This window comes from Salmo salar, chromosome ssa09 (assembly GCF_905237065.1).
Source record: "Salmo salar chromosome ssa09, Ssal_v3.1, whole genome shotgun sequence".
NCBI lineage: Eukaryota > Metazoa > Chordata > Actinopteri > Salmoniformes > Salmonidae > Salmo > Salmo salar.
In genome coordinates this window covers 43,422,068-43,566,246 of record NC_059450.1, presented here as the reverse complement: position 1 = coordinate 43,566,246, position 144,179 = coordinate 43,422,068, and the positions used below count along the sequence as shown (strand labels likewise).

The 144,179-nt window shown below is 43.3% G+C and overlaps 6 protein-coding genes across 13 annotated transcripts; 2 read left to right on the top strand and 4 right to left on the bottom strand.

The window, feature by feature from the left end:
* Nucleotides 1-12,446: 12,446 nt before the first annotated feature.
* On the bottom strand, nt 12,447-24,998 carry LOC106611385 (zinc finger protein 585A). 3 transcript variants are annotated; one of them, XM_014211552.2, is made up of 4 exons: nt 24,895-24,998; nt 24,019-24,450; nt 16,542-17,282; nt 12,447-15,978 (listed from the first exon to the last, which is right to left on the bottom strand). In XM_014211552.2, exons 3-4 carry the CDS (start codon nt 17,107-17,109, stop codon nt 13,304-13,306), a joined length of 3,243 nt encoding a protein of 1,080 aa, XP_014067027.2. In that variant the 5' UTR covers nt 17,110-17,282; nt 24,019-24,450; nt 24,895-24,998; the 3' UTR covers nt 12,447-13,303. The 3 variants fall into 3 exon arrangements, with proteins under 3 accessions (XP_014067027.2, XP_014067026.2, XP_014067029.2); XM_014211551.2 differs by lacking the exons at nt 24,019-24,450; nt 24,895-24,998 and adding an exon at nt 22,038-22,107; XM_014211554.2 differs by lacking the exons at nt 24,019-24,450; nt 24,895-24,998 and adding an exon at nt 21,744-22,031.
* A 6,321-nt stretch (nt 24,999-31,319) lies between these two features.
* LOC106611386 (zinc finger protein 239) lies at nt 31,320-34,611 on the bottom strand. Of its 2 annotated transcripts, none has more exons than XM_014211557.2 (4): nt 33,914-34,611; nt 33,554-33,785; nt 32,927-33,049; nt 31,320-32,568 (listed from the first exon to the last, which is right to left on the bottom strand). In XM_014211557.2, exons 2-4 carry the CDS (start codon nt 33,651-33,653, stop codon nt 31,793-31,795), a joined length of 999 nt encoding a protein of 332 aa, XP_014067032.1. In that variant the 5' UTR covers nt 33,654-33,785; nt 33,914-34,611; the 3' UTR covers nt 31,320-31,792. The 2 variants fall into 2 exon arrangements, with proteins under 2 accessions (XP_014067032.1, XP_014067030.1); XM_014211555.2 differs by having other exon boundaries at nt 34,435-34,610.
* A 17,890-nt stretch (nt 34,612-52,501) lies between these two features.
* Nucleotides 52,502-65,567, bottom strand: LOC106611387 (protein FAM186A). Of its 2 annotated transcripts, XM_014211558.2 has the most exons (5): nt 65,279-65,567; nt 64,800-65,002; nt 61,424-61,480; nt 59,775-60,185; nt 52,502-53,924 (listed from the first exon to the last, which is right to left on the bottom strand). In XM_014211558.2, exons 2-5 carry the CDS (start codon nt 64,999-65,001, stop codon nt 52,753-52,755), a joined length of 1,842 nt encoding a protein of 613 aa, XP_014067033.2. In that variant the 5' UTR covers nt 65,002; nt 65,279-65,567; the 3' UTR covers nt 52,502-52,752. The 2 variants fall into 2 exon arrangements, with proteins under 2 accessions (XP_014067033.2, XP_045579644.1); XM_045723688.1 differs by lacking the exons at nt 64,800-65,002; nt 65,279-65,567 and adding an exon at nt 63,989-64,774.
* A 12,707-nt stretch (nt 65,568-78,274) lies between these two features.
* Nucleotides 78,275-104,133, bottom strand: LOC106611388 (gastrula zinc finger protein XlCGF42.1). Of its 4 annotated transcripts, none has more exons than XM_045723686.1 (4): nt 103,837-104,133; nt 100,975-101,179; nt 99,374-99,430; nt 78,275-78,667 (listed from the first exon to the last, which is right to left on the bottom strand). In XM_045723686.1, the coding sequence occupies exons 1-4, from the start codon at nt 103,840-103,842 to the stop codon at nt 78,444-78,446; spliced, it is 492 nt and encodes a 163-aa protein (XP_045579642.1). In that variant the 5' UTR covers nt 103,843-104,133; the 3' UTR covers nt 78,275-78,443. The 4 variants fall into 4 exon arrangements, 3 of the variants coding, with proteins under 3 accessions (XP_045579642.1, XP_014067034.1, XP_014067035.1); XR_006771001.1 differs by lacking the exons at nt 78,275-78,667; nt 103,837-104,133 and adding exons at nt 94,955-97,516; nt 102,842-103,173; XM_014211559.2 differs by lacking the exon at nt 78,275-78,667 and adding an exon at nt 94,955-97,516.
* A 17,547-nt stretch (nt 104,134-121,680) lies between these two features.
* LOC123744782 (vegetative cell wall protein gp1-like) lies at nt 121,681-122,454 on the top strand. Its single transcript, XM_045724962.1, has one exon. It carries the CDS (start codon nt 121,681-121,683, stop codon nt 122,452-122,454), a length of 774 nt encoding a protein of 257 aa, XP_045580918.1.
* Nucleotides 122,455-123,198: 744 nt separating this feature from the next.
* LOC123744781 (extensin-like) lies at nt 123,199-123,933 on the top strand. The gene has a single exon (XM_045724961.1). It carries the CDS (start codon nt 123,199-123,201, stop codon nt 123,931-123,933), a length of 735 nt encoding a protein of 244 aa, XP_045580917.1.
* The last annotated feature ends 20,246 nt before the right edge of the window (nt 123,934-144,179 follow it).

Here is a 144,179-nt window from a genome sequence, read left to right as displayed (position 1 = left end):
TAACTTTCTCCATTGCTGTCAAGAATCTGAGAATATTAAACCCTATTTGTGATTTTAATCTGAGAAAATTGTCCAACAACACTTTGTCCACTGCTTCTCCTCTGCATCATCTAAAGACAAGTCAAAGTGTAACCGGAGTTTAAAGCTGTTACTTTCCCTATGTTCTATAAACTATGGGGAAACTCCCAGTGAAACAGCTGTGAGGAAATACCCTGGTATTAACAAACGGCTCTCTGCTGTTTGAAGTCCGAGTCCCATCTGTTTGGATAGCGCTAAGTGCTTCCTGGTTGTGATTGGGCCAAACGGGTCGGGGTGAGAAACAGCAGCCATCGAGGAAGGAAGAGGGGAAATGGATGGAGATGACTGGGATTTTATAGGAGGGAGGGAGGGAGGGAGGGAGGGAGGGAGGGAGGGAGGGAGGGAGGGAGGGAGGGAGGGAATTATACTTCTGGCTGAACCCTGTACCATTGTGTGGTAGATCCTATCGTCTTTTCCGGAACCTGCTTTCACCGGGTGATCAGAGGAACTTAAACCAGAGGATATAGAACTGCGATAGGATTCAGCACAAACATTACCAACTAGACCTGGCAGAGAGAGACTTTTTATGTTCTGTGTATCTCACCTCGTCCTTACAGAGCATGATTCCTTACATCATCCACAGGATTTGTGCCCGACCTTTAGAGTTAAACACAATGCCATGTGTTTTTTGTTTTGTTACAATGGAGTATTGTTGGAGGAAAACCTAATCTATAATTCTGAAAGAATTCCTTTTGACGAGGCACGTAATGTACATGATAGAGCTGACCCTGTGTTCTGTTTAAGTCTGTTTCCACTTTGGTCTACCTTTACCTCACATCATATGAAGGTTTAACCTGTTATCCCCCAATCCTTTGTCCTCCTGTGTTAACACGCCCAGAACTTGTCCTTTGTCCTCCTGTGTTAACACGCCCAGAACTTGTCCTTTGTCCTTCTGTGTTAAGAAAGAAAGAAAGAAAGAAAGAAAGAAAGAAAGAAAGAAAGAAAGAAAGAAAGAAAGAAAGAAAGAAAGAAAGAAAGAAAGAAAGAAAGAAAGAAAGAAAGAAAGAAAGAAAGAAAGAAAGAAAGAAAGAAAGAAAGAAAGAAAGAAAGAAAGAAAGAAAGAAAGAAAGAAAGAAAGAAAGAAAGAAAGAAAGAAAGAAAGAAAGGAAGGAAGGAAGGAAGGAAGGAAGGAAGGAAGGAAGGAAGGAAGGAAGGAAGGAAGGAAGGAAGGAAGGAAGGAAGGAAGGAAGGAAAGTAGAACATTGCCACATCAGAATAATGCGTTCGATTCCCAGGACCACCCATACGTAAAATGTATGCACGCGTGACTGTAACACCTTTGAAGGGTACCTTTCATAAAACATTCATAAACCATGCATAATCCTGGCACAAAGAGTTATAGGTTTCTCAAGCATCCAACTAGACCATGACAAAGCAACGACACCTTTAAAGAGACACTGCGAGATTCTGGAAATTGTGCCATTTTTTTTACTGACCCAGAGTCAGATGAACTTGTGGATATCATATTTATAGATCTCTGCGTGCAGTATGAAGGAATTTAGAGGTAGTTTGGCTAGTGTTTGCACAATGACTGGGTAAGTAGAAAAACTGCTTAATTGCCAGAATCTCGCATTATTCCTTTAAGCAATGACATAAACATATGTTCTATAGAGCATCTACACCAATGACGGAAAGAATTAAACAATGTATTTGTCATCTGCCCATCCATGAGCATGGAGGCCAAACAAACCCTGGATGTACTAGATCAGTCCAACCGGCCTGTCGTCAACAAAGCAAGACCATTGTTTTGCTTGGCCAGTGTTTTTCCCTTGGCTTTAAGTTTACCCTTAGCAACTCAGCAGCCAGTAGGAAGAGAAAGCATCCTCTTTGCCAGAGAGGGTTACAGGTATAATCACTGTTGGATGGAAATGCAAGTGATGCTGGAAAATTAATCATGAGGGTAGAATCTCAGTATGAACAAATTGACAGCTATTCAAGCCTGAGTACGTTCATGAAGCAAGTCGTGATAATCCGTGTGTCGTGTTAATGAGGATTTTACAGTGGCGTGCTGCTAGATAACATCACATTCATTAGTCAGACCATGACAGGCAGGGAAACAACAAAGCAATGCTTCTTAACTTTTTAAGGTATAGGGGGCAGTATTTTCATTTTCAGATGAAAAGCGTGCCCAGAGTAAACTGCCTAATACTCGGGCCCAGAGTCAAATATTTGCATATTATTAGTAGTTTTGGATAGAACACACTCTGAAATTTCTAAAACTGTTTGAATGATGTCTGTGAGTATAACAGAACTCATATGGCAGGCAAAAACCTGAGAAAAATCCAAACAGGAAGTGGGAGATTGAGAATTGTAGTTCTTCTTTTGAATCCCTATCGAAACTACAGTGACTGTGGGGTCACGTTGCACTTCCTAAGGCTTCCATTGGCTGTCAACAGCCTTTAGAAACGTTTTTCATCCTTCTCCTGTTACTGGGCAGAAAATAGGAGCTCAGTCAATGAGTGGACTGCCTGGGACCAGCGAGTTGTTTACTGTGCGGGCACGTTTGGCGTGCCGCTGCTTCTATTTCCTCTGTAATGAATACAAAACAGCAAAAATCTCATAATTTCATTTTCTCAAACAATCAACTATTTTACACCATTTTAAAGATAAACTTCTCATTTAATCTAACCACATTGTCCGATTTCAAAAAGGCTTTACGGCGAAAGCATAAAATTAGATTATGTTAGGACAAAAACTTAACAAGAAAAACCACACTGCCATTTTCCAAGCAAGGATATATGTCACAAAAACCCAAAACACAGCTAAATGAAGCACTAACCTTTGACGATCTTCATCAGATGATACTCCTAGGACATCATGTTACACAATACATGTATGTTTTGTTCGATAAAGTTCATATTTATATCCAAAAACAGCATTTTACATTGGCGTGTGATGTTCAGAAAATGTATTCCCACCAAAACTCCCGGTGAATGACCATATCAATTTACAACAATACTCATCATAAACGTTGACAAAATACATAACAATTATTTTAAGAATTATAGATACAGTACTCCTTTATGCAACCGCTGTGTCAGATTTTAAAATAGCTTTTTGGCGAAAGCACATTTTTCAATATTCTGAGTAGATAGCTCGCAAACAAAGCAAGCTATACAGACACCCGCCAAGTTCTGGGGTCACCTAAACTCAGAATTAGTATTATAAATATTCTCTTACCTTTGCTGATCTTCGTCAGAATGCACTCCCAGGACTGCTACTTCCACAAGAAATGTTGTTTTTGTTCGAAATAATCCATATTTATGTCCAAATACCTCCGTTTTGTTCGTGCGTTCAGGTCACTATCCAAAGGCATAATGCGCGAGCGCAATTCAAGACATGAAAAGTCAAAATGTTCCATTACCGTTAGTAGAAGCATGTCAAACGTTGTTTAAAATCAATCTTTATGGTATTTTTTACGTAAAAATGCGATAATATTCCAATAGCGTATTCATTCAAGAAGAAAAAGAAGGAATGGTGCACTCGCGCATCATCAATCCATTTGTCCCCAGGCAGTCCACTCATTGACTGAGCTCCTATTCTCTGCCCGGTTACAGGAGACGGATGAAAAAACTTTCTGAAGGCTTTTGACAGCCAATGGAAGCCTTAGGAAGTGCAACGTGACCCCACAGACACTGTAGTTTCGATAGGGATTCAAAAGAAGAACTACAATTCTCAATCACCCACTTCCTGGTTGGATTTTTCTCAGGTTTTTGCCTGCCATATGAGTTCTGTTATACTCACAGACATCATTCAAACAGTTTTAGAAACTTCAGAGTGTTTTCTATCCAAATCTACTAATAATATGCATTTTCTAGTTTCTGGGCCAGAGTAGTAACCAGTTTAATTTGGGTACATTTTTCATCCGGCCGTGAAAATACTGCCCCCTACACTTTAAGAAGTTAATAAACCTCTGGCTTGGTGCTGTGTAAATATACATCTGGCTTGGTGCCAAGGTTAATATACCTCTGTCTTGACGACGTGTTAATTTACCTCTGGCTTGGTTCGGTGTTAAATAATATACCTCTGGCTTGGTGATCGGTAAACATACCACTGGCTTGGTAATCTGTCAATATACCTCTGTCTTGATGACGTGTTAATATACCTCTGGCTTGGTGCTGTGTTAATATACCTCTGGCTTGGTGCTGTGTTAATATACATCTGGCTTGGTGTTGTGTTAATATACATCTGGCATGGTGATGTGTTTATATACCTCTGGCTTGGTGATGTGTTTATATACCTCTGGCTTGGAACTGTGTAAATATACCTCTGGATTGGTGCTGTCTAAATATACCTCTGGATTGGTGATGTGTAAATATACCTCTGGCTTGGTGCTGTGTAAATATACCTCTGGCTTGGTGCTGTGTAAATATACCTCTGGATTGGTGATGTGTAAATATACCTCTGGCTTGGTGCTGTGTAAATATACCTCTGGCTTGGTGCTGTGTAAATATACCTCTGGATTGGTGCTGTGTTAATATACCTCTGGCTTGTTGCTGTGTTAATATACATCTGGCTTGGTGTTGTGTAAATATACCTCTGGCATGGTGATGTGTTTATATACCTCTGGCTTGGAACTGTGTAAATATACCTCTGGATTGGTGCTGTCTAAATATACCTCTGGATTGGTGATGTGTAAATATACCTCTGGCTTGGTGCTGTGTAAATATACCTCTGGCTTAGTGATGTGTTCTTATAACTCTGGCTTAGTGATGTGTTCTTATACCTCTGGCTTCATTATGCCGAACTCACCTTTGAACTCTGAGAAAAAAGGACCCAGCGACCTTGAGGAAACGCTTTGAGGTCAGAGACATCATCGATGCGGGACGAGAACAAGTCGCATGGATCAAATCAAATCAAATTTGTCACATACACATGGTTAGCTTGGTGCCGTGTAAATATACCACTGGCTTGGTGCTGTGTTAAAATACCTCTGGCTGGTGCTGTGTTAAAATACCTCTGGCTTGGTGCCGTGTTAAAATACCTCTGGCTTGGTGCCGTGTTAATATACCTCTGGCTTAGTTCGGTGTAAATATACCTCAACCTTTATTAAAGGTCTCCCCTCAGCAATTCTCTGGGTGTGTTCCAAATGGCACCCTATTCCCTAATATAGCGCACTACCATAGGGCTCTTTTCAAAAAGAGTTCACTAAATAGGGAATAAGGTGCTATTTGGGACTCAGCCTCTTGATGAAGGGCTGGCGCCAGTGTTCGTCTATCAACCCTGAGAACCCTATTCTTGAAGTGTGACTATTTTTGTCCCAGCTGCTGGAAATTCATTATGCCAAACTCACCTTTGAACTCTGAGAAAAAAAGACCCGGCGACCTTGAGGAAACGTGTTGAGGTCAGAGACATCATCAATGCGGGACGAGAACGGGTCAAATCAAATCAAATGTTATTTGTCACATACACATGGTTAGCAGATGTTACTGCGAGTGTAGCTAAATGCTTGGGTCAAGCAGAGTGCCGTGACCTCCCATGGTATGTGAAAATATGATGTGTAAATCATTGCGTTGAGGTCAAGGTGAAGAAAAAGACCTAACACTGCTAACGTATATGAGCTGAAGTCTTGAGATGGTCAAGGAACCTAAATCATCTGTGAGACAAACAGCATCTCTCCTCTGTTCTCAGATGATGAAGTACAACAGGGATCAACATTTCCTAGACATATCTCCTTGAGGAATTTCATCTTGGCTTTGAATGAAATGTATAGCCTACCGTGAGGTATAGGGACAGGGTTACAAATTCCACAAAGACAACACTACTAAAGCATAATCAGCATGTCTGTATCTCAAGATCAACAGGCTACATTCCCTGAGAAACTATAATGGAGGAGAAATGATACGCAGCCACCTTCACCTAGCATGATACCTCACTGCAGTTCAACCAGGGACAAACGTCAACAACAAACCCTTTCACAATGTTAGACGAGATAAACAGATGTTCCAGGACAATTGGGATTCCATTCATACCGAGACCTATGACAACGGCTAAACAGTCCCCATAAAACTAACATAAGTGGAAATATTGGCAAATGATCGGATATTACGAAAACCAAGTGGAAATATTGGCAAAAGATTGGATATTACGAAAGCCAAGTGGAAATTTGGGCAAAGAATCAGATCTTACAAAAGCAACACATTGGGCCAACTACAGCCATTTGACACACTCTCAATGCCACTGGTCACAGAGCCATCTCTTCAATGAGCTAAGAGGTTGGCGTACACTGCTCATGTCAAGGGGAAAGTAGAGGCACAGCAAATGCTGGAAAAATTATCTTTTCAACCTTGCCAAATCACGTTCCCTCACTGATTCAAAAGCCAGTAGTAGCTCTTGTGTAAAGGAGCCAGACAAACCCAGTAAAATGTCAAAATAAAAAGTATATTTTGAAGAGTTTCGCTTTTCAAATTCTTCATGCTTGACATCCACTGGCCCAGTCAACCATATGAGGTATTGCACACGTCATCCATTGGCCCAGTCAACCATGAGGTATTGCACTGAGCAGCGACACTGAGCAGCCACAGCCCCATGAAAGAGTAGTGAGTGCTCTTCAGATGAGCAAGAAGGGAATGAAATGTAAATGCAACAAATCCCTATTAAAAGTGGTAATCATGTCATTTGTTTAACCTGGTAAAACTTCAAATAAAGTAGAAATACAAAAACATGACCTTCAATAGATGTTAAATCTGATTCACTCCTTCATTTGGAATTTCTACATCTGGAAAACACGGAGTGTACAAAACATTAAGGACACCTGCTCTTTCCATGACATAGATTGACCACGTGAATCCAGGTGAAAGCTATGATCCCTTATTGTCACCTATTAAATCCACTTCAAATCAGTGTAGATGAAGGGGTGGAGACAGGTTAAAGAAGGATTCTTAAACGCCTTGAGACATGGATTGTGTATGTGTGCCATTCAGAAGTTGAATGGGCAAGCCAAGATTTCAGTATGGTAGTAGGTGCCAGGCGCACTGGTTTGAGTCAAGAACTGCAACTCTCCTGGGTTTTTTTACACTCAACAGTTGCCTGTGTGTATCAAGAATGGTCCACCACCAAAAGGACATCCAGCCAACTTAATACAACTGTGGGAAGCATTGGAGTCAACATGGGCCAGCATCCCTGTGGAACGCTTTTGCCACCTTGTAGAGTCCATGGCCCCGATGAATTGAGGCTTTTTCTGAGGGCAAAGGTGTGTTCCTAATGTTATGTACAGTCACTGTATTATAGCCATTGCACTCAAGCTAGAAGTTGCTCTTAGTAGCAACAGATCTGGGATCACATATTTCTGATTCAGTTGGAGGCTGCTGAGGGGAGGACAGCTCATAATAATGGCTGGAACGGAGCAAATGGAATGGCATCAAACCATGTGTTAGATGTATCTGATACCATTCCACTGATTCCACTCCAGCCATTACCACAAGCCCGTCCTCCCCAATTAAGATGCCACCAATCTCCTGTGTTCTGATTGCATATTGGGATGAGTGGCCTGGCCTACTTCTGCGAGTCTAGGAACTTACTCAGCACGACAGACTTGAACAGGGCATCTGGGTGGATCGTCTTCACGGTTTTGACATAACTCAATGTCATTACTACCCCCTGGGTAAAACCAGTCACAACTTAACAAATCATTTATAGACAAATGTTTCAGTTGAAAAAAGAAAGTTGGTGATAGTGGTCTGCACCGTCACTCCTTATCCCAGCTTTGCTCCAGGCGGGGCAGTGACGTTTCCGTAGAGATCCACCACTGTTCACTGAGATTTCCACAGCTCAAATGAAAACACATTGAGCAGGCCGCATCTCAATTCATCACTACAAAACAGATTATACTTTCAACCAGAGGCGACTCAAACTGACTAGATGATTTAATGTCTTGAAGGATCAGAGCATCTCTCTCTCTCTTGCCTTCACCCCATACTTCATAAGGTGTAATAAAACTATGGTGTTAAACAGAAACAGATACCTGCAACAGATGGAGTCGATAAGGAAGAGATAGTAGTCAGTGGAGGCTGCTGAGGGGAGGACGGCTCATAATAACGGCTGGAATGGAGTGAATTGAATGGCATCAAACACATAGAAACTACGTTTGATATATTTGATACAATTCAACTGATTCCACTCCAGCCATTACCACAAGCCCGTCCTCCCCAGTTAAAGTGTCACCAACCTCCTCTGCTATTGTGTCCCGTAGCTGTTTGGTCTGATTGTATTTCTATGAAGTTCAAGCAGGTTGAACTTACTGTAACAGTGGCCTGAATAGACTACAACTAGGGCCCAGAGTTGTTCCTGGTCAGGTCATATGGTCAGGGACTGACCCAAGAATTATGGTGACAGGCACAGCAGCATCCAAGGTGACCTCCCCGGTCCTCACTGCCCAGAATGGCCGCAATCCACGATGCAACACAGAGATGGATGCTGCTACTGGGCGGCTCTCTCCTCTCTGAGGTGTGGTTCAGTAAACAGCAGTAAATCTGTCAATGCGGCCAGCCCTGTCTTGTTATTAGCGTAGCAGCTGCATCACCGCAGGAAAGTTGATCAGTCCATGGAGCCATTTACCAGAAATGTGAAGCAATTGAAAACATTGGCGTGACTAACTCCCCTCCATAAGACTTACTGTCCTCCATCAGCTGATCTGGAGAGAAGCAGTTAGAACCTTCAGGGTGACTTACTGTCCTCCATCAGCTGATCTGGGAGGGAAGCAGTTAGATCCGTCAGGGTGACTTACTGTCCTCCATCAGCTGATCTGGAGAGAAGCAGTTAGAACCTTCAGGGTGACTTAGTGTCCTCCATCAGCTGATCTGGAGGGAAGCAGTTAGAACCGTCAGTGTGACTTACTGTCCTCCATCAGCTGATCTGGAGAGAAGCAGTTAGAACCTTCAGGGTGACTTACTGTCCTCCATCAGCTGATCTGGAGAGAAGCAGTTAGAACCTTCAGGGTGACTTACTGTCCTCCATCAGCTGATCTGGAGGGAAGCAGTTAGATCCGTCAGGGTGACTTACTGTCCTCCATCAGCTGATCTGGAGAGAAGCAGTTAGAACCTTCAGGGTGACTTAGTGTCCTCCATCAGCTGGTCTGGGAGGGAAGCAGTTAGATCCGTCAGGGTGACTTACTGTCCTCCATCAGCTGATCTGGGAGGGAAGCAGTTAGATCCGTCAGGGTGACTTACTGTCCTCCATCAGCTGATCTGGGAGGGAAGCAGTTAGATCCGTCAGGGTGACTTACTGTCCTCCATCAGCTGATCTGGAGGGAAGCAGTTAGATCCGTCAGGGTGACTTAGTGTCCTCCATCAGCTGATCTGGAGGGAAGCAGTTAGATCCGTCAGGGTGACTTAGTGTCCTCCATCAGCTGATCTGGAGAGAAGCAGTTAGAACCTTCAGGGTGACTTAGTGTCCTCCATCAGCTGGTCTGGGAGGGAAGCAGTTAGATCCGTCAGGGTGACTTACTGTCCTCCATCAGCTGATCTGGAGGGAAGCAGTTAGATCCGTCAGGGTGACTTAGTGTCCTCCATCAGCTGATCTGGAGGGAAGCAGTTAGATCCGTCAGGGTGACTTAGTGTCCTCCATCAGCTGATCTGGAGAGAAGCAGTTAGAACCTTCAGGGTGACTTAGTGTCCTCCATCAGCTGGTCTGGGAGGGAAGCAGTTAGATCCGTCAGGGTGACTTACTGTCCTCCATCAGCTGATCTGGGAGGGAAGCAGTTAGATCCGTCAGGGTGACTTAGTGTCCTCCATCACTCAACTCCCCTCATCCCTCTGGTGCACGTAATACTTTAAAATTTTTTCTCCCCTTGATGCTATTACTGCAGTTATTCATTGTTTGACAAAATTATGTTTTGGTTGCACCTTGACTCATGTTGCTTGAGTGCCCTTCACTTTTTTTCCCATTGTATGGTAACTACTGAATTGGCTGTGGATTCAGGTAACCTGTCTGGAGAGTCGTTTTACAGTGTCCTTGTTTCACATTGATGACCTGGTAAACCAACTGAGTTTTTATAAATAGTTTGTTTATAATTCAAGCAAGAGTTTATCAAGTTTATAGCTCAAAATCCTAGAGCGAGAAAGCTAGAGCCTGGACCCTGACATCCATTGAGTAAACTAATTAAAAGACGCTTGCAGCCTACACCAACCTGTTTTCCCAGTCAGGGTGCGAGGATATGGTCAGATGACTTGATTGGTCACAGCGACAGTCAACACTGCCATCTGGTGGTCAAAATAACAGGCTTCTTAGAGACATTTGTATTAAAAATATATATATTTAACCTTTATTTAACTAGGCAAGTCAGTTAAGAACAATTCTTATTCACAATGACGGCCTACCTCGGCCAAACCCTTACGACGCTGGGCCAATTGTGCGCCGGTTGTAATACAGCCTGGAATCGAACCAGAGTCTGTAGTGACGCCTCTAGCACTGAGATGCAGTGCCTTGGACCGCTGCGCCACTCAGGAGCCCAGACAGTAATATCATAGTCCAAAACGTGTAAGCACAGCAGTGTTCTAGAATATTGGAATATTTCATACTTTTCGAATTTCATACTTTAATTCTACCCTGTTGATGATGGTCTCAGAGCCGCATAACTATGTCACAGTAAGACGACCAGACTACCCCATCTCAGCATGTGACATATGATTTACACTTAAAGCGTCTAACGCAGGGGTGTCAAACTCATTCCACGGAGGGCCGAGGGTCTACAGGTTTTCCTTTCAATTTAGATATAGACCAGCAGGTGAGGTGACTTCCTTACAAATTAGTGACCTTAATTCAATCAATCAAGTACAAGGGTGGAGCAGAAACCTCAGACCAGACACTCTGGCATATAATGGCTGAAATGGTGTCATACACATGGTTTCCATGGTTTCTATGTGTTTGATACCATTCCATTCACTCCATTGCAGCCATTATTATGAGCCGTCCTCCCCTCACCAGCCTCCACTGGTGTAAAATATTGGACCATTGGCTTTCATATTCTCAGAGCAGCTCAAGCAATTTCTCCAACTGTCAACACATTCAAATAAATCGTGGATGCGTACCGGAGCCACGTTGGTTGGGAATTGTGGAGCGGTGCGCATTTGTGCTGTGTCCCATGTGAATGGTGGTCTCAGAGCCACGTAGCTATGTCACAACGGGACTCTGGACACGTAGCTATGTCACAACGGGACTCTGGACACGTAGCTATGTCACAACGGGACTCTGGACACGTAGCTATGTCACAACGGGACTCTGGACACGTAGCTATGTCACAACGGGACTCTGGACACGTAGCTATGTCACAACGGGACTCTGGACTATCGCGTCTCTGCTTCTGTGGACTATGATTTACGCTCAAGGCTATGTTTAGACAGGCAGCCATATTCTGATATTTTTTCCACTAATTGGTCTTTTGAACCAATCACATCAGACCTTTTCAGACCTGATTGGTCAAGACCAATTAGTGAGAAAAAAAATATCAGAATTGGGCTGCCTGTCTAAACACACCCACATAGCCTGATTCAGTTGAAATGAGTGTAGACGTTCACATGATTTATTAATTGACATCAATGGGAGACCACCTTCCTAGATCTGCCCCCTACAATACAAGTCAGCTAGGATCATATTTAGCATTAGGATGAGCACTCGAGCCCACCGGAACTGTACTGGCTCTGACATTTTCATTTCCAGAACGGTTCAAGCAATTACAATGAATGTGTAGCCAGGCCAGTGCAGTACAGCTCTGCTTGACTCGGCTCAGTACAGGTCCAATTATTCCACTGTGGGCAGAGTGTGAAGGCAACACCTTCTGACGGACCTCCTAGTAAAACCCAGGATGGGAGTCACTGTGTGCAGCGTGTGAAGGCAACACCTTCTGACGGACCTCGTAGTAAAACCCAGGATGGGAGTCACTGTGTGCAGCGTGTGAAGGCAATACCTTCTGACGGACCTCGTAGTAAAACCCAGGATGGGAGTCACTGTGTGCAGCGTGTGATGGACCATGTAGTAAAACCCAGGATGGGAGTCACTGTGTGCAGAGTTTGAAGGACCTCATAGTAAAGGAACAGGATGGGAGACATTGTGTGAAGGACCACGTAGTAAAGGAACAGGATGGGAGACATTGTGTGAAGGACCACGTAGTAAAGGAACAGGATGGGAGACATTGTGTGAAGGACCACGTAGTAGGATGGGAGACATTGTGTGAAGGACCACATAGTAAAGGAACAGGATGGGAGTCATTGTGTGAAGGACCACATAGTAAAGGAAAAGGATGGGAGTCATTGTGTGAAGGACCACGTAGTAAAGGAAAAGGATGGGAGTCATTGTGTGAAGGACCACATAGTAAAGGAAAAGGATGGGAGTCATTGTGTGAAGGACCACGTAGTAAAGGAACAGGACAGGAGTCATTGAAAAATTGTCTTTATTATCTGACATTTGAATAATTGACCAAACAGACATTTACAACTATGAGACTCAAATCCTTGTTGTTACCACGACAACACAAAAACACTTCTCTGTTATGTTTTGATGGTTAGAGTGAACATGAGAGATGCAGTTCAGTAGGAAACCTGTAGCTTATGTATTGTGATTGCACATCCTCCTACGCTAACTAAACATCCTCCTACGCTAACTAAACAGTATATTTACATGCTAACTAAACATCCTCCTACGCTAACTAAACAGTATATTTACATGCTAACTAAACATCCTCCTACGCTAACTAAACAGTATATTTACATGCTATCTACAAAAGGTGATCAACATAAAAGTCCATATATACAAAAGGTAGAAGTCCATATATGGCAGCACAGTGATCGCTCTGGTCTGTCCTGGCACCCCAATGGTGGAAGGAGCTTCCAGTTAATGTCAGGAAAGCGGAGTCACTGCCCATATTCTGAAAACATCTGAAAGAGTATCGCCCCCACCCCCCTTTTTTCCTACTAGCACTGACTTTGCGGATAGCTACTTTAAGAAAAAATGTACTTAGTCTACTACGACTGATATGTGGCTGTCTCACCTAGCCATCTTAAGATGGATGCACTAATTGTAGGTCGCTTTGGATAAGAGCGTCCACTAAATGACTAAAATGTAGATGTAAAATGGCATTCACCACTCCTTGCCAATTGTCAATGCCTTCATATCAGGCAATTCAGGAGTGACCTGGTGTCTCAGAGGTTTCCACCTGATCAACGTTTATCCCACAGTCAGAGCAGTGGTATGACTTCTCACTAGTATCCAATTGATTGTGTATCTTTCGATTTTACAGGTTTACAAAACTCTTTCCATACGCAGTACAGTCATAAGGAGTCTCTCCAGTGTGGATTTTTTGATGTGCTCTAAGGCCAGAGATCTGCCCGAAACGCTTCCCACAGTCAGAGCAGCCATAGGGTTTATCTACAGTAGAGCGCATGTGAGGAGGCTTGTGTGTTATCTGGTGTGTTTTTAGATAATCTACCCGGGAGAAACATTTCTCACAGTCAGGGCATTGATACGGTTTTTCTCCCGTATGTTCCCGCTGATGTCTCTTTAAGTGTTTTGCGTGGGCAAACTGCTTCCCACACTCAGGGCAGACATGAGGCTTTTCCCCAGTGTGTGTTCGCTGGTGTTCTGTAAGGTTACCTAGTTTGCCAAAGCTCTTTCCACAGTCGGAGCAAAGGTACGGTTTTTCTCCCCTATGTATTATTCTCTGATGATTTTTCAATTGGGTCGAATTATTGTAGCTTTTATCACATTCAGGACATTGGAAAGGTTTCTCTCCTGTATGTGACATCATATGAACTTTCAACCGATCTGATCTTGTAAATTTCTCATCACAACGCTCGCAGTGGAAAGGTTTCTCTCCCGTATGTAACCTCTTGTGTTTTTTCAAATTACCTGCTGAAGAGAAACTTTTTTCACAGTCAGGGCAGTGGTGAGGCTTCTCTCCCGTGTGAATCCTTTCATGTGCTTTTAAGTCCTCTTCTATGAGGAAACTAAGACCACAGTTAGAGCAGAGGTGAGGCTTCTCTCCAGTATGTTGTTGTTTATGTCTTTTAAAGGGTATCCAAGACGTAAAACTTTCATTACAGTCTGGACAGTGGTGGCGGGGCTTCTCTCCAGTGTGTGTGTATAGGTGATGATTAAGACCTGTTTGTGTTGTGAAACTCTTCTCACACTGAGAGCACTGGTAAGGTTTCTCACCAGTGTGTATACGCATGTGTTCTTTAAGATGTGATCGTTTTGTGTACCTCTTTTCGCAGACGGGGCACTGGTGAGGCTTTTCCCCAGTATGCGTTCGCTGGTGGGCATTAAGGTTGCCCAGTAGAGCAAAGCTCTTTCCACAGTCAGAGCATATGTAAGAAGATGCTGCATGCACTGCTCTCTGGTGAACTTTTAATTGCCTAGAATCATGGAATTTCTTTGCACAAACCGGGCATTCGTAAGGCTTCTCTTCAGAATGTATCTTCATATGATCTTTTAACTGGTCCGCTCTGGTGTACTTCTTACCACACTGTGGGCAGTGGAAAGGTTTCTCTCCTGAATGCAACAGCTTGTGTTTCTTTAAACATCCCGCTGTAGCAAAATTTTGCCCGCAGTCAGAGCAGTGGTGAGGATTCTCTCCTGTGTGAATCCTTTCATGTGCTTTTAGATCTTCTAATAAAGAGAAACGAACACTACAGACAGAGCAGTGGTGAGGCTTCTCTCCAATGTGCTTGTGTCTCTTATATTCGATTTCATTAAGGAAATATAAATTGCAATCTCCACAATGGTATAGTTTCTCTCCAGTGTGTGAGTACATATGTCGCTTAAGATGTATTTGTTTTGTGAAACTCTTTTCACACTGAGAACACTGGTAAGGTCGGTCACCAGTGTGTGAACGCAGGTGTTCTTTGAAGTGTGAAGTGCTATGGTATTTTTTTCCACATTCGGGGCAGTAGTGAGTCTTTTTCTCAGTGTGCGTTGGCTTTTCGGCAGTGTGTGTTGGGCTTTCCTCAGTGTGTGCTTGCTGGTGTTTTACCAGCTTGTCTTGTTGAGCAAAATCTGTTCCGCAGTCAGAGCCGAGGTCAGGTTTGTCAACAGTATGGGCCGTCTCCTGACATTGTTCTCTTACATTTCTGGAACTTGGCGATCTATTCTCAGAAACAAAATTAATCTTCTCTTCAGTATGAGACATCATATGTTCTTTCAACTCATCTGAAGTACTGTACCTCTTCTCACATTGCAGACAGTGGAAAGGTTTCTCTCCTTTGTGTAACTGCATGTGTTCCTTTAAAGTTTCCTCAGCGGAGAACCTTTGATCACAGTCAGGACAGCGGTGAGACATCTTTACCTCATGTAATAACAGGTGCTCTTTAAGATTTGCCTTCATTTTAAAACTCTTCTCACATTGACCACATTGGTAAGGCCGCTCCCCAGTATGCGTCATGATATGAATTTTCAACTGATCTGATCTGGTGTACCTCTTGTCACAATGGGGGCAACAGAAAGGCTTAATCCCTGAATGTATACGCTTGTGTTTAGTTAAATACCGTGCAGTAGAGAAAGTTCGGCCACAGTCAGAGCAGGGGTGAGGCTTCTCTCCAGAGTGCACTGGCAGGTGTTGATAAAGATTTTTACTCTTTATGAAACTCTTGTCACACTGTGAGCACTGGAAAAGCCTCTTACCACCATGTAGTCGCAAGTGTTTTTGAAGACCTGAATTACTAGAGAATCTCTTCTTACATTCAGGGCATTGGTAAGAACTCACAGAAGATACACTTTCTTTGCTACCTGAACAGTGGGATGACGTCTCTCCAGAGTGTGTGTGCAGGTGCCGTTTAGGCTGTGATCGTTTTGTGGATCTCTCCTTACGTTGAGGGCTGTGGTGAGATCTCTTTGCTTTGTCAAGTTCCTGGTGTTTCTCCCCTGGTGTAGATAATGTCTCCACTGATGAGTCTGAGGACTCAGGACCCTCTCCTGTATGAATGACAACAGAAAAACATGTCAGAGTTGCAACAAGCTACACAATATCAACTTTGAAAAGGTGCAACACCCGCTCACCATTAAAAACATTTTAACTATTAAAAGGAAAGATTCACCCATTTTGGCAGAAATACCACCTGTATTTCTGCCTGCTTGAAAGTTGAATAGCTCAGATTCACATGAAAACATGAAATAACCCTGGGAGTAAATAGAACAGTCAAAAAGGGGTGAATCTTTCCTTTAAAAGCTTGATGTTTCGGCCTTCATCAGAAAATCAATGCCATTGACGAAGGCTGAAAACGTCAAGCTTAATAGTTGTTTAAATACAATAAGATGTTGTTTTTTTTTAATGGTGAGCGAGAGTTGCGCATTTTTCCTTCTCGATGATGATCAAATGTCTTGGTTGCACCTCAACTCACGTCGGTTGAGCAGTGAGAACCCCTCCACTTCTTTCCACTAGATCAACATTGAACATGAGCACAAATCGGCATTAACATGCAATGTGACATCATCGCCCTGCAATGTGGCGTCTTAAATGCAATCTGTTCTATTCATACCTTCATTAGCAAAGACCGAAATCATCTCCTCCTGCTCTTCCACTTTGAATCTCCGCCCCAGCATAAACCTACAGTCCTCCAGCAGCACTGTTGCCTCCTGCTGTACAGACTGTGTGCCACTGTCACAATCAGGATCTAGTGACTCCCTCTGCTCTGGTATAATGAGCCACTCTGGTGCTGGATCCGCCAACTTCCTGTTATTAGGTAACCGAGATCCTCCCTCCTCATTCGGTTCTCCATCACAGCTTGCTTGTGTGGTGTCCACCTCTGCTGTCGCTGATTGGCTGGGACTCGAGGGCACACCCCTGGCATCTTCCTGTATTACTTTGATGTCTTCTTTCAGTTGGAGTAACCGAGACATTCCCTGCTCATCTGATTCCATTAGATTTACATTTTCACAATATTCCCCTACTATACGACGCAATGAGCGTTGAGTCTTTCCTTTGACCTCTGACCCATCTTTGCCTCCTATTCCAATACGTTCACACAGGTAGTGTAAATTGTCCTCAGTTAAAGTATATAAACTCAGTTCGATTTCATCCAACAATGTTTCCCTCTCTCGACTCATATTGTCCTACTCAAATCACGTGGCAACCTTGGACTGGTCAGCCAGCCAGCTCCTCCAAGGTCTCGGACACTTTGCACACTTCTCTTGCGTGAGATGTGCTGATGCTCACATGAAAATAAAGCTGTGCTGCCTCCAGGGTAGACTGAAGGTATTTAGGACATGTCCTCACTCTCCTGAAATAAAATCACAGAGAAGGGGAATGAAAATCCCAGAATGCCTTGTTGACTTGTTACCCACAGTGACATAATAATAACTTAGCTTTTTTAAACAATAATTATTGATTTGTTCCTGGAATGCCAAAGGTAGGCAGGATAAGGCTGCCACCTAGGGCGGAATTTTCTGAGCTAAACTGACCAAGACGCACCTCCAACAACGCATTACACCTCACACAATTCTGCCCCAAAAAAATGAAAACTTTTCGCCCAGTGGCATATGCACTATTTCAAAATGTAAAAGGCACTCGCACATCTGAGCTATCTTTTTTGCAGCTGCATGGTAACAGTTGAATAAAATGAGAAAAAAGAAGGAACCCGCACACTGCTCTTGATAGTATCACTGATCTTAATAAGCTTTACATATCGGCCTCACGGCCTTCCTCAGAGCTTTACATATCGGCCTCACGGCCTTCCTCAGAGCTTTACATATCGGCCTCACGGCCTTCCTCAGAGCTTTACATATCGGCCTCACGGCCTTCCTCAGAGCTTTACATATCGGCCTCACGGCCTTCCTCAGAGCTTTACATATCGGCCTCACGGCCTTCCTCAGAGCTTTACATATCGGCCTCACGGCCTTCCTCAGAGCTTTACATATCGGCCTCACGGCCTTCCTCAGAGCTTTACATATCGGCCTCACGGCCTTCGTCAGAGCTTTACATATCGGCCTCACGGCCTTCCTCAGAGCTTTACATATCGGCCTCACGGCCTTCGTCAGAGCTTTACATATCGGCCTCACGGCCTTCCTCAGAGCTTTACATATCGGCCTCACGGCCTTCGTCAGAGCTTTACATATCGGCCTCACGGCCTTCCTCAGAGCTTTACGTATCGGCCTCACGGCCTTCCTCAGAGCTTTACGTATCGGCCTCACGGCCTTCGTCAGAGCTTTACGTATTGGCCTCACGGCCTTCGTCAGAGCTTTATGTATTGGCCTCACGCCTTCGTCAGAGCTTTACATATCGGCCTCACGGCCTTCGTCAGAGCTTTATGTATTGGCCTCACGGCCTTCGTCAGAGCTTTATGTATTGGCCTCACGGCCTTCGTCAGAGCTTTACGTATCGGCCTCACGGCCTTCGTCAGAGCTTTATGTATTGGCCTCACGGCCTTCGTCAGAGCTTTTGTGAGTTTTTTAAATTAGCACCCTTATGAAGACATAGCCACACCCACATCCGTTCCACGCATCGAATGGGGTTGGAGGTGAAGGAAAAACAAATAAGTACTACCAAATATAACAATATGCATTTCATAAATATTTGAATAAAGTGTGTAGTCATTGGGTAGTGTAAGAAAAACGTCAGAGTAATCTGAAATAGAGGCATAATTCATGTTCACATTTACAACATAACATACATAGGCATTTCATCATGAAGACCTCTAGATAATGTCTGGAGGGTGAAAATCTTTTGCTCAGAGTATTATTTATATCACCTCCCTGTCTGATATCTTAACTGTCTCCAAGCCACAAAATCTAAAGGTAGAAATGTCATGTTTTAGGTCATTAAAATGAACTGCGACTGGATAATACCTGTCGTTTCTCCCGATTTAACTTTTAAGTTACCTACATAGCAAAACCCACATGGACATTTAATCATGTAGATAACATGAGGGGGGAGCACATAATAATGTCATTAATTTGGAACTGTTTTCCTGTATGTGGGTGGCAGAAATATTCACGCTTCATCATTTGGGGCGGCAGCGTAGCCTAGTGGTTAGAGCGTTGGACTAGTAATCGAAACGTTGCAGGTTCAAATCCCCAAGCTGACAAGGTAAAAATCTGTCGTTCTGCCCCTGAACAAGGCAGTTAACCCACTGTTTTGAGGTCGTCATTGAAAATAACAATTTGTTCTTAACTGACTTGCCTAGTTAAATCAAGGTATAAAAAAAAAAAAAAAACATATTGTTGCACTGTGCGCATCCTCTGCATTTAAAGCTACCATTTGGAAGCGGGCGTAAAAGAGCTTGGCTGATTTTCTTTTGTGGCTGGCAGTTGGCATGGACCAATTTATCGTGTAAATTGTGACCTCTCCTACATACAATAAGTGATTTGATTCTTACATTCAGCTGGCAAAGCTGGGTCCGATTACAAAACATGCCAGTGTTTCTTGACAGCATCTCCCACTTTTCACGAGTTCAAAGTACAAGTGGTGGTGAACATTGTTCTTTAGCTCTAGCGGGTCTTCTCATGTTTTCCCCAATGCCAAATTAAGAGTTTCATCCACACATTGTAGAGAGTAGCCTCTTCTTAGAAACCTATTGTTCATCTCCGCTGCTTTTTCTAGCTAGTCCTCTGTGGAGTGGCATATATACGTCACAGTCTGAAAAACTGCCTTCTTGGAAGTCCTCTTTTTAATGGCTCAGTGTGGAAGCTGTCCCCTTGTAATACAGTACTTCTGTCCGTTTCTTTTCTATACAGAGTTGTTCATTGAGTAATGCCATAAAGTCTGACAGCTCTTCTCCCGTTCCTCCCCATATGCAAAACATGTCGTCAATATATCAATACCACTTCAGGACTTTATTCAAAAATTGAGTTTCATTTTCATTATTGACAAAACGTTCTTCAAAAAGACCCAAATAAAGGTTAGCATAGCACGGAGTGAATGTGGAGCCCATCGATGTTCCATTCATTTGGAGGTAGTATTCATCATCAAACCTGAAATAGTTATAGATCAAAACATATTCAGCTCTAGAATAAAGTTTGTTGGTGGGTATTCGTTAGTATCTCTGTCTCTCAAATAGTGAGCTAGGGCTGCCAGGGGAATGGGGAATGCTGGTATATAGACTCTCGACATCTAATGTGACCAAAATATGCACTATCTAGCAGTGCCCACTGCCAAAGTCAGGAGTGCAAAATATTTATCTTGTCAATGCCCAGCGCGCCTCTCCTGGGTTCTGTTGGAGAGACGCCGTGCTCCACGACACTCGAGTAATCTAATATAAATCATGTAGCCTATGTGGTCTTTCTATAGCCTACAGACTGGAGACCATATTTATGACAATGTTATGTGACACTGTTTTTCTACATCATGCACGTGTCGCTGATCAAATAGCCTAAATGGTGCCATATCAAATAAAAAATATGAAACGGACAATATGGAATGAAATTTGGCTATTGACCGGAAGTTTCACTCCTTGGGCTAAATTATAATAAATCAGTGATTTTAATTGTAGGCCTATTAGTACTTTCTTTACGAGCTAGTCATAGCAACAAAAATTAAATACTTTGCTTTTCCTGCTGTGTAAACACAATGATTCCTGCTGTGTAAACACAATGATTCCTGCTGTGTAAACACAATGATACCTGCTGTGTAAACACAATGATACCTGCTGTGTAAACACAATGATACCTGCTGTGTAAACACAATGATTCCTGCTGTGTAAACACAATGATACCTGCTGTGTAAACACAATGATACCTGCTGTGTAAACACAATGATACCTGCTGTGTAAACACAATGATACCTGCTGTGTAAACACAATGATACCTGCTGTGTAAACACAATGATTCCTGCTGTGTAAACACACTGATTCTCATTGCAAATTGCAAATGAGCTCAAAATAACTCCCGATAAACTTGGGTAGCTGATATGCTGATCAAATAGCCACAATTATTAGTCTTAAACTTTGGTCAGGAATCAGGACTGGGCTAATAATGCCAATACAGCTGCCTATTTTAGAAACGGTATGGCATAGATAGGTATTTATAAAACTGCATTGCGGCCAACACTATTATATTTTGCGGGGATATGAGGAGCTGAGGCAATTTTTGGTGCTTGCCTAGGGGCTGCAGAATGGCGAGGACCGGTGTTGTGCAGAAAATCCCCCCCCCCCACCCTTCTAATTTCCTTAATTTTGTGGCTAGAGTCAAATACTTTCTGTGGCACACATCAGAGTCAAATACTTTCTATAGAACAAACTTCACTTCAGGATAGGCATCCGAAATTAATAAATGTGTGTTATATTAAAAACAGAGGGAGTAAAATGTTCGCAAGCAATAAACATTTCAGAATGGCTGAATTATTATCCTTACAATTACAAAAATACTGGTCGAATAAGACATGGTCGAGATTACGAATTTTGGCAAAGAGATTTATTTATAGACCAATAGAAAATCAGTAGCGGATTTAAGTACGGGCGACATGGGCAGCATGGGGGAGATTCTGGCACAACACCGGGCCCGACTGCAGAGTTGAGTCGCCCAACACCACACCAAACACTAGGCCACTTAACTAAATGCAACACACCTGGTCTCCCAGGCCTAAAGCAAATAGGTTACCAAGTGAATGGAAAAACAAGAGGCCCCGGTGGCATTCAGGACCAGTGTTCCCTGCTCTGTTTTGAGCCACATACTAACGTTAGCGCGACAGTGTATACATCGATGCAACAAGACCGAAACGATGAATTATCTATGATTATTTCACTCACCAGCTTGACGATTTGAGAAGGTGTGAAACTACCATACAGAGAAGTTAAGTATTTGCTAACATGTTTTCGGGTTCAATTGCCTGTATAGCCAGCTAGCTGTTAGCAATACTAGCTAGGTAGGTAAGAGATCTAGACTGCTAGAGTCGAACAATGAACATGTTTTGACCACGTGCAAGCGTCCTTCATTGGTAGGTTAGTTTCAGGTCTGTACATATAATGGACTTGTCCTTGCAAGGCAACATTTAGCAATGTATTTAAAAAGTGAAAAAATTAAGCTATGAATCAAAGTCGGACCTTTTTACTTATCTTTCCCCATCAACGTCTCCTCAGCAACACTAAAAGAAGAATACTTCCGGGTCACGGAATTTGACGTTTCCAAAATAAAAGCCCCTCATGTAAAATAAAACTGTCATTAACCTGTATTTATTGTCTAAAACATTAACGATAACTAATATTTGTTCATGTAAGTGGCATTTGCATTACATTTTGGGTTTTAAAATATGTCCAAGGTCAAGATGCCTGGACACTATATGGTACAAATATATAGCAGTGTACAGGAAAAACGATTCTTTGTGCAGGCGTAAAAGTGGTGTTGGGAGTACTCAGTAGGGTCTGTAGAATCTATATATGGTGTAATTACATGGGGCGTTGAATCATGGAGTGTTGCTGGCCTTATATGGCTTATAAACTATTCTAAGTGCTGAAGTACTAGGGTCTGTAGAATCTATACAGCGCCTTCGGAAAGTATTCAGACACCTTGACTTTTTCCACATTTTGTTAGGTTACAGCCTTATTCTAAAATTGATTAAATTAACAAGGCAGCTCCTACAATTTTATCATCAATTTCTCCCAGCCAATCAGTCATTTGTGTAAGTGCTGTGATTGTTGTGTGTCCTTCCCAATAAGTGTGCTGAAAGTCTTTTGTCAATTTGTTTACTGTGAAATAACATTGTATCTGGTCAAACAACTTTCTCTAGAAGTTTACTAAGGGTTGGTAACAGGCTGATTGGTTGGCTATTTGTGCCAGTAAAGGGGGCTTTACTATTCTTGGGTAGCAGAATGATTTTTGCTTCCCTCCAGGCCTGAGTCCACACACTTTCTAGTAGGCTTAAATTGAAGATGTGGCAAATAGAAGTGGCAATAATGTCTGCTATTATCCTCAGAAATTTTACATCCAGATGGTCATTTTTGATAGACAACAATTTTCTCACCTCTTCCACACTGACTTTACGGAATTCAAAAGTACAATTCTTGTCTTTCATAATTTGGTCCGATATACTTGGATGTGTAGTGTCAGCGTTTTGTTTCTGGCATGTCAGCCCTAAGTTTGCTAATCTTGCCAAAGAAAAAGTCATTAAGTAGTTGGCAATATCAGTGGGTTTTGTGATGAATGAGCCATTAATTCAGCTCCAGATGGCTTTCTTTCCAAAAAATTTTTAAGTTGCCCCAAAGCTTTTTACTATCATTCTTTATATAACTTATGTGTCATAGTGTAGTCGTTTCTTTTTTTTAATTTGGTTTAGTTACGTGATTTTATTTGTTTTAGTACGTTTGCCAATCAGTTGTGCTCCCAGACTTATTTGCCATGCCTTATCCCTCTCAACCATACCATTTTTCAATTCCTCATCAATCTAAGAGGATGTAACAGTTTTTAGTCATTTTCTTAATGGGTGTGTGCAAATTTAGTAACTGGAATATCAATTTCATTAATGTGTCAAGTGCAGTGTCTGGTTGATCTAATTACACACCACAGACCAGCAAATATTCTTTACATCATCACATCAGTAGCTGTAACAAGGAAGTAAAACCATTGAACATTGTCATGTAATATGACTTAATCTTTCCTGTTCAAAGAACAACATCTTCTACTGTGATGTTGACTCTCTGCTCCAGCAGCACAGTTACCCTCTTAAGAGTCGGCCAAGATGCCATCTCTGGAGCCTGCTGTACACTCTGGGCTCTACTGTTACAACAAGGACCCAGTGACTCTGTAGGCTGTCTCAGTTTGGAAGGACAGCGGCAGGCTAAGCAGGTCCTCGATCTCCTAAAATAAACACATACATGCATACATACACACACACACACACAAAAGGAAATCAAAATGCCCTACTAATGGGTTTCCCACTCTAGAGTTTACAAGGTTGAATCATTTCTAATTCCCAGCATCTCCTTCTCAGTCCATTTACAAGTGGATGTTCTAGGCTTCTGAAGTTGTGCTTATCTTTCTAATCTCCTGTCAGTTTATGACAGTTTGTCTTTATGACAGATTACTCACCCCTCTCACTCTGCTGTGGTATGAGTCACTGTGGAGTTGACTTTGTCTCCAGCCTGTTGCTGCAAAACCAAGCCCCTCCCTCCTCATTCTGTATTCCTTCGGTTGGTGTAAGAAACATTCCCTGGTCAGTTGGTTCCAGTAAATCAACATTTTCACAATATTCTTATTTTACCCAATGAGCGTTGACTCTTTCCTTTCACTTCAGATCCATTTATTCCACAACGTTCAAACAGGTAAAGTAAATAGTCCTCAGTTAAAGTCCATAAACTCAGTTCGATGTCATCCAACGTTTCCCTATCTCGATTTCATGTTTCCTACTCATGTTGCAAATATTTTCCAGTGCTCACACATGAAGATCGATCCAAGTGGTGCTTCCAGCATTGAAGGAGAGGAGCAGGTTGAGGTCCTCGCTGTCTTCAATGTAAGCCTACTCTATGAATTTAGAAGGTAGACGGTACACTCAAACACACCAGCAGCATATACGCAGCATATAAGCACGAGGTAACAGTCTCTTTACCACTCCAATGGAGGACACAGTAACTTTTGGGTTAAAGGTATATTCTAATATGCATACCATCAAATGCATGTGGTAAAACAATGCAGGAAATAGAAATGCGTCTCCCATGACTACAACATTTGAACAATAGGCCTATGTTATAATTTTAACTACATAATTTTGTTAACGAAACAAACATTTCTTTACATTTATACAAATATATATAATTAAGCAAGTCCCATGTCATTTTGATCACAAGAAATGCTAACGTTACCTAGGTTATCTGGCTAACTAGCTAGAGTGCATCAAATTAATATCGAATTAATACATTTCAAGCAAAGTTTTGCACAAGACTGTAGATCGCTAGGTAAATAACTTACCATTTAAACATTTTGAGCTTGTATAAAGCTTTACCAGTAGTGCAAATGCCCCCATTTTTGTGTTCATGGTTGGACCCAAAGATGGTGGACGGCATCAGCGTCTCATCAGCAACAATATAGTACTTCCGGGTCACAGAAATTAGGAAAAGTCCACAATAAAAGCCAGGAGTCAGTATTCACGTCATGAAGTAGCCCTCTAAATCACCCCCACCAATTTAAAATGAGATAAATGGTATGGTAAAGCCTTTACTAGTGTTGTCTTATCCAATAGTTACATACCCCAAAAAAATATAGACATCAAATTCTTCAACCTGATAAAAGCCTTTAGATACAAATACTTCATTTTATATGAGAGGACAAACATACAAAAGGTGCAGCTCTACATGGAGAAACTTACTTATTGGATTTTACTTTCATAAAAAATGTATTGACTTAGTCATTGTCGTACTTTATAATGCATTATCAGTTTTGATTCAAGTTATTATTCGCTATTATACAATGTACATTCACACTTTTAGCTCTTATCAAGAGCGACTTCTTCTTACAGCAGCGAGTGTATACATTTTCGTACTGATCCACCATGGGCTTCGAACCCACAACTCTGGCGTTGCAAACACCGTGGTCTACCAACTGAGCCACACTATGTGTTTATAAAAGTGTTACAGGTTTGACCAAACTTCAGAGTTCCATATAGCAAGTATCTATTAACACTTATGTGTATTATTTTACACACATTACAAAAATAAAACTCACACCCCTCAAAAAAAAAAATCTTTTAAGTTTTTCTATTTCGGGTTTTTCTATTTCGGGTTTATCACCTTAAACCATCAATGGAGATTACCACAAGCACCACTGGTGACGTTTTAAATTGCCTAGAGAAAATAAACTCTACCCACAATCGGGGCAAAAATATGTGTTCGCAGGTGACATTTTAAGTTACTCAGGCTTCTCGTCTGTGTGCACTCCCTGGTGACTAATTCATTCAGATAAAAGACAATTAGCTATAAATAATACGATTAAAAAAAATATGTACATAGTATATACACTGTTTACATATGTGCATAGTGAGTGGGATAACCAAATAAAGTACAGTGCAGTAGGAGCATAGAATTATAGAGTAAGAATGATGAGTATGTACAGGAGTTATGTAAATAGGCTAAGTATATGAATCCTCAGTAGTGCAGTAAGGTCCGTCAGTAGTGCAGTAAGGTGCGTCAGTAGTGCAGTAAGTGGACATAACTATTGTATTGGTCTGGTAGACTAAAGTGATTCCAGTGTGTAAAGAATATCAATAAATAGTGTGTGGTAGCATTTCGCTACATCTGCTAAACACGTGTACTGCACTACTGATGAACGACGACACGGATAATATAGAGCTGGCGGGATTTTCCATGCATCGGCAGGACAGAGAAGCTATGTCTGGTAAGACGAGGGGCGGTGGGGTGTCTATTTGTCAATGACAGCTGGTGCGCGATGTCTAATATTAAAGAAGTCTTGAGTTTTGCTCGCCTGAGGTAGAGTACCTCATGATAAGCTGTAGACCACACTATCTACCAAGAGAGTTCTCATCAGCTGGTTGACCGCACTCATCCAGCTGTATAAGGCATAAGCAAACAAGAAAATGCTCATCCAGAAGGGCGCTCCTGGTGTCCGGGACTTTAATGCAGGCAAACTTAAATCCGTTTCACCTCATTTCTACCAGCATGTCACGTGTGTAACCAGAGGGGGGAAAAAAACTCTAGACCACCTTTACTCTACACACAGAGATGCATACAAAGCTCTCCCCCGCCCTCCATTTGGCAAATCTGACCATAATTCTATCCTCCCGATTCCTGCTTACGAGCAAAAACTAAAGCAGGAAGCACCAGTGACTCGCTCAATACGGAAGTGGTCAGATGACTCGGATGCTACGCTACAGGACTGTTTTTCTAGCACAGACTGGAATATGTTCCGGGATTCATCCAATGGTATTGAGGAGTACACCACCTCAATCATCGGCTTCATCAATAAGTGCATCGACAACGTGGTCCCCACAGTGACTGTATGTACATATCCAAACCAGAAGCCATGGATTACAGGCAACATCCGCATCGAACGGCTCGAGCTGCTACTTTCAAGGAGCGGGACACTAATCCGGACGCTTATAAGAAATCCCCTAACGCCTTCAGATGAACCATCAAACAGGCAAAGCGTCAAAACAGGATTAAGATTGAATCCTATTACCCCGGCTCTGATGGTCGTCAGATATAGCAGGGTTTGAAAACTATTATGGACTACAAAGGGAAACACAGCCGCGAGCTGCCCAGTGACGCTAGCCTACCAGACAAGCTAAATGCCTTCTATGCTCTTTTCGAGGCAAGCAACACTGAAGCAAGCATGAGAGCACCAGCTGTTCAGGACGACTGTGTGATAACGCTCTCGGTAGCCGATGTGAGCAAGACCTTTAAACAGGTCAACATTCAAAGTCATGGGGCCAGACGGATTACCAGGACGTGTACTCAAAGCATGCGCAGACCAACTGGCAAGTGTCTTCACTGACATTTTCAACCTCTCCCTGACTGAGTCTAATACCTACATGTTTCAAGCAGACCACCATAGTCCCTGTGCCCAAGGAAGCAAAGGTAACCTGCCTAAATGACTACCGTCGGTAGCTATGAAGTGCTTTGAAAGGCTGGTCATGTTCTCACATCAACAGCATCCTCCCGGATACCCTAGACCCACTCCAATTCACATACCGCCCCAGCAGATCCACAGATGACGCAATCTCAATCGCATTCCACACTGCCCTTTCCCACCTGGACAAAAGGTACACCTATGTGAGAATGCTGTTCATTGCCTACAGCTCAGCGTTCAACACCATAGTGCCCACAAAGCTCATCACTAAGCTTAAGGACCCTGGGACTAAACACCTCCCTCTACAACTGGATCCTGGACTTCCTGACGGGCTGCCTACCCTTACCCAGGTGGTAAGGGTAAGCAACAACACATCCGCCACGCTGATCCTAAGCACTAGGGCCCCTCAGGGGTGCATGCTGAGTCCCCTCCTGTACTCCCTGTTCACCCATAACTGCGTGGCCAAACACGACTCCAACACCAAGTTTGCTGACGACACAACAGTGGTAGACCTGATTACCGACAACAATGAGACAGCCTATAGGTAGGAGGTCAGAGACCTGGCAGTGTGGTGCCAGGACAACAACCTCTCCCTCAATGTGAGCAAGACAAAGGAGCTGATTGTTGACTACAGGAAAAGGTAGGCCGAACAGGCCCCCATTAACATTGACGGGGCTGTAGTGGAGCGGGTCGAGAGTTTTAAGTTCCTTGGTGTCCATATCACAAACAAACTATCATTGTCCAGACACACCAAGATAGTCGGGAAGAGGGCACGACAACACCTTTTCCCCCTCAGGATACTGAAAAGATTTGGCATGGGTCTCCAGATCCTCAAAAGGTTCTACAGCTGCACCATCGAGAGCATCCTGACCGTTTTCATCACCGCCTGGTATGACAACTGCTCGGCATCTGACTGTAAGGCGCTACAGAGGGTAATGCGTAAAGCCCAGTACATCACTGGGGCCAAGCTTCCTGCCATCCAGGACCTATATACTAGGCAGTGTCAGAGGAAAGCCCCATAAATTGTCAAACTCCAGTCACCCAAGTCATAGACTGTTCTCTCTGCTAACGCACAGCAAGCGGTACCGTTGGCTAATGCCTACTTTGTGAAGTGCAAGTGTGCAATTACTCAATTAGCCTTGCCCTTCTAAACACCTTTTTTTTTTTTACTTTGGCAAAGGGTAAAGTCTACAAAAATTAGTCCACTCTGTTCATAACATATTCTAGTTTTGGGAACAGAAAACTGTATTGAGATCAAATGTTTAATCGATTAGTCAATTATCAGAATGTCGGACAAAATCCATCTCATTCCATCTTCTCCCACTGCTGGCCACTGAGCTTCCTTGCACTACCACATTTGATAGTGAGTGGAAACGCCAACTGGATGCTTCACATTTATACATACAGTGAAACATCTGTCTCATTGTTCCATCTGTAGTGCAGTAGCCGCTGGTGGTTCAATCATTCTTCTGATTTCTAGCTGCACCAATCAAAGCAGTGAGGGTGGTGAAAACCATTCAGCTTGGGGTGACAGAGGAGCAGGGTTCCAAAATGCAATCATATCATATACAATTTTGCTATTTATACAATTGTATTTTTTTGTATACAGACTAGTCTAAAAATCAGTGCAACTTGACAAAGTATCCAATAGACTGTGATCAGTTGCTGGTAAAAAAAAGAGGTTTGCGCCCCCTACTTTAATTTGCTCATTTGCTCAGACAGCCAGGTGTTGTCCACAGCGAAAATCTGTAGCCAGAGACGGGAGAGAAAGCGAGACACCCCACTCTCTGATTTTTTTCTGGTTCAATTAAAGTCAATGACCAGTAGACCAGACCCAGCTCCTACTGCATTTGGGTCTATGGGAGACCCACCCTGTTAAGTAGCCTGAAACGGACCATTTTCTTTCAATGGTAAATGGTCTGAATGAATTATTTTCATTTATCCACCATCTTGGCTGTAGTCAAAGATGATCTATTATGTTGCTCAGCTCAGACGCGACTCGCGAACTTTGCAGGTGTTTCTGATGAATAAACAATGCCAGCCCTGAAACAAAACGTATGCTAAAAATAATTTACACATGTCATAAGAAGTACACGTCACTGACACGAATTTGCACGAAGCAGGCATTTTGGTTTTGTGACTTAAAGCCCAAATATATCATGCTTTGACTAAAACGATGACTTGTTTACTTGTGCAAGTTATTATGTTCTTACCTGCTTGCCCACTAGCAAGCTGGGTCCTTAACATGTTAGCAACCTAGTTCACCTATTCCTCCAGTAACTCGAGACCACTAGCAACCTGGGTCCTTAAGAATGTCAGCAACACGGGACATTTGGTCCTACAGCATTCTGAGATCTGCAACTTTAGGTTTTGGTTTTCCTCAGCCAGTCGTCTCATTTCCTGCTGGATACTTTTCATTTCTACGCCGAAAAATCGAACAAAATTATTGGTCTTAAGTTGCACTCCTGGAAAATGGACAGGTTATTTTCAGCTATAAAACTGGTACTAATAACATGAAATACTTTGCAAGGCATAGCTTAGGGCGACAGGTAACCTAGAGGTTAACATTGTATGCACATTGTGTGTTGGACAAGTAACCAAAAGGTCGTTGGTTCGAATCCCCTAGGGGACAAATCGGTCGATGTGCTCTTGAGCAAGGCACTTAACCCTAATTGCTCTGGATAAGAGCATCTGCTAAATGACTCAAATTAGAAAAATGTTCAACTTCATATTCATCCTCTCCAGCAAAACATGTGTAAATGGTGCATTTCAGTTTTTTTGTAGTAAAAAAAAGATGAGTAAGATAAGCGTTTTCCAATGACACCATCAGTGTGCATCGTGCTTAACCAATTATGAGTAGGCATTGTCTAGTTGAATGATGTCATTGGAAACACATCTATATTTTTTACTACAAAACATAGAAATGTTGGTGTGTGTCCCTTTAAGTGAATGTGCATACAATGTTACTGTGGCATATGCAGTGGAGGGCAAAAGAAAAAGCAATAACAAATCATATTGTGCAATATGTTTACTAACCATACACTTTCACAAGACTTATGAGATGTAATAACTTGAAAAGACCCAATCGCTCTGGATAAAACCTGCTCTTACCATGATCAAATCGTCCAATTCTTTCATCCTCTTCATCAGAATCACCTTCACAGTGGTACCGAAATAGGACTTCCATAATGTTCTCTTGTACACAGCATCTTCTTTCAACATTCTCAAGTCGGAGGTTACCGACTGGGCAAAACTGTCATTTTGAACAGCTCTCCTGTAATTGTCCAATACATCAATGTTCTGTCAGCACGACAGCTGAATCAATGACCTTGTCCTCTTGGCATGTTTTTTTTTCTTCATGATGGCTTAAGGTTGAGGGTTCTATCCCTGGATCCTGCTGTACACCTGAGGATCTGCTGGCTATAGCTGGTTTACATGGTATGGACATCCTAGAAAGAATACATCCTAAACAGTGGTCAGAGTTCAACCTCCTGTTCTCCTGTTCCTCCTTTGCGTGCCACACCCTCTCCCATTTATACTGTATGTATGAGCAGATTTCAAACAAATGACTGCAGTAAGTGTTGTGGTGCTTATAAACACGAAAAGGGAAGGTTTTGGTAGATGGGAAAAAAATAAAAAATTAGATGGGAGCAATCGCAGATGAGTTCACAGGTCTTTCATACGGACTCTGAAATATCTATTTACATAAACAAACGGGTCATTGGTTTACTACTAGCTTCAATGCAACTTTTAATAAGAGTATTTTTCTGTTGTTGAAATTTATCCTAAATCAAAGAGGGAAAAACATCTGAATTCAGGGTAAAGACTTTATTATCATTATAACTCATAGCCAATACAGTTAGGCCTACATAACAAAAAATAGAATTTAACAAACTTTAAAGAGTTCCATATAGAATCTAATACCTTAAATTCAAATATGTATCAATCCTTTAATGCATTATTTCCCTTTTACACACCTTTAGCAACATTAGTTACCCCTAGATGTTTTCCTCTCTACTTTCATTTTGATTGAATGTCCTTAAGTCAGGTTAAGGCATTGGAGATCACCACAAGCATTTTAGAATGTCCCCCACTTCTTCTATGAATGCCATTATGGGGGTAACTAATCTCTGCAGGTCTAGCATTACTGATACGGCTTCTCTCCTGCGTGCCCACTGATCCACTTAAGGAATGATTTGAATGTTGAAAAATGTGCATCAGTCATATGTAAAGCTTTCCTACTGGTGGATGTCTGACTGAAGTTAGTAGTTAAGATGAAGGGTCTCTACAGTGAGATCAATGGTAAGGCTTCTCTCCTGTGTGTTCGCTGGTGTGATTTCAAGTTACTTTGTTGAGAGAAAAAGTCCCCACATTCAGAGCAGCAGAAAGGTTTCTCTCCCGTATGCACCCTCTGGTGAACCTTTAGCTGATTCGATGAGGTGAAGCGCTTCTCACAGTCATGACAGGAGTATGGCTTCTCTCCTGTATGTATTCTCTGGTGATGTTTGAAGCTGCCTACATAAGAGAAACTCTCCCCACATTCAGAACAATTATAAGGCTTTTCTCCAGTGTGCACTCTCTTATGAACAGTTAGATGGCTTGGTGAGGTGAAACCCTTTCCACATTCAGAGCAGGAGTAAGGCTTTTCTCCTGTGTGAATCAGCTGATGACGTTGCAAGTCTCGCAGATAGGAGAAACTTTTGCTGCAGGTAGAGCAGTGGTGAGGCTTTTCTCCAGTGTGTGTTCGTTGGTGACCTTTCAAGCCACTCAGTTGAGAGAAACTCATCCCACAGTCAGAGCAGTGGTAAGGCTTCTCTCCTGTGTGCACTCGTTGATGAACTGTTAGATGATGTGATGCAGGAAAGCGCTTCCCACAGACAGAGCAGGCATAAGGCTTCTCTCCAGAATGTTTTCGAAGGTGTCTTTCAAGATAAGATGGGAATGGGAAGCTCTCCTCACAGTGTGGGCAGTGGTGAGACCCTTTAGCTTTGCTTCCTTCCTGATGTTTCTTCCCTGATGCAGAAAATGTCTCAACTTGGTCAGAGGAGTTAGAGGTCTCTCCTGGGTGAATGACAACATAAAAACAGGTGAACAGGTGCAGCACACTTTATTTCATTTTTATTTAACCTGGCAAGTCAGTTAAGAACAATTTCTTATTTACAATGACTGTCTACCCCGGCCAAACCCGGACGACGCTTGGCCAGTGCCTCCAGCACTGAGATACAGTGCCTTAGACCGCTGCGCCACTCGGGAGCCTACATCCACAATCATTGTATCAAATTAAAATGTGTCCAATAAAGTAGTAGTGAAAATGGGTATAGAGAACTAACCTTCTAGTGTATGGAGAGTACTATTGAAGTGGGGCTAAGTAGGTTTCTCTGGTTGAAACTATAATGCTACATTTCCTTTCACTTCTTACCGTGATCAGATTCCCCAATGTCGTCTTCCTCCTCCTCTTCTTCTTCTTCTTTTATGATGACATTTAGGCCCAGTGTTTGACTGCTGTTTGACGGCTCCACCGATGCCATCTCTGGACTCGCTCCTGTGTGAATGAGAACATAACAAATTATGTCAAACAAATACTAAAACCATGTAACAAAGTGGTTGGCGGGCATCTAAATAACCAAAGTATGTACTTTAAATCTGCCTCGCTCGATCAACAACAGCCTAAAAATAGTGTCCTAAAAATAATGAAATTAATCTGACTCTGACTAAAAGGAAAGTAGGAAAACCAGCTGGCCTTGAGGACCAGAACACCACTGGGAAAGGGGGATACCTAGTCAGTTGTCCAACTGAATGCTTTCAACTGAAATGTCTTTCGCATTTAACCCAACCCCTCTGAATCAGAGAGGTGTGGGGGGGGCTGCCATAATCGACATCCACGTCTTCGGCGCCCAGGGAACAGTGGGTTAACTGCTTTGCTCAGGGGCAGAACGATAGATTTTTACCTTGTTAGTTCGGGGATTCGATCCAGCAACCTTCCGGTTACAGGCCCAATGCTCTAACCACTAGGTCTAACCGCCGTTGATAAAACCTGCTCTCTTACCTGGATAATCATCATATTCCCAAATCTTCACTTCCTCCTCTTCATCTTTCGTGATGATATTCAACAGGAGTGTTTGACTGCTGTCTTTCACTGATGCCATTTCTCCAGGGGTGCCAAGTGATATTGTCAGTCAGGACCCAGTCAGTATAGTCTTGGGCTCAGTGTGGAGAAGCGGTATAAAGCTGCAGGATGGTTATCCTCACTGTTCCAAAATGAAGTTCAGACTAACAACCTGTAAAAAAATTTTTTTTTTTATTTGACCTTAACTAGGCAAGTCAGTTAAGAACAAATTCTTATTTTCAATGACGGCCTAGGAACAGTGGGTTAAATCCCTTGTTCAGGGGCAGGACAGATTTGTACCTGGTCAGCTCGGGGATTCGAACTTGCAACCTTCCGGTTACTTGTCCAACGCTCTAACCACTAGGCTACGCTGTATGAAATGCACGACAATTATGTCATTTGATGGCTTGCTTGCTATATAGCTAGTTAGCACACAACTCTTGATTAAAACAACACATCCCATATTTTCTGATTTATTCAATGTTGCAACGCAAACTTAGTTCCCTGTCCCGGGCCCTGGGTGGCTAAGCAACGAAATAAAATCTACATGTGCAAGGTAGCTGGCTAACGTTACCTATTTTGGGTTTTAGCCAACATATTTCGCTAGCTAGCTAGATTAGCAGCTACATAATATTTGGTTTAGCTAGCTAACGTTACATATTTCCCTATGTTGCTTACTTGCGGGGGAAAAAACGTTATGTGGCGACATTATTTCGCAAAGCATTGTTTGTTAACTTTAGCTAATAGTTGAGTCTCAAACGTTAACTAGGCCTTCCCTAGTCATTTGCCCTGCAACAGACCCGCAAGCGGCGGGTTCTTACCTGAGGCCTTGTTTCGCAAAAATAGAATCAGAAAATATTTTTTGTGGACTGGTTGAAGTTATTGTTAAAATTATATTGATGACCTAACATCTCCTCTAAATTAAGAACCAGAACAAACGCAATAGCAACTTCCTCGTTTTCTTTCTCGACATAGTAGGCGTTTTGTCAAACTACACTTAATGTAGACACACGCCACCTGTTGTCCGGGAGTGTCTTTTTCTTCTTCGATGAGATTAAATGGCGGTTGGCATCCAATAACAGTTGCATTACCGCCTACAACTAGATTGAGCTATAAATCCATTGCAGCGGGAAGTTGGGGTGCTGCACTGGGCCATTAATAGTCTTGTATTAGAGGACCAGTATAGCCGCCTGCAGCACGTTGAAGAAAAATCAAAACGCACCCAACCCCAAACTACTTTTGCCACAATGTATAAATCTCTTATGAAAATGTAAATAAACAAATACCTTACCATCTAAACCTATACTCATTAAAAACCCACCACCCTATTCCACTATTTAAACCTATCTAGTCCTACCTCAGGCCAAAGCCAGGAAGGACGGGACACCACCACTCAACACACCCTGTAACTCTTCTGACATCAAATCTCAGCAGCTGCCACAAGAACCTCTATTTTCTGTGACCTGCGGTACGGTTTATAACCATTGCTATGAATGCTAAAAAGTCAATGTTACTGTAGCATATATCACTCGTTGGCCTATCGCTCTGTACTGGCACAGATCTACTACTCACATGAACCCTCTCAGGATCTCTCCCCCTTGACCCATCTTCCTCTACTTTCTTCACTGCCTCAGCATACAACACCTTCTGCACTATTCTAACCCTGGCAAGCTCAACCTGCTTCTCTCGCACCAGACATTTCTGATCCCCAGCCCCATGGGCACCCCTACAATGAACACATACCGCTTTTTTCTCCAATACTACACATTCCATTGTCTCATGTCCTTCTGCACAATTCTCACACCTCCCTCCTACACAGTGGTGCCACATGCCCATAATCTTGACACCTGTAACAATGTAATGGATTCGGCACAAAAGCTCATAGGGGATAACTGAAATATCCTAAGTTCACTTTGTCGGGCAAAGACTCAACATCAAAACTCAAAAGAACAGACAATTACTTCTGTTTTACCACTCATGCCACCCTGTCTGCATCGCACCAAACAAAGAGCATCACAAACACCGGGAATCTTCCCCTTCACTTGGTCCACTGTCACATTTACCGCTACCCCAGTACGGCATCTCTTTTCCCCATTTGTTTGGCGTGGAGCGGCAGAAACACAACCCATTATCACAAGATCACTTCGGGTTACCTTCACCGATCCCACAGCACCAAACTCCATTTTCACCCACTCTGAAACCACATATGGATCAGCCAAAAGGCATGAGGTCAATTTTCTCAAATTGAATTCTGACATATTTATCCTTACCATCGGTGCAAGCCTCGGGCTCCAAGAACGTCACCACACCTGCTAACTTCGATAATTCGCCCTCACTCACTTCCATTTTGCCTCCAGACCTCGATGCGGCGTATGGCTCACTCTGCTTACACTTTCCACCATTCTTCTACCATTCTTCTACCATTCTTCTTCGACAAACCATCTCCCGCCATCTTCTACCGATTTCAAGCTCACCCTCTTAGACCTCCTCTGCCACTCTTTTTCCCTCCATTCCTCCTCCGTATTCTAAGTATAAGTCTCCTTATGATAATATTGCACTTCTCCTAACATACATCTCGTTCTTGCCCCTCTCAAGGAACTGCATTTTCCTTCCCCTACCACGAGTCAAACTTCAGCGTGCGGGAGTGTGAATCACAGGCATACTATAAAGAATTACTCAGATTTAAGTAATTTTATTTGTAACATGAATGTGATATTGCACTCTTCTCATTCGAAAGTGAGGTCCGTGTGGAAAGAAGATTTTGCGCACACACAAAATGACCCAGCAGCTAGTTTAGCCAGAGCCTTATTGACCACGAAGTTCTAAATAATGAAGTAATGTAGACATCATGTAGGGACTTGTTGTCCGAGGGACAATAGATGGCAGTCATTGTTCTGTAAATCGACTCACTCTTGATGAATGTTGATTTAAAGATGAACCCATCACCTTGATTGGTCTACAATTGTACGGTGAACAGTGTCTAACGACCTCATTCCTGTTGGATATAATCGCAGCATCCTGTGAATTGTGGCAACTGACTTGAATGGTTTGCTTTTCTTCTATAAAACAAGACATACATCCAGGTCAGCTATGATTACCATCTGTGCGGGGATTGTATTTGGTTCAGGGACTCTGTTGGGTGTAGGTGGGTCGTCCCACAAAAAGAGTGCACCAATATTGAGTTTTAAAATTCTGTTATATTAAATGAAGTGCCCTGTAATATAGACCACATGGAGAATTCAAATCAATCAAGACATGCTAAATTGCCAAAAATCTGCATTTTGACATATACCTTCTGACTTCTAAGAATTTAATCCATTTATCCCCAAAATGTCTCAAATGTCTTTCATTGTTAATCCCTAGTTATTTTGTTGCTTTGAGAAAATCATTTCTTAAGATTATTTATTTAGTATGATTAGTGATTTAATATACATTGCCGGTCAAAAGTTTAGACACACCTACTCATTCCAGGTTTTTAAAAATGTTTTACTATTTTGTACATTGTAGAATAATAGTGAAGACATCAAAGCTAAGAAATAACACATATGGAATCATGTAGTAACCAAAAACAGTGTATAAGAAATCTAAATATTTTACATTCTTCAAAGTAGCCACACTTTGCCTTGATGACAGCTTTGCACAATCTTGGCATTCTCTCAACCAGCTTCATGAGGTAGTCACCTGGAATGCTTTTCCAGCAGTCTTGAAGGAGCTCACACATATGCTGAGCACTTGTTGGCTGTGTTTCCTTCACTCTGCGGTCCAACTCATTCCAAACCATCTCATTTGGCTTGAGGTAGGGTGATTGTGGAGGCCAGGTCATCTGACGCAGCACTCATCACTCTCCTTCTTGGTCAAATAGCCCTTACACAGCCTGGAGGTGTGTTTTGGGTCATTGTCCTGTTGAAAAACAAATAATAGTCCCATTAAGCGCAAACCAGATGGGATGGCGTATCGCTGCAGAATACTGTAGTAGCCATGCTGGTTAAGTGTCCCTTGAATTCTAAATAAATCACTGACAGTGTCACCAGCAAAGCACCCCCACACCTCCTCCTCCATGCTTCACAGTGGGAACCACACGTGCAAAGATCAACCGTTCACCTTCTCTGTCTCACAAAGATAAAAAATCTAAAATCTCCAAATTGGACTCATCAGACCAAAGGAATGATTTCAACTGGTCTAGTGTTTCTTGGCCCAAGCAAGTCTCTTCTTCTTATTGGTGTTCTTTAGTGTTTTTTGTTGTTGCAGCAATTCAACCATGAAGGCCTGATTCACTCAGTCTCCTCAGAACAGTTGATGTTGAGATGTGTCTGTTCCATACGCACAAAATCCTTACTTCTCTCAAATTTGGTGCACAAATTTGTTTACATCCTTGTTAGTGAGCATTTATCCTTTATGCCAAGATAATCCATCCACCTGACAGGTGTGGTATATCAAGAAGCTGATTAAACAGCAAGATTACACAGGTGCACCTTGTGCCGGGGACAATAAAAGGCCACTAAAATGTGCAGTTGTGTCACACAACACAATGCCACAGATGTCTCAAGTTTTGAGGGAACGTGCAATTGGAATGCTGACTGAAGGAATGTATACTAGAGCTGTTTAACGCCAGCCCAGGACCTCCACTTACAGCTTCTTTAATGGCGGCATCGTCTGAGACCAGCCACCTGGACAGCTGATGAAACAGTGGGTTTGCACAACCGAAGAATTTCTGCAAACTGTCAGAAACCCTCTAAGGGAAGCTTGTCGTCCTCACCAGGGTATTGACCTGACTTCAGTTCGGTGTCATAAATGGTCACCTTCGATGGCCACTGGCATGCTGGAGAAGTGTGCTCTTCACAGATTAATCCGGTTTCAACTGTACCAGGCAGACATGTACGGCGTCATGTGTGCGAGCAGTTTGTTCACAACATTGATATCAGCAGAGTGCCCCATCGATGGCAGTTTGAATGCACAGAGATACCGTGACAAGATCCTGAGGCCAATTGTTGTACCATTCATCCGCCACCCTGACCTCAGGTTTCAGTATGATAATGCACAACCCCATGTTGCAAGGATCTGTACACAATTCCTGGAATTTGAACATTTCACAGATTTTCCATGGCCTACATACTCACCAGACATAGGCCCCCCTGTGGCTCAGTTGGTAGAGCATGGTGTGTGCAACACCAGGGTTGTGGGTTTGATTCCCACGGGGGGCCAGGTACAAAAAAAAATGTATGAAATGTATGTATTCACTACTGTAAGTCGCTCTGGATAAGAGCGTCTGCTAAATGACTAAAATGTAAATGTAAAAATGTCACCCGTTGAGCATGTTTTGGATGCTCTGGATTGACAGCGTGTTCCAGTTCCGATCAATATCCAGCAACTTCACACAGCTATTGAATAGGAGTGGAACTATATTCCACAGGCCACAATTAACAGCCTGATCAACTGTATGCAAAGGAGATGTGCGGCGCTGCATGAGGCAAATGGTGGTCACACCAGATACTGACTGTTTTTCTGATCCACGCCCCTACTTTTTCTTAAGCTATCTGTGACCAACAGATGCCCATCTGTATTCCCAGTCATGTCAAATCCTTAGATTATGGCCTAATAAATGCATTTCAATTGACAGATTTCCTTATATGAACTTTTAACTCAGTAAAATATTTGAAATTGTTGCATGTTGCATTTATATTTTTGTTCAGTGTACTTCCAAAAAGGGTCTAAATACAAATGTACAAGCATCCAAAGAAATGCCTCTTCGGCACCGCAATGTAATGAGATGTTGAGTGATTGGAGGTGCTTGTGTGTATTTTATATACATACATACATACATACATACATACATACATACACTACATACACACTGGGCTTAACCTGAGTAAATGAATATGGTAGCTCAGCGAAACTAACATATTTTGACATTATACCGCTGTCTAATGAGTAGCGCTGAACAATGTGTTTGAGGTTGGTTCGGTTTTGGTTCGATTATTAAAGAATAATCACTTTTTTCAATTTTAGATTACTTTAAATGCATTATGAAATAATGACAAAATTATTTTACAGCTTTTTAATGGAAATCCATTAGAGAAATCCATTTCGCCACTATGGCCTATTTATTGACTTACCTCCCTTATCCTACCTCATTTGAACACACTGTATAATGGAAATCCATTAAATCGGCAAAAATAGTGAACATTCAATTGCCAAAACATGTAAAATATTCCATTGGCTCAGTCAGGTCCATCCTGGGTAGACGTCAATAGGAAAACAGGAAATGACTGTGAAATAATACAATATTTCAGTTTGGTATATCAATTTGTATTTATTTGATGACTTTATTTTTCATTCCTCAAACTTAGTCATCTCATCTCAGACAGTAGAATACAGCCAGCCAGACGTTCTCTCTGTGCTCCCAATACTGTTCTGTATTTAGTCATACTATTTTTATTTTATTTATTTATTTCACCTTTATTTAACCAGGTAGGCTAGTTAAGAACAAGTTCTCATTTACAACTGCGACCTGGCCAAGATAAAGCAAAGCAGTGTGACACAAACAACAACAGAGTTACACATGGAATTAACAAACATACAGTCAATAATACAATAGAAAAAGTCTATATACAGTGTGTTCAAATGAGGTAGGATAAGGGAGGTAAGTCAATAAATAGGCCATAGTGGCGAAATAATTACAATATAGAAATTAAACACTGGAGTGATAGACGTGCAGAAGATGAGTGTGCAAGTAGATACCCCCGGACAGGGGGTATCGTCGGATGGGGCCACAGGGTCTCCCGACCCCTCCTTTCTCAGCCTCCAGTATTTGTGCTGCAGTAGTTTGTCGGGGGGCTAGGGTCAGTCTGTTATATCTGGAGTATTTCTCCTGTCTTAACCGGTGTCCTGTGTGAATTTAAGTATGCTCTCTCTGTCTCTCGGAGGAGCTGAGCCCTAGGACCATGCCTCAGGACTACCTGGCCTGAGGACTCCTTGCTGTCCCCAATCCACCTGGCCGTGCTACTGCTCCAGTTTCAACTGTTCTGCCTGCGGCTATGGAACCCTGACCAGTTCACCGGACGTGCTACCTGTCCCAGACCTGCTGTGTTCAACTCTCTAGAGACTGCAGGAGCGGTAGAGATACTCTGAATGATCGGCTATGAAAAGCCAACTGACATTTACTCCTGAGGTGCTGACCTGTTGCACCCTCGACAACCACTGTGATGATTATTATTTGAGCCTGCTGGTCATCTATGAACATTTGAACAGCTTGGCCATGTTCTGTTATAATCTACACCCGGCACAGCCAGAAGAGGACTGGCCACCCCTCATAACCTGGTTCCTCTCTAGGTTTCTTCTTAGGTTCTGGCCTTTATAGGGAGTTTTTCCTAGCCACTGTGCTTCTACACCTGCATTGCTTGCTGTTTGGGGTTTTAGGCTGGGTTTCTGTACAGCACTTTGAGATATCAGCTGATGTAAGAAGGGCTTTATAAATACATTTGATTTGAGATACTGGGGTGCAAAGATGCAAAATAAATAAAATAACAGTATGGGGATGAGGTAGTTGGATGGTCTATTTACAGATGGGCTATGTACAGGTGAAGTGATCTGTGAGCTGCTCTGACAGCTGGTGCTTAAAGCTAGTGAGGGAGATATGAGTCTCCAGCTTCAGTGATTTTTGCAGTTCGTTCCAGTCATTGGCAGCAGAGAACTACAAGGAAAGGCAGTCGAATGAGGAATTGGCTTTGGGGGCATATTGAGCAGGGCTAGAGGCTCTACAGTGAAAATAAGGCAATTAATTACTAACCAAAACAGCAATGTACAAGGCATATTGACATTAGGGAGAGGCATGCAGTAGCCGAGTAATCATAGGGGTCCAGTGAGTAGGTTGGCGGGCCAGAGACACAGCGATTCAGACAGCTAGCGGGCCGGGGCTAGCAGAAGGGCCTTACACGGAACCCAAACCGGCTGCCTGCATGCGCAATCATGCATACATTTATTTTGTCCCCCTACACCAAACGCGATCACTACACACACGTTAAAATATCAAAACAAACTCAGAACCAATTACATTCATTTGGGAACAGGTCAAAAAGCATTAAACATTTATGGCAATTTAGCTAGTTAGCTTGCACTTGCTAGCTTATTTGTCCTATTTAGCTAGCTTGCTGTTGCTAGCTAATTTGTCCTGGGATATAAACATTGAGTTGTTATTTTACCTGAAATGCACAAGATCCTCTACTCTGACAATTAATCCACACATAACTGTCAACCGAATCGTTTCTAGTCATCTCTCCTCCTTCAGGCTTTTTCATCTCTGAACTTATATGGTGATTGGCATCTAAATTTTCATCGTTTTACTATACTGACCAGCAACACAGTTCTTCTTTCAATCACCCACGTGTGTACAGTATAACCAATGAGGAGATGATACGTGAGTACCTGCTTCTATAAACCAATGAGGAGATGGGAGAGGCAGGACTTGCAGCGCTATCTGCGTCAGAAATAGAAAAGAGTTATATTTTAGCCCTGGGCAACGCAGACATGCGCGAGCAGTGTGGGTGCAATAATTGAGTAACATAGATTTCTACATGTATTTTGCGACGCGAGCGGTGTGGTCAGCCTATTAGAGGGATATCGCGACGGAAGAAGTCTGTTGTAGCCCAGTCGTCATGGATCAGCAGGGCTCGGTGTGGTAAATGGGTCCAGGTCAATTGGCAAAATAGGTATAGTGGCCAAAGAATTTGTCCGATGGGCCTCTTCAGCTAATAGTCCGATATGCTCTAACCGGCTAGCAGATGGTCATTCAGGGGACGTCGCGACGGCTAGCCTGCCTAAGTATGCTTCAAAACTGTGAACAAAATACATTTGACTAGTTCTTCAAAGTAGATAAGGCTCTCTAACTCTGTCCCGTTCTTTCGTTGTTGTGTTGTGCACATTACGCTCTCACGCGGTTTATGTCAAAGTTGGTCCATGCAATACGGGGTCCCGGCCCCCCATTGAAGTTGGCATTTTAAATCGTAATGTTAAGGTTAGGCAAGGGTCATGCTTATGGGTTGAGGGTAGAGACGTCTCAGTGATCCCGTTAGCACTGCCAGGAGACACGTCATGCCGCGTTCAAAACAACTGGGAACTCGGAAAAAGTGGAGCTCCGACTGGGAACATTTATTTGAACCGTCATCCAAATCGGGAATCTGGACCGCTTTCTATAGCTCCGACCTGAAGATCACTTACGTTATGATTTGACCTAGTATTTTTGTTTTGAACACGGCATAAAGCACAGATTCTGGGAGACATTAAAGTTGTACCTTTGCATGCTGGAATCGCCCTTATTAATCAATGTTACGCTAATTTAGTACCATGTCCCGGGCCTTGGCTGGCTAAACTACAAAATAAATGGCAAGGTAGCCATTTAATGTTAGTTTGACGGGTGTTTTGCTCGTCCCGACTTGGCGATGCTATCCAGGCAGGGGATAACATCGTCACGTCGGGACTAGACTTGAGCATTTATTTCCACCTCGGTACTGAATACTTAGTTTAGCTAGCTACACATTTTCATATTTTGCTTAGTTGTGAGCGAAACAAAAATAGTATGTGGTGATATTTTCTATGTATGTATGTATGTACGTTAGCTAGTATATTGTACTGGCATCTCTTATAAAATAAATATCCATAACAAACGTGATGGCAACTTCCGCATTGTTTTTTTGTTTTTTTCGACAGACGTAGGCGTACGCCACCTGTTGTGCATCACGTGGGATAATTGATTTACTCAGGTTACAATCATTTTATTTAACATTGGATTCTTCATTCCTGTGAGGTCCGCTAACAGAACAAGATTTTGCACATACAAAGAGCCTGCAGTATTTTCTACACAATGAGCACTTTTAGTAGTTCCTTAGGACAGTGGTGAGACGTCATATCTTTGTGAATTGTCTGGTGTTGCTCTCTGGACATTTCAACGTCAACCTCAAGTTCAGCGGAGTCAGGTCCTTCGGTGTAAATGGTAATAGTCAAGTCAGTATTTGCACCTAATATATTGCACACTAGGGTTTACAATACGCATAAGATTAGCATTGCTACTCTTGGGACACTTAATGAATACAGGCCCTGGTACTAAACGGAAATGGAGCTGTGGGTGCTCGTTTTCTAGAAAATCAGACATTCAACCAGATATTTATTTGTACCTTGTGCATGTTTGGAGGGATGCATCAGGACAGCTCATTCAAATAGAAATGTAGATTGTACATAGAACAGTGTGTCGTCTCATATTCTTCATGACAAGACATATCTAGAATGTTGTAGCATCCTGAACCCACATGCATGCACCCTCCAGCCATAAGGAGAAAGGAAAACCAGCAGGGGTAATCAAGGACAGATACAGTGGGGTACGGAATTAATGACACACAAGATGAGCAAAAAATCCAAAAATTATTATACAAATACTGAGCGATATTGTTACCTTTGAAAATTATATTAATACAATTGCTCAGAGAATGATTGTTTAACAAGTAATAATTCTTTTTTTTTTTTTTTTAAGACGGGTCAAATTATTGGCACCCCTGTTCTCAATACCCCTTGCGAGGATAACGACACTGAGCCTTTTGGTAAAATGTTTTATGAGATTGAAGAACACATTGGGATCTTAGACCATTCCTCAATACAGAATTTTCCCTGATCCTTAACATCTTTCGTCTGTGCTCATGGACTGCCCTCTTCATTTCAATGGGATTTAAGTGTACAAACTTTCACTCTTATCCGATTTGAGTGAAATCCCCTCCCACAGATTTTTTTCCCGTGTGAACTCCCTGTTGAATAGTTAGACTATTTTTGTGACTCACTTCCCACAGTCATAAGGGTTCAGTCCTTCCCACAGTCAGAACATTCAGAAGGGTTCAGTCCTCTGTGTGTGTGTTTTTTCTGGTGACGTTTTAGGCTGTACAGTTTAGATAAACACTTCCCACAGTCAGAGCAGGAGTAAGGCTTTTCCCGTGTGCACTCTTATGACCGGTTAGCTGACTAGATGTAGCAAAGCACTTTCCACAGTGAGAGCATGAGTAAGGTTTCTCTCCGAGTGTGTTCGCTGGTGTAATTTTAGGCTGTTCAGTCAACTCTTGCCACAGTCAGAGCAGGAATAAGGATTCTCCCGTGTGCACTCTTTAATGAAGTGTTAGCTTATGCGATGAAGCACTTTACGCAGTCAGAGAAGGAGTACGATTTCTCCCGTGTGCATTCTTATGACCGGTTAGCTGACTAGATGTAGCAAAGCACTTTACGCAGTCAGTGCAGGAGTACGATTTCTCCCCTGTGTGCACTCTTATGCACTGTTAGGTTACTAGATTTAGCGAATCACTTTTCTAGTCCGAGCAGGAGAATGATTTATCTCCTGTGTGTGTTCGCTGGTGTAACTTTAGGATGTTCAGTCTTGAGAAACTCTTGCCACAGTCAGAGCAGGAATACGATTTCTTCCCTGTGTGCACTCCCTGGTGAGTGGTTAAATGAGTTGTTCTGAAGCACTTCCCACTGTCAGGGCAGGAGTAAGGCTTCTCTTCTGTATGTTTCTGCAGGTGTCTTTTAAGATATGATGGGAATGGGAAACTCTTCTCATAGTGAAGACAGTGGTAAGACCTCTTATCTTTGAACTGTCGGGTGTTGCTTTCCGGACATTTCAACATCAACCTCAAGTTCAGCGGAGTCAGGTCCTTCTGTGTAAATGATAATAGGAAAAACAAGTCAATATTTGCAACAAGCTAGTTATTTGCCTGATTAATACAAAAAGTTATTGCACCTAATCTAATAGACATTTCAACTTGTTGGTCCTTTGAGGGGTTGGTTCTGTTTCAGAGTTAGATGTCCGATACATTTCAGACAACATTTCACTGGAGAGTTACAAGGGTTACGATAACAATAATAATACTAATAATAAACCATTCAGTTGACGCTTTTATCCAAAGCGACTTACAATCATGCATACATGTTTTGTATGGGTGGCCCCAGCCTCTAACCGGTTTATCATAATGCAAAAAACAAGGTTGTAGGCTATTACTCCATTGATTGTCATTTTAAAAAGCATACCCTCGTAGTCCAGGCAACCTGGAAATGTTTTTTAAAAAATGTGCTTGTTAAAAGACAGACCCACTTCAGCCTCCCAAGCACCTCACTTATTACCTGCTTTACTTAACAAAAGGCACATCTCAATAGGTGGTTCAGGTGTTCTCATGACACGGCTTAAGTGGAGGGTGTTTCTTCATTTCATCTCTATTGTTTCCCACAATTTTGTGCTTATAAAAAAACACTTCTGCTTTTTTGACCATTAAAGCCAGACATTTTTCTGGTTAATACAGTGCCTTCAGAAAGTATTCATACTCCTTAACTTATTCCACATTTTGTTGTGTTACAGCTTGAATTCTAAATTGATTAAATACATGTTTCTCTCACCAGCCCATCTACACACAATAACCCATAATGACAAAGTGAAAACATGTTAGATATTTTTGCATATTTATTGAAATACATAAATATCTAATTTACTTAAGTATTCACACCCCTGAGTCAACACGTTAGAAGCACCTTTGGCAGCGATTACAGCTGAGTCTTTCTGGGTAAGTCTCTAAGAGCTTCGCACACCTAGATTAAAATAATAATGTGCAAATATTGTACAAACATTCTTCAAGCTCTTTTCTTTAGGAAGTAAAAAGGTAAAAGTTTTGTACTTTTCCCTGACACCTAAATGTACTGTTACATTTGAAATGCTTAGAAGGACAGGAAAATAGTCCAATGGATGCATTTATCAAGGGAACATCCCTGGTCATCCCTACTGCCTCTGATCTGACAGACTCACTAAATACACATGCTTCATTTGTAAATGTCTGAGTGTGCCACAGGCTATACGTAATAAAATAAAAATAGTGCCGTCTGGTTTGCTTAATATAAGTCATTTAAAATGATTTATACTTTTACTTTTGATACTTAAGTGGGGTGGCAGGTAGCCTAGTGGTTAGAGTGTTGGGCCAGTAACCGAAAGGTTGCTGGATCGAATCCCCGAACAGACAAGGTAAAAATCTGTCCTTCTGCCCCTGAACAAGGCAGTTAACCCACTGTTCCCTGGTAGGCTGTCACCGTAAATAGGAATTTGTTCTTAACTGACTTGCCTAGTTAAATAAAGGTTCAATTTAATTATGTATTTTTACAAATGGAAAAATGTAAACGTCTTGAGTCAAATATTCAACCCCTTTGTTATGGCAAGTAAGTTGCATGGACTCACTATGCGTTTAACATGATTTGAATAACTTCCTCATCTCTGTACCCCACACACACAATTATCTGTAGGGTCCCTCAGTCGAGCAGTGAATTTCAAACACAGATTCAACCACAAAGACCAGGGAGGTTTTCCAAAAAAAGGACAACTATTGGTAGATGGGTAAACATTTAAAAAGCAGACATTGAATATGCCATTGAGCATATGCCTTTAATTACACCATGAATGGTGTATCAATACACCCAGTCACTACCAGTGGTGGAAAAAGTACCCAATTGTCATACTTGAGTAAAATTAAAGATACCTTAAATAGAAAATGACTCAAGTAAAGTAACCCAGTAAAAGTCTAAAAGTATTTGGTTTTAAATATACATAAAATGCATTGAATATTTATTAATTAGGCCAAGTTTCTCATAAGACAGAATGCATCAGTGTTTTGTTTTTCCTGAAACTTCACCATCACAAACATAGCTAAACAGCTGCACTTTAATTAAGGGGTAACTACACCCATAAATCCAAAATTCTCAGATTTTTCCCAGATCTCAAACGTGTTCTACTGATGTGATTTAAGCATCATTGTCCATCTAGGACATCCAATTTGGATGTTTTTCTATTAAAAGTGTGATTTTTGAGAACGAAAACCTGAAAACTAAACAACGAAAACAGAATTTGGGGAAAAATGAAACGGAATCAGGCAGAAAATAAAGCTGATTTGATAGTGCCCTACCTTATGCTAATCTAAAATTAATTTAGGCTATGTAAAATCTGAAAGATATAATACTTGAGACTGATAACCCTTTTTATGTAATCTTTAATTTCAGGATAATGTGGGCTATTTACATTTTTCAGTTTTAATAAAATACATACTTTGAAGAACAAGCATTGTGCCAATTCATATATTGCCGTAACTCTCAAGAGAAGACAGGTTAAAAACAAATATCCAAAACATCTAACAATATACTAAATTCATACATTTTCAGTCATTTAAAATGGTAAAGTCATGTCTTCTACACACAATACCACAACACATTTTTCCAATCTGGGAGGTAAACTCGATAAAGTATTCAATAATTTCTCTGTGTATTTCGGATGGAATAAAGGCATTAGAATGCGCAAGAGGCCACAAAAATAGTGCTCCTTTGACTTAGAAAAGATTCTAACCCTGAACGGCAAGCCCCCCGTATCCCCCCACGGAAACTTGAACGTGGTGAACATTATGTGCAACTTCTGGCACGAGTTTACTGTAAACACTGAGGCTGTACCCGCTTTTTACTGTAAACACTGAGGTTGTACCCGCTTTAAATTACAGATCATAATGTAGGCCTATCAGTGACTCATCTACTGTCAAATCTACCATTCCAGTGTTTTAATTGCTATATTGTATTTACTTCGCCACCATGGCCTATTTATTGCCTTTACCTCCCTTAACTCACCTCATTTGCTCACATTGTATATAGACTTATTTTTCTACTGTATTATTGACTGTATGTTTGTTTTACTCCATGTGTAACTCTGTGTTGTATGTTTTTCCAACTGCTTTGCTTTATCTTGGCCAGGTTGCAGTTGTAAATGAGAACTTGTTCTCAAATTGCCTACCTGGTTAAATAAAAGTGAAATAAAATAAATAAATAAAAGTGACCTTGGGACTCTTGTCAATGCAATAGAATCCTCCTCTGACCGCTCTGTCGAAGACAAAACCAGAAACTAAGTCTTGCATAGTTCGATTTTGTTTTTTTGGCACGTTGCATGGAAAGGAACTTATTTGACGTTGGCTCGATCAGAATTCCCACAGTGGAGGAAATCGTTGCTGGTGTAAACAGGGAGAAACTCTAGTAAAGTTGACTAAAAGTTAAACCTTGTGCCTCTGCGTGGGATAGCATTTCTAGTGCTCAGCAGACACGCATGCAGTTTAGAGGGAACATTGGTGGTAAACTGGGGAATAACGGAAGCCCCTCTCTAGAGCGCACCATGAAAGAACAGGACGTGGAGCAAGTCACACCTTTTAAGAAATACCTGGTGGACAATTTTAGACCACAAACCTAGCACAATGAAATGACATGGAGCAAGTCACACCTTTTAAATACCTGGGGACAATTTTAGACCACAAACCTAACTTCAGGAAAACATTGACCTATCTTCCTACTTGGGAAGCTTAGGAGTTTTAATGCCAGCAAACACACTGACTGACCATTGTGTACAAATCGCTGATCGAGAATATTCTTACTTAAAACATTTCTTCCTGGTATGGGAAGCCCTTGGTCAGGAAACCTTGAAAAAGAAAAGGAGAGCAGCACACTGAGCTCATTTGCAATAATTTAACAACCTAATATCCAACGTTTCGACAGACAAGCTGTCTTCATAAGGGTATAATGACAAACACTGCAGGTCACTAGTTTATATAGTGTCAAAGGACACACACAGGTGTCTGTAATCATGGCCTGGTGTGGCCTGATATCATTGGTCAATTCTCAGATATAAAAATAACACATGAATGGATAGCATACGATCATAGATACATTTTGGCTACATAGGCCTACAAACATTTACAATGAATAGCAAAATCCCAATCACAAGAATGGTTTCAGATCAAAGTCTACCTTGAGACCGAAGGGAGCAAGGGTTTTTAAATTAAAGATCCAGGCAGCCTCTTGATTTAACAATAAATTGACGAGGTCACCCCCTCTCCTTCGTTTCTGATACACAATGCAAATAGTCCAGGTAGCCATTTGATTACCTGTTCAGGAGTCTTATAGCTTGGGGGTAAAAACTGTTGAGAAGCCTTTTTGTCCTAGACTTGGCACTCTGGTGCCGCGGTAGTAGAGAGAACAGTCTATGACTGGGGTGGCTGGGGTCTTTGACAATTTTTAGGGCCTTCCTCTGACACCGCCTGGTGTAGAGGTCCTGGATGGCAGGCAGCTTAGCCCTAGTGATGTACTGGTGATGTGCTCGGTCGTCCCTTTCCTGTAGTCCACAATCATCTCCTTACCAATTGATCTGAGATTTCTGCCCCGCGAGAATACGACCAAGGGAGGGTCAGAAAACATATACTGTCATCGGATCTTAGAATGCGCCAATGTTTGAACGATTCCCTTAATTTGTTCAGAGCACTTTGAGAGGGTAGTTAGATTGCAAGAATGCTTCTTTTTGCGAGACTGTCCTTGAAAGAGATCATGTCTCGATTTCTTTTGAATTTTCTCAATGGCAGTATTAATCTGACCATTTTTGTACACCCTCTCCTTGAATTTTCTGTGTGTCTCAGACATATTTCTGTCGAAATCTGATTGTTTCTTGCAAATTCTTATGATTCGACAGATTGGCTGTAGGGCAAACTGTTTTTCAAGGGAAGCGGGTGATAAACTATCAGCCCTCAACAAACTGTTACGATCAGTAGGTTTCCTGTACATTATCCTCACAAAAAGTCAGAAGATCAAGTAAACTGATTTGACATGTGTCAGATTGCATAGTAAATCTCAGGTGACCACAAGAAGCCCAAACCGATATACAGTGCATTTGGAAAATATTCAGACTTGACTTTCTCCACATTTTGTTACAACCTTATTCTAAAATTGATTAAATTGTCCCCCCCCCCCCTTATCAATCTACACACAATACCCTATAATGACAAAGTAAAAACTGGTTTTTAGAAATGTTTGCAAATTCATGATAAAAACGGAAATATTACATTTTAAATAAGTATTCATACCCTTTACTCAGTACTTTGTTGAAGCACCTTTGGCAGGGATTACAGCCTTGGGTTTTCTTGTGTATGACACTACAAACTTGGCACATGTGTATTTGGGGAGTTCCTTCATTATTCTCTGCAGATCCTCTCAAGCTCTGTCAGGTTGGGTGTGGGGCGTCGCTGCACAGCTATTTTCAGGTCTCTCCATAGATGTTTGATCGGGTTCATGTCCGGACTCTGGCTGGACCACTCAAGGACATTCAGAGACCTCTCCTGAAGCCACTCCTGTGTTGTCTTGGCTGTGTGCTTAGGGTCATTGTCCTCTTGGAAGGTGAACCTTCACGGCAGTCTGAGGTCCTGAGCAATCTGGAGCAGGTTTTCATCAAGGATTTCCCTGTACTTTGCTCCGTTCATCTTTCCCTCTACTCCCAGTCCCTGCCACTGAAAAACATTGCCACAGCATGATGCTGCCACCACCATGCTTCACCGTAGGGATGGTACCAGGTTTCCTCCAGACGTAATGCTTGGTATTCAAGCTAAAGAGTTCAATCTTGGTTTCATCAGACCAGAGAATCTAGTTTCTCATGGTCTGAGAGTCCTTTAGGTGCCGTTTGGCAAACTCCAAGCGGGCGGTCATGTGCCTTTTATTGAGGATTGGCTTCCATCTGGCCACTACCATAAAGGCCTGATTAGTGGAGTGCTACAGAGATGGGAGAACCTTCAAGAAGGACAACCATCTCCACAGAGGAACTCTGGAGCTCTGTCAGAGTGTCACCTTCCTGACCAAGGCCCTTCTACCCCGATTGCTCAGTTTGGGCAGGCGGCCAGCTCTAGGAAGAGTCTTGGTGGTTGCAAACGTCTTCCATTTAAGAATGACGGAGGCAGTGTTCTTGGGGACCTTCAATGCTGCATAAACGTGTTGGTACCCTTCCCCAGATCTGTTCGACACAATCCTGTATCAGAGCTCTATGGACAATTCCGTCGACCGCATGTCTTGGTTTTTGCTCCGACATCCACTGTGGGACCTTGTATAGACTGGTGTGCCCCTTTCCAAATCATATCCAATCAATTGAATTTACCGCAGGTGGACTTCATCCTTGATGTTTCTACAAATTGATGGAAACATGATGCACCGGAGCGCAATTGAGTCTCATTGCAAAGGGTCTGAATACTTATGTAAATAAGGTATTAATGATATTTTTTTGTTGTAAATTAACAACATACTGTTTTCGCTATGTCATTATAGGGTATTGTGTGTAGATTGAGGGAAACAATATTTAATCCATTTTAGAATAAGGCTGTAACGTAACAAAATGTGGGAAGAGTCCAGGGATCTGAATACATTGTGTGTAAAAAAAAAAAAAGACATGTATTTTATTACGGCCCATGAGCCTGTGTTTTTATTTATTTTTGCACTATTTTTCTGTTGTCAATCCTTTATATTGAGCATTTGGCTAACCAGTGGGCAACGGCCAGACCCCCTACCAAGGTGGAACAGCCCGCTTTTCTGGTTGAATGATCTGAGGTGGCGCAAATTCACATTCAAAGTCAGAGTGAGACCCGCTCTGACTGTTCGGCTCAGGCGCGAAGTGTTATGCCAACCAAGCTCACAGAATGAGACCACCGATGCAATCTTCACTCTCTCCCACTACTCTTCTATCCCATCCTCTTCCTTCTGTTAAATCCTTCCTTCTGTCTCCTGACTGCCTTTTCAACCCTACTCTCCTCTCTTCGACTCCAACTGTCCCCTTTCTTCCTGGGCAGCCCGATCCTCCTCTCCCGCTCCATGGCTGAGTGACTCACTACGTGCTAACACAACAGGGTTGCTAACACAACAGTTATGCAGAACTGGAAAAAAACAAAACTTCCGGAGGACCTATCATCCTTCCACTCCTTCTCCGTAGCAAGACTACATGTGAGTAATGTGTAGGAAGTGTGAAGAGGCTGTAAGAAAAGATAAACACTTGTATTTTATTACATTATTTGTTTATTGATGTTTTTTATTCTTAGCAGTGGGTGTAGACCAAGGCCGGACTGTCTCCTGAACTCGCCGTTTAACAGATCCGGAGATTGTAGGGATGAGAGAGTGGGCAGAAACGGTTAAGGTAGGGGTGGTTGGAGCAGGGCTGGTTAAGGTAGGGGAGGTTGGGGCAGGGCTGGTTAAGGTAGGGGAGGTTGGGGCAGGGCTGGTTAAGGTAGGGGAGGTTGGGGCAGGGCTGGTTAAGGTAGGGGGGTTGGGGCAGTTTGTGAAGGCTGGGTGGAATGGGTTGTGATTACCGGTAATGGGAATGGGGAAAATAAGAAATCAAAGTGTGGTGCAGTAGGTGATATTAATGTGAGGGGACTGGACATGGAGGCTGATGGTGTTCCCAGAGGAAGGGTGGGGGAGGCACTGGCAGTTCTTGAACTCACAGGCGTCTGGTGTTCTAGGGCGACTGACCCGGAGACAGAGAGCTGCCGAAGCACCTCCCGGGCCTCCCCTTCCCCCAGGCGATCCTTCTCCAGCTGAAGGCGCTCCCTCTCCACCTGCAGGCGCTCTGTCTCCACCCTCAAGCGCTCTCTATCCAGCTGGAGCCGGTTCTTCTCCACATCCAGGTGTGCCTTCTGTGTTTCATGTGCTTTTTGTAATAAATCATAAAGAGCTTGGTGGATGTGTTGGGCGGTCTGTGTAACATGGATTTGTTGTGTTTGTGTGTCCAGGATTTGTTGGAACAGATTGGCTTGGGGGCCCTGTGGTGTCCAGCCAGACGTGATGGGTTGGGATGTAGAGCCAGAGTGGATGGAGTGAGATGGTGCAGGACAGGAGGTGATGGGTTGGGGTGTAGAGCCAGAGTGAGATGGTGCAGGACAGGTGGTGATGGGTTGGGGTGTAGAGCCAGAGTGGATGGAGTGAGATGGTGCAGGACAGGAGGTGATGGGTTGGGGTGTAGAGCCAGAGTGAGATGGTGCAGGACAGGAGGTGATGGGTTGGGGTGTAGAGCCAGAGTGGATGGAGTGAGATGGTGCAGGACAGGAGGTGATGGGTTGGGGTTTACAGCCAGAGAGTGCATCTGCATTGCTTGCTATTTGGGGTTTTAAGCTAGGTATTTGTAAAGCACTTTGTGACAACTGCTGATGTAAAAAGGGCTTTATAAAATAAATTTGATTCATTGATTGAGCCTGGATTGAGTGAGCTGGTGCAGGACGGGAGGTGATGGGTTGGGGTGTAGAGCCAGAGTGAGATGGTGCAGGACGGGAGGTGATGGGTTGGGGTGGCACTGTTGGTGCTGGCCAAGGTGTTGATGGCGAGGTGGAGGGTAGCTCCTCCATGGTGACAGAGGGTAAAGCTGACTCCACAGTTCCCTGTGCTGCTGGTAGGGGACCAGAGCTGGAGATTTCTCCCTGAGAGAGACCTGGACAAGAGGATTAGGTCAATATTATTTATCACTTGTTGAAATTACTTCCTTTAAAATGTCATGTTTTCTGTTGGTTTACCATTATGGCATTATGCTTTTTCATTCAAATAAAGAACACACTTAAATTATTCCTGGAGTGTGTTCCATCCTTTCCATTCATCAGGTACTCCTTTAACACGGGTGCTGATGTAATACAGTCTGTATGGAATTTAATAAAGTTTGTGTGGCTCAGTGAAATGTAAACTTTGCCTTGCCTCCTACAGGCTACTCATGAGAGACCACACACACACACACACACACACATCTGAGTCACTCTGCGCTAGTGGACTGATTCATTAGATGTGTAGATTAGCTTTTTGTTGTAAAAATGTAAATGTGGACATTGCGTGTGCGTCAGTGTATGGCACAGAGTGGCCATGTCTCGCGTTTTGCCCTGCAGCCACTGGCTTAGCATTAGAGGTCCACAATGTCTATACACTTTGCCTTGAATCTATGCTATCGTGCCCAGAAACATGCTCCTTTTAGTCTCTGTTCCGAACGTGCTAGACGGCCAGTTCGTATGGGCTTTGGCCAGTTCGTATAGGCTTTAGCCGTACCCTTATCCTACTCCTCCTCTGTTCCTCTGGTGATTTACAGGTTAATCCAGGCCCTGCAGTGCCTAGCCCCACTCCCATTCCCCAGGTGCTCTCTTTTGTTGACTTCTGTAACCGTAAAAGCCTTGGTTTCATGAATGTTAACATTAGAAGTCTCCTCCCTAAGTTTGTTTTATTCACTGCTTTAGCATACTCTGCCAACCCGGATGTCCTAACCGTGTTTGAATCCTGGCTTAGGAAAACCACCAAAAACTCTGAAATCGCCATCGCTAACTATAACATTTCCCACCAAGATAGAACTGCCAAAGGGGGCGGTGTTGCAATCTACTGCAAAGATAGCCTGCAGAGTTCTGTCTTACTATCTAGGTCTGTACCCAAACAATTCGAGCTTCTACTTTTAAAAATCCACCTTTCCAGAAACAAGTATCTCACTGTTGCCGCTTGCTATAGACCTCCCTCTGCCCTCAGCTGTGCCCTCGATACCATATGTGAATTGATTGCCCCCCATCCATCTTCTGAGCTCGTGCTGCTAGGTGACCTAAACTGGGACATGCTTAACACCCCAGCCATCCTACAATCTAAACTTGATGCCCTCAATCTCACACAAATTATCAATGAACCTACCAGGTACAACCCCAAATCCGTAAACACGGGCACCCTCATAGATGTCATCCTAACTAACTCGCCCTCCAAACACACCTCTGCTGTTTTCAATCAAGATCTCAGCGAACACTGCCTCATTGCCTGTTATGGGTCCACGACCAAACGACCACCCCATCACTGTCAAACGCTCCCTAAAACACTTCTGCGAGCAGGACTTTGTAATCGACCTGGCCGGGGTATCCTGGAATGACATTGACCTCATCCCGTCAGTAGATGATGCCTGGCTATTCTTTAAAAGTGCCTTCCTCCCCATCTTAAATAAGCATGTCCCACAAAAAAAATAAAAAATTGAACTAGGAATAGATATCGTCCTTGGTTCACTCCAGACCAGTCTGCCCTTGACCAGCACAAAAACATCCTGTCGCGTTACGCATTAGCATCGAATAGCCCCCATGATATGCAACTTTCAGGGAAGTTAGGCACAAATATACACAGGCAGTTAGAAAAGCTAAGGCTAGCTTTTTCAAACAGAAATTTGCATCCTGTAGTACTAACTCAAAAACGTTCTGGGACACTGTAAAGTCCATGGAGAATAAGAGCATCTCCTCCCAGCTTGCCCACTGCTCTGAGGCTAGGAAACACTTACCACCGATGAATCCACTATAATTGAGCATTTCAATAAGCATTTCTCTACGCCTGGCCATTCTTTCCACCTGGCTACCCCTACCCCAGTCAACTGCCCGGCACCCTCCACAGCAACCCGCCAAAGCCTCCACCATTTCTCCTTCACCCAAATCCAGATAGCTGATGTTCTGAAAGAGCTGCAAAATCTGGACCCATACAAATCAGCCGGGCTAGACAAACTGGACCCCCTCTTTCTAAAATTATCTGCCAAAATTGTTGCAACCCCTATTACTAGCCTGTTCAACCTCTCGTATCATCTGAGATTCCCAAAGATTGGAAAGCTGCCGCGGTCATTCCCCTCTTCAAAGAAGGTGACACTCTAGACCCAAACTGCTACAGACCTATATCTATCCTACCCTGTCTTTAAGGTCTTCGAAAGCCAAGTTAAACAGATTACTGACCATTTCGAATCCCACCGTACCTTCTCCGCTATGCAATCTTGTTTCAGAGCTGGTCATGGGTGCACCTCAGCCTCGCTCAAGGTCCTAAACGACATAACCGCCATCGATGAGACATTACTGTGCAGCCGTATTCATCGACCTGGCCAAGGCTTTCGACTCTGTCAATCACCACATTCTTATTGGCAGACTCGACAGCCTTGGTTTCTCAAATGATTGCCTCGCCTGGTTCACCAACTACTTCTCTGATAGAGTTCAGTGTGTCAAATCGGAGGGCCTGTTGTCCGGACCTCTGGCAGTCTATGGGTGTGCCACAGGGTTCAATTCTCGGGCCGACTCTCTTCTCTTTATACATCAATGATGTTGCTCTTGCTGCTGGTGATTCTCTGATCCACCTCTACGCAGATGACACCATTCTGTATATTTCTGGCCCCTCTTTGGACACTGTGTTAACTAACCTCCAGACAAGCTTCAATGCCATACAACTCTCCTTCCGTAGCCTCCAACTGCTCTTAAACACAAGTAAAACAAAATGCATGCTATTCAATCGATCACTGCTCGCCCGTCCAGCATCACTACTCTGGACGGTTCTGACTTAGAATACGTGGACAACTAGAAATACCTTGGTGTCTGGTTAGACTGTAAACTCTCCTTCCAGACTCACATTAAGCATCTCCAATCCAAAATTAAATCTAGAATCGGCTTCCTATTTCGCAACAAAGCCTCCTTCACTCACGCTGCCAAACATACCCTCGTAAAACTGACCATCCTACCGATCCTCGACTTCGGTGATGTCATCTATAAAATAGCCTCCAACACTCTACTCAACAAACTGGATGCAGTCTATCACAGTGCCATCCGTTTTGTCACCAAAGCCCCATACACTACCCACCATTGCGACCTGAACGCTCTCGTTGGTTGGCCCTCGCTTCATACTTGTCGCCAAACCCACTGGCTACAGGTTATCTACAAGTCTCTGCTAGGTAAAGCCCCACCTTAGCTTACTGGTCACCATAGCAGCACCCACTCGTAGCACGCGCTCCAGCAGGTATATCTCACTGGTCACCCCCAAAGACAATTCCTCCTTTGGTCGTCTTTCCTTCCAGTTCTCTGCTGCCAATGACTGGAACGAACTGCAAAAATCTCTGAACCTGGAGACTCATATCTCCCTCACTAGCTTTAAGCACCAGCTGTCAGAGCAGCTCACAGATCACTGCACCTGTACATAGATGGGCTGTTTACAGATGTGCTATCTACCTACCTCATCCCCATACTGTATTTATTTATTTTGCTCCTTTGCACCCCAGTATCTCTACTTGCACATTCATCTTCTGCACATCTACCATTCCAGTGTTTAATTGCTATATTGTAATTACTTCACCACCATGGCCTATTTATTGCCTTAACTTACCTCATTGGCACTCACTGTATATAGACATTTTGTTTTCTTTTGTTCTACTGTATTATTGGCTGTAGGTTTTGTTTATTCCATGTGTAACTCTGTGTTGTTGTATGTGTCGAATTGCTATGCTTTATCTTGGCCAGGTCGCAGTTGCAAATGAGAACTTGTTCTCAACTGGCCTACCTGGTTAAATAAAGGTGAAATAAAATATAAAAATGGAAACAAGTCTGACTTCCTGTGTGTATAATCCTCTGCCATTTTGGTACACATATTGGCTGCATGGTGTGGCTTCTCCATGAAATGGTCAAATAAAATTAGCAATAACTATACTTGCATTTATGGATCTATCTGTTTGCCTGCAACAAAAATATCAACATCCTGGATTGTTCTGAAATGTAATACACAAAACAATGTCTGTTGGGGGAAGGATGTTGGGTAGATATCAATATGTATGTAAAACATAGTTGAAAAATAATTTAAGTGGGGATATGGCTGACATTTTGGGCTTGCCCAGGTCTCCTTCACGACACCATAATCTTCAGTCTGTAGATGCTACCAAGCAGGAATTGATGTAATTTGAAGCTTTACTGCATGTTCTGTAATATGAGTAGTATTTCGATTTTAATATCAAATTGTTTGAGTAATGTTGAACATTGTAAACATGATAAATTCAAAAACCCTCAGATTCGGCACATTTGTGCGTACATACCCCCTGAACTTAAAATTGATGAGTGTTTTTTGTAGTCATGGGCCTACACGGCAGGTATCCTAGTGGTTAGAGCGTTGGACTAGTAATCAAAAGGTTGCAAGATCGAATCCCCGAGCTGACAAAGTAAAAATCTGTCGTTCTGCCCCTGAACAAGACAGTATACCCACTGTTCCTAGGCCATCATTGAAAATAAGAATTTGTTCTTAACTGACTTGCCTAGTTAAATAAAGGTAAAATAAAATAAAAACGTACCCCATAATATCAAAGTGGAATTAGGTTTGTCAAAATGTTCAAACTAATTAAAAATGAAAAGCTGAAATGTCTTGACTCAAGTATTCAACCCCCTTGTTATGGCAGGCCTAAATAAGATCAGGAGTAAAAATATGCTTAACATTTCACATGGACTCACTGTGTGCAATAATGGTGTTTAACATAATGTTTTTATGACTACATCTCTGTACCCCACACATACAATTATCTCTTAGGGAACCTATTAGTAGATGAGTAAAAAAAAAAAAAAAAAGCAGACATTGAATATCTCTTTGAGCATGGTGAAGTTATTACACCATGGATGGTGTATCAATACGCCCAGTCACAACAAAGATACAGACGTCCTTCCTAACTCAGTTGCCGGAGAGGAAGGAAACTGATCAGGGAATTACCCATGAGGTTAATGGTGACTTCAAAAAGCATTTATGAGCATTCCCAACAGTGGGCAGCAGGTAAGCTAGCGGTTAAGAGCTTTGTGGCAGCAACCGAAAGGTCGCCGTTTCGAATACCTGGGCCGAATAGGTGAAAAAACAGTTGATGTGCCCTTGAGTAAGGCACTTGACACTAATTGCCCCTGTGAGCCTCTCTGGATAAAAGCGTTTGCTAAATGACTAAAATGTAATTGTACAATTTTATGTGAAAATTGACTACAAATTATATCCATCTGCTAGTGAATTGCTGTATGTGCAATAATACCATTAGTTACATTGTCTAATTATGCCACTTTCTCTGTATTAAATGGGTCGCAGATTTAAACTAGCAGAGTTCCCTCTGGAACTTTGATGCATCTCGTGCAGTAGGCCTACATTCTGTCAAACTATTTATGTACAGCAAATAAACATTAAACCCCAATCAGAAGCAGTGTTTTTTAAATATACATTTTTATATTTTTCAATAATTCATGTAATTGATCTAAATATACACTTGCTTTGTAGCACATTTGATAGGGCCAGTCTACAAGCAGGCCTGGTTGAGGCCAAAATGTCAAACAAACTTTAATTAATTATTTTAGATTACTTAAAAGTCAAATTTAAACCAAATAATAGATAGTGAAATATAACTCACATTATACAATATTGAATTATGAAATATACCGTATATAGGCCTAATGTATAATATATTATTACTATGATGTAATTATAATAATTTTATATAACATTAAGATATAATTACAAGATTAGCACTCACCAAATCCCAAATCAGCAGGCCCTACACCAGCTTCGGTCTCTGCCATTCGGGAAAGCAGTTGCTGCTCCAGGTCGGTCAGCGCCGGCACGGTGTTGGGCCCCCCACCAGTCTGGGTGGACAATGTCCGGATAGAAGAAACCTTTTGCTTGATTTGGCTCCTTATGAGATTGTACTTCTTCCGGACATCATCACCACATCTCGCCACAGCTGATGTAGGGGTCAAGGTCCCCGCGATGGTGTTCCAGGTTGCCGTCTTTGACCCCCGGGGGCGAATGTGGGCCTGGGCACCGAAGAGGTCCTCCCAGTGCCCAAGTACCCCTGAAATAATAAGATCCTCATCTCCAGGGGTGAATCGGTGCCTCTTTTTTTCAGTTTCCTTCTCCATTCCTTTGGGTTTTCTTTTTCCTTTATCTACATGTGAAATTTATATAAAATCAGCATCAAGTTGTATGATTCATTCCTAGGAAACAGGCTAAACTTATTAACTTACTAGTGTTCTCCCTTGTTGGTCTGTGTGGTATTTAAACCATAAGGCCCAACGTGGTGTGGTTTATTTAACCTTTATTTAACTACACAAGTCAGTTAAGAACAAATTCTTATTTACAATGACGGCCTACCAAAAGGCAAAAAGCCTCTGGCCATTATAAACCGATAGTTTGGGTCCTGAATGCTAATTAATAAATCAAGTTAATGTACCTAATCTATTACACAGTAGGATTTACAATACTGCCCAGTCATAACTGGCATCTCTTGCAATGAAAGTCAACAGCAAAATGAGCCAGTAAACCCTCTCCAGAATGATAGCCTAGCTTCTATTTAGTCTGGATTTTTCACAGTAACTTTCTCAGAAATAATCCTGCTGCAACATGTTGAATAGACATTTCAACTTGTTGGTCCTTTGAGGGGTTGGTTCTGTTTCAGAGTTAGATGTCCGATACATTTCAGACAACATTTCACTGGAGACTTTTGGGCTCCCGAGTGGCGCAGCGGTCTAAGGCACTGCACCTCAGTGCTAGAGGTGTCACTACAGACCATGGTTCGAATCCAGGATGTATCCGCACAATTGGCCCAGCGTTGTCTGGGTTAGGCCGTCGTTGTAAATAAGAATTTGTTCTTGACTGACTTGCCTAGATAAATAAAAGTTAAATAAAACATTTTCATCCAATGGTTCCATTGATTCTTGTGGAATCTAACAAGTGCATTTCAATTTATCATGGACCTACATAACACAACATAAGGTTGTACGCTACTACTCAATTATGGTTTTAGTGCTGGGATTTTCACACTCAACACTTTGTAGAGTCCACGCCCCGATGAATTAAAGCTGTTCTCAGGGCAAAAGGCAATATTAGGAAGGTGTTCCTAATGTTTTAAACACTCAGTGTATCTCTTGGACTGAGTCCAGCATGCAGGTTAATGCCATTAGCCTGATGGGTGTGCATGCATCATAAAATCATGTGTTCTTTTTCATAACATTGCTAGAATCAAGGTATTGTTTGTCATTGGGTGTTGTTCAGCCCCCTGAAACAAGGCAGGCTGGAGCAAACATTCTACAATTAAATTGCTGAGTGATGTTGGTTTGAATTCTGTCCAGATTCTCAACTGTGGCTTTAAATGTTCCCATGTGTGAGAAGAAAGAAAACACATACCTTTGAGTAGTAAGACTTTCTTTTCTTCCGTCTTTTCTTTGAGCTCTCCAGCCGGCCCTAAGTTGAAGACAAATATAAAATGTTGATGGCAAATCAGGTGAGTAGGTTACCCTTTTCATGACACCAATTACTTTACAGTGGAGCCATTCCACATCCCATTTTGCCTAGTGGGGAAAATGGCCCGACTCTCCGACGCTGCCCTGCGTTAACCGAATGCTGTCTAAACGCTAAATAATCCTCACTTGCGATATACGGGTTTGGAAACATTTGGAGCTTAACTTTAATATAAGACCATTTTTCTCAAATTACAAAATATATACTTACAGTACGCAGTCTAGCAAAGCTGCACCTGGCTTTATTTTGAGAAATACATGTGATCCAGCCAGATATGTGGAATGGAATAATCCAATGGAAATGTAAGCACAAGGTGAGAGGACGTCGTAGCAAAGGGTGTGTGTGAGAAAACAGCCAGATACAATTTTACTAAACTGTGCATAGTATGTATCTTATGTATTTTAAAAGGTTATTTATATGACAGTTACGTTAAAAGGTTTCCAAAAGCGTATTGCTATAGGATTAAAAAACATTGAAAACAGGAGAATTAGTCTAATGAATTTACCTTAAAGACTAGGTGTGCTGATTTCCCAGCTAGCGTATAACGTTCTGAGAACCATGTTTCTTAGAGCTTGGTGAGTGGTTTTTCTATGGATATTTTTCATACAACCTTCCCACAATGTTCTGGGAATGCTGCAGGATACCCATGTAGCACATAACGTTCCGAGAACCATATGTTTCTTAGGTGGGAATTTCAGCACAACGTTTCCTACAGTTTTCCTCATGGTTGTATTCAAAGCACATGTGTCAAATTCATTCCACAGAGGGCTAAGTACCTGCAGGTTTTCACTCCTGCCTTGTACTCGATTGACAAATTAAGGTCCGTAATTAGTAAGGAATTCTCCTCACCTGGTTGTCTAAGTCTTAATTGAAAAGAAAAAACAAAAACCAGCAGACACTAGGTCCTCAGAGGAATGAGTTTAACAGAACTGATTTAAAGTAACATTCTCAAATTGTTCAGAGAACGTTAAGAGACTACATTCCTCTGTGGGAATTTCAGTACTTAAGCAGGTTTCCTCATCATTCTGTTTACATTCATGTTCTCAGAAAAAAAAAAAAAAAAATATATAAAAAAAAAAAATAACTTTCCATAAAAACCACAAGAAAACATTAGTAACGTTCAAAGAACATTCCAAGAAGGGTATTTAAAAACAAACATCACGTTCTCAGCATCAAAACTACTTCTTTGGAGTTTAACGGCAGATGGCATCCAATGTTGCATTACCGCCCCCAACTGGACTATAATATAAATACATTATATATATTGTGATACATAATGGGAAAAATAAATAAAAATGAAACACAAAAAAAACCACCCTGCCAACTAACCCTACACTCATTCAAAACACACTAGCCCATTCCACTACTTTGACCCCATCTGCTCCTGCACCATGCCAATGGCCTGGAAGGACGGGATACCAGCACTTAACACACCCTGGAACTCTTCTGAAGTCAAATCTCGTATAGCCAAATACTTCAACAGTTGGCACACAACTTTATCCACCGAAAGTACACAATCCTCCATCCCATTCCCTCATCTTGATTGGGATCTCCCTCCTACAAACTGCTATGACATGACCATAAATGTTACACCTGAAACAGGGCAGTGGATTCAGCACAAAGCTCTAAAGGATAACTGATATATATCCTAACATGACTTTGTCAGGTAGAGACTCTGACTCAAAAAGACTGACAGTGACTCCTGTTTCACCACCAAACGGCGGGTGATACAAACACCAGGAATTTAAACTTCAATTGCTCCACCTCCACACTTAAAACTACCCCAGAAAAACACTACTTTCAATGGTGCCCCGTTCCTAAGAGCAAAGCAAGAAACAGATCTTGACCCAAGTTGCATAACATGGACCGCCTGCTCCCTCTGGTCAGAAGAAACAAACAAATATCACAAGTCCACTACAGGTTACCTTCACTGACTGAACTGCATCCAACTCCTTTCCCACCCATCCTGAAACCACAAATGGTTCTGCCAAAAGGCAAGGATGCACTTTCTCCCCAAAAAGTCACTCCTACTGGACAAGACTCTTCTTTATCATGTCCATTGATGCCAGGCTCTGTTTCCAAGCTATTCACCACACCTCACTTAACTAGGCCCTCATTAACCATCAATTTCACTTCCAGAACTCAGTTTGGTGTACAGCTCACTTTGTTTGCACTTGACACCAATCCTCTTTGACACCCCATCTCCACCTTCCTCAAATTCAACCTCTGCTATCCTCATTCTCTTCAACCTCTTATTCCTCCCTCCATTCCTCCATCCCTCTTCAGAAATCCACCTTTGCGTCCCTGTCCCAATAGTCCTCTTCTCCCGACCTGACTTGCGGCCCAGTGGCATTCAGACGTAACTCCCATCTCATAACCTCCAGGGGGGCAACATTTTGGGAACATGAGCAGTGACCACACACTGAAAAAAAACCAACCCACAGACTCAACTCTTCTCGTGTCGGAAAACCTTCAGCTCTCCCCTTCTTTTGTCTCTCTGACCGCTGGACTTCATTCAACACACTTCCGAATCTCCCATCAACAAAACTCTATCCTATCCTGTTAAGTGTGTTCAGGTGGGTTTGCCGCACCCACTTATTGGACACACCTGATCTTAATGAGTGATTATTTACTTTGAAATGGAGTCTGTTTGAATAGACTAAAATGAACAGAGCAGTGGACTAATTCCAGGAATAGAGAGCAGAAGATCATAGGTTAGAATCGCATTGATGCAGTGCCACAAAAAAAAGGTGTGTTTGCATGATTAATACCTAAGCAAATTAATATCCATGTGTCCTACCTGTGCTTGGAGTTCACAACCGGTAACCCAAACTAAGCTAGCAGTGTTAAGTCTTATTGAAATATGTTCTCAGAACGTCATTTAATTACCTTTAAATAACATTCTGAGAATGGAAATTATAGGTTAATAAAACATCCCATGAAAACATTCTGGGAACCATAGTAAAACGTTCTCAGAACGTCCCTGCAATCTAGAACAGGTGGAATGTTCACTTGCATTCTCAGAACGTTTAATTTTTTTCTTCTCAATTTTACCAGTCAGGAAACTTTTGGCTTTGTTCCCAGAACCAATGGGAAACCAAAAACGTACATTCCCACAACTTCCAAGGAAGCAAATGTGCTAGCTGGTTTAAGAGCAGGTTCCTGCTGTTCATATCTTATTCATTATGACCTTAAAGGCAAATCTGATATTACAAATGGTCCTACTAGCAGACTGTGAAAACAGGCGGTGCTCTGCTTTTACCATGATACACAAATGTTTCAATCTCTTCCTCCTTTACTTCATCTTTAATGTTGACATTCAGCCCCAGTGTTTGACTGCAGTCTTCCTGCTTCACTGATGCCATCTCTGGAGCCTGCTGTTCACTCTGGGCTTTACTGTTACAATCAGGACCCTCAGATTTAGGTCCGGTAAAGGAGAGTGGCAGGCTGGGTTTGATTACCATCCTAAAATAAAGATCAGACACGCATCCCAAGTAAAAACATGAAATGACTACTATGTAATACAAATAGCTGCTATTAACTGGTATGTTGGATTTGAGAGGACATTTCTCTGGTAATCTTTGATTGTTCACACTTTTTTCCTGATTTTATGTTTATAATGAAAATATGTGTATGCCTTCTATTTTTGGCATACTGTACATAACCCATACAACATGTAAATTGATCAATACATGATTTTCTTTACAGCCGTGCAATGGGCTGTGGATAGCCTGCACTCACCACGATATGAGCAAGCCTTAGCGACTGACGTCAAGAAAGGCTCCTGTGTTGCTAGCTAACGTTAACTAGCTACAGTGGCTAGACGACAGAGACGCTGAATACTAAATTAGCTCATATGGGTTCAATCAACACAGAATCATAAAACTGCGTTTAGCTCGTTATTCGTAAGCGAAATAAAAAGGTTTCTGAAGTATCGAAACGTCAAAAAACTGCGCCTGAAGATCCAAAACAAAGAAACGCGGCAAAACTTCCTCATGTCTTCTTCTTTCTTCATTAGTGACGTTTGGTGATCAACTGCAAGTGTTTACTGCCACCTAACGTCCGGGAGTGTAAATGTGGGTAAATTACCAGTTCCAAATCATACCACCATAGGGCAATATTGATTTACACCTTATTACAGCAAATCACATTTTATGTCACATGCGCCAAACAGGTAGCCCTTACCGTGAAATGCTTACTTACAAGCCCTTAACCAACAATGCAGTTTAAAGAAAATTAAGAGTTATGAAAAATATTTACTAAATAAACCAAAGTAAAAAAATAAGAGCAACAATAAAATAACAATAACGAGGCTGTATACAGGGGATACCGAGTCAATGTGCGGGAGTACAGGGTAGTCGAGGCATTTGCAGTAACATGTACGTGTAGGTAGGGGTTATGTGACTATCCATAGATGATAGATAAGCCATTTGATTAGATGTTTAACAGTCTTATGGCTTGGGGGTAGAAGCTGTTAAGAAGCCTTTTGGACCTAGACAAGGCAAGCGCTCTGGTACCGCTTGCCTTGCAGTAGCAGAGAGAATAGTCTATGACTAGGGAGGCTGGAGTCTTTGGCAATTTTTAGGGTCTTCCTCTGACACTGCCTGGTATAGAGGTCCTGGATGGCAGGAAGCTTGGCCCCAGTGATGTACTGGGCCGTACGCACTACCCTCTGTAGCGCCCATCAGTTGCCATACCAGGCAGTGATTGCTGTCCTGGAGGGCAGCCCTCCAGGACACCTACAGCATCCGATGTCACAGGAAGGCCAAAAAGATCATCAAGGACAACAACCACCCGAGCCACTGCCTGTTCACCCCGCTATCATCCAGAAGGCGAGGTCAGAACAGGTGCATCAAAGCTGGGACCGAGAGACTGAAAAACAGCTTCTATCTCAAGGCCATCAGACTGTTAAATAGCCATCACTAGCCAGCTACCACCCGGTTACTCAACCCTGCACCTTAGAGGCTGCTGCCCTATATACATAGACATGGAACACTGGTCACTTTAATGCTTACATATTTTGAATTACTCATCTCATATGTATATACTGTATTCTATTCTACTGTATTTTAGTTTATGCCGCTCCGATATTGCTCGTCCAACCACCCACCCCTATTTTGTAAACAAATTCATAGCTTTAAATCACATTAAATGGAAGGGTATTACTTGATAGCTACAGATGGTAGAAATCATGCAGATGTGTATGGGGAATTAGTATGGGATTTAATTGCATTTTATTTAACTAGGCAAGTCAGTTAAAAAAATAATAATATTTAGAATGTTGGCCTACACCGGCCAAACCCGGACGACGCTGGGCCAATTGTGCGCCGCCCTATGGGACTCCCAATCACATCCGGTTGTGATACAGTCTGGATTTGAACCAGGGTGTCTGTAGTGACGCCTCTAGCACTGAGATGCAGTGTCTTAGACCGCTGCGCCACTCGGGAGCCCAGATGCTTTTGCTCCATTGTTCACATTTTTTATAGGCTGCCCACTGAGAATATGCTCGAAGTGTGGCTTTAGATCAGCCTTCAGTCTTGGATAAAAAGGTCAAAATAGAGTTCAATTGAAAAGTTATAAGAGCCAGTGTCTTTAATACCAGTCTCCATTATATAGTTACGAGTTTGTTCATACAACCATCTGGGCAGAAGTTCTAATAGTAATGCTTTTCGTTTACAGAAGACAAATATTAACCAAAGCAAAAGGTACAGAACATGTTCTTAAGCTCAGTTCATGTCAAACATGGAAAACTATCAAATGTGCGCCATTTCCCTAATTAGTTCACTCAACACTTTTTCTATGAGTTGTGCCTGTATTGTGTTGCCTGGCTACCCAAACGCCTTGCTCTGACCAAACGCTACGCCACGCTCACGGACGTTAGTTTCTTCTCTGCAATGAGTCTGGATCAGACCTAGGAGTACCTCCTGAGGATTTCTAGACCGTCTGATACTGATCGGTTAGAGATGAGCCAATCGCTGATGACTTTGTTTTGTACAACACCCCTCATTTTGACATCACCACAAACTTAAATGACGTCAGTCTCAGACTGAAGTACGTAGCGAACGACAGGGCAGCAGAAGAATTCAGTTTCAGTCATCAGGCAATGTGTATCAGAGGAACATTTGACCTGGCCTGAGTAAGAATACAAGATAACACTTGTTGTATTTTATGACATTGTCTCCTGACTCTGCCTTTCTGACCCCACCCCTCTTTTCTATCCTATCCTCTTCCTAATGCTAAATCCTTCTCCCTTCTGTCTCCTCCCTTTCCACATCCTTTGATTTCAACTGTCCCCTTTCTTCCCAGGTGGCCCGATCCTCCTCTCCCGCTCGTTGGCTGAATGACTCACTACGTGCTTTATTTATTTATTATTTCACCTTTATTTAACCAGGTAGGCCAGTTGAGAACAAGTTCTCATTTACAACTGCGACCAGGCCAAGATAGAGCAAAGCAGTGCGACACAGAGTTACACATGGGATAAACAAACATACAGTCAATAATACAATAGAAAAAGTCTATATACAGTGTGTGAAAATTAAGTAAGATTAGGGAGGTAAGGCAATAAATAGGCCATAGTGGCGAAATAATTACAATTTAGCAATTAGACACTGGAGTGATAGATGTGCAGAAGATGAATGTGCAAATAGAGATACTGGGGTGCAAAGAAGAAAAAAAATACTATATGGGGATGAGGTAGTTGGGTGGGCTAGTTACAGATAGACTATGTACAGGTGCAATGATCTGTAAGCTGCTCTGACAGCTGATGCATAAAGTTAGTGAGGTAGATATAAGACTCCAGCTTCAGTGATTTTTGCAATTCGTTCCAGTAATTGGCAGCAGAGAACTGGAAGGAAAGGAGGCCAAAGGAGGAGTTGGCTTTGGGAGTGTTCAGTGAAATATACCTGCTGGAGCGAGTGCTATGGGTGGGTGCTGCTATGGTGACCAGTGAGCTGAGAAGGCGGGGCTTTACTTAGCAAAGACTTATAGATGACCTGGATCCAGTGGGTTTGGCGACGAATATGAAGCGAGGGCCAGAGAACGAGAGCGTACAGGTCGCAGTGGTGGGTAGTATATGGGGCTTTGGTGTCACTGTGATAGACTACATATAATTTGCTGAGTAGAGTGTTGGAGGCTATTTTGTAAATGACATCGCTGAAGTCAAGGATCGGTAGGATAGTCAGTTTTACGAGGGTGTTTGGCAGCATGAGTGAAGGATGCTTTGTTTGCGAAATAGGACGCTGATTCTAGATTTAATTTTGGATTGGAGATGCTTAATGTGAGTCTGGAAGGAGAGTTTACAGTCTAACCAGACACCTAGGTATTTGTAGTTGTCCACATATTCTAAGTCAGAACCGTCCAGAGTCGTGATGCTAGACAGGCGGGCAGGTGCGGGCAGCGATCGGTTGAAGAGCAACAGAACAGAGTTGGTAACAGAACAGTTGTGTGGAACTGGAAGAAAACTAAACTTTCCGGAGGATCTATCATCCTTCCACTCCCTCCTCTCCGTGGCAAGTACGCAAGGTTACATGCAAGTAATATGTATAGTGTAGTAAGTGTGAAGAGGCTGTAAGAAAACAAGTTAAACACTTGTTGTATTTTATTGCATTATTTGTTTGATGTTTATTGATGTTTTTTATTCTTAGCAGTGGGTGCAGGCCAAGGCCGGACTGTCTCCTGAACTCGCCGTTTAATAGATCCGGAGATTGTAGGGATGAGAGAGTGGGCAGAAACGGTTAAGGTAGGGGTGGTTGGGGCAGGGCTGGTTAAGGTAGGGGAGGTTGGGCCAGGGCTGGTTAAGGTAGAGGTGGTTGGGGCAGGGCTGGTTAAGGTAGGGGAGGTTGAGGCAGGAATTTTTAAGGTAGGGGTGGTTGGGGCAGGGCTGGTTAAGGTAGGGGTGGTTGGCGCAGGGCTGGTTAAGGTAGGGGTGGTTGGCTCAGGGCTGGTTAAGGTAGGGGAGGTTGGGGCAGGGCTGGTTAAGGTAGGGATGGTTGGGGCAGGGCTGGTTAAGGTAGGGATGGTTGGGGCAGGGCTGGTTAAGGTAGGGGAGGTTGGGGCAGGGCTGGTTAAGGTAGGGGAGGTTGAGGCAGGACTTTTTAAAGGTAGGGGAGGTTGGGGCAGGGCTGGTTAAGGTAGGGGAGGTTGGGGCAGTTTGTGAAGGCTGGGTGGAATGGGTTGTGATTACCGGTAATGGGAATGGGGAAAATAAGAAATCAAAGTGTGGTGCAGTAGGTGATATTAATGTGAGGGGACTGGACATGGAGGCTGATGGTGTTCCCAGAGGAAGGGTGGGGGAGGCACTGGCAGTTCTTGAACTCACAGGCGTCTGGTGTTCTAGGGCGACTGACCCGGAGACAGAGAGCTGCCGAAGCACCTCCCGGGCCTCCCCTTCCCCCAGGCGATCCTTCTCCAGCTGAAGGCGCTCCCTCTCCACCTGCAGGCGCTCTGTCTCCACCTTCAAGCGCTCTCTATCCAGCTGGAGCCGGTTCTTCTCCACATCCAGGTGTGCCTTCTGTGTTTCATGTGCTTTTTGTAATAAATCATAAAGAGCTTGGTGGATGTGTTGGGCGGTCTGTGTAACATGGATTTGTTGTGTTTGTGTGTCCAGGATTTGTTGGAACAGAGTGGCTTGGGGGCCCTGTGGTATCCAGCCAGACGTGATGGGTTGGGGTGTAGAGCCAGAGTGGATGGAGTGAGCTGGTGCAGGACAGTAGGTGATGTGTTGGGGTGTAGAGCCAGAGTGAGATGGTGCAGGACAGGAGGTGATGGGTTGGGGTGTAGAGCCAGAGTGGATGGAGTGAGATGGTACAGGACAGGCGGTGATGGGTTGGGGTGTAGAGCCAGAGTGAGCTGGTGCAGGACAGGAGGTGATGGGTTGGGGTGTAGAGCCAGAGTGAGCTGGTGCAGGACAGGAGGTGATGGTTTGGGGTGTAGAGCCAGAGTGGATGGATTGAGATGGTGCAGGACGGGAGGTGATGGGTTGGGGTGTAAAGCCAGAGTGAGATGGTGCAGGACGGGAGGTGATGGGTTGGGGTGGCACTGTTGGTGCTGGCCAAGGTGTAGATGGCGAGGTGGAGGGTAGCTCCTCCATGGTGACAGAGGGTAAAGCTGACTCCACAGTTCCCTGTGCTGCTGGTGGGGGACCAGAGCTGGAGATTTCTCCCTGAGAGAGACCTGAACAAGAGGATTAGGTCAATATTATTTATCACTTCTTGTTGAAATTACTTCCTTTAAAATGTCATGTTTTCTGTTGGTATGGCATTATGCTTGTTCATTCAATTAAAGAACACACATAGGCTACTCATTAGAGACCATACACACGTCTACAGTGATAGGCAGCTAACAATGACTATACTTTATGGACGGATCTGTTTGACTAACAAAAAAATATCACAACATCCTGGATTGTTCTAAAATGTAATACACAACAAATGTCTGTTGGGGGAAGGATGTTTGGTATATTGGATTTTGTATGTAAAAACATTGTTAAAAAATCATTAATAAAAGTGTGGATGTGGCTGACATTTTGGTCTTACCCAGGCCTCCTCTATGACACTATAATCTTCGGTCTGTAGATGCTACCAGGCAGGAAATGATGTAATTTGAAGCTTTACTGCATGTTCTGTAATATGAGTAATATTTAGATTTCAAAAACAACTCTTTGATGAATAACATTGTAAACATGATGATCAAGATGGTTAAGAAGCTAAGATGTAAAGTTGTATTTTTCTACAGAAAGAGATGGTGCCTTTCTCAAAGCAGTAGGAAGCAGATTATTCAATCAACCTTTTAATCTGCTTTTTATTATGGTGATAATATTTATCAAAATGCAGATACTACTCTTGGACGCCATCTGCCATGGTGCCCTTCCTTTTGTTACACGTAACAGTTTTGATACTCATCACTGCATCCTGTATCAAAAGGTTGGCTGGGATTGGCTAAAGACCCATAGATCTCGACAAATCAAATATTATTGGTCACATGCGCCGAATACAACAGGTGAAGACCTTACCGTGAAATGCTTACTTACAAGCCCTTATAACCAACAGTTCAAGAAGTTGAGAAAATATTTACTAAATAAGTAAAACATTTAATAAATGAGGCTATATACAGAGGGTATCGAGACAACGTGCGGGGGTACAGGTTAGTCCAGGTAATTTGTCAACGTAGGTAGAGGTAAAGTGACTATGCATAGATAATAAACAGCATGTGGAAACAAATGCAAATAGTCCGGGTGGACATTGGATTAATTGTTCAGCAGTCTTATGACTTGGTGGTAGAAGCTGTTAAGTAGCCTTTTGGAACTAGACTTGGCGCTCCGGTACCCCTTGCCATGCGGTAGCAGAGAGAACAGTCTGACTAGGGTGACTGGAGTCTTTGACCATTTTTAGGGTCTTCCTCTGATACCGCCTAGTATATAGGTCCTGGATGGCAGGAAGCTTAGCCCCAGTGATGTACTAGGCTGTACGCACTACCTTCTGCAGCGCCTTACGGTCAGATGCCAAGCAGTTTCCATACCAGGCGGTGATGCAACCGGGCAGGATGCGCTTGATGGTGCAGCTGTAGAACTTTGAGGATATGGGGACCCATGACAAATCTTTTCAGTCTCCTGAGGGGTGCTCTCTTCACAACTGTCTTGGTGTGTTTGGACCATGATAGTTTGTTGGTGATGTGGACCCGCTCCATTACAGCCACGTTGATGTTAATGGGGGCCTGTTCGGCCCGCCTTGTCCTGTTGTCCGCGATCATCTCTTTTGACTTGCTCACGTTGAGGGAGAGGTTGTCCTGGCACCACACTGCCCAGGTCTCTGACCTCCTCCCTATAGGCTGTCTCATCGTTGTCAGTGATTAGGCCTCCCACCGTTGTGTCGTCAGCAAACTTAATGATGGTGTTGGAGTCGTGCTTGGCTATGCAGTCGTGGGTGAACAGGGAGTACAGGAGAGGACTAAGCACGCAACCCTGAGGGGCCCCCGTGTTGAGGATCAGCGTGGCGGATGTGTTGTTACCTGCCCTTAAAACCTGGGGGTGGCCTGTCATGAAGTCCAGGATCCAGTTGCAGAGGGAGGTGTTTAGTCCCAGGATCCTTAGATTAGTGATGAGCTTTGAGGGCACTATGGTGTTGAACGCTGAGTTGTAATCAATGAACAGCATTCTCACATAGGTGTTCCTTTTGTCCAGGTGGGAAAGGGCAGTGTGGAGTGCGATTGAGATTGCGTCACCTGTGGATCTGTTGGGGCGGTATGCAAATTGGACTGGGTCTAAGGTTTCCCGGAGAATGGTGTTGTTGTGAGCCATGACCAGCCTTCCAAAGCACTTCATGGCTACTGACATGAGTGCTATGGGGTGGTAATCATTTAGGCAGGTTACCTTGGTGTTCTTGGGCACAGGGACTATGGTGGTCTGCTTGAAACATGTAGGTATTAGAGTCGGTCAGGGAGAGGTTGAAAATGTCAGTGAAGACACTTGCCAGTTGGTCCGCGCATGCTCTGAGTACACGTCCTGGTAATTCGTATGGCCCCGCGGCTTTGTGAATGTTGACCTGTTTACTCCCCTTTTTGTTTACAAGGCCCTACTTCATAAACTTCCGTCTTATCTAACTTTGCTGTTAAAGTATTGATACCCAAGTTGCCTAACCCGTTCACAGGATTGGTTAACTCAAGGTTCCTAGGGTCTCCACTGAGCTATGTAAATCTTAACAAAACAACTCCACATCTGGCTTCTTCACCTGCGGGATTGTCTGAGAGGGGGTGCTGAGGAGTATTTCTGTCTGTAATAAAGCCCCTTTGTTGGGAAAAACTCATTCTGATTGGCTGGGCCTATGCCCTACAAGGCCCACCCATGGCTGCACCCCTGCCTATTCATGTGAAATCCATAGATTAGGGCCTAATGAATTTATTTCAAATTAAAAGATTTCCTAATATGAACTGTAACTCAGTAAAATCGTTGCATGTTGCATTTATATTTTTGTTCAGTATATACGATTACTATAATGTAAATATAATAGAACATTCAAGTGGAACTGACAGTGTTTTAATGACTTTGCAGATATGAAAACAGACAATCATAATATGTAAAAATAAATATACAATTCCCAGTTTGATTAAACACCAACTTTCTAAGAGGTTTTAAAATATGTTCTATTTGACTCAGCGTTCCATGACACTAAGACATTGTTGTCAGAATAGATGGATGCAGTTCAATGCATGATTAATATAATTCACCAATACATTTCTTGAAGGGTCCCAAATATAATGCTATCAGGTTATAAATTACAGCTGGTCTGGTACATTGTTTGCTGCTTCCACCCAGTCGAGATGCAGTTTCAGGGACTCAATATTTTGAACAAAGACCGGAGGACTGTAACTATGGCTGGGAATGTCTATACAATCAAACTAGCTAGGGCAATGCTCACAAGTCAGTCTAAATGTGGCTAATAGTCTAGCGCACGTGTTAAACAAAAGGCCCGCGGGCCGAATAGGACACACAAGTGAGTATAAATGAGTCAACAGCCAAGTCATCTACCTCCGTGAATTCAACTTCAATTGTACTGCTTCGTGTGTCCCGTTTCCAACGTGCAGCTTAGGGAAAGTGTACAGACACACGCCACAGTCCTAGCTAGGCTACTAAAATGTTGCAGTCTTGCTTCGGTCTTTAAAGCTTGACAATGAATAACCCCAAAAAATTAAACCTGCAACAAAATGCCAGGCAAAGAAGAAACATGTAGGTCTGTTACAGCAACATTTGAGCAATAGCTTAGGCTGGCTACACAACTATAATACATTTTGAGTGCTCCACAGCAATTCTGCATTCAACTGCACCAGTGATCCATGCAGTGGGAAAACATTTTAAAACTTGTGTCATGACGTTGGCCTGTGGGTAAGGTTTATGACCCGTCCCCCCCCCATAAATACCTTTCTCTCTTCCCCTCTCTGAATCTACTGAAGGACGTGAATAGCCTGTGTTAAATATAGAGAGTCTGGGAACATCAAACAAATGGGGAAAAGGAACCATATTTTGTTAATAAAACCAGTTGGAAATATGCTTGATAACGTAATGAGTATGGATTTCATTTCAGTTGTCATCTGAGACATTATGATTGATGACAGGACGACATAAACTGTACCTGGGAAAGTATCCACCCTCTAGTTATCAGAGTCACATCGAATTGTTATGCAATCGAAATGTTTGATATTGAAAATGTTTGTTAGGAGATGAAATGTAATTTTAGCTTCCAAACGAGAGAATTGGGTTTTCATAAGGAAAGTGCCCTGCTCGATCAGTGGCCCAACCCTGTGAAGAGACAGCGGTTATAAACGATGAAACACCTCCCTCCCCCTCTCCACTATATAATCCTTTGACGAAAAGATAACCAGTTAGTTCCAGTACGGGAGGTCTGCAGCCTCTACGTTAGAAGGACACACATGTCAAGTACAGAACTAAGCCAACCTCGGCGTGAGCTCTGGTATGAACTGGTATGAACTTTGAGCTTATTCACTACAGAAGTGCTACTTCCTAGCCGTTGAGTTAGCAGCGGCCGCTGCTAACGTGGGTTAGGAAAGGACGGACGACGGATCCAGTCTAACAACCAGACGAAGATACCACCACGTATCCAATTGACCCCCATTGACATTCTTCCGAAAACAGGGAGATCTGTTGGCCAACCCGGCCAGCATCTACGACCAATCTACCGAAGCGCAGCTCAGAGTAAATATTTATTGCATTTTCCTTTTCCAAATGGGCGGTAATTTAGAATGCATAAGATAATGTATTTACGATAGCATAGCTGCTGTTTCTCTGTTCCTAAATCTTCCCGCTCTTTCATTCAAGCCCAACCCCCTTTCCTTTGTGTAACCAGCCGTCATATCTGTTCCGTCTACCGAGACGTTTTCTGTATGACATCATTGTATTCTGTGTATTTGTAATTCTGTGTGATTAGTTAGGTATTTAGTAAATAAATGTATTGCTGATTCAACTTGTTAGCCAGGGTTCGTGAAGATAGCCAAGAATTTACAACTTTCATTATGAGACTGAAAATAAGACAAGGGTTAAGATTGACTGCTATCGTTGCAAAATATTACAAAGTATTTTAAGAGTTTATTCGGAAGATAACAGCTCTATAAACGTTCTTCCGTGGTGCCCCGACTTTCTAGTTAATTACATTTACATGATTAGCTTAATCAGGTAATATTAATTACAGAGAAATAATTTTATAAGTTAGCATGTCATATCACTTAATCCGGCATAGCCAAAGACACGACATATGTTTTAAGTTTAAATGTTCAAAACAGCATACAGCTACGTTTTTGTTTTTTGGAGTTAAATACTTTTTGACTAGGGTCACAGCATATTATCCACACCTGCAAGCATAGCAGCAAAGGCTGGATGAATATTATTTATCTCTTTTGTTTTAATATGTTAAAATGCTATGTATGTACATCATCCTATGTACATAAGTGGACATTATAAATAAAATACAACAATGGCCAGTTTAGTTTGCAGTGGTGGTGCAGAGACGGCAGGCTAAAAGCCTGATATGGACAGCGATGGTGTAGAGACGGCAGGCTAAAAGTCTGATATGGACAGTGATTATGTAGACTGCAGGCTAAAAGCCTGAAATGGACAGTGATGGTGCAGAGACAGCAGACTAAAAGCCTGATATGGACAGTGATTATGTAGACTGCAGGCTAAAAGCCTGATATGGACAGTGAGGGTGCAGAGACAGCAGACTAAAAGTCTGATATGGACAGTGATTATGTAGACTGCAGGCTAAAAGCCTGATATGGACAGTGGTGGTGCAGAGACGGCAGGCTAAAAGCCTGATATGGACAGTGATGGTGCAGAGACGGCAGGCTAAAAGCCTGATATGGACAGTGATGGTGTAGAGACGGCAGGCTAAAAGCCTGATATGGACAGTGATGGTGCAGAGACGGCAGGCTAAAAGCCTGATATGGACAGTGATGGTGTAGAGACTGCAGGCTAAAAGCCTGATATGGACAGTGATGGTGTAGAGACGGCAGGCTAAAAGCCTGATATGGACAGTGATGTAGTAGAGACTGCAGGCTAAAAGCCTGATATGGACAGTGATGGTGTAGAGACGGCAGGCTAAAAGCCTGATATGGACAGTGATGGTGTAGAGACGGCAGGCTAAAAGCCTGATATGGACAGTGATGGTGTAGAGACGGCAGGCTAAAAGCCTGATATGGACAGTGGTGGTGCAGAGACGGCAGGCTAAAAGCCTGATATGGACAGTGATGGTGTAGAGACGGCAGGTTAAAAGCCTGATATGGACAGTGATGGTGTAGAGACAGCAGGCTAAAAGTCTGATATGGACAGTGATTATGTAGACTGCAGGCTAAAAGCCTGATATGGACAGTGAGGGTGCAGAGACAGCAGACTAAAAGTCTGATATGGACAGTGATGGTGTAGAGACGGCAGGCTAAAAGCCTGATATGGACAGTGAGGGTGTAGAGACGGCAGGTTAAAAGTCTGATATGGACAGTGATGGTGTAGAGACGGCAGGCTAAAAGTCTGATATGGACAGTGATGGTGTAGAGACGGCAGGTTAAAAGTCTGATATGGACAGTGATGGTGTAGAGACGGCAGGCTAAAAGCCTGATATGGACAGTGATGGTGTAGAGATGACAGGAGCAGTGGAATAGAGATACTAAGGGCAGGCATAAGTTTCAAGTACAGAGGAATGTATTGTATTGACAGGAAAGCTGCACAAAGACGAGCAGGCTACAATTCCCCATTGTTTATCAGTGCAATTTTGAAGGCCAACTAGCCAAAGTTCCCTCGTCCAATTTTAGCTCATCTCGCTCTGGCTAGCATTAGTTGTTGATGTGCATAGACAACTGAGGGAAAGATAACCTACCTTTTCATGGTTGTTGATCAATAGGACTGTGACGTTCCCAAATGTAAGAGGACTCCCGTTATATTTACATATTTGTAGAAATCTATTCAGGTGTATTTTGTGGCTCTTAGCAAATGTGTTCTAATGATCTAATGTCACTCTGTTACAACTGTCTGTAAACACAGTCCAGTTCATAGTGAATGATGACAGGCCCTACTGCCTGTAAACACACAGTCCAGTTCAAAGTTGATGATGACAGGTCCTACTGCCTGTAAACACACAGTCCAGTTCAAAGTGAATGATGACAGGTCCTACTGCCTGTAAACACACAGTCCAGTTCAAAGTGAATGATGAGAGGCCTTACTGCCTGTAAACACACAGTCCAGTTCATAGTGAATGATGACAGGCCCTACTGTCTGTAAACACAGTCCAGTTCAAAGTGAATGATTGCAGTCCCGTGTGGCAAATGGCTTATTTGCATATAGGCCTACTGTAGCTCTGATTAGCTATGTCACACTTGTCTGCGTAGACTCCAGTCCTGGACAAGACAGATGTTTTTATTAGGTTTTATTTACTGCAGTGTCTATTAATTGTCCAAAACGCACAGCCCCTTTCCAACTATAATGCTATAGAATTTTCACAAATGCCTTAGTATACGTCATTCCCAAACATTCTATGAATTAATTTATGAAAATTACCATATCTAAGTGCTTGCTTGTCAGAAAAAGTAAAATAAATCAAATATAATACGTTTTTAAAAGTGTCATTCTTCCTGGGGGTGTTTATGAACAGATTTTAATAAGATTTAATGTTGCTAAAAACGCTGTTAGTTCCACTTTAACATATAATTACATTCTTAGCACTCACCAAATCCCAGATTAGCAGGCCCTACACCAGCTTCGGTCTCTGCCATTCGGGAAAGCAGTTGCTGCTCCAGGTCGGTCAGCGCCGGCACGGTGTTGGGCCCCCCACCAGTCTGGGTGGACAATGTCCGGATAGAAGAAACCTTTTGCTTGATTTGGCTCCTTATGAGATTGTACTTCTTCCGGACATCATCACCACATCTCGCCACAGCTGATGTAGGGGTCAAGGTCCCCGCGATGGTGTTCCAGGTTTGCCGTCTTTGACCCCCGGGGGCGAATGTGGGCCTGGGCACCGAAGAGGTCCTCCCAGTGCCCAAGTACCCCTGAAATAATAAGATCCTCATCTCCAGGGGTGAATCGGTGCCTCTTTTTTTCAGTTTCCTTCTCCATTCCTTTGGGTTTTCTTTTTCCTTTATCTACACATGAAATTTATATAAAAAACAGCATCAGGTTGTAGTTTATGATTCATTCCTAGGAAACAGGCTAAACTTTTTATTAACTTTGCATTTACTTACTCATTGCTGGTGACATTGAGAAACACACTTGCAACTGTGTTCTATTTGTACATTGACCATAGCAGTTTGCCAACCGATTTCACATGTGGAGGTTAATTAATAGTTATTCGTATTGCTATACACGTTAATCACTTTCACTAGATAAATCAATCTAAAATTCAGAAATGAGGACATTATTCCACTAATCATTAAGGCCAAAGTGCAACAACAATGGAATTGGGCATCAATTGATAAATTATAGGCTATTATTGAGTAGGCTGAACTTCAATGTGAATTATTTCATGTTAGGCTAATGCAAGTTTTCATTTGAATGGAGGGATTTATATCGTTGGCTGCATGGAATTTGTTGGATTATAATAAATATCATATAATATACAGTCATGTCCATAAATATTTGGACATTGACCAAGTTATTATTTTAGCTGTCTACCACAGCATATTGGAGTTGAAATTAAATAATGAATATGTGCAGACTTTCAGATTTAATTTGAGGGTATTTACATCCAAAATCGGGTGAACGGTGTAGGAATTACAGCACTTTTTTAAAATGTGGTCCCCCCCTTTTTAAGGGACCAAAAGTAATTGGACAATTGGCTGCTCAGTTGTTCCATGGCCAGGTGTGTTTTATTCCCTCATTAGTTAATTTACAAGTAAGCAGATAAAAGGTCTAGAGTTGATTTCAAGTGTTGCATTTGCATTTTGGAATCTGTTGCTGTTAACCCTCAATATGAAGTCCAAAGAGCTGTCACTGCCAGTGAAACAAGCCATCATTAGGCTGAAAGAATCAAAACAAACCCAACAGAGAGATAGCAAAAACATTAAGTGTGGCCAAATCAACTATTTGGTACATTCCTAAAAAGAAAGAACGCACTGGTGAGCTCAGGAACACCAAAAGGCCTGGAAGACCACGGAAAACAACTATGGTGGATGACAGAATAATTAATTTCCCCGGTGAAGAAAAACCTCTTCACAACAGTTGGCCAGATCAAGAACACTCTCCAGGAGGTAGGATTATTTTACATTACATTTACATTTAAGTCATTTAGCGGACGCTCTTATCCAGAGCGACTTACAAATTGGTGCATTCACCTTATAATATCCAGTGGAACAACCACTTACAATAGTGCATCTAAATCTTTTAAGGGGGGGTTAGAAGGATTACTTTATCCTATCCCAGGTATTACTTAAAGAGGTGGGGTTTCAGGTGTCTCCGGAAGGTGGTGATTGACTCCGCTGTCCTGGTGTCGTGAGGGAGCTTGTTCCACCATTGGGGTGCCAGAGCAGCGAACAGTTTTGACTGGGCTGAGCGGGAACTGTGCTTCCTCAGAGGTAGGGAGGCGAGCAGGCCAGAGGTGGATGAACGCAGTGCCCTTGTTTGGGTGTAGGGCCTGATCAGAGCCTGAAGGTACGGAGGTGCCGTTCCCCTCACAGCTCCGTAGGCAAGCACCATGGTCTTGTAGCGGATGCGAGCTTCGACTGGAAGCCAGTGGAGAGAGCGGAGGAGTGGGGTGACGTGAGAGAACTTGGGAAGGTTGAACACCAGACGGGCTGCGGCGTTCTGGATGAGTTGTAGGGGTTTAATGGCACAGGCAGGGAGCCCAGCCAACAACGAGTTGCAGTAATCCAGACGGGAGATGACAAGTGCCTGGATTAGGACCTGCGCCGCTTCCTGTGTGAGGCAGGGTCGTACTCTGCGAATGTTGTAGAGCATGAACCTACAGGATCGGGTCACCGCCATGATGTTAGTGGAGAACGACAGGGTGTTGTCCAGGGTCACGCCGAGGCTCTTAGCACTCTGGGAAGAGGACACAATGGAGTTGTCAACCGTGATGGCGAGATCATGGAACGGGCAGTCCTTCCCTGGGAGGAAGAGCAGCTCCGTCTTGCCGAGGTTCAGCTTGAGGTGGTGATCCGTCATCCACACTGATATGTCTGCCAGACATGCAGAGATGCGATTCGCCACGTTTTTTGGTAGGCTGTGTCATTTGACACAGATTATCTGTGTCAAAGTCAGCAATCAAGAGAAGACTTCACCAGAGTAAATACAGAGGGTTTACCACAAGATGTAAACCATTGGTATGCCTCAAAAACAGGAAGACCAGAAGACTGTACAGTTCTTGAACAACATCCTATAGACAGATGAGACAAATATCAACTTCTACCAGAATGATGAGAAGAGTATAGAAGGAACTGTTCATGATCTGAAGCATACCACCTCATCTGTGAAGCATGGTGGAGGTAGTGTTATGGCATGGCCATGTATAGCTGCCAATGGAACTGCTTCCCTTGTATTTATTGATGATGTGACTGCTGACAAAAGTAGCAGGATGAATTCTGAAGTGTTTAGGGCTATAATATCTGCTCAGATTCAGCCAAATGCGTCAAAACTCATTGGACGGCGCTTCACAGTGCAGCTGGACAATGACCCGAAGCATACTGCGAAAGCAAACCAATACTTTAAGGCAAAGAAGTGAAATGTTCTGCAATGGCCAAGTCAATCACCTGACCTGAATCCAATTGAGCATGCATTTCGATGGCTGAAGGCAAAACACCCCAAGAACAAGCAGGGACTGAAGACAGCTGTAGTAAAGGCCTGGCAGAGCATCACCAGGGAAGAAACCCAGGATCTGATGATGTCTATGGGTTCCAGACTTCAGGCAGTCATTGAGTGAAAAGGATTTACAACCAAGTATTAAAACTCACAATTTAAATGTATGATTGTTAGTTTGTCCATGTATAAAAATGGTTCTAATTCCTACACGGTTCATACAATAATTTTGACAAAATCCTTAAATTAAAAGATGAAAGTCTACACTTAAAGCACACCTTGATTGTTTCCTTTCAAATCCATTGTGGTGGCGTACAGAGACAAAATTATGCAAATTGTGTCACTGTCCAAATACTTCTGGACCTGACTGTATATACCTTTTAGCAGATGTTTTTATCCAAAGCGACTGACGTAAAGTTAATGCACACATGACTGTATGGGTGGTCCCGGGAATTGAACCTACTACCATGGCATTACAAGCGCCATGCTCTACCAACTGAGCTACCAAGGACGGGTGGGGTTTCATTGCATCCAATGGCAGTGTCCACAATAGCCTACCCAAGGAGCTGCTTGTGGATTTGACAACTAACGCAGTTCCACCTGCAACACCAAAACAACAGCTATGCAGGTGTCGGCTAGCTCGGATTTGATTGAGTCTGGGCCTAAGAGAAGCACTTACCACAGTCAGAGCAGCAGTAAGGTTTCTCTCCTGTGTGCACTCTCTTATGACGTGTTAGATGATGGGATAAGGCAAAGCACTTCCCACAGTCAGAGCAGGAGTAAGGTCTCTCCCCAGTGTGTCTTAGCAGGTGTCTTTCAAGATGTGAGAAGAATGGGAAACTCTTCTCACAGTGAGGACAGCGGTGAGACACCTTAGCATTGCTTTCTTCCTGGTGTTGCTCTCTGGAGGCTTCAACTTCAAGTTCAGCTGAGTCAGGTCCTTCTCCTGCGTAAATGACAACAGAAAAAGACAAGTCAGCGTTTGCAACAAACAACAAGTTGCCTGATTCATAAATCAAGTTAATACATCAAGTTAATGCACAGTAGGATCTCAAATAGTGCTCAGTCATAACTGGCATATTTTGGTATAAAAGTCTACAGCAAAATGAGCCCCCCCAGAATGATAGCCTAGCTCTGATTTGGATCCCCATTAGCTGACGCCATGACGATAGCTAGTCTTCTTGGGGTACGACAAAGAAAAGGACATTACAGAGAAAAATACTTTACAATTTATATACACATTTGAAAAACATTAACAAGTAGACATTACAAACATTTAAAATACCTGAAACATTGTATAGTCAATCCATATATTCATGGGTTAGTATCTGTCCAGTCATATGGCTAATATTAGTAGTTGTACTTTTAATGTTCTCTTGAATGTGAATTTACTTTTCGGTTGGGAAATATGAGTTGGTAGGGAGTTCCATTCAGTGCCGTCTCTGTATATAACTTGATTTGAGGAGATTTGTCCTAGGTCTAGAGGGATATCAGAAACGCATATTAGCATAGACGTGACGTTTTATTTAACTAGGCAAGTCGGATAAGAACAAATTCTTATTTACAATGCCGGCCTACACCGGCCAAACCCGGACGACCCTGGGCCAATTGTGAGCCGCCCAATGGGACTCTCAATCACGCCGGATGTGATACAGCCTGGATTCTGCGCCATTCGGGAGCCCAACATCAGTCAAAACCTCTCAGAACAAGCCATGGTATTAACAACAAGATCAAAACGAGAAACTTACGATTCACCACATGGCAGTTTCTTGTCATTGTTGCTAGCTATCTGGCCATCCAGAACAACAGCCTTCTGCACGCTTCGTTTTCGTGCAATGGTCTTACCTTTATAATGGTCTTACAGAACGCAAAATAAGGTCTTAGGCTATTACTCTATTTGGTTTTGTTGTAATTTAAAACTTAAGACAGTGAAGTTTCCGATATTTCTGGGGTTCTCTTCCAGATAGCGCGCGTGGGTGCAAAGTCGTGCCTTTTGTTAAGTAAATCAGGTGAAAAAGAGACTGGAGCACCACTGTGTGAGAAGAAAGGAAACACATACCGTTGAGTAGTAAGACGTTCTGTTTTTCCGTCTCTTCCTTGAGCAGATCTATGGTGAAGAAGACAAATATACTGCTCAAAAAAATAAAGGGAACACTTAAACAACACATCCTAGATCTGAATGAAAGAAATAATCGTATTAAATACTTTTTTCTTTACATAGTTGAATGTGCTGACAACAAAATCACACAAAGAATCAAATGGAAATCCAATTTATCAACCCATGGAGGTCTGGATTTGGAGTCACACTCAAAATTAAAGTGGAAAACCACACTACAGGCTGATCCAACTTTGATGTAATGTCCTTAAAACAAGTCAAAATGAGGCTCAGTAGTGTGTGTGGCCTCCATGTGCCTGTATGACCTCCCTACCACGCCTGGGCATGCTCCTGATGAGGTGGCGGATGGTCTCCTGAGGGATCTCCTCCCAGGCCTGGACTAAAGCATCCGCCAACTCCTGGACAGTCTGTGGTGCAACGTGGCGTTGGTGGATGGAGCGAGACATGATGTCCCAGATGTGCTCAATTGGATTCAGGTCTGGGGAACGGGCGGGCCAGTCCATAGCATCAATGTCTTCCTCTTGCAGGAACTGCTGACACACTCCAGCCACATGAGGTCTAGCATTGTCTTGCATTAGGAGGAACCCAGGGCCAACCGCACCAGCATATGGTCTCACAAGGGGTCTGAGGATCTCATCTCGGTACCTAATGGCAGTCAGGCTACCTCTGGCGAGCACATGGAGGGCTGTGTGGCCCCCCAAAGAAATGCCACCCCACACCATGACTGACCCACCACAAAATCGGTCATGCTGGAGGATGTTGCAGGCAGCAGAACGTTGTCCACGGCATCTCCAGACTCTGTCACATCTGTCACGTGCTCAGTGTGAACCTGCTTTCATCTGTGAAGAGCACAGGGCGCCAGTGGCGAATTTGCCAATCTTGGTGTTCTCTGGCAAATGCCAAACGTCCTGCACGGTGTTGGGCTGTAAGCACAACCCCCACCTGTGGACGTCGGGCCCTCATACCACCCTCATGGAGTCTGTTTCTGACCGTTTGAGCAGACACATGCACATTTGTGGCCTGCTGGAGGTCATTTTGCAGGGCTCTGGCAGTGCTCCTCCTGTTCCTCCTTGCACAAAGGCGGAGGTAGCGGTCCTGCTGCTGGGTTGTTGCCCTCCTACGACCTCCTCCACGTCTCCTGATGTACTGGCCTGTCTCCTGGTAGCGCCTCCATGCTCTGGACACTACGCTGACAGACACAGCAAACCTTCTTGCCACAGCTCGCATTGATGTGCCATCCTAGATGAGCTGCACTACCTGAGCCACTTGTGTGGGTTGTAGACTCTGTCTCATGCTACCACTAGAGTGAAAGCACCGCCAGCATTCAGAAGTGACCAAAACATCAGTCAGGAAGCATAGGAACTGAGAAGTGGTCTGTGGTCCCCACCTGCAGAACCACTCCTTTATTGAGGGTGTCTTGCTAATTGCCTATAATTTCCACCTGTTGTCTATTCCATTTGCACAACAGCATGTGAAATGTATTGTCAATCAGTGTTGCTTCCTAAGTGGACAGTTTGATTTCACAGAAGTGTGATTGACTTGGAGTTACATTGTGTTGTTTAAGTGTTCCCTTTATTTTTTTGAGCAGTGTATAAAATGTTGATGGTAAATCAGGTGAGTAGCATGAGACACCATCTAGGTTACCTCTTTCATTGAAACAGGAGAGTGAGCCTTGTCAGTTCACCTGGGCCTAAAGCAGGGGTGGACAACTCCAGTCCTCGAGGGCCTGATTGGTGTCAAACTTTTTCTCCATACCCTAGCAAAGACAGCTGATTCATCAAATTGCACTCTAAAATGAAGATCATGATTAGGTGATTATTGGAGTCACGTGTGTTAACTGGGGCAAAACTGTGACAACAATCAGGCCCTAGGGGACTGGAATTGCCCACCCCTGGCCTAAAGGGACGTAGATTAGATGTGCTGATCTAGGATCAGGTCTCCCCGTCCATATAATCTGATTCATTATGATCTAAAAGGCTAAACTGATCCTACATCAGAACTCCTCCAGTCCTATTCTGAGACTGTTAAAACAGCTTTTACCATGATACACAAATGTTTCAATCTCTTCCTCCTTTACTTCATCTTTAATGTTGACATTCAGTCCCAGTGTTTGACTGCAGTCTTCCTGCTTCACTGATGCCATCTCTGGAGCCTGCTGTTCACTCTGTGCTCCACTGTTACAATCAGGACCCTCAGATTTAGGTTCGGTAAAGAAGAGCAGCAGACTGGGTTTGTTCTCACCATCCTAAAATAAAGATTACACAGTCTAAGTAAAAACCTGAATGACTTAGGTAATACAAATACAGTACGTTCAGTCACTTTTTCATTTAAAATGGAATAAATGTAGATTGTTTTGTCACTGGCCTTTAACGCGACACCCCATAATATCAAAGTGGATTTTTTTTTTTTTTTAAATGCTTACAAATGAATTAAAAATGAAAAGCTAAAATGTCTTGAGTCAATAATTATTCAACCCCTTTGTTATGGCAACCATAAATAAGTTCAGGAGTAAAGATTTGCTTAACAAGTCACAATAAGTTGCATGGACTCACTCTGTGTGCAGTAAGTGTTGAACATGATTGTTTACCCCACACATACAGATAATTGTAAGCTCCCTCAGTCGAGTAGTGATTTCAAACACACATTCAACCACAAAGACCAGAGAGGTTTTCTAATGCCTCATAAAGAAGGGCACATATTGGCAGATAAAATAAAAAGGACATTAAATATCCCATTGAGCATAGTGAGGTTATTAATTACACTTTGGATGGTGTATCAATACACTCAGTCACTACAAAGATACAGGTGTCCTTCCTAACTCAGTTGCCGGAGAGGAAGGAAACCGCTCAGGGATTTCACCATGAGTCCAATGTTGACTTTAAAACAGTTAGTTTAATTGCGGTGATAGGAAAAAAACTGAGGATGGATAAAAAAAACATTGTAGTTACTCCAAAACACTAACCTAATTGACAGTGAAAAGAAAGAAGCCTGCGCAGAGTAAAAATATTCCAAACATGCATCCTGTTTGCAACAAGGCACTAAACTAATACTGCAAAAATGTTGGCAAAGCAACTCTTTGTGTTGAATATAAATTGTGTTTGGGGCAAATCCAACACAGCAGAGTACCACTCTCCATATTTGCATGCATAGTGGTGGCTGCATCATGTTATGGGTATGCTTGTATGTTATGGGTATGCTCGGATGAAAAGCGTGCCCAAAGTAAACTGCCTGCTACTCAGGCCCAGAAGCTAGGATATGCATATTATTAGTAGATTTGGATAGAAAACACTCTGAAGTTTCTAAAACTGTTTGAATAATGTCTGATTATAACAGAACTGATTTGGCAGGCGAAACCCAGAGCACAATCCATCCAGGGAATTTTTGTTGTTGTTGGGGTCAATCTGTTTTCCATTGGGTATCTATGGCAAGCCCGTTTTAATAGAAATATGCTTGCAGTTCCTATAGCTTCCACTAGATGACAACAGTCTTTAGAAATTGGTTGATGTTTTTCTTTAGAGAAATGAAAAAGTATAGCTTTTCAGAACGAGGGTCCAGCATAGTGCCTTCTACTGTTTTGATGCGCGCTCCAGGTCACACGCTTCACGTTGTTTTTATCCGGTATTGAACACAGTTTTTCCCGTCTTAAATTTGATCAATTATTTACGTTTTAAAATACCTAAAGTTGGATTAGGAAAGTTGTTTGAAATGTTTGGACAGCATTTACAGGTAACTTATTAGATATTTTGTAGTCATGCTGGGCGAGTTGGAACCAGTGTTTTGGTAGTGTTGGAACGCGCCAAATAAATGGACATTTTGGAGATATAACGATGGAATTAATCGAACAAAAGGACCATTTGTGATGTTTATGGGACATATTGGAGTGCCAACAGAAGAAGTTCTTCAAAGGTAAGGCATGAATTATATCGTTAGTTCTGAGTTTTGTGTCGCACCTGGCGGATTGAATTATGATTGTCATGTGTTTGGTTGATGGGGTGCTGTCCTCAGATAATCGCATGGTTTGCTTTCGCCGTAAAGCGTTTTTGAAATCTGACATGGTGGCTAGATTAACAAGACGTTAAGCTTTAATTTGGTGTATTGCACTTGTGAATGTATGAAAGTTAAATATTTCAAATAATTTTGGGGGAATTTCGCGCTCTGCATTTTCACCGGATGTTGTCAAATCGATCCCGTTAACCGGATTTGATCCATAAGAAGTTTTAAACTCTGTTTTAAAGTTACCATTGGCCTCATGGTCAAATCCCTGAACAGTTTCCTTCCTCTCCGGCAACTGAGGAAGGACACCTGTATCTTTGTAGTGACCGAGTGTATTGATACACCATCCAAAGTGTAATAACTTCACCATGCTCAAAAGGATATTCAATGTATGTTTTTATTTTATTTTTTACCCATCTACCAATATGTGCTCTTCTTTGCGAGGCATTGGAAAATATCATAGATTTTTGTGGTTGAATCATTTTGAAATTCACTGCTCGACAGAGGGACCTTACAGATAATTGTATGTGTGGAGTACAGAGATGAGGTAATCCTTCAAAAATGAATGATTACCACAGAGTGGGTCCATTCTACTTATTATGTGACTTGTTAATCACATTATTGCACCTGATCTTATTTAGGCTTTCCATATTGACTCAAGACATTTCTGATTTTCATTTGTAATGAATGTGTAAAAATGTCTAACAACATAATTCCACTTGGACATCATGGAGTATTGTGTGTGAGCCAATGACACATCTAGAGGTCATCCATTTTACATGCAGGCTGTAACAAAATGTGGAAAAGGGTCAAGGGGTTTGAATACTTTCTGAAAGCACTGTATACCAAACAAAAAACATTGATTTCAAAGTTTAACAAACCATACAACTCCATGCACAAAGACTACTTGTAACAATTTACACTGAAATGTTTACAAAAACTGATTTAGTGCTAAAACTGTGCAGATGCAAACTTTGGTAACAGTTACGGTAAAATCTCCCTAAGGTTTTTATGCGACCACCTTTTCCAAAAACTCATAAATATCTCCAAATTAAGATTCAAAACAGATGGAAAAGGGATCTTTTAACATCTACCAGAGATTCTTAAGGTATCAGAAATGCATCAAAACAATAATGTTGACGTAAAGACCCCTGTCAACTAATATCAACAAGAAACCTTTGTTTATTAAATTTTGCCTTGCAATTCCATTACCAAAAACCCGTATCTAAGATATTTTCACTTTTCACTCCGTCATGAGGAAGGGTGGATAATGAAAGTTCAAGTAATAGACCTACCAATTAGTTAGTGATTTTACCGATTTCAAATGTATTGATGAATTATTAAGTAACTAAAACTAGCAACTGAATTGGCTACGATGTGAAATCATAAGTCACAAAACACAGTTGAGTCACCTACTGTCCTCCCTTCCACTAGCATACTGTTATGTTCAGCTCCCTCTCTCTCTCTAGTCAATGTCAGCTCTCCCAGCTCTTACTGGCACCTACCCATGAGCCCCTTCTCTTTCCATTTACTGCAACTAGCATCCTCACCCACTGAGCACTGACCGACACCAGACGTTCATGGATGTTGAAATTAGGTCAGTCCTCCCTGACCTTGATGTTAACGTCCACAGACGGACCAAATCAGAACCCAACATAGACGTGTACAGTATGTTTCACAAGTTTGGATACTACAGTACGGTGAGTAGAGTACAATACAAAACAGTACAGAGTAGAGTACAATACAGGGATAATTTGTGGTACAAATATCTGCAATCTTGTTAGCTACAGTACATTCGGAAAGTATTCAGACCCCTTCCCCTTTTCCACATTGTTACATTAGTCTTATTCTAAAATGGATTAAAAATACATTTCTCCATCTACACACAATACCCCATAATGACGAAGCAATTTTTTTTGTGCTCATTTTTACATTTTAAAAAAAGCAGTAATACCTTACTCATATAAATATTCAGACCCTTTGCTATGAGACTCAAAATTGAGCTCAGATGCATCCTGTTTCCATTGATCATCCTTGAAATGTTTCTACAACTTGGAGCCCACCTGTGGTAAATTCAATTGATTGGACATGATTTGGAAAGGTACACACCTGTCTATATAAGGTCCCACAGTTGACAGTGCATGTCGGAGCAAAAACCAAGCCATGTGGTCGAAGGAATTGTCCGTAGAGCTCCGAGACAGGATTGTGTCGAGGCACAAATCTGGGGAAGGGTACCAAAACATTTCTGCAGCATTGAAGGTCCCCAAGAACAGTGGCCTCCACCATTATTAAATGGAAGAAGTTTGGAACCACCAAGACTCTTCCTAGAGCCCGGCCAAACTGAGCAATCGGGGGAGAAGTGCCTTGGTCAGAAAGTTGACCAAGAACCCAATGGTCACTCTGACAGAGTTCCTCTGTGGAGATGGGAGAACCTTCCAGAAGGACAACCATCTCTGCAGCACTCCAATCAGGCCTGACGGAAGCCACTCCTCAGTAAAAAGGCACATGACAGCCCACTTGGAGTTTGTCAAAGGCACCTAAAGGTCTCAGACCATGAGAAACACAATTCTCTGGTCTGATGAAACCAAGATAGAACTCTTTGGCCTGAATGCCAAGCATCACATCTGGAAGAAACCTGGCACCATCCCTACGGTGAAGCATGGTGGTGGCAGCATCATACTGTGGGGTTTTGTTTTTCAGCGCCAGGGACTGGGAGACTAGTCAGGATCGAGGGAAAGATGAACGGACAGAGAGATCCTTGATGAAAACCTGCTCCAGAGTGCTCAGGACCTCAGACTGGGGCGAAGGTTCACCTTCCAACAGGACAACGACCCTAGGCACACAGCCAAGACAACACAGGAGTGGCTTTGGGACAAGACTCTGAATGTCCTTGAGTGGCCCAGCCAGAGCCCAGACATGAACCCGATCGAACATGTCTGGAGACCTGTAAATAGCTGTGCAGCGACACTCCCCATTCAAGCTGACAGAGCTTGAGAGGATCTGCTGAGAAGAATGGGAGAAACACCCCAAATACAGGTGTGCCAAGCTTGTATCGTCATACCCAAGAAGACTCGAGGCTGTAATCACCGCCAAAGGTGCTTCAACAAAGTTCTGAGTAAAGGGTCTGAATACTTATGTAAATGTGATGTCAGGTGGGGTTTTGTGTACATTTGCACATTTTTATTTTGCTTAGTCATTATGGGGTATTGTGTGTAGATTGATGAGGAAAAAAACAATTTAATACATTTTAGAATAAGGCTGTAACGTAAGAAAATGTGGAAAAAGTCAAGGGGTCTGAATACTTTCCGAATGCACTGTAATCGTTGCTAATAATCTGCCTAGCTGATGGAAATGCCTGTAACCAAGTGTATGCTGTTACCTACTGTGCTGGATTCTGATGCTGCCACATCAATGACTGCTATGGACTGGTCCCCTTCAGTGACTTCAGCAGAGGTGGATTTGTCAGCAAGTGGTCTGTGGATTCTTCAAATCAAATTTCATTGGTCACACACATATTTAGCAGATGTTATTGCGGGTGTAGCGAAATCCCTTTTTATTTTCTATCTATTACAGAGAAGTGATTAGTAAAACTATACTTTTTTTTCAGATGACCATAGAACCAACCATTATAAATGGGTGCTTCCAAGACAACAAAAGTCAAGAGAAAAACAAATCTGGTCAAATAATGATGGCAGTGATCTTCAGTTCGGAAAGTCTGAGTTCCTGACCGAGTTACCGACTTGGAATTCCGAGTTTAATGACTGTAAAAAACGATTTGTCCCACTGAATTCGGATATTTCCGATTTCCCAGTTGTTTTGAACGCAGCAATAATCCCATTGATAAAGTAGACCTAACTACTAAATCAAGTAAAGTGACCAAATGTTTTTATTACCTCAAATTTTACGTGGGGTGTTTTGGTTTCACTCTGGGTTGAGTATGCAAACAGAGAGGGGACAAAGTCTGGACTGTCGATGTCCATAGATGCCTCTCCTACAAATAAAGGGATTATTTCAGTGGCTGATAATACCTTGTGTAAGATAGTTTAGCCAATACAACAATAACGCGGCTAAATTAACCTAACGTAATGTTAGCTAACTACTAGGAATGGCAATAATAAAACAGCGTCTTAACTCATCTGTACATAGACTTCAATGTAGTCAATAGATTTTAACTAAATGTCTAACAACAATTTCGTTCCTTATTTTTGGCCAATCTATTTAGATAGTAACTCAGCTAACCTGATATGAAATGAGCACTGTAAAGACGGGCATTCTGAATGAGGTCTCCAGTCCAGTCACTTCTTCTAAATGCTTGCAGCCACAGATGTCGGCGATCGGCTTTAAAACGAGTGTTAGTTGAAGGTATGAAGGTGTGCTTTTTTCCCCACACATTTGTTGGTAGCTACGTGAACAACAATCTAACTGAATGTTCTTCCTGGCCCTGATTGATAGGCGACTTCCTGCAACCAAAAATCGCACGCATCTGTCAATGTTTGTCCTGTAGTGTCATCCAGTGCCGGAGAGTGTTGCCGGTTTCACATGCTAGTCGAAACTATTTAAAATAGATAATACAAATATATTGTATGCTCTGTTTAACAAGTAATACAACAAATACATCAAAAAGAGTCAACATTATTGAATCCCCCGTTTTCAATACTCCAGCACCCTCCTCACCTTTCCGACGACAACGACACTGAGCCTTCTTCTAAAATATTTTATGAGATTGGAGAACACATTGGGAGGAATCTAATACCATTCCTCCATACAGAATCTTTACAGATCCTTGATATCCTTCGTCTGAGCTTATAGACTGCCTTCTTCAATTCAAACGTTTTCAATGGGGTCCAGAGACTGAGATAGCCATTGCAAAATGTTGATTTTTCAAGTTTTATTTGTCACATGCACAAGTACAGTGAAATGCTTAACATGAACTTGCAAGCCCTTCCCAACAGTGCAGTACTCAAAATCAAAATACTATAACAAAAAACAGACACACTAAAAAAAGTAATTAAATGGAAGCTACACTACATGGTCAAAAGTATGTGGACGCCATTCAAATTGATGGATTCGGTTATTTCAGCCAAACCCGTTGCTGACAGGTGTATAAAATCTAGCACACAGCCATGCAATCTCTATAGAGAAACATTGGCAGTAGAATGGCCTTACTGAAGAGCTCAGTGACTTTCAACGTGGCACTGTCATAGGAGGCCACCTTTCCAAGTCAGTTCGTCAAATTTCTGCCCTTCTAGAGCTGCCCTGGTCAACTGAAAGTGCTGTTTTTGAGAAGTGGAAATGTGTTGGAGCAACAACGGCTCAGCAGCAAAGTGGTAGGCCACACAAGCTCACAGAACGGGACTGCTGAAGCACATAGCGTGTAAAAATCGTCTGTCCTCGGGTTGCAACACTCACTACAGAGTTCAAAACTGCCTCGGGATGCAACGTCAGCACAATAACTGTTTGTCGTGCGCTTCATGAGCCGCACACAAGCCTAAGATTACCATGCGCAATGCCAAGTGTTAGCTGGAGAGGTGTAAAGCTCACCACCATTGGACTCTGGGGCAGTAGAAATGTTCTCTGGTGTGATGAATCACGCTTCACCACCTGGCAGTCGGACGGACAAATCTGGGTTTGGCGGAAGGCAGGAGAACGCTACCTGCCCCGATGCAGTGCCAACTGTAAAGTTTGGTGGAGGAGGAATAATGGTCTGGGGTTGTTTTTCATGGTTCAGACTAGGCACCTTTGTTCCAGTGAAGGGAAATCGTAACTCTACAGCGTACATTGATATTCTAGACGATTCTGTGCTTCCAACGTTGTGGCAACAGTTTGGGAAGGCCCTTTTCCTGTTTCAGCATGACAATGCCCCCGTGCACAAATCGAGGTCCATACAGAAATGGTTTGTTAAGAACAGTGTGGAAGAACTTGACTGGCCTGCACAGAACCCTGACCTCAACCCTATCGAACGCCTTTGAGATTAATTGGAACGCCGACTTCGAGGCAGGCCTAATCGCCCAACATCAGTGCCCGACCTCACTAATGCTCGTGGCTGAATGGAAGGAAGTCCCCGCAGCAATGTTCCAACATCTAGTGGAAAGCCTTCCCAGAAGAGTGGAGGCTGTTGTAGGCAAAGGGGGGACCAACTCCATATTAACGTCCATGATTTTGGAATGAGATGTTCGACGAGCAGGTGTCCACATACTTTTGGGCATGTAGGATCAGGATCAGTAATGGCTCGTCAAGAGCAATAGAGTAGGAAGTATCAGTCTCAGGAGAAATTAAAGACCTTTCACTTGTAGTTTACTGCTGCTCTCTCCACTCCCTGTCAGGCTGGGCCATCTCCTCCTGCCCCTGATACATGCTGGCGCTCCCTGTTAGGCCATCTCCTCCTGCCCCTGATACATGCTGGCGCTCCCTGTTAGGCCATCTCCTCCTGCCCCTTACACATGCTGGCGCTCCCTGTTAGGCCATCTCCTCCTGCCCCTGATGCATGCTGGCGCTCCCTGTTAGGCCATCTCCTCCTGCCCCTGATGCATGCTGGCGCTCCCTGTTAGGCCATCTCCTCCTGCCCCTGATACATGCTGGCGCTCCCTGTTAGGCCATCTCCTCCTGCCCCTGATACATGCTGGCGCTCCCTGTTAGGCCATCTCCTCCTGCCCCTGATACATGCTGGCGCTCCCTGTTAGGCCATCTCCTCCTGCCCCTGATACATGCTGGCGCTCCCTGTTAGGCCATCTCCTCCTGCCCCTGATACATGCTGGCGCTCCCTGTTAGGCCATCTCCTCCTGCCCCTGATACATGCTGGCGCTCCCTGTTAGGCCATCTCCTCCTGCCCCTGATACATGCTGGCGCTCCCTGTTAGGCCATCTCCTCCTGCCCCTGATACATGCTGGCGCTCCCTGTTAGGCCATCTCCTCCTGCCCCTGATAAATGCTGGCGCTCCCTGTTAGGCCATCTCCTCCTGCCCCTGATACATGCTGGCGCTCCCTGTTAGGCCATCTCCTCCTGCCCCTGATGCATGCTGGCGCTCCCTGTTAGGCCATCTCCTCCTGCCCCTGATACATGCTGGCGCTCCCTGTTAGGCCATTTCCTCCTGCTCCTTACACATGCTGGTTGGGCTCCTCATCCTCTGTGTGTAGTAGTCCATAACAGCTTGGAGGGACGCCATCCTCGGCAGACAGGGTCAATGTTGGGACTGTGTAGGTACCTCTCCATGTCTTCAACAGTGTGAGAGAGGAGCTTCCTGCCCCACATTATCACATGGACGAGAAAGTTCTGTGTACTTTTTACGACAAGCTTCTTCCGGACGTCAGTGCAAGCTTTCCTCTGCATAGTATGGAGACTGTAATCCACATAGAAAGTGATGTCCTTGTCCTCATAGACGATGGTAGCTGGGCATCTGGCCTCAGTATAGCCATTCAGTGCATAGCCATTCAGTGCTTCCAAGATCAGAGTAGATGGATGCTCAGTGAGCCTTTCTCCATACACTCGGTTCCTGGGCGGGAATCCACTTTGGAAGCCTGTTTTTTTTTTTTAGGAAATCACAATTTCCTTCAGTGCCAATTTTCAGGTTCACGGGTCTGCTGTTTGGCCTCCTAGCCCTGACCTCTTAAACGGATAGCTTGAGTGTCAGCTTCTCTATTTCGTCTTTGCATTCAGTCACTGTCTTGGTGTTTTGCGCTAGGTCTGACTATACCTTTGTTGTTTGAGTGGAGATTTGGCCCAATTGTTGCTTATGTGAGGCATTATTTGTTTTGACTAGCTGGTGTGTCCATGTCCAATCTGAGTTGTTTTACTCCCACTGAGTATTCAGTTTCATTTCCTCAACTTTTTTCGGAAATCGGTTTGTAGCATGTTCATAAATGTTTTCATTTTATCTTTGAAAGCATCGCTCAAGTCACCGATCGATTCTCTGATTTCAGAGGAGATAGTATTCTGCTGGTTCCCAGAGCGTAGCGCTGAATGTGGGTTCACCATGGTCGATTAGAGTCTCAGTGGGCAGTTTGCAGTGGAAAGCACAATAATAAATAGTTGCTACATTTAGATTAAATAAATTGCAGCATGTTTTGTGAAATTTATTTGGCTATTTGCGATGGTTTGGTGTAGCTCAGCAACGAGCCGCCATCGCACCTCCAAATCACCTAGAAGCAGTACCTTTTTCTGAATGAATTCAGTCTCTATGAATTCTGCTTGTGTTGTGTACCGGTGTACACACACTATCATTATTAACCCATTGGAGTGAATTCCAGTCAGAGCAGGAAGCTTTCTCCCCTGTGTGCACTTTCTGACATAGAGTTAGTTCGGATTAGAGGTCTTCAAGGGTCCAAAAAGTTGTACCCATTCCTAAAAGGACCTGGGGCGATCCCACACAGACCCGACATGCATAAATCTAATTTTGAAATATAGAGGCCCGTTCCGAATAGACACGAGGACAACTAGACCCATTCCGTATAGACCCGGTCTGATCCGATCAGAATGATAGAAGCAGCAGAAAATAAATGTTTTAAGCTACTTTATTAACCGGAGCTGAAAGGAGCACGAGAGGAGGGAGAGAGGTGCCGCTCTAGAGGGGGGGGAGGGGACGTACTGTGAGCGAGGGTCATGGGGAGCAAGAGCCAACCAACATGCCGACTTGCACTATATTAGCTGCCATAGCTAGGTTATTAATCATCAAATATGATTACGTAGTACCCGTCTTGACTGCATCAAACGCGGGAGAAGCTAGTTATGCTAGGCAATTTTTTAATTTAACCTTTATTTAACTAGGCAAATCAGTTAAGAACAAATTCTTATTTACGATGACGGCCTAGGAACTGCCTTGTTCTAGGAAATGCCTAGGAAATGCCTTGTTCAGGGGCAGAACGACAGATGTTTACCTTGTCAGCTCGGGGATTCGATCTAGCAACCTTTCGGTTACAGGCCCAATGCTCTAACCACTAGGCTATCTGCCACCCCATTTGAGGCTGAAGTATATGCGCTTTCTCATCCTACAGTTACAAATAACAACTTAATATTCTGAATGAAGTAGCAGCCTACCTGTTGGCTCCTGGTCATTGTTGCCTATAGTTAGTTAAAATAATGTAATTAAAATAATGTAATTAAAAGTTTATCTTCCATTCATTAGATATCTCGTGCCTTTTGCCACACATTGAGGCTCTATGACTGTTGCCTATTGCCGCTTTTATGACTTATGATTGGCCAACAAAAAGCTGCACGCTCCACTCCCGTGAAAAGAAGGAGCAGCAACATAAATCATAACATGTCTCTCTCTCTCTCTACTGCAGCAGTTGAGTTCAGATCTGTACGGGCCCTTCCGGACAAGTCAGTTAAATTACACACACCCGAGACCCATGACAATCAAATCAGGTCTGACCCAGACCTGTAACATTCTTTAGATTTATGGATCCAGATCCGCTTATGTCCCGGATCGGTTCTCGGGTATTCGGGTACAGGTGGATTCGTGAAGACCTCTAGTTCAGATTATGTTTTCACAGTCAAGCAGGAATATGGCTTCTGTCCTAGGTGTGTATTCTCTGGTGGCGTATTAAGTTACTCAGGCTAAAGTAATTCTGCCCACAGACAGAACAGTGGAAAGGCTTCTCTCCTGTGTGCACTCTCTGGTGACTGATTAATTCAGATGTTGTAATAAAACTCTTCCCACAATCAGAGCAGGAGTAAGGCTTCTCTCCAGAATGTCTTTTCTGGTGACGGCGCATGTTACCATGTTGAGAGAAACTGTCCCCACAATCAGAGCAGGAGTAAGGCTTCTCTCCAGAATGTGTTCGCTGATGTTGTTTAAAGTTACTTATAAGAGAGAAACACTTTCCACAGTCAGAGCAGGAGTAAGGTCTCTCCCCTGTGTGAACTCCCCGGTGAGTGGTTAAATGAGTTGACGTTCTGAAGCACTTCCCACAGACAGAGCAGGAATAAGGCTTCTCTCCAGTATGTTTCCGCAGGTGTCTTTCAAGATATGATGGGAATGGGAAACTCTTCTCACAGTGTGGGCAGTGGTGAGACCCCTTAGCTTTTCTTTCTTCATGGTGTTGCTCTCTGGACGTTTCAACTTCAACCTTAAGTTCAGCGTAGTCAGGTCCTTCTCCTGTGTAAATTACAACAGAAAAACAAGTAATTTGCAACAAGCAAGTAAATTACAACAAGCAAGTTATTTGCCTAATTAATAACTGAAGTTAATGCACCTAATCTATTACACAGTAGGATTTACAATACTGCTCAGTCACAACTGGCATCTCTTGCTTTGAAAGTCAACAGCAAAATGAGCCAGTAAACCCTCTCCAGAATGATAGCCTAGCTTCTATTTAGTCTGGATTTTTCACAGTAACTTTCTCAGAAATAATCCTGCTGCAACATGTTGAATAGACATTTCAACTTGTTGGTCCTTTGAGGGGTTGGTTCTGTTTCAGAGTTAGATGTCCGATACATTTCACTGGAGAAGATTAGTGCCGCCTCTTCCTATACGCAAACTACAAGCTGGGCGTAGGGCCCCACAGCCGCCTGGGTTGCGTTTTTTTATACGAACTCAAGTCTGTTGAGATTTATTAAAAGTAGAATACTCAAGGTGTCATTTCAAAATTTGGTAGTGCATTTGCAGTTTTCCACTTATGTAAGTCACTTAATTAGCCCATGTCAGCTAAAATGTTTTAGATTGCTAGGTAAGGTAGTCTAGCCAGATATCTAAACCTTGTAGTAATCATCACCAAATTACAGACCGGGCAGGGTTAAAGAAAAAGCCATATCTCAGACTGGCCAATAAAAATAATAGATTAAGATGGGTGAAAGAACACAGACACTGGACAGAGGAACTCTGCCTAGAAGGCCAGCATCCCAGAGTCGCCTCTTCACTGTTGACGTTGAGACTGGTGTTTTGCGGGTACTATTTAATGAAGCTGCCAGTTGAGGACTTGTGAGGCGTCTGTTTCTCAAACTAGACACTCTAATGTACTTGTCCTCTTGCTCAGTTGTGCACCGGGGCATCACACTCTTTCTATTCTGGTTAGAGCCAGTTTGCGCTGTTCTGTGAAGGGAGTAGTACACAATGTTGTACGAGATCTTCAATTTCTTGGCAATTTCTCGCATGGAATAGCCTTCATTTCTCAGAACAAGAATAGACGGACGAGTTTCAGATGAAAGTTCTTTGTTTCTGGCCATTTTGAGCCTGTAATCGAAACCACAAATGCTCATGCTCCACTAGTCTAAAGAAGGCCAGTTTTATTGCTTCTTTAAATCAGAACAACCGTTTTCAGCTGTGCTAACATATTTACAAAAGGGTTTTCTAATGATCAATTAGCCTTTTAAAATGATAAACTTGTATTAGCTAACACAATGTGCCATTGGAACACAGGAGTGATGGTTGCTGATAATGGGCCTCTGTACATCTATTATGTAGATATTCTATTTTTTAAATATCAGCCGTTTCCAGGTACAATAGTCATTTACAACATTAACTATGGCTACACTGTATTTCTGATCAATTTGGTTGTTATTTTAATGGAATAAAATGTTTTGCTTTTCTTTCAAAAACAAGGAAATTTCTAAGTGACCCCAAACTTTTGAACGGTAGTGTATGTTTTGTCTGTTTAGGGCCCCCAAAAGGTTAAAGGCGACACTGGTTCCCTTGATTCCTGAGGAATAAAAACAATGGGTTACGAGCTTAGCACAATTGTCCACCTCTATCATGGGCCTACATAGCCGTAAAATAAGGTGGTAGGCCATTATTCAATTGTGTTTTTGTTGTAATTTGTGGGGGAAAAATGCATACCCCAGTGACAGGTGAATGCCATTAGCCTGATGGGTGTGCATGTATCATACTCCCTGAAACAAGGCATTCTAAAATTAAATTGCTGAATGATGTCGGTTATGAACGTTGGTTTGAATTCTGGCCAGATTCTCAACTGTGGCTTTAAATGTTCCCATGTGTGGGAAGAAAGAAAACACATACCTTTGAGTAGTAAGACTTTCTGTTCTTCCGTCTCTTCTTTGAGCTCTCCAGACGGCCCTAAGTTGAAGAATAGGGATGTGACAATTGTTTTTTTAAAGGTTTAAACAGTATTTTTTTTTTTAAGGTTTAAAAGATACGACAAAAATAATAAAATTGCATGTACTCATAAGGCAAAAGGGTCCTGCATATGAAAACTAGGGCAATGCAGTTCAGTCTACCGCAGTCATCGCTACTCCGTCCCCGGGTCTCACGGTGCATCCCTTTTCAGATTTGCATTTCACCACCTTCTCCTTTAACTTCTCAAAATATCGCCACCATACAGGACTTCGCTGCTGTCGCTTGCCTTTCTCTGACATGTTTCTAACTGTTAACAATGATGACGTAGTGGTGGAGAGTCAACTACAAAAGAATAGATTCGCTTGCACGTCAACTCTCTGTGTCAACTCCCATTTCGGAGTGCCAAGATTCGAGTCAGCTAGAATCCAAAGCGAGTTAGTGAGGGACTGAGAGAGAGGGTAGGGGCAGAGTATAGGCAGGTCAGGACTGAGAGAGAGGGTAGGGGCAGAGTATAGGCAGGTCAGGACTGAGAGAGAGGGTAGGGGCACAGTATAGGCAGGTCAGGACTGAGAGAGAGGGTAGGGGCACAGTATAGGCAGGTCAGGACTGAGAGAGAGGGTAGGGCCACAGTATAGGCAGGTCAGGACTGAGAGAGAGGGTAGGGCCACAGTATAGGCAGGTCAGGACTGAGAGAGAGGGCAGGGGCACAGTATAGGCAGGTCAGGACTGAGAGAGAGGGTAGGGGCAGAGTATAGGCAGGTCAGGACTGAGAGAGAGGGTAGGGGCACAGTATAGGCAGGTCAGGACTGAGAGAGAGGGTAGGGGCACAGTATAGGCAGGTCAGGACTGAGAGAGAGGGTAGGGCCACAGTATAGGCAGGTCAGGACTGAGAGAGAGGGTAGGGCCACAGTATAGGCAGGTCAGGACTGAGAGAGAGGGCAGGGGCACAGTATAGGCAGGTTAGGACTGAGAGAGAGGGTAGGGGAACAGTATAGGCAGGTCAGCCACCAGACAGATAAGAGTCAGAACTGTTCACTAGGACTATCTATCGGTAATCCACATATGTCACAACTTCAGTAAAACAGGACTCTAACATCAATGAATACATTAGGATATTCTAGAGGAAGGGGTAGGCAGGCCAGGGTGAGGGGGAGAGAGGAAGGGGTAGGCAGGCCAGGGTGAGGGAGAGAGAGGAGGTTGTGTCATAACTGCACGGTGATCTAAATTTTGTGTACATTTTTTCTAAACGTTAACGATCCCAATGTTGTTTAAACGTTACACGTCTAGTGAAGAAGACAAATATAAAATGTTGATGGTAAATCAGGTGAGTAGCATGAGACACCATCTAGGTTACCTCTTTCATTGAAACAGGAGAGTGAGCCTTGTCAGTTCACCTGGGCCTAAAGTGATGTAGATTAGATGTGCTGATCTAGGATCAGGTCTCCCCGTCCATATAATCTGATTCATTATGATCTAAAAGTCTAAACTGATCCTACATCAGAATTCCTACAGTCCTACTCTGAGACTGTTAAAACAGCTTTTACCATGATACACAAATGTTTCAATCTCTTCCTCCTTTACTTCATCTTTAATGTTGACATTCAGCCCCAGTGTTTGACTGCAGTCTTCCTGCTTCACTGATGCCATCTCTGGAGCCTGCTGTTCACTCTGTGCTCCACTGTTACAATCAGGACCCTCAGATTTGGGTTCGGTAAAGAACAGCAGCAGACTGGGTTTGTTCTCACCATCCTAAAATAAAGATCAGACACACATCCCAAGGAAAAATATGAATGAAATGTATGACTATTATGTAAAACAATTAACTGCTATTAACTGCTTTCTCCTATAGAGCTCCATTTTTATAGAATAGTCTGCCTACCCATGTGAGAGACACAGACTCAGTCTCAACCTTTAAGTCTTTACTGAAGACATATCTCTTCAGTAGGTCCTATGATTAATTGTAGTCTGGCCCAGGGGTGTGAAGGTGAACGGAAAGGCTGGAGCAACGAACCGCCCTTGCTGTCTCTGCCTGGCCGGTTTCCCCTCTTTCCACTGGGATTCTCTGCCTCTACCCCTATTACGGGGGCTGAGTCACTGGCTTACTGGTGTTCTTCCATGCCGTCCCTGGGAGGGGTGCGTCACTTGAGTGGGTTGAGTCACTGACGTGGTCTTCCTGTCTGGGTTGGCGCCCCCCCTTGGGCTGTGCCGTGGCGGAGATCTTTGTGGGCTATACTCGGCCTTGTCCCGGGATGGTATGTTGGGTGGTTGGCCGGGGGTTTGATCGGATGGGGCCACAGTGTCTCCTGACCCCTCCTGTCTCAGCCTCCAGTATTTATGCTGCAGTAGTTTATGTGTCGGGGGGCTAGGGTCAGTCTGTCACATCTGGAGTATTTCTCTTGTCTTTTCCGGTGTCCTGTGTGAATTTAAATATGCTCTCTCTAATTCTCTCTTTCTCTTTCTTTCTTTCTCTCTCTCGGAGGACCTGAGCCCTAGGACCATGCCTCAGGACTACCTGGCTTGATGACTCCTTGCTGTCCCCAGTTCACCTGGCCGTGCTGCTGCTCCAGTTCCAACTGTTCTGCCTGCAGCTATGGAACCCTGACCTGTTCGCCGGACGTGCTACCTGTCCCAGACCTGCTGTCCCAGACCTGCTGGAACCCTGACCTATTCACCGGATGTGCTACCTGTCCCAGACCTGCTGTTTTCAACTCTCTAGAGACAGCAGGAGCGGTAGAGATACTCTCAAAGATCGGCTATGAAAAAGCCAACTGACACTTACTCTTGTGTTACTGACTTGTTGCACCCTCGACAACTACTATGATTATTATTATTTGACAATGCTGGTCATTTATGAACATTTGAACATCTAGGCCATGTGCTGTTATAATCTCCACCCGGCACAGCCAGAAGAGGACTGGCCACCGTGTTTTTCCTAGCCACCGTGCTTCTACACCTGCATTGCTTGCTGTTTGGGGTTTTAGGCTAGGTTTCTGTACAGCACTTTGTGATATCAGCTGATGTAAGAAGGGCTATATAAATACATTTGATTTGATTTGATATTAGCTGGTACGTTGGACATTTCTCTGGTAATCTCTGATTATAAACATATGCATATCAGAAAAGTGTGAACACTGAACAGATTGTAACGGCTTGTATTTCAGGGTTAGGGCTTCAGGCATACTGTACACAAGCTCTCCAGAACCCAAGGGGATTCAAGGTGGCTTACAGCTGGCCCTTGTCTTGGGTTCTCAGCAGATGTTATGGAGGACAGCTGGCTCCATATGAACTACAATCCTGACGATGTTTTAACATTTAGAAATGTTATTCATCCTCGCTAGTGATCTGGTTTTGGAAATCTTTGGAACTTAAAAGTGTAATAAATAAAATGTAAAATACAAAAGATACACTTACTGTGTGCAGTTTAGCAAAGTTGTACCTGGCTTCGGCACATCCTCTCACCTTGTGCACGCATTTGGACCATTCCACATTTACATCTGGATTGCGTGTGTTTTCAAAATAAACCTAACCTAAACTGCATACAGGAAGTGTATTTTTTGTATTTGAAAAATTATTTCTCTATTATATGAAAATTAAGTCCCAAATGTCTCCAAAACGAGCCGTATTTGCTTTTAGACAGAGCATTTTGCACAGCATCAGGTCATTTGCCTCATAAGGCTAAAGGGGACATCTAGGTGTTTTTACATACACTAGAGTCACTGTCAATTGTATTGGTTTGCACAAAAACCGTCTGTGTGAAGCCAGAATTTAAGTACAATTCTATTTCAAGTTACTGTGCTGGTGGGCAGGACGGTTGGTCATTATGTTCAGGGGGGGATTTGATACAAAATATCTAAAGGATCGTATTATTAGACAAAGTTTCCAAAGGTGGGTCTGTTTTAGACCCACTTCCTCTCTGCTTACCTCATATCAAAATAAAAAAAGTTGTGCTTGTGCCCCACATTAGGACCAAAAAAAATGACATGTGGGGACTTGTATTTCTGACATAAGGTAAGAAAAGATAAAGTGGTTCTACAACAGACCCATGTTTGGAAACTTTGTCTAATAATACGATCCTTGAGATATTTTGTATCAAATTTCCCCCTGAACATAATGACCAACCGTCCTGCACACCAGCACAGTAACTTGAAATGGAAATGTACTTAACTTCTGGCTTCACACAGACGGTTTTTGTGCAAACCAATACAAATGAAGACAACGCTGGTGTACTAATACAGACCAGGCTAGTTACTAAACAGACCCCGGGGACGTCCAGTGGCTCAACGTAAAACTAGGGAATTTGAGTCATGATTGAGGGTTAACTGTACACAACCCATACAACATTTACATTGATTAATACATGATTTACTTTACAGCGGTGTAGTGGGTTATGGATAGCTGCCACTCACCATCATGATTTGAGCAAGCCTTCAGAGATTGACATCAAGAAATACTCCTGACTGTATTTGCTAACTAGCTAGCTAGCTACCGTTAGTAGTTGGTAGAAATGATGTACACTAAATTAACTCATGTGTTCAATCAAAACAAAATCATAAAATTGCATGAAGTTGTGTTGCAGACTAGATGAAGCTCGTTATTTGTACGCTAGCTAAAGGTTTCCGAAATATACAAAATATGCACTTGAAGATACTAAACAAAGAAGCAAGGTAAACTTCCTCATATGTCTTCTTCTGTCTTCATTAGTGACGTTTGGTGACCAACTGCAAGTGTTTACTGCCACCTAACGTCCGGGAGTGTAAATGTGGGTAAATTACCAGTTCCAAATCATACCACCAGAGGGCAATATTGATTTACACCTTATTACGACTACAGACCAATTGTCTTTTGAGTTGTGTAAATTCTGCATCAAAAATGTTCTAGAGTTATTTCAATCATTTCAAGCATTGTCATCAACGGTTCACTCTGCTGTTCTTTGTATAATGAATTCGAATATAAGGTTTATTTTTTACTCAAAATTAAAGAGTAGGGGTTCCCGAGTGGCGCAGCGGTCTTAGGCACTGCATCTCAGTACTAGAAATGTCATGACAGACACCCTGGTTCAAATCCAGCTGTGATTGGGAGTCCCTTAGGGCGGTGCACAATTGGCCCAGTGTTGTCCGGGTTTGGCCGGTGTAGGCTGTCATTGTAAATAAGAATGTATTCTTAACTGACTTGCCTAGTTAAATAAAAAGGGTGACCTCATTTCTGCCTACAATTACTGCTTTTTTACTCAGTTTATTATCCTTAATTATTAGAAGAGTGACTGGTAGAATCAGGGAACAGCACACAGCAAAATAAATGTTGTACATTTAACTTTAAAGGTACATATGAGTCTGACTGTACTGGTGTTAAAACAACACTTTTGAAAGTGTTAAATGTAATTCTGTTGCAGTGTTTCCCATTTTACTGTTAAAGTATTCAAAGGAACTTGATTGTAATGTTTGCGTAGCTCATAGTAATAAAACTGCAATATTACAGTAAACATTTTTTTTGGGGGGGGGGGTGTTTTAACACTGTATGTTATAAAGCTTAATTTGCATATTTCCCAGGGTGCCTTTTCTTTTTGAGTAAAGTGAAGAGTTAACACCCATTATTTTATTTGTTAGTGACAGAGACATGGTTGTTGAATTCTTTCCTTTTAAAGGACTTTGGATTTCACAAAGTGAGTTTCTTGGCGAATACAAATTAAACTCTATGACAATACATTACATCTATCATAAGGCCTTACGTATTGGTTTAGTTGGTGGCTTAGTTTTACCCTAACACAGTGGTGTTAGGAAACCCCTGGTCTACAGACCACATCAGGCCTGCAAATCACATTATGCTGACTTGCAAAATGATTTGTAATTCCTATTGTTAGAATATTCAACAGTAGGAATTTTTATTAACCTGCAACCTGCATTCAGAATGACTGTCAGGGTTAGGAAACTTGATAAAAGCACTACCTAAACCATTTAAACCAGAAAATAAATACATCTAACTAACTGATTGGATTAGTTTAGAAAAATGTATCTTATTTATTTTTGTGTAACATAAGATTAAATCGATCAAAGTACATGCAAAAACACAGATATACAAAAACAATCCTTAAAGATCTACCTGCAGTCGTTGTATTCTGGGAAATATAATAATGATGGGTGTGGTTTTGATTGGACTGGTTTACTCTCCACAGTGTAAAACAATAACTCTGGTTATTAACATCAACACTGGTGGTTCCTTTACACCACTAAGTGTTAATGTTACTCTTACAGAGTCAATTTAACTCTTGAATCAACACTAGAAATGATACACTGAATAATCAACACTGATCAATATGCTCTGCAGGACCAGGCCCTCTGAAGCACGAAACATGTTTAATTAAAGCTTCATAAATATGTTATTAACATTTAAGGCATCATAAATATGTTATTAATGTTTTATAAGGCACCATAAATATGTGTTTAAGGCATCATAAATGTGTTGATAATGTTTAATAAGGCATCATAATGACGTTATAAATGTTAAATGCAATATACTTAACCTCTACAGGATCGCTCTCATTAGCTCTCACGGTCAGAGTCGTGTCTGGTAGTGCCAGAAAGGGTCAATGGCTTTTTCTGCCACTTTATTGATGAGAAGTCCAGCCAACGAATGAGTCATGTGGGTTGGAAAGGGTTGGATATGGGACATAATGTTATTTCAGATATGCACAGGAATACCAAATTCTCATTGACAAGCTCTGATCTTAAAAAAATACATAAGAAAAAGTCAAGAGAGAATGCAGTGACCATTTTACATGTGTACACACACACACACACACACACACACACACACACACACACACACACACACACACACACACACACACACACACACACACACACACACAGAGTGAGAGTAAGAGAACATAGAAAATACAGCATACCATCAGGGTATGTGGCCTGTGGTCTGTGGTAGTAGGAATCACCCGATTCTGGGCCCCTGAAAGGCCATGTCAGCGGAACCTGAACCCATTTCATTCCTGTCTCCTGATATCACTCAGGGCCCAGTGAGAACCCTAATCACTCTCTCTCTCTCTCTCTCTCTCTCTCTCTCTCTCTCTCTCTCTCTCTCTCTCTCTCTCTCTCTCTCTCTCTTTCTCTCTAATTTAAGGGGATTTATTGGCATGGGAAAGGGGAAAGGGAAAGGGGGATACCTAGTCAATTGTATAACTGAATGCATTCAACTGAAATGTGTCTTCTGAATCAGAGAGGTGTGGGGGGCTGCCATAATCAACATCCACATATTTGGCGCCCCGGGAACAGTGGGTTAACTGCCTTGCTCAGTGGCAGAACTGGGAAACAAAGCAAGTGAAATAGATAATAAACCAAAGTGAAATTAACAATAAAAAATTAACACATATATACATACCTTTTTTGTTGTTGAGTATACCTTTATTATTCCCCAAACCCTACCACCCCTCCCCCAACTGGAGTAAACTAATAAACAATAACACTTAGGCTTCTACCTTTAGTTTACACACATTATACACATTTTACAGACACAATATATTTTACAATAGTTGCATTTTGTTTGTTTTTAGTCCTTCCTCTATTTCTGATGTCCATCCAGTTTGATTTCTATTTGTAACTGTGCTATTTCACAACATTTCTGAACATACAGTATATACATTTTACAGACCCCGTATGTTTTACATTGGTTATCTTGTTGTTATTAGTCCCAACCTTCAAATCCAGTCAACCCCTCCCATCTATTTTGGATTTCTATTTGCCATATATTTTTCAACTGTGTCAAATGTCTTATTTTGTCTATATACAGTGTTGTAATGATGTGCAAATAGTTAAAGTACAAAAGGGAAAATAAATAAACATATTTATCTCTCTCTCAACCCCCCCCCCCCCCTTTATCCCTTTCTATCTCTCTATATATATATAGTTTTTAATCAGGAATAATATTTGATTAGATTAGTATGAAATTGTTTGGTGATATACATTATGTATCAAAGGAGAGTAATTACCCATAATTCTGCACCTTTGGACAGTTGTACGTCCAGTTTTGAGCATCATGATTTAGTGACTGAGAATCTATTTATCTTCTTTTTTTAAAATTTTTAAATACAGACTAACTTTCTGTTCTTTTGAAGAATGTATTTGCAATTTTCTTCTTTATGTAGTTAGTATCTTCAATTATCAGTTATCTGTCGCGGTTTCTTCTTATTCCAGACGCCTCACAAGTCCTCAACTGGCAGCTTCATTAAATAGTACCCGCAAAACACCAGTCTCAACGTCGACAGTGAAGAGGCGACTCCGGGATGCTGGCCTTCTAGGCACACCTGATTTCCATTTCATAATTATTGTTCCCTATTTAACCCTCTGGTTTCCCCCTTGGTTTTGTGCGTGTTTGTTCTGTGTTAAGCTGTCGCTTATGGTTGTGAGCTGAGTTATTTTCCCTGCGTGGAATATGTTGGTGTTTTGTTGAGTAAAGACCTTTATTACTCATTCTCGGTGTCCTGCGCCTGACTCCGTCCCACCTGCTGCACCTGGACCACCTGGAAGAAAGGCCAGGTGGTCTTCACAGAGGCTGTAGCAGGGCTGGAGAGGGGCCGGGAGAAAGGGGAAATGGTTGAAGATGATTATATAACCTAATATAAACATTATTTGAGGGTAATGATGTTTCTGTGCCTATGCCTCGCTACGTATTGTTTTCACCATATCATTCGCGGCAGTTAATATCCAAGTCTCTGCAATAATGTGAAAAAGTTAATATATCTTAATAGAAAATTATTTAAGTAAAAGTGAAAGTCACCCAGTAAAATATTACCTGAGTAAAAGTATTTGGTTTTTAATATACTTAAGTATCAAAAGTAAATGGAATTGCTAAAATAAACTTATGTACATTTAAAACCATATACTTTTAGACTTTTACTTTAGCAGTATTTTCCTGGGTGACTTTTACATTAGTAATTTTCTATTAAGATATCTTTACTTAAACTCAAGTACGACAATTTAGTATTTTTTCACCACTGTGTGTGTGTGTGTGTGTGTGTGTGTGTGTGTGTGTGTGTGTGTGCGCGCATGCCTGCGTGTGTATGCCTGACTGTGTGTGGTTACATTCAAGCACAGCAGCAGTACTAAAGGCTTCCTTTTGTTTGGTTAGTTTAGAGAGGGTGCCAGTTGGTAAACGTTTGGACAAGCAGGCCTCGCTCCTGCTCCTGAACAATAGAAGATGTGAAGGGCTGACCAGAGTCAGACTTGGGCTATTATCAGCAGGGCCAGGTGAGCTATCTGAGCCCCATTATCAACGAATAGGGGTTTGACGTTGTATGGTACGTCAACTCCAGGTAAACTCTGAGAGAGAGAGAGAGAGAGAGAGAGAGAGAGAGAGAGAGAGAGAGAGAGAGAGAGAGATGAAGGGTCAGTGATAAGCCCTTGAGAACGCAGGTTTTACAAGCGGTAAAATCTCCCAGCAGACCAGTGTGGAGGCCACTAGCCACTTAGAGAAGACTGTAGGGAGATTTCATGACCTCCATTCACACTCAAGAAACACAATGCTGGTTGTAAACATGGGGCTGAGACAGAGAAGTTTGGGTGGCGGGAACATTCCAGCCATGTCTTACTGGGGGTTTTGTTGAGTGATTGATATAACAACCATGCAAGTAGAGCTATATGACAAATCTGTATAACACACACACACACACACACACACACACACACACACACACACACACACACACACACACACACACACACACTTAGGTCCTCAAAGGGAACTTGTAGCACTTGAAGCCCTCATCTGGGTCACATTCACTGGTGACCTTCTCTCTAGTGCTTTAATCCAGTGTGTGTGTGTGTGTGTGTGTGTGTGTGTGTGTGTGTGTGTGTGTGTGTGTGTGTTTTACAGATTTGGGGTCAGTTCTGAGCAGCAGGCCCTTAGAGCTGAAGTGTCCATTCCAACAAACTTAGTTCCTTTACACCTCCATCGGGACACCTACACCGGGACACCTCCATCGGGACACCTCCACCGGGACACCTCCATCGAGATACCTCCACCGGGACACCTCCATCGGGACACCTCCACCGGGACACCGCCACCAGGACACCTCCATCAGGACACTTCAATGGCGACATCTCAAAGGAGGCATCTCAGTGGTGACATCGTAATGGTGACATCCAAATGGTGACATCTTAATGGTGACATCCAAATGGTGACATCTTAATGGTGACATCCCAATGGTGACATCTCAATGTTGATGATTTGGTGCGTAACCATTCAGATATCAGCTGAGCCTCTTTCATACTCACAATATGCCGTGGATACATTTATTTAGTTGAACACGCTATGTCTATGGATGTATGAGCAGTTATGACAGTTTGATTATGACTCACTAAAGGTATCAAGGCTGCACATGTAGCTCCTTAGAGCACGTGTCAAACTCATTCCATGGAGGGCCGAGTGTCTGTGGGTTTTCACTCCTGCCTTGTACTTGATTAATTAAGGTCAGTAATTAGTAAAGAACTCCCCCTCACCTGGTTGTCTAGGTCTTAATTGAAAGGGAAAAAAACAAAACTCAGCCTCAATGAAATGAGTTTGACACCCCTGATTTAAAGTAACGTTCTCAAGTTGTTCAGAGAAGGTTAAGAGACTACGTTCTTCTGTGGGAATTTCAGTACTTCAGCATAACGCTTTCTTTACGTTTCCTCTTAGTTTGATTTAAACTCATGTTCTCAACATTAAGAAAACTTTCCATAAAAACCACAAGAAAACATTAGTAACATTCATGTGTTTGACACATGGTCTAAGGAGCTACATGTGTAGCATTGATAAACCTGAAGTCTCTTATCTGGAGGTCAGGGGTCATCGTTTCACAGGTCTCTCTGCTTACTGTCTCTCCTCACCGTAGGAGAGGAGCGCTGACGCAAACCGCCGGCCAAAACATTTGTCAGAAATGAAAACATCATGGCAGACCCTGTTACCCAGGAATGGAGGGGAATACTTATTGGGTGACATCACCATCTATTCTGTCTCTCTCTCCCTCCATCTCTCTCTCTGTCTCTCTCTCTCTCTCTCTCTGGGGCTGGGGCTGAGCTGGGGTTAAACGTACACACCACAGCAAATTCTCCAGTGTTAAATCAACACTGAAAGAGTGGGACCATATACACACTGGAACCAGTGTTAAATTAACACACTGCTTAGTGTAAAAGCTTATTCGAATATTTCCCGAGAGTGCCTTTCCTTTCGAGTGAATTGTAGAGTTATTATTTATGATTGTATTTTGTTAGTGACAGAGACATGGTTGTTCAATTCAACCATTTTCAGTCCTATGGACTTCACAAAGTGAGATCCTATGTGAATATGGTATCGTTAAATATCTATATTTTTAACACATTACCATTCGCATTTCATAAGGCCTTATTTTGAGGGCCTAGTTTTACCGTAATACAGGGGCCTGAAACTCATACACATCACTTTGAACCAAAACCCCGCCCGTCATTATCATATTTCCCAGCATGCTGTACTGCAGGTAGATACAAAATAATAATACATTAACATGTGATTGTTTTTGCGTGATTAGTGTTGATTGATTGATTGGTAAATCTTATGCTACACAAAAAATAAATAACATACATTTTTCTAAACTAATCCAATCCCCCCAAAAATGTTCACCCGTTACTGAAATGGCTGTTCCAGTTTGATTGGTTTAGATAGTCTTCTCATAAGATTCCTAAGCTTTACAGTAATTTTGCATGCAAGTTGCAGGTGAATAAAAATGCCAGTTGTTGGCTATCCTAACTGAGTGGATTCCGATAGATATTACATGTAACTTTCTGAGCCAGCATAATGGGGATATGCAACATTCAGAATGACTGCCAGGGTTGGGAAAACTAAGATATGAGACAACCTAATGCATCTGAAGTGGAACAACCATTTCAGTAATGTGAGTAATAAGTCCAAGTTAAATATTGAATTAGTTTAGAAAATGTATGTCATTTATATTTGCGTAGCATAAGATTAAGTAATCAATCAATGCACAAACATGGACCTTGAAACAAACGATTCTAAAAATCAACCTGCAGTAGAGCATGCTGGGAAATACGATAATGACGAGTGTGGTTTAGGTTCGCGGTGAAGTGTATGAGTTTCTGGCCCCTGTTGGGTAAGCTAGGCCCTCAAAATAAGACTATGAAATACGCATGGTATTTTGTTAAATAATAAAAAAAAAAGGATCAGTGTTAATCTCATTGTTGATTTAAAACTGGAGAATTTGCTGTGCGCGCGCACACACACACACACACACACACACACACACACACACACACACACACACACACACACACACACACACACGGTTACACTGACCTTCCTCCAAAATATAACCACAAAATCAATGACTGCTATTCTCTACAAAGTTTATACGATTTAGCTAAACCAACTCTAATAAGCAACAGCTTTTCTTTATATTTGGCAAATCAAATGGCAGGCAAGTGAATAAACAGGACACAGAGGGAACCATTGACGCAGGGTTTTTCTCTCTCCCTCGGCCCTCTGTCCATGCAGGCCTTGTTGTGAATCTCTGGACACACTTACTGCCCTGTTTGTCCCGGGACGTTGGGGGGCACAGGTCTGAGCACAGGGCCACTGGCGGACTGAGCGGTGTGCTGTTCGCCCCTCTCCAACGTGAGCCAGAGGAAATCTGTGATTCCGGTTGGTGTGAGCAGAGTACACAGAGGCTGATCCTGGTTGGCTGACTGCCTACAAGGTATAGGGACAAGGACCTAAGTGTGTGTGTGTGTGTGTGTGTGTGTGTGTGTGTGTGTGTGTGTGTGTGTGTGTGTGTGTGTGTGTGTGTGTGTGTGTGTGTGTGTGTGTGTGTGTGTGTGTGTGTGTGTGTGTGTGTGTGTATTGGCATACTGTAGCCTGCCAACGCTGTCAGGTTCAATGTACACAGAGCTACACCTGTCAGGTGCCCAGAGAAGATAGGGAGGAGAAAGGGGTGGTTTGGGGAAGGAAGAAGAGAGAGGAGAGGGGTGGTTTGGGGAAGAAGAGTGGTTGTTTACAGGAAGAAGAAGGGTTGTTTACAGGAAGAAGGGTTGTTTACAGGAAGAATGGTTGTTTACAGGAAGAAGGAGCATTGTTTAGAGGAAAAATATGTTTTTTTTACAGGAAGAAGAAGGGTTGTTTAGAGGAAGAAGAGGGGTTGTTTACAGGAAGAAGAGGGGATGTTTACAGGAAGAAGAGTCATTTACAGGAAGAATATTTATTTTACAGGAAGAAGGGTTGTTTACAGGAAGAATAAGGTTTTTTTTACAGGAAGAAGAGGAGATGTTTACAAGAAGAAGAAGTGTTGTTAACAGTTGGTATGAGTGATCAGGGTTCAAACCCAGATTATCCACATAACTCAAGACCATGTTAACCCACAGAGCTAAAGCCTTGTTGTCAGGTTTCGGAGTTACCTTGAGTCTCAGGAAAGGTTATTCAACACAAATAGATGAGAGAGGGCTAGAATATGAGAGAGGGCTAGATTATGAGAGAGGGCTAGATTATGAGAGAGGGCTAGAATATGAGAGAGGGCTAGAATATGAGAGAGGGCTAGATTATGAGAGAGGGCTAGATTATGAGAGAGGGCTAGAATATGAGAGAGGGATAGATTATGAGAGAGGGCTAGAATATGAGAGAGGGCTAGATTATGAGAGAGGGCTAGAATATGAGAGAGGGCTAGATTATGAGAGAGGGCTAGAATATGAGAGAGGGCTAGATTATGAGAGAGGGCTAGAATATGAGAGCAAGCTAGATTATGAGAGAGGGCTAGATTATGAGAGAGGGCTAGAATATGAGAGAGGGATAGATTATGAGAGAGGGCTAGATTATGAGAGAGGGCTAGATTATGAGAGAGGGCTAGATTATGAGAGAGGGCTAGATTATGAGAGAAGGCTAGATTATGAGAGAGGGCTAGAATATGAGAGAGGGCTAGAATATGAGAGAGGGCTATATTATGAGAGAGGGCTAGAATATGAGAGAGGGATAGAATATGAGAGAGGGATAGATTATGAGAGAGGGCTAGAATATGAGAGAGGGCTAGATTATGAGAGAGGGCTAGAATATGAGAGAGGGCTAGATTATGAGAGAGGGCTAGAATATGAGAGAGGGCTAGATTATGAGAGAGGGCTAGAATATGAGAGCAAGCTAGATTATGAGAGAGGGCTAGATTATGAGAGAGGGCTAGAATATGAGAGAGGGATAGATTATGAGAGAGGGCTAGATTATGAGAGAGGGCTAGATTATGAGAGAGGGCTAGATTATGAGAGAAGGCTAGATTATGAGAGAGGGCTAGAATATGAGAGAGGGCTAGAATATGAGAGAGGGCTATATTATGAGAGAGGGCTAGAATATGAGAGAGGGATAGAATATGAGAGAGGGCTAGAATATGAGAGAGGGCTAGATTATGAGAGAGGGCTAGAATATGAGAGAGGGCTAGAATATGAGAGAGGGCTAGGTTATGAGAGAGGGCTAGAGTATGAGAGAGGGCTAGATTATGAGAGAGTAGTAGGTATGAGAAGTAGGTTTTACAGTGGGGGAAAAAAGTATTTGATCCCCTGCTGATTTAGTACATTTGCCCACTAACAAAGAAATTATCAGTCTATAATTTTAACTTCAGACGGGCATGTATATGTGCTTTCTTGAGCAGGGGGACCTTGCGGGCGCTGCTGGATTTCAGTCCTTCACGGCGTAGTGTGTTACCAATTGTTTTCTTGGTGACTATGGTCCCAGCTGCCTTGAGATCATTGACAAGATCCTCCTGTGTAGTTCTGGGCTGATTCCTCACCATTCTCATGATCATTGCAACTCCACGAGGTGAGATCTTGCATGGAGCCCCAGGCCGAGGGATATTGACAGTTCTTTTGTGTTTCTTCCATTTGTGAATAATCGCACCAAATGTTGTCACCTTCTCACCAAGCTGCTTGGCGATGGTCTTGTAGCCCATTCCAGCCTTGTGTAGGTCTACAATCTTGTCCCTGACATCCTTGGAGAGCTCTTTGGTCTTGGCCATGGTGGAGAGTTTGAAATCTGATTGATTGATTGCTTCTGTGCACAGGTGTCTTTTATACAGGTAACAAGCTGAGATTAAGAGCACTCCCTTTAAGAGTGTGCTTCTAATCTCAGCTCGTTACCTGTATAAAAGACACCTGGGAGCCAGAAATCTATCTGATTGAGAGGGGGTCAAATACTTATTTCCCTCATTAAAATGCAAATCAATTTTTAACATTTTTAACATGTGTTTTTTGTTGTTATTCTGTCTCTCACTGTTCAAATAAACCTACCATTAAAATTATAGACTGATCATTTCTTTGTCAGTGAGCAAACGTAAAAAATCAGCAGGGGATCAAATACTTTTTTCCCTCAGTGTTCACATACAGAGGCGACAAACCCAGACCTTCAGGTCAGCCTTAGTGAGCTAGCCTTGGGGTTGGTGTCTACCTCAGCCTTAGTGAGCTAAATCAGGTGGCTTACACAAGGGGGACTAGAGAACAGCTGTGAGACGTTCAGATAAAGCCTATCCGTTAGCTTCACTGATAGGACACTGCATTGCCAGTCTGTGTGTGTTTGTGTGTCTGCATGCATGGTGCAGCAGGCCAGGCCAGGGTCAGTGAGAGAGAGTGGAATTGTTCTACAGGTCCAGGAAGAGATCTCTCCTCTCCTCTCTCTTCTCTCCCTCCTCTCCTTTCCTCTCCTCTCCGTCCTCCTCTCCTCTTCCTCTTCTTCTCCTCTCCTCTCCGTCCTCCTCTCCTCTTCCTCCTCTCCTCTCCTCTGTTCTGACTGTTCCAACAGAGCCCATCTGGAGTCACTCTCCTCTAGCCCTGCCTTGGATCACTCCCCTGTATTAACAGCCCCTACGTCGCTCGTAAAACTAACCGCAACCCTCACTCTCTTTTTCTGTTGGTACGTGTTTCTTTCTCTCTTTCTTTCTCTTCCTCTCCAAAGTGCGATTCTTCGCAAATTCCCAAACAGCCAGCAGCAACATTCATTTTAGGTTGCTTCTTTGTTTAGCAGGTGATGAACATTGTTATAGTGACTCACACATCATATGACCTTTATCTTCCAATAAATGAGAGCTTTGAGACAATGATCGTTTGTCCAAATGGTCACATTTAAAATCAAATCAAATGTATTTGTCACATACACCGTTTACAGCAGGTATAAAAGGTGCAGAGAAATGCTAGCTCCCTCAACAACGCAGTACATTAATCAATAGAGAAATGCTATCTCCCTCAACAATAAAGTACACTAATCAATAGAGAAATGCTATCTCCCTCAACAATAAAGTACACTAATCAATAGAGAAATGCTATCTCCCTCAACAATAAAGTACACTAATCAATAGAGAAATGCCATCTCCCTCAACAACGCAGTACATTAATCAATAGAGAAATCCTATCTCCCTCAACAACGCAGTACATTAATCAATAGAGAAATCCTATCTCCCTCAACAACGCATTACATTAATCAATAGAGAAATGCTATCTCCCTCAACGCAGTACATTAATCAATAATCAATAAGAACAATGAAACGAGTCAAGCCCATAATAACAATGAATAGAGGTAACAGAAGAGAAGAAGAGAAGAGAAGAAGAGGTAGTATGGAGAGTAATAATGGATTTACACTGTCAAATATGAAGTGGGTCATATTATATCAATAGTATAAAATACAGTTGTCTGTCTGTCTGTCTGTCTGTCTGTCTGTCTGTCTGTCTGTCTGTCTGTCTGTCTGTCTGTCTGTCTGTCTGTGTGTCTGTCTGTGTGTGTGTGTGTGTAAGACTGGCTACCACAGGGGCCAGCAGGGGCCCCATAAAGCACAAGACGTGCAGTAAATTTTCCCCTTTAACTCAAGGGCTGCCGGAGAGTATAGTTTCTGCTTGGTATTTCCATTGATAGAAAAACTGTGTTATGGGTGAGAAAGTTTGGAAGTGTTCCGGAGGGTTCCACTTCAAAGGCAAGCCCAGAGCAGAGGTCTTGTTTTGGTTGGAAAATAAAAATATTGAGCAATATAAAAAGTGCCAAATGTCTTTTTTTATGAGGCCGACAGTCACGCTTTATAAGGTGATACGACTGTCAACGGGCAAACCGTAATCAAACTCACAGTATGTTTATGTAAAATCTTAGCAGTATATTCCCCATTACCTGATCTCTAAAATCAAGATGGCCATATAGATTCTGTTTTAAAGGAACAACAGAGCAGAGACGTTCTACTAGGGTGAGGTTGACAGGTTTAGGGGTTTAGTGGTGAGCTGAGGGGAGGGTGAGTTGTGGTTTGTGGGTAGATGAGGTGCGATATTATTTAGGGTGATCCTGTGACCCCCCCAGCCACCCAGCCGACGAGGGCAACACCTGACTTGGCTGGTGTAGCGGCAGCCCTCGTCCTGGGTCAGGCATCCCAGCCATGCCTAATGTGGAGGCAATTAGATTATTACAGTACCAGATGGCAGTGACATAGCCAGAGAGCTATTCTGTGATACGCCTACAAGACCCTAGAGTGCTACTCCCCCTCTTTTAAGCGTGATTCAAGTCTCTTTCTATCTCTGTCTCGGTGTGATTCAAGTCTCTTTCTATCTCTGTCTCGGTGTGATGGGGAGGTGAGGAGTGAGGTGAGGGGGGGGGGGGGGAGTGGGAAGGGGAGGTGAGGAGTGGGGTGAGGGGCTGAGCTTAAGTGGGATTCTCTTCAGTTTGTTCTGGGCCATTTGAAGTTTGTCCTTCAGAATTGGTATTATGCCAACTGAACTTTCTCTCTCATTCATAGTAAACATGAGTACCAAATGTTTCTAATCAAAAATACTCTGTGCACAAGAACGGTTGTCTCTTTTGAAGAAACCAACCAAAATGAAGCCTGTTACATTTGAGTCATTTAGCAGACGCTCTTATCTAGAGCGACTTACAGTAGTGAATGCATACAATTCATACATTTTTTCTCCGTACTGGTTCCCCATGGGACTCGAACCCACAACCCTGGCGTTGCAAACACCATGCCAGCACCATGCTCTACCAATTGAGCCACACGGGACCACTGTTAGTCTGTTAGCCTGAAAGTTGTTTAGTCTGTTAGCCTGATAGCATGTAAGCCTGTAATTCTGTAATCCTGTTAGCTTGTACGCCTGTTAGCCTGTGAGCCTGTTAGCCTGTACGCCTGTTTATTTGCAAGCTATCGTTTCTTCCTTCATGATCATACCATAACAATATGTCTCTGACTGCTATATGTCTGATACGACAGGTAAGCCTGAACATACAAAGGAGACAGAGCTGGGGTGCGGTGAAGAAAACGGTCAGAGACCGACAGAAGTGGATAACCTTTGTTGTTGCCCTATGCACCAGCCATTGTGATGGGGATGTGGGGGGAGGAGCTTGAACATAAACACAAGAGGGACAAGGAACTTATGGAAAAGTTATATTTATTATATTTTGTCACAACGCATTTATTAAGTCGCAGAGAAGACTGCTGAGCAGTCGATGGAAGGTACTGTAACATGGTGGGGTGTTGTGGTAGAGAACAGTCAGTCCATGGAGGGTAACACGGTGGGGTGTTGTGGTAGAGAACAGTCAGTCCATGGAGGGTAACACGGTGGGGTGTTATGGTAGAGAACAGTCAGTCCATGGAGGGTAACACGGTGGGGTGTTGTGGTAGAGAACAGTCAGTCTATGGAGGGTAACATGGTGGGGTGTTATGGTAGAGAATAGTCAGTCCATGGAGGGTAACACGGTGGGGTGTTGTGGTAGAGAACAGTCAGTCCATGGAGGGTAACACGGTGGGGTGTTGTGGTAGAGAACAGTCAGTCCATGGAGGGTAACACGGTGGGGTGTTGTGGTAGAGAATAGTCAGTCCATGGAGGGTAACACGGTGGGGTGTTGTTGTAGAGAACAGTCAGTCCATGGAGGGTAACACGGTGGGGTGTTGTGGTAGAGAACGGTCAGTCCATGGAGGGTAACACGTGGGGTGTTGTGGTAGAGAACAGTCAGTCCATGGAGGGTAACACGTGGGGTGTTGTGGTAGAGAACAGTCAGTCCATGGAGGGTAACACGGTGGGGTGTTGTGGTAGAGAACAGTCAGTCCATGTAGGGTAACACGGTGGGGTGTTGTGGTAGAGAACAGTCGGTCCATGGAGGGTAACACAGTGGGGTGTTGTGGTAGAGAACAGTCAGTCCATGGAGGGTAACACGGTGGGGTGTTGTGGTAGAGAACAGTCAGTCCATGGAGGGTAACACGGTGGGGTGTTGTGGTAGAGAATAGTCAGTCCATGGAGGGTAACACGGTGGGGTGTTGTTGTAGAGAACAGTCAGTCCATGGAGGGTAACACGGTGGGGTGTTGTGGTAGAGAACGGTCAGTCCATGGAGGGTAACACGTGGGGTGTTGTGGTAGAGAACAGTCAGTCCATGGAGGATAACACAGTGGGGTGTTGTGGTAGATAACAGTCAGTCCATGGAGGGTAACACGGTAGGGTGCTGTTGTAGAGAACAGTCAGTCCATGGAGAATAACACAGTGGGGTGTTGTGGTAGAGAACAGTCAGTCCATGGAGGGTAACATGGTGGGGTGTTATGGTAGAGAACAGTCAGTCCATGGAGGGTAACACGTGGGGTGTTGTGGTAGAGAACAGTCAGTCCATGGAGGATAACACAGTGGGGTGTTGTGGTAGATAACAGTCAGTCCATGGAGGGTAACACAGTGGGGTGTTGTGGTAGAGAACAGTCAGTCCATGGAGGGTAACATGGTGGGGTGTTGTGGTGGAGAACAGTGATTCCCAACCTTTTATATTCCAGTGATCCCTTATGTAACATAGACCACAGTGGAGATGCCTCATTCTCCTGTCAGTAGGGTCTCTTCATACGATTCATTTCAATAGATACTGCATAAGTTTACAGTGCATCCCGAAAGTATTCAGACCCATTGACTTTTTCCACGTTTTGTTACATAACTGCATTATGCTAAAATTGATTAAATTGTTCAGTGTGTCAGACTTCAACTACTACAGGCCTCTGTTCTTATTGAGATTAAAGAGAAATAAGAATTGAAACAATGGAAACATACAGTGCCTTCAGAAAGTATTCAGACCCCTTGACTTTTTCCACATTTTGTTAGGTTACAGCCTTATTCTAAAATTGACGAAAAATAGTTTTTTTCCCCCTCATCAATCTACACACAATATCCAATAATGACATCACAATATCCAATAATGACATCACAATACCCAATAATGACATCACAATACCCAATAATGACATCACAATATCCAATAATGACATCACAATACCCAATAATGACATCACAATACCCAATAAAGATATCACAATACCCAATAATGATGAAGCAAAAACAGGTTTTTAGACATTTTTGCTCATTTATAAAAAATAAAAAAATGGAAATATCACATTTACATCAGTATTCAGACCCTTTACTCATTACTTTGTAAAAGCACCTTTAGCAGCGATTACAACCTCGAGTCTTCTTGGGTATGACGCCACAAACTTGGCACATCAGTATTTGGGGAGTTTCTCACATTGTTCTCTGCAGATCCTCTCAAGCTCTGTCAGGTTGGATGGGGAGAGTTGCTGCACAGATATTTTCAGGTCTCTCCAAAGATGTTTTTATTTCATTTTTATTTAACCTTTTTTAACAAGGCAAGTCAGCTAAGGACAAATTCTTATTGACAAGACGGCCTACTTCGGCCAAACCCTAACCCGGACGACGCTGGGCCAATTGTGCGCCCGACTCCAACTCACGGCCGGATGTGATTCAGCCTGGTATCGAATAGTGACGCCCCTAGCACTGAGATACAGTGCCTTAGACCGCTGCGCCACTCAGGTTTAGGTCCGGGCTCTGGCTGGGCCACTCAAGGACATTCAGAGACTTGTCCCGAAACCACTCCTGTGTTGTCTTGGCTGTGTGCTTAGGGTCGTTGTCCTGTTGGTAGGTGAACCTTCGCCCCCAGTCTGAGGTCCTGAGCGCTCTGGAGTACGTTTTCATCAAGGATTTCTCTGTACTTTGCTCCATTCATCTTTGCCTTGATCCTGACTAGTCTCCCAGTCCCTGCCACTGAAAAACATCCTCACAGCATGATGCTGCCACCACCATGCTTCACCGTAGGGATGGTGCCAGGTTTCCTCCAGACGTGACGCTTGGCATTCAGGCCAAAGAGTTCAATCTTGGTTTCATCAGACCAGAAAATCTTGTTTAAGTGCCTTTTGGCAAACTCCAAGCGGGCTGTCATGTGCCTTTCTGTCTGGTCACCCTACCACAAAGGCCTTTGGTGGAGTGCTGCAGAGATGGTTGTCCTTCTGGAAGGTTCTCCCATCTCCACAGAGGAACTCTGGAGATCTGTCAGAGTGACCACCATCGGGTTCTTAGTCACCTCCCTGACCAAGGCCCTTCTCCCCCGATTGCTCAGTTTGGCTGGGCGGACAGCTCTAGGAAGAGTCTTGGTGGTTCCAAACTTCTTCCATTTAAGAATGATGGAGGCTACTGTGTTCTTGGGGACCTTCAAATCTGCAGACATTTTTTGGTATCCTTCCCCAGATCTGTGCCTCGACACAATCCTGTCTCGGAGCTCTACGGACAATTCCTTCGACGTGATGGCTTGGCTTTTGCTCTGACATGCACTGTCAACTGTGGGACCTTATATAGACAGGTGTATGCCTTTCAAATCATGTCCAATCAATTGAATTTACCACAAGTGGACTCCAATCAAGTTGGAGAAACATCTGAAGGATCATCAATGGAAACAGGATGCACCTGAGCTACATTTCGAGTCTCATAGCAAAGAGGTTGAATACTTATGTAAATAAGGTATTTCTGTTTTGCTTTGTCATTATGGGGTATTGTGTGTAGATTTCTGAGGAATTTTCTTTATTTAATCCATCTTAGAATAATGCTGTAACGTAACAAAATGTGGAAAAAGTCAAGGGGTCTCAGTACTTTCCGAAGAAACTGTGTGTTTCCCATGGCAATAAAGCCAGAGAGGGAGAGACAGGAGAGTAAGGGAGAGAGAGCCGTCAATCAACATTACTCTCTCAGAACCACATCAGGACCCATTCAGCCTCAACATCTCTCAGTGACACTCACCCTGATAAACAGGGTTAGGATTAAGACCTCAAAACAACATCCTCACAACACACAGGCAACAGGCCAATGTCAGGGTGGAGAGGAGGGAGGGAGAGGGACAGTTGAGGAGGGAGAGAAAGGGGGATGAGGAGGAGAAGGAGAGACCTCTTCAAAGGGCCCCACTGTTTACAGAGATGTCTCTCCACTTCCCCACTTGGCAACTCCCACTCCTCTCTGGAGAAAGGACCTCCATCCATCAGACACCCCACCCCTCACCTCTCCTTACCACCTCCTCCCCACCCTCACCTCACCCCACTCCTCACCTCCCCTTCCCACCTCCTCCCCACCCTCACCCCACTCCTCAACTCCCCTTCCCACCTCCTCCCCACCCTCACCCCACTCCTCAACTCCCCTTCCCACCCTCACCCCACCCCCCACCTCTCCTTCCCACCTCCTCCCTACCTTCACCCCACTCCTCAACTCCCCTTCCCACCTCCTCCCCACCCTCACCCCACTCCTCACCTCCCCTTCCCACCTCCTCCCCACCCTCACCTCACTCCTCACCTCCCCTTCCCACCTCCTCCCCACCCTCACCCTCACCCCACTCCTCACCTCCCCTTCCCACCTCCTCCCAACCCTTACCCCACTCCTCACCTCCCCTTACCACCTCCTCCCCACCCTCACCTCACTCCTCACCCCCCCTTCCCACCTCCTCACCACCCTCACCCCACTCCTCACCTCCCCTTACCACCTCCTCCCCACCCTCACCTCACTCCTCACCCCCCTTCCCACCTCCTCCCCACCCCTCACCCCACTCCTCAACTCCCCTTCCCACCTCCTCCCCCACCCCTGACCCCAGCCCCAACCTCTCCTTTACCTCCTCCCCACCCTCACCCCCCACCTCTCCCTTACCTCAGGCCCACCCTCATCCCTCTCCCCCAGGCCAGCCCACCCCACATCCCTTCTAACTGGAGGGAGGGAAACACAAACAGACCCAACAGAGCCCCAGGACAGCATCACAATTAGACCCAACCAAATCATGAGAAAATTTAAATATCATTACTTGATACACTGGAAAGGCATAAAAAAACAGAATACTTGACCACTGTGACTGACCCAAAATTAAGAAAAGCTTTGACTATTTACAGACTCAGTGAGTATAGCCTTGCTATTGAGAAAGGCCGCCGTGGGCAGACCTGGCTCTCAAGAGAAGACAGGCTATGTGCACACTGCCCACAAAATGAGGTGGAAACTGAGCTGCACTTCCTAACCTCCTGCCAAATGTATGACCATATTAGAGACACATATTTCCCTCAGATTACACAGACCCACAAATAATTTGAAAACAAACCCCATTTTGATAAACTCCCATATCTATTGTGTGAAATACCACAGTGTGCCATCACAGCAGCAAGATGTGTAGCCTGTTGTCACAAAGAAAAGGGCAACCAGTGAAGAACAAACACCATTGTAAATACAACCCATATTTATGTTGATTTATTTTCCCTTTTGTACTTTAACTATTTGCACATAATATAACATTTGAAATGTCTTTATTATTTTGGAACTTTTGTGAGTGTAATGTTTACTGTACATTTTTTGTATTGTTTATTTCCCTTCTGCGCAACATGAGCTCATGGTCTCTCATGAAGTGTTTGATTAGATATTCCATTACATTTACATTGACGTCAGAGTGATTAGAGGGACATCAGATGTTACCCATCCCCCTGTACCCATCCACCTGTACCCATCCACCTGTACCCATCCACCTGTACCTATCTGTACCCATCCCCCTGTACCCATCCACCTGTACCCATCCACCTGTACCTATCTGTACCCATCCCCCTGTACCCATCCACCTGTACCCATCCCCCTGTACCCATCCACCTGTACCCATCCACCTGTACCCATCCACCTGTACCTATCTGTACCCATCCCCCTGTACCCATCCACCTGTACCCATCCACCTGTACCCATCCACCTGTACCTATCTGTACCCATCCCCCTGTACCAATCCACCTGTACCCATCCACCTGTACCTATCTGTACCCATCCACCTGTACCCATCCACCTGTACCCATCCACCTGTACCCATCTACCTGTACCCATCCCTCTGTACCTATCTGTACCCATCCCTCTGTACCCATCTGTACCCATCCCCCTGTACCCATCCCCTGTACCCATCCCCTGTACCCATCCACCTGTACCCATCCACCTGTACCCATCCACCTGCACCCATCCACCTGCACCCATCCACCTGTACCCATCCACCTGTACCTTTCTGTACCCATCCCCCTGTACCCATCCACCTGTACCCATCCGCCTGTACCCATCCACCTGTACCCATCCCCCTGTACCCATCCCCCTGTACCCATCCCCCCTGTATCCACCCCCCCTGTACTGATCCCCCTGTCCCTGTAACCATCCCCTGTAACCACCCCCTGTAACCATCCCCCTGTACTCACCCCCCTGTACCCATCCCCCTGTACTCACCCCCCTGTACTCACCCCCTGTACCCATCCCCCTGTACCCACCCCCCTATACTCACCCCCCTGTACTCATCCCCCTGTACTCATCCCCCTGTACCCACCCCCTGTACCCACCCCCTGTACTCATCCCCCTGTACTCATCCCCCTGTACTCATCCCCCTGTACTCACCCCCTGTACTCACCCCCCTGTACTCATCCCCCTGTACTCACCCCCTGTACTCATCCCCCTGTACCCATCCCCCTGTACCCATCCCCTGTAACCATCCCCCTGTAACCACCCCCCTGTACTCACCCCCTGTATCCCATCCCCCTGTACCCACCCCCCTGTACCCACCCCCCTGTACTCATCCCCTGTACCCACCCCCTGTACTCATCCCCCTGTACTCACCCCCCTGTACTCATCCCCCTGTAACCATCCCCTGTACTCACCCCCCTGTACTCACCCCCTGTACTCATCCCCCTGTAACCATCCCCTGTACTCATCCCCCTGTAACCATCCCCTGTACTCACCCCCTGTACTCACCCCCCTGTATCCATCCCCCTGTACCCACCCCCTGTACTCACCCCCTGTACTCATCCCCCTGTACTCACCCCCTGTACTCAGCCCCCTGTACTCATCCCCCTGTAACCATCCCCTGTACTCACCCCCTGTACTCATCCCCCTGTAACCATCCCCTGTACTCACCCCCTGTACTCATCCCCTGTAACCATCCCCTGTACTCATCCCCCTGTATCCATCCCCCTGTACCCATCCCCCTGTACCCACCCCCCTATACTCATCCCCCTGTACTCATCCCCCTGTACCCACCCCCCTGTACCCACCCCCCTGTACTCATCCCCTGTACTCATCCCCTGTACTCACCCCCCTGTACTCACCCCCCTGTACTCATCCCCCTGTACTCACCCCCCTGTACTCATCCCCCTGTACCCATCCCCCTGTACCCATCCCCCTGTAACCATCCCCCTGTAACCACCCCCCTGTACTCACCCCCTGTATCCATCCCCCTGTACCCACCCCCCTGTACTCACCCCCCGTACTCATCCCCCTGTACTCACCCCCCTGTACTCATCCCCCTGTACTCACCCCCTGTACTCATCCCCCTGTAACCATCCCCTGTACTCACCCCCTGTACTCACCCCCTGTACTCATCCCCCTGTAACCATCCCCTGTACTCATCCCCCTGTAACCATCCCCTGTACTCACCCCCTGTACTCACCCCCCTGTATCCATCCCCCTGTACCCACCCCCTGTACTCACCCCCTGTACTCATCCCCCTGTACTCACCCCCTGTACTCATCCCCCTGTACTCATCCCCCTGTAACCATCCCCTGTACTCACCCCCCTGTACTCATCCCCCTGTAACCATCCCCTGTACTCACCCCCCTGTACTCATCCCCTGTAACCATCCCCTGTACTCATCCCCCTGTAACCATCCCCTGTACTCACCCCCTGTACTCACCCCCCTGTATCCATCCCCCTGTACCCACCCCCTGTACTCACCCCCCTGTACTCATCCCCCTGTACTCACCCCCTGTACTCATCCCCCTGTACTCATCCCCTGTAACCATCCCCTGTACTCACCCCCCTGTACTCATCCCCCTGTAACCATCCCCTGTACTCACCCCCCTGTACTCACCCCCCTGTACTCATCCCCCTGTAACCACCCCCTGTACTCATCCCCCTGTAACTACCCCCTGTACCCACCCCCCTGTATCCATCCCCCTGTAACCATCCCCCTGTACTCATCCCCCTGTACTCATCTCCCTGTACCCATCCCTCTTCTCAATAGCAGCAGCACATGTGAGTCTATGGGAGTGGCGGGTTAGGGGCTTGGAGATAACAAGGACCATTTCATCCTCTCCAAATGTTCCTAACGTTCACAAACCAGTGTTTTTTCTTCTGATTGAACAGGGTATTAGTGTAGCCTCAGAAACGCTCTCCAAAACCCGGACTTTCACAAGAAATACATCAGCAACACGTTATAATTATTTTATATTTTGTTCTCTTCCTGTAATGCCACAGTATGTCATTCATGGAAGAGAATATTCCAATTGGCTGGTGGATCCTGACAAGTCATCCAAGGAGTGAAGTACTTGATGGTGAAGCTGTCATAATAACACACCATTAAGATGGGGCGCTCACATCGTTTTCCCATGCACGCCAGGGTACTCCACTGCAAAAGAGGAGCTCAACTTCACTCCATTTTGGATGGCTGGTTGCCGGGTTCCCTGATTGGTGAAATGTCCAATTTCAGTCATTAATAAACTCTGTGCCACAATGTTGCCCGAACACTGAATAAGGAGGAGCTAGAGATGGGATATCCAGGAGTCCTTTTCTCCATACCAACTGATAGTTAACGCTACATATTCAGTATGTGGTCTATGCTGAAATCCAACAGAGCCATAATTAGGGACCATGTGGCTCTCTACCCCCTCTTTCCAGCTCTTCCCCCGTCAGGGTCTCAGTTCTCCTCCCCCTCTCCTCCCTCAGTACTCCTCCCCATCAGTACTCCCTGGCCTCCTCCAGTTGAGCCTTATGCACCTCCTCGTGTGGGTTGTCGGGACAAAACAGCCCGTTGTTGGGTGGCCTCACCGAGTGGAAGCGGCTCCAGTCCCCCTTACACAGGATCCAGGGCAGCACGTCCACTTTGTAATGCAACTCCGGCGAGAACTCCGTACTGATGAGGTTCGGAGCGCCCGCCCCTTTACCCCGCGTGATAAGCTTTGTGTGGTCGTCGTAGCAACAGTGCTGCGCAGCCAGGGTGGTGCTATTCGAGGAGATCATGGAGCGCGTGCAGAAGTGAGCGGAAGGCTTGTAAATGTCCAGGCGTTCTTTGGGGCCGGAGGCGTCGCGCCAGCGGTAGGTCTTACGCAGCGTCTTGTCGAAGATGTTGACGGCGTTGTAGACGGCCTCGGACGGGTAGGTGCAGGGGCAGCTGGGTAGTTCGGTCAGCACCTGGTGGAGGTACTTCTGGAGGAAGTCGTTCTTACAGCTTAGCCACTTGTCACAGCTGTCCACATCTGGGGAGGAGAGAAATCATACAGGGGTCAATCATATAGGAGTCAATCATATAGGAATCAATCGTATAGAAGTCAATCATATAGGAGTCAATCATATAGGAATCAATCGTATAGAAGTCAATCATATAGGAGTCAATCATATAGGAGTCAATCATATAGGAGTCAATCATATAAGAGTCAATCATATAGGAGTCAATCATATAGGAGTCAATCATATAAGAGTCAATCATATAAGAGTCAATCATATAGGAATCAATCATATAGGAGTCAATCATATAAGAGTCAATCATATAATAGTCAATCATATAGGAATCAATCATATAGGAGTCAATCATATAGGAATCAATCATATAGGAGTCAACCATTTACAGTAGGAGTCAATCATATACACTGAGTGTACAAAACATTAAGAACACCTGCTCTTTGCATTAAATAGACTGACCAGATGAATCCAGGTGAAAGCTATGATCTATTGTGGAAAATTACATCATTAATTATGCTATCCCATATTTAACTGTTTAAAGAATTGTTTCTTGTTATATGTTAGTGTTTTTGCTAACCTGATACAAACTTGTCTTTGTGGGACTTAGTCATGAGACTGGGAGAAAAGCTAAGGTACGTTTGGGTGCGACCGCAGCATGTGACATCCCGTGGGTTTACTATCTACAGGAAGTCACATGAATGGAAACTTGCAGAAAGGAGCACATTATAGTGTTTTGCCGTCGTGAACAGCAGTTAGACGGTTGAGCCCTCGGGCTGTCAACCTTGTGTTATCTTAAATCTGCACATACAATGAATGACCTTAAACACAATATCTACTGACTGCCACGTATACAGACAGGGGTTGTATGTATTTTCTCTATAACTGCATTGAACCAGCACAGTTCGTTGAGCTTTTCAACTATGCACTGTTGAGTGGATAGTTGATTCTCCATTTTTGCAAATCTTATAATAAAGTGTTGTTTGAAAGAATCTGCAGTCTTTCTTCCCTTTGATTAGATATTCCACGACAGGTCCCTTAATGACGTCACCTGTTAAGTCCACTCTAATCAGTGAAGATGAAGGGGATGATACAGGTTAAACTTTTACTCCAGTGGGATAAATCAGGGTCAAGCAGAGTGTTTCTTGGTAGTTTTAAACAAATCTACTTTGAAACAAAAGTATCCACCTCACACACATGGTAATGGTGTTTAAATAAAGAAGACACCTGTACCATGTCAGATAGAGAGTTGAAATGTATTACATTTTGAGTTTGAATCCCAATATTACATTTTATATACAGTACCAGTCAAATGTTTATTTTACTATTTTCTACATTGTAGAATAATAGGGAAGACATCAAAACTATGAAATAACACATATAGAATCATGTAGTAACAAAAAAAGTTTTAAACAAATCAAAACATATTTTGTATTTTACATTCTTCAAAGTTGCCACCCTTTGCCTTGATGACAGCTTTGCACTCACTTGGCATTCTCTCAACCAGCTTCACCTGGAATGTTTTCCAACAGTCTTGAAGGAGTTCCCACATATGCTGAGCACTTGTTTGCTGCTTTTCCTTCACTCTGTGGTCCAACTCATTCCAAACCATCTCAGTTGGGTTGAGGTTGGGTGATTGTGGAGGCCAGGTCATCTGATGCAGCACTCCATCACTCTCCTTCTTGGTCAAATAGCCCTTACACAGCCTGGAGATGTGTTGGGTCATTGTCCTGTTGAAAAACAAATGATAGTCCCACTAAGCGCACACCAGATGGGATGGCGTATCACTGCAGAATGCTGTGGTAGCCATGCTGGTTAAATGTGCCTTGAATTCTAAATAAATCACTGACAGTGTCATCAGCAAAGCACCCCCACACCATCACACCTCCTCCTCCATGCTTCACGGTGGGAACCACACATGCAGAGATCATCCGTTCACCTACTCTGCGTCTCACAAAGACACGGCAGTTGGAACCAAAAATAGATAATTTAGACTCATCAGACCAAAGAACAGATTTCCACCGGTCTAATGTCCATTGCTCGTGTTTTTTGGTCCAAGCAAATATCTTCTTATTATTGGTCTTCTTTAGTTGTGGTTTCTTTGCAGCAATTTGACCATGAAGGACTGATTCACGCAGTCTCCTCTGAACAGTTGATGTTGAGATGTGTGTGTTACTTGAACTCTGTGAAGCATTTACTTGGGGTGCCATTTCTGAGGCTAGTGACACTAATGAACTTATCCTCTGCATCAGAGGTAACTCTGGGTCTTCCTTTCCTGTGGCGGTCCTCGTGAGAGCCAGTTTCATCATAGCACTTGATGGTTTTTGCGACTGCACTTGAAGAAACTTTCAAAGTTCTTGAAATTATCCGTATTGACGGACCTTCATGTCATAAAGTAATGATGGGCTGTCATTTCTCTTTGCTTATTTGAGCTGTTCTTGCCATGATATGGACTTGGTCTATTACTAAATAGGGCTATCTTCTGTATACCACTCCTACCTTGTCACGTCACAACTGATTGGCTCAAACGCATTAAGAAGGAAAGAAATTCCACAAATTAACTTTTAACAAGGCATACCTGTTCATTGAAATGCATTCCAGGTGACTACCTCATGAAGCTGGTTGAGAGAATGCCAAGAGTGTGCAAAGCTGTCATCAAGACAAAGGGTGGTTATTTGAAGAATCTCAAATATAAAATATATTTTGATTTGTTTAACACCTTTTTGGTTACTACATGATTCCATATGTGTTATTTCCTAGTGTTAAATGGTGTGTCCAAACTTTTGACCGGTACTGTACATCACAGAAGAGTGAAATATAACTAAGCTGTTTGACATAGAAACACTGGATTTTTGGTGGGAATAATGTTCACAAATTATGAAGTTATGAAAAATATACATTTTATTTTACCTTTATTTAACTAGGCAAGTCAGATAAGAACAAAATCTTATTTTCAATAACGGTGGGTTAACTGCCTTGTTCAGGGGCAGAACGACAGATTTTTTTACTTTGTCAGCTCGGGGATTCGATCTTGCAACCGGTTACTAGTCCAACGCTCTAACCACTAGGCTACCTGCCACCCCGGCAGGTAACATTCCACCGATTTTTTCACACTCAAAAGTATCAAGAATGGTCCACCACCCACAGGACATCCAGCCAACTTGACACAACTTGGAAGGATTATACGTGAAGACAGCATTGATTACCTTGAGGAAACCAGAGAGAGAGAGAGACTTTCCAAGCATAAAGGAGTGATTTCAGCACCTTAAAACCCTTTACTTTAAACCGGGGGACTGCAAAGCTCTCAATGACAACAGAGTTCGAACAAGAGCGGGTTGAGAACTTAGCCACGTCCGTACTCGCTGCCAAATAATACAATCTATGTTATAGTCTGTGTTCAAATTGGAACCAATTCATTATAAGAATGTACAGTGTATGTTCGATAGAGGATTGGGGAAAGACACTTTCTCGTTATGTTTTAATAGTTTCATTCTTTGATATTATTGCCCGGACTGAAGAGAGCTATCAGCGGGGGTACTGAAAGACAAACTAAAGAACAATTCAAGAATTTCTTGGAGGAACCAGTCAGGTTTTCCATTGGCTGTGCAACACTCTCGGTGGAGCAATCCTTAACGAGGTGAAGGGGAAAGGGGTTTCTGACTCCCACAGTCCCTCTATGAGCCCCAGTAGAACAGTTTAAACCATCCTAAACGGAACAGACCATGAAGGCCCCCCAATACTACAACGCACACACACACACACACACACACACACACACACACACACACACACACACACACACACACACACACACACACACACACACACACACACACACACACACACACACACACACACACACACACACACACACACACTTGTCATATACACATTGCAACAAACATACTTGTGTCAAGGAAGTCAGTGTCATTCGTTTTCTCCAGAGGCATCAGCTCAGTAACTGCTAGGAGGTCATCTACAGAAAAAGAGGTGAAAGAGACATTATGAAACCTGCTGAATGGATAGCACAAGATACCACAAAAAGGAAAAAAATAAGTTTCAGTGGGTAGCTGTTAAACAGTCACCACAAGCCGTCATCCGCCCAGTGCCCTGCCCTGAACCTTAGTCACTGTTACTAGCCGGCTACCACCTGGTACTCTACCCTGCACCTTAGAGACTGCTGCCCAATGTACATAGTCATTGAACACTGGTCACTTTAATAATGTTTACATATATTACATTTTTTGGTATTTTTCTGGATATCGTGTGTATAGATTTTTAACGTGCTAGGTATTAATGCACAGTTGGAGCTAGAAACACAATCATTTAGCTAGGTATTACTGTTGGAGCTAGGAACACAATCATTTCTCTAGGTATTACTGTTGGAGCTAGAAACACAATCATTTAGCTAGGTATTACTGTTGGAGCTAGAAACACAATCATTTCGCTAGGTATTACTGTTGGAGCTAGAAACACAATAATTTAGCTAGGTATTACTGTTGGAGCTAGAAACAAGCATTTAGCTAGGTATTACTGTTGGAGCTAGAAACACAATCATTTAGCTAGGTATTACTGTTGGAGCTAGAAACACAAGCATTTTGCTAGGTATTACTGATGGAGCTGGAAACACAATAATTTAGGTAGGTATGACTACTGCACTGTTGGAGCTAGAAACACAAGCATTTAGCTAGGTATTACCACACTGTTGGAGCTATAAACACAAGCATTTAGCTAGGTATTACCACACTGTTGGAGCTAGAAACACAAGCATTTAGCTAGGTATTACCACACTGTTGGAGCTAGAAACACAAGCATTTAGCTAGGTATTACCACACTGTTGGAGCTAGAAACACAAGCATTTAGCTAGGTATTACCACACTGTTGGAGCTAGAGACACAAGCATTTAGCTAGGTATTACCACACTGTTGGAGCTAGAAACACAAGCATTTAGCTAGGTATTACCACACTGTTGGAGCTAGAGACACAAGCATTTAGCTAGGTATTACCACACTGTTGGAGCTAGAAACACAAGCATTTAGCTAGGTATTACCACACTGTTGGAGCTAGAGACACAAGCATTTAGCTAGGTATTACCACACTGTTGGAGCTAGAGACACAAGCATTTAGCTAGGTATTACCACACTGTTGGAGCTAGAAACACAAGCATTTAGCTAGGTATTACCACACTGTTGGAGCTAGAGACACAAGCATTTAGCTAGGTATTACCACACTGTTGGAGCTAGAAACACAAGCATTTAGCTAGGTATTACCACACTGTTGGAGCTAGAGACACAAGCATTTCGTTGCACCTGGGATATTATCTGTATGTCTGTGCACGTGACTAATAAAAGTAGATTTTTATTTCATGATTAGCTGTGGATATATGACTGGAGTGAATGTCTGCGCCCGCACACGTGCGTGCGCACACACACACACACACAATCTCCTCTACCCTCCTGCTCTGTGGTACAAGCCTCCATTGAGCGGAGTGAAACAGCCATGGATCTGTGTACACACCAGGACTCCTCAGGAGAGCAACACAGGAGTCCCAGCTGGACTGAATCCAAGTCCCATTTGGACTGAGCACATTCCACTGATATAAAGAGCCTTGTACTGGAAGCATCAGGCTGACCCATCAGGAAGAGCCTACTGGTACGATCACTGTACAAGACACACAAGCAACTGACCTGTAATTATTGCTTCAACACTTATGAAGTCTTTTGGCATCAGTGATCATGAAGGAAAGGAGACAGATGCTATTTGAAACTACTGGGCCACAACCAGAAACACAGCCATTATTGATGACATCACCAAGGCCATTATTGATGGCATCATCCAGGCCATTATTGATGACATCATCCAGGCCATTATTGATTGCATCACCCAGGCCATTATTGATTGCATCACCCAGGCCATTATTGATGATATCACCCAGGCCATTATTGATGATATCACCCAGGCCATTATAGGTAACATCACCCAGGCCATTATTGATGACATCACCCAGGTTTCTATCTCACCTGGGCATCTGTCCAGGTCGCAGGTCCGGGACTCGGTCGCTGTGCATGCGTAACCACAGGAACGGATACGCTTCTGGTTGCCATTGCCGCAGGTGACGCTGCATGGCGACCAGTCACTCCACTCCTCCTCCTCGTACTCTGAGATGGAGGGATGAGAGGGGGGGTATTTAAAGCCTTGTTCACATTGGCAGTTTGAAGTTACTCAGGTTGTAATGTAACAAAATGGGGAAAAAGTCAAGGGGTCTGAATACTTTCCGAATGCATTGTACAATAACTCAGCAAAAAAAGAAACGTCCCTTTTTCAGGACCCTGTCTTTCAAAGATAATTCGTAAAAATCCAAATAACTTCACAGATCTTCATTGTAAAGGGTTTAAACACTGTTTCCCATGCTTGTTCAATGAACCATAAACAATTAATGAACATGTACCTGTGGAAAGGTCGTTAAGACGCTAACAGCTTACAGACGGTAGGCAATTAATGTCACAGTTATGAAAACTTAGGGCACTAAAGAGGCCTTCCTACTGACTCTGAAAAACACCAAAAGAAAGATGCCCAGGGTCCCTGTTCATTTGCGTGCACGTGCCTTAGGCATGCTGCAAGGAGGCATGAGGACTGCAGATGTGGCCAGGGCAATAAATTGCAATGTCCGTACTGTGAGACGCCTAAGACAGCGCTACAGGGAGACAGGACGGACAGCTGATCGTCCTCGCAGTGGCAGACCACGTGTAACAACACCTGCACAGAATCGGTACATCCGAACATCACACCTGCGGGACAGGTACAGGATGGCAACAACAACTGCCCAAGATACACCAGGAATGCACAATCCCTCCATCAGTGCTCAGACTGTCCGCAATAGGCTAGGAGAAGTTTGACTGAGGGCTTGTAGGCCTGTTTTCACCGACATCACCGACAACAACATCGCCTATAGGCACAAACCCACTGTCGCTGGACCAGACAGGACTGGCAAAAAGTGCTCTTCACTGACGAGTCGTGGTTTTGTCTCACCAGGGGTGATGGTCGGATTCGCGTTTATCGTCGAAGGAATGAGCATTACACCGAGGCCTGTACTCTGGAGCAGGATCGATTTGGAGGTGGAGGGTTCGTTATGGTCTGGGGCGGTGTGTCAGAGCATCATCGGACTGAGCTTGTTGTCATTGCAGGTAACCTCAACGCTGTGCTTTACAGGGAAGACATCCTCCTCCCTCATGTGGTACCCTTCCTGCAGGCTCATCCTGACATGACCCTCCAGCATGACAATGCCACCAGCCATACTGCTCGTTCTGTGCGTGATTTCCTGCAAGACAGGAATGTCAGTGTTCTGCCATGAAGAGCCCGGATCTCAATCCCATTGAGCACGTATGGGACCTGTTGGATCGGAGGGTGAGGACTATTCCCCCCAGAAATGTCAGGGAACTTGCAGGTGCCTTGGTGGAAGAGTGGGGTAACATCTCACAGCAAGAACTGGCAAATCTGGTGCAGTCCATGAGGAGGAGATGCACTGCAGTACTTAATGCAGCTAGTGGCCACACCAGATACTCACTGTTACTTTTGATTTTGACCCCGTTTGTTCAGGGACACATTATTCCATTTCTGTTAGTCACATGTCTGTGGAACTTGTTCAGTTTATGTCTCAGTTGTTGAATCTTGTTATGTTCATACACATATTTACACATGTTCAGTTTGCTGAAAATAAACACAGTTGACAGTGAGAGGACGTTTCTGTTTTTGCTGAGTTTAGTAATAATGAAAGTAACGGATTCAGGTCCTCTGATTTCTTCGTAGTTCATAAATGGTCGCCGTCATATTCAGTTTATAGTCCTGGACAGTAAGAGGTGAGGCCTCCCGTCTGGAGATCTGTGATTGGCTCAGGTGAGGGAATAGTTCCTGGGTCTGGGTCAGCCCCCATTCATCACCTGCATTGTTCTGTGACATGGCAGGGTATGAGTTAATCAACTGTCCACATAAATGGATGGTACTTTGAACATTCTCATAACGTCATCCGCCGCCTGTGTGAAGACTGTGTAATCGCACAGATACCAAACAGTATACTTTTTGTGTGAAGACTGTGTAATCGCACAGATACCAAACAGTATACTTTTCTGTGGACGAATACCTGTTAATTGTTAGAAAAGCACACACATCTCAACACTTTTAACCTTGTCATTTTCAGTCCGTTTACACTGTTTGCTTGAGGAAAGAGAGTTTGAGGCGGTGTATTGTTCTCCAATGGAGAAGTTTCGTGGCTGAGTTGGCTGTCGTAGTCATCCTCAGTCTTCATCAGAACCCTGCTGTGTCCATGTCTCGTCTCAGAGTTGACATGGATTGGAATCACTGCATTGGTTCTGAATTCCTTTGGTGAATTCCCCCGCCTGTTTTACCATCTTTACCTGGGCATAGTCATGGGTCCTACCTTCTTACAGTGTGAACTTTATGAGTGCTGAATGCAGGTTGACTACGAGGACCGTACCCTCTAGAGGTTTACCACCAAGATAAGAAGATTATAACACAAAACCAAGACAATTGTTTTATGCCGAACCAATAGGATTCTGAGACTACCTAAAGATACAGTTAAAACACGAAGCTATGTGTAGATGGGACACAATATCCTAGTGACATCGACACCGTGGCTTACAGAAAGTGGAATTGTTGTACAACCTGTTTTGACTAGAGTGAGAGACAATATAACGTCATTTTGAGGTGCCAAATGATTTGGTGAAGTAATAATATAGGTCACCCCCCCCCCCCCAGAACTCTTTCTAAGTTGCTTTGTAAAGGGGGTGTGACTGGTTAAAAGTGCCAACACACTAGGCAGCTTTCGCCTCTTTAGGGACATCTTGTGTCATCTGTGGTCAGTGGACTACCTGGAACAGTGCATATGCATGTTGTTCCTGAGAGGCTATCCCCTTGCAAGAGAGTTGAATGTACACATAAAAAAGTGCTTGCCGGCTCTGGGGAACACACATACAACTGATGACTGGTTCTATCAGGAATCAGGTAAGACCCAGATGCAGATCGTGTTGAAGTAACAATGTTTATTACAGCAACAGGGGCAAAGGTACAGGATGGCAGGCAGGCTCAGGGGCAGGCAGAGTGGTCAAGAGGTCGAGCTAAGAGTCAGGACAGGCAAGGGTCAAAACCAGGAGGACGAGAAAAAGAGAGACGGGGGGAAAAGCAGGAGCTGATACAAAAAACGCTGGTAGGCTTGAACAAACAAGACGAACTGGCAACAGACAGACAGAGAACACATGACAAATACACAGGGGATGATGGGGAAGATGGGCGACACCTGGAGGGGGGTGGACACAAGCACAAAGACAGGCGAAACAGATCAGGGTTCAGCAATGGGAGTGTACTGTTAATATAAATGGGCTTTATGGACCTGGAAAACGTGTGCACCAATTATATTGGGTGTTAGTAAGAAATCACTTTAAGTGAGTTTCAATCAGTTTGGGGTGACAGGTAGCCTAGTGGTTAGAGCGTTGGGACAGTAACCGAAAGGTTGCTAGATTGAATCCCCGAGCTGACAAGGTAAAAATCTGTCGTTCTGCCCCTGAACAAGGCAGTTAACCCACTGTTACTAGGCTGTCATTCAAAATAAGAATTTGTTCCTAACTGTCTAGCCTAGTTAAAACAAAATAAATAAAAAGTTAGACTAAAACAAGGAAATGCAATCAACGTCTGTTAATAACTAAGACAAACTGATATGTGCAGAGATTAGTGTTTACTAAAAGTATTAGCATACAGACTGGGAAAAGAAAGTGAGAGGGTTACTAACCAGTTGAGCTTTGATGCCCCCCTAACTTCCCATATGGGTAAATCTTATCTGACCTGGTGCATAACAGGGGAAGAGGTTCCCTCTTCTGTTCTCCCCCTGTTGTGTACCCTTTGATTACTGGTAATGGATGGCAAGTAGCCTAGTGGTTTAGAGCGTTAGGTCAGTAACAAAGGTTACTGGTTTGAATCCCGAGCCAACTAGGTTTAAAAAAAAATCTGTCTATGTGCCCTTGAAAGTAAATACCGTCTATGTGCCCCTAAAAGTGTCATGTAAACAGAAACAGTAACAGTAGCTAACTGAAAGAGCAGGGTACTTTCAGACAATAGTTTTTTACCTCATTTAAGTGTCAAAATCTAAATTATGGCTCAAAGTCAAGTTACACTAGTTACAAAAGAGGTTGATCAGCAATGAAGAAATGTCTGAGAATGGATTCTAAATACAAGTAGTAATTAATTACTTTGTAAAATGAACAGATTCACGTGCAAGTTACAAAGCATTAACAAGCATTAAAAAGCATCAGTCTAAGCATGGTCAGACAGAGAGAGCGAGAGACAGAGATACAGACCCTGACCATAGCCTCGATATCACAGCAGGAGAGACAAATGAAGAACCCCAAGAACCCCCCCTCCCTGTCAGCCACCCTGATAGCCCCCCCCTTAACACATATACACAAGAAAATAAACTTTTTCCCAAACACACAGTGTCTAAGCTCTGGTGTCCAAACACCCAGCGCGCCCTAGACCTTCTGTCTGAGGACCACCTAGGGTCACCCAGCCACATAATAATACACACAGGCACAAACGACCTGAGAACACAGCAGGAAAGGGTGGCCACAGCACTCACGGGAGTGATTGAAAAAGCTTCTCCTACTTTCCCCAATGCACAAGTGCTATCTCCACCCTGCTACCACAAAAATGCTTCCACCCTGCTACCATACAGCTGGTAAACGTAAGTATTTCCCGTGACTGTGCCTCAAAACCAAATGTTTACCTGGCCCACCACTCCACCCTGGACTTGAACAGCCTTTGTGACAAGTTCCACCTATACAAGGCAGCAGTGCCCATCTTCGCCCAGACGCTAAAGGACATCGCCCTCAACCGCAGCCCCAACACCTCACACAGGAGCAACAGATCAATAGACACCCTGCTCAGACCAGCAAGACACTCTCCCAGACCCCCCCCCGGACCTACACATAGAGGACCCACGCCGAGAGGACCTACATCAAGACCACAGCACCACCAGCCACATCCACATCCCCATCCCAACCAATCAACACCCACCCAAGTCAACCATGCCCACACCCCATTTAGGCCCCTCAGATCAGACATATGCCCCTCCTGCCCACCCCATGCCGCCCACTCCCTCAAAGTGGGCCTCAACATGAAAGTAACACATACGCCCAGGCCGTGAGCAAACAGGCCAGACGCCCACTCTTACACAAGCCCAAGCCAATGGCATGTACCAGATGCTCAGCAGGCTCTGCTCACACGACTAACAACATTGGACACTTTTTGGAACACAAAGCCTTCACTATTTCATCCTGGAATATCCAAGGCCTGAGGTCATCTGCCTTTGGCCCAAAGAGCAGGAACCTGAACTTCATCAAAGAAATCAGAAATACAGACATTGTCATCCTACGATTCCCTCTAGGTTACAGAGAGCTGGTAGTCCCATCCACCAAACCACCAGGTGTGAAACAGGGAAGGGACTCAGGGAGTATGCTAATTTTGTATAGAGCAAACCTGTCAGGGAAAAATTACATACTTACCTGATTTGTTTGATAACCTAACTCACACTATTAAATTAATCAAAACAGAAACATTTTCCATTTGGCTGGAAATTCAAAAGGAAATGATCTCAACAGAGAAAAATGTCCTCCTGTGTGCTACCTATATCCCCCCACTAGAATCCCCATACTTTAATCAAGCCAGCTTCTCCATCCTGAAGGGGGAAATCAATAATGTCCAGGCCCAGGGACATGTACTAGTCTGTGGCGACCTAAATACCAGAACTGGACAGGAAACGGACACCCTCAGCACACCGAAGGACAAACACCTACCTGGAGGTGACAGCATTCCCTCCCCCACATGCCCCACTAGGCACAACTACGACAACATAGGCAACATAAACGGGTCACGACTCCTGCAGCTCTGTCGCACGCTGGGTATGTACATAGTCAATGGTAGGCTTCGAGGGGACTCCTATGGTAGACACACCTATAGCTCATCTCTTGGCAGTAGTACTGTACACTACTTTATCACTGACCTCAATCCAGAGTCTCTTAGAGCGTTCACAGTCAGCCCACTGACACCCCTATCAGATCACAGCAAAATCACAGTCTACTTGAACAGAGCAAAACTCAATCATGAGGCATTCAAGCCAAAGGCCCTGTAAAACATTAAGAAATGCTATAGATGGAAGGAAGGTATTGTGGAAACACCAAAAAACAATTAGGCAACAACAAATTCAATCCCTTTTAGACAACTTCCTAGACAAAACGTTCCACTGTAATAGTGAAGTTGTAAACTTGGCAGTAGAAAACCTAAACAGTATATTTGACCTCTCAGCTTCCCTATCAAATCAAAAAAATTCAAACAGAAAACCGAAGAAAATAACAATGACAAATGGTTTGATGAAGAATGCCAAAGCCTAATAAAGAAATTGAGAATATTTTACCTCTTGGGGATGTCATTCGAAAACATAATGTTAAATTTCACTGCTATGCGGACGACACACAGCTGTACATTTCAATGAAACATGGTGAAGCCCCAAAATTGCCCTCGCTAGAAGCCTGTGTTTCAGACATAAGGAAGTGGATGGCTGCAAACTTTCTACTTTTAAACTCGGACTAAACAGAGATGCTTGTTCTAGGTCCCAAGAAACAAAGAGATCATCTGTTGAATCTGACAATTAATCTTGGTTGTACAGTCGTCTCAAATAAAACTGTGAAGGACCTCGGCGTTACTCTGGACCCTGATCTCTCTTTTGAAGAACATATCAAGACTGTTTCAAGGACAGCTTTTTTCCATCTATGTAACATTGCAAAAATCAGAAACGTTCTGTCCAAAAATGATGCAGAAAAATTAATCCATGCTTTTGTTACTTCTATGTTGGACTACTGCAATGCTCTACTTTCCGGCTACCCGGATAAAGCACTAAATAAACTTCAGTTAGTGCTAAATACGGCTGCTAGAATCCTGACTAGAACCAAAAAATGTGATCATATTACTCCAGTGCTAGCCTCCCTACACTGGCTTCCTGTTAATGGACACTGTATTCAATAATCACCATCAATTTAAATGGACACTGTATCTAATAATCACCATCAATTAAAATGGACACTGTATCCAATAATCACCATCAATTAAAACGGGCATTGTATCCAATAATCACCATCAATTAAAATGGCCATTGTATTCCATTTGTATTTTTTTATTTATTTCACCTTTATTTAACCAGGTAGGCTAGTTGAGAACACGTTCTCGTTTACAACTGCGACCTGGCCAAGATAAAGCAAAGCAGTGCGACGCAAACAACAACACAGAGCTACACATGGAATTTACAATCGTACAGTCAATAACACAATAGAAAAACAGAAAGTCTATATACAGTGTGTGCAAATGGCGTGAGGAGGTAAGGCAATAACAAAGGCAATAATCACCATCAATTAAAATGGACACTGTATTCAATAATCACCATCAATTAAAATGGACACTGTATTCAATAATCACCATCAATTAAAATGGACACTGTATTCAATAATCACCATCAATTAAAATGGACACTGTATTTAGCAGATGAGGAATGCTAATGCAATAATCACCATGAATTAAAACACTACCTTCAACTATACCTTGACCGTAGGGGTCAACACCACATCCACCAAGTTTCAATATCAAAATAATATGATTTATCCAAGCCCAGATGGTACCTTATGCAATAAAATCCAACAATATAAATGCCTTAAGGGATAAGGACTAGAGTATGAATCATACACGATGGCCGAATGGGCTCCTAATCTGGGAGGAAGGGATGTATTCAACTAGGCTTAACTAAGGCTATAGGCGAGCAATTATTGTCATTATCCTAAAAGGAAAACAAAGGAGGAATTTTTAGGAGATAGGTAGCCACTTGTTATTAGGATTACAGTTCATGTGTGTTTTTGTCCAGTAACATTAACCCCTCAAACAACTCTTTCATACAGAAAGCACTATACTTAGTGGAAATAGAAGGCTCAATAAACACAGTTAAAACACCAACTACAAGCACATCTGAATCCTAACGATTAACTCCATGTTCACTAATGTTCTGATTATCAAAATAATATATTATTCCCAAGGTTGCCATACCAATGTAATAGAACAGGGGCAGGTAACCCTGTTCCTGGAATGTCACAGGTACTGCAGGACGTTGTTCCAATTAGGCACCACACCACCTGAGCTAATTGATCAGTTCAGTGATTACCTAAATTACACACACCTGGTCATCCAGGTCAGTTAAAACAAAAACATGAAGTGACTGTGAAACTCCAGGACCAGGGTTGCTACCCTTGTAATAAGATTAAAATGGCTAGAGACAGAGAGAAGACAACCATCACTCACAGTGACCTATAAATTACTGGGGATAGAGACAGAGAGAAGAGAACAGTCACTCACAGTGACCTATGAATTACTGGGGATAGAGACAGAGAGAAGAGAACAGTCACTCACAGAGGTCTATGAATTACTGGGGATAGAGACAGAGAGAAGACAGAGGTCTATGAATTACTGGGGATAGAGACAGAGAGAAGACAGTGGCCTATGAATTACTGGGGATAGAGACAGAGAGAAGACAGGGGTCTATGAATTACTGGGGATAGAGACAGAGAGAAGACAGTGGCCTATGAATTACTGGGGATAGAGACAGAGAGAAGACAGTGGCCTATGAATTACTGGGGATAGAGACAGAGAGAAGACAGTGGCCTATGAATTACTGGGGGTAGAGACAGAGAGAAAACAGTGGCCTATGAATTACTGGGGATAGAGACAGAGAGAAGACAGAGGTCTATGAATTACTGGGGATAGAGACAGAGAGAAGACAGTGGCCTATGAATTACTGGGGATAGAGACAGAGCTAAAGATAGAGACAGATAGAAGACAGATAGAAGACAGAGAGAAGACAGAGACAAGACAGAGAGAAGACAGAGAGAAGACAACAGTGGCTGATTTTGCTCTCTATTTAGGAGGTGGGATCAGGTTCCGACAAAATGTTTTCTAATTTATAATTTTTTTTATTACTGTACTCAAAGATCTGGAAATTTCCTTTAACATTCCTCACACGGGGAATCAATATTGATTGTCGTTTTTGAACAATTTAAAAGTAAATGCTACAGACATCACTTCTATGCAAATGACAAATTGGTGTTCAATATTTTGGTTATCAACACTTGATTGTGTTTCTATCACCTGCCTTGGTATAGTCTCTGAGATTAAATAGACTAGGCTGTCACACTCCTATCCTGCCTTGGTATAGTCTCAGATTAAATAGACTAGGCTGTCACGCTCCTATCCTGCCTTGGTATAGTCTCTGAGATTAAATAGACTAGGCTGTCACACTGCTGTCCTCCCTTGGTATAAATCAAATCAAATGTTATTTGTCACGTGTGCTGAATACAACAGGTGTAGACCTTACAGTGTAATGCTTACTTACAGGCTTTAACCAACAGTACAAAAAATGTATTTTGTGGACAATAGGTAAGTAAAGAAATAAAAACAACAGTAAAAAGACAGTAAAAAAGACAGTGAAAAATAACAGTAGCGAGGCTATAACAGTAGCGAGGCTACATACAGTAGCGAGGCTATAACAGTAGCGAGGCTATATACAGTAGCGAGGCTACATACAGTAGCGAGGCTACATACAGTAGCGAGGCTATAACAGCAGCGAGGCTACATACAGGCTCTGAGATTAAATAGACTAGGCTGTGCAATACAATGACCAGTCAGGGAATCTACTTAACAGAGACAGACGCCAACCTGCTGTAAACTGATGTAGGACCTGTCAAGTAAAGTGAATCTCCTTAACAGAGACAGACGCCAACCTGCTGTAAACTGATGTAGGACCTGCCAAGTAAAGTGAATCTCCTTAACAGAGACCGACACCAACCTACTGTAAACTGATCTAGGACCTGTCTCTGTCTTAGTTAGACTCCATCCCAGCACCAAAGACGCTTAATTGTTCTGCTCGGTTCTGTTTCCACAAAGAAGTTAACGACATGGGACTAAATTAATACTGCATATTTTTCAGGAACGTATGATGTCACTAATGATTAGGCTATTGGTCCAGCTGGCAGCTTAGGATGTGTGTGTTTGTTTGTGTGTGTGTATGAGCGTGTGAACACGTATGTGTATGCACCAGTCTGTGTGCATGTGTGTGTGGACATATGTATCCACGTAAGTGTGTATGCTTGCATGCTCGTTCATGTGCCAGCGTGTGTGTGTGTTTCTCCTAGTTCTAATACATACAGTATGTTGATGGTAAATTCAGCAGCTTCCAGCAGAGTGGACAGAGCCAAAACAAACAATGCCCCAGGACAGTTAGGCCTCTGGCTAGTAGGTTTTCTGTTTAATGAACAATGAGTTCTCTCCCCATGTTAAAAAGATTACAGACTCAGTAAAGGGATGGAGGGATGGAGGAAGAGCGTGAGAAGGAGTAGAAGGGATGGAAGGAGGGAACAGAGAGACAAACAGCGAGGGAGAGCAATGGAAAAAATGAGAGGGTTAAAATTGAAGGGAGAGGGTGAGTGGGTAGAAGATGGAGAGAGGGAGCAATGCTAGGTTGGAGATCGGGAGAGATCCAGCAAGGAACATACTCAACATGTGATCAAGGCATGGAGGGAACGAGAGGAGAAGAGGAGAGAAGAGGAAATGAGAGGAGAGAGAAGAGAAGAGGAAAGAAGGAGAGGAGAGGAGAGAGAAGAGAAGAGGAAAGAAGGAGAGAAGAGAAGAGAAGAAGAGAGGAGAAGAGAAGAGAGGAGAAGGAGAGGAGAAGAGGAGAGAATAGGAGAGAAGAGGAGAGAGAAGAGGAGAGAAGAGGAGAGAAGAGGAGAGAAGAAGGGAGAAGATAAGAAGAGAGAAGAGAATAGGAGAGAAGAAGAGAGGAGAAAAGGAGAGCAGGGAAAATGAGAGAAGAAGAGAGAAGATAAGAGGAGAGAACATATGTTTTCCATGCCATTAAAGCCCTTTTAATTGAATTGAACACACACAGAGAGAGAGAGAGAGAGAGAGAGAGAGAGAGAGAGAGAGAGAGAGAGAGAGAGAGAGAGAGAGAAGTATTTCTAACGAAATCAACCTACAGGCCTACAATATACCATAGCAAGTTTATTATTTGATCGTATAGCCGAAACTCTAGGATGTCAACAAACACCTC

Excerpts from the sequence above, each read along its gene's own strand:
- LOC106611387 (XM_014211558.2), bottom strand. The coding sequence starts at position 65,001 with ATGGTAATCAAACCCAGCCTGCCACTCTCCTTTACCGGACCTAAATCT. Across the intron at positions 61,481-64,799 it reads TGAAACATTTGTGTATCATG|GGCCGGCTGGAGAGCTCAAA; the intron begins GTAAAAGCAGAG and ends TCTTCAACTTAG. Across the intron at positions 60,186-61,423 it reads GAAAGTCTTACTACTCAAAG|ATAAAGGAAAAAGAAAACCC; the intron begins GTATGTGTTTTC and ends TTTCACATGTAG.
- LOC106611385 (XM_014211552.2), bottom strand. The coding sequence starts at position 17,109 with ATGAGTCGAGAGAGGGAAACATTGTTGGATGAAATCGAACTGAGTTTA. Across the intron at positions 15,979-16,541 it reads TTCGGTCTTTGCTAATGAAG|GAGAGGGTCCTGAGTCCTCA; the intron begins GTATGAATAGAA and ends TCATTCATACAG.
- LOC123744782 (XM_045724962.1), top strand. The coding sequence starts at position 121,681 with ATGTCTCTCCACTTCCCCACTTGGCAACTCCCACTCCTCTCTGGAGAA.
- LOC106611386 (XM_014211557.2), bottom strand. The coding sequence starts at position 33,653 with ATGGCATCAGTGAAAGACAGCAGTCAAACACTCCTGTTGAATATCATC. Across the intron at positions 33,050-33,553 it reads GGAATATGATGATTATCCAG|GAGCGAGTCCAGAGATGGCA; the intron begins GTAAGAGAGCAG and ends TCATTCACACAG. Across the intron at positions 32,569-32,926 it reads CATTGGGGAATCTGATCACG|GAGAGACCTCTAACTCCTCT; the intron begins GTAAGAAGTGAA and ends TCATTCACCCAG.
- LOC106611388 (XM_014211559.2), bottom strand. Across the intron at positions 99,431-100,974 it reads TGAAACATTTGTGTATCATG|GGCCGTCTGGAGAGCTCAAA; the intron begins GTAAAAGCTGTT and ends TCTTCAACTTAG. Across the intron at positions 97,517-99,373 it reads GAAAGTCTTACTACTCAAAG|GAGAAGGACCTGACTACGCT; the intron begins GTATGTGTTTTC and ends TAATTTACACAG.
- LOC123744781 (XM_045724961.1), top strand. The coding sequence starts at position 123,199 with ATGTTACCCATCCCCCTGTACCCATCCACCTGTACCCATCCACCTGTA.